This window comes from Sorex araneus, chromosome 4 (genome assembly GCF_027595985.1).
Source record: "Sorex araneus isolate mSorAra2 chromosome 4, mSorAra2.pri, whole genome shotgun sequence".
Classification (NCBI taxonomy): Eukaryota; Metazoa; Chordata; class Mammalia; order Eulipotyphla; family Soricidae; genus Sorex; species Sorex araneus.
In genome coordinates this window covers 170,386,386-170,530,564 of record NC_073305.1, presented here as the reverse complement: position 1 = coordinate 170,530,564, position 144,179 = coordinate 170,386,386, and the positions used below count along the sequence as shown (strand labels likewise).

The 144,179-nt window shown below is 42.4% G+C and overlaps 3 protein-coding genes, 1 non-coding gene and 1 pseudogene across 6 annotated transcripts; 1 reads left to right on the top strand and 4 right to left on the bottom strand.

The window, feature by feature from the left end:
* Positions 1-26,008: 26,008 nt before the first annotated feature.
* On the top strand, positions 26,009-70,696 carry PLAGL1 (PLAG1 like zinc finger 1). 2 transcript variants are annotated; one of them, XM_055136463.1, is made up of 8 exons: positions 26,009-26,405; positions 39,685-39,726; positions 45,894-45,964; positions 46,556-46,587; positions 51,197-51,260; positions 52,847-52,906; positions 63,570-64,036; positions 68,306-70,696. In XM_055136463.1, the coding sequence occupies exons 7-8, from the start codon at positions 63,885-63,887 to the stop codon at positions 69,534-69,536; spliced, it is 1,383 nt and encodes a 460-aa protein (XP_054992438.1). In that variant the 5' UTR covers positions 26,009-26,405; positions 39,685-39,726; positions 45,894-45,964; positions 46,556-46,587; positions 51,197-51,260; positions 52,847-52,906; positions 63,570-63,884; the 3' UTR covers positions 69,537-70,696. The 2 variants fall into 2 exon arrangements, with proteins under 2 accessions (XP_054992438.1, XP_054992439.1); XM_055136464.1 differs by having other exon boundaries at positions 51,174-51,260.
* Positions 70,697-74,253: 3,557 nt separating this feature from the next.
* Positions 74,254-79,439, bottom strand: LOC101542233 (cytochrome b-c1 complex subunit 7-like; annotated as a pseudogene).
* A 5,995-nt stretch (positions 79,440-85,434) lies between these two features.
* On the bottom strand, positions 85,435-110,197 carry ZC2HC1B (zinc finger C2HC-type containing 1B). The gene is made up of 7 exons (XM_004609065.1): positions 110,194-110,197; positions 109,979-110,040; positions 107,449-107,568; positions 106,208-106,346; positions 90,727-90,866; positions 85,623-85,731; positions 85,435-85,508 (listed from the first exon to the last, which is right to left on the bottom strand). The coding sequence occupies exons 1-7, from the start codon at positions 110,195-110,197 to the stop codon at positions 85,435-85,437; spliced, it is 648 nt and encodes a 215-aa protein (XP_004609122.1).
* Positions 95,227-95,332, bottom strand: LOC129404597 (U6 spliceosomal RNA). The gene has a single exon (XR_008629986.1). It is a non-coding gene; the product is annotated as a U6 spliceosomal RNA (small nuclear RNA).
* Positions 110,198-123,452: 13,255 nt separating the features above from the next.
* LTV1 (LTV1 ribosome biogenesis factor) lies at positions 123,453-143,652 on the bottom strand. 2 transcript variants are annotated; one of them, XM_004608993.2, is made up of 11 exons: positions 143,484-143,652; positions 142,397-142,528; positions 141,199-141,372; positions 130,250-130,337; positions 128,306-128,447; positions 127,693-127,942; positions 125,924-126,051; positions 124,879-125,015; positions 124,322-124,374; positions 123,940-124,140; positions 123,453-123,838 (listed from the first exon to the last, which is right to left on the bottom strand). In XM_004608993.2, exons 1-11 carry the CDS (start codon positions 143,484-143,486, stop codon positions 123,728-123,730), a joined length of 1,419 nt encoding a protein of 472 aa, XP_004609050.2. In that variant the 5' UTR covers positions 143,487-143,652; the 3' UTR covers positions 123,453-123,727. The 2 variants fall into 2 exon arrangements, 1 of the variants encoding a protein (XP_004609050.2); XR_008629792.1 differs by having other exon boundaries at positions 123,700-123,838; positions 123,940-124,109.
* Positions 143,653-144,179: the final 527 nt, after the last annotated feature.

Below are 144,179 nucleotides of genomic sequence, written 5' to 3'. Positions count from 1 at the left end.
CAAGAATCCTTTTCCTTTTCAGAAACTCTTGATTTTATACATTGACATTCATGTATATGTATGTACATGTGTGTATTACTCTAAAAATTATACTATGGGGGGGCTGGAGCAATAGCACAGCGGGTAGGGTGTTTGCCTTGCACGTGGCTGACCTGGATTCAATTCCCAGCATCCCATATGGTCCCCTGAGCACGCCAGGGGTGATTCCTGAGTGCAGAGCCAGGAGTAACCCCTGTGCATCGCCGGGTGTGACCCAAAAAAAAAAGTAAAAATTATACTATGCCTTTCTCTATATTTTAATTTTACACCAATGGCATGTCACCCAAAGCATTTTGTTTTTTTAATATACAGATTGCTTACAGATTATTATATATCAGGACATGAGTATTAAAACTCCTATGCCATTGAAGAGTTGTATGATAATTTAGATCTTATTAGTCTTTGCTATTATCAGTAATGCTTTGTTTTGCTTAACATTGTCTTTTTATCTTTTTGGGTCACACCTGGTGATGCGCAGGGGTTACTCCTGGCTCATGCACTCAAGAATTACTCCTGGAGGTGCTCAGGGGACCGTATGGGATGCTGGTGATCAAACCTGGGTTAGCCGTGTGCAAGGCAAATGCCCTACCTGCTGTGCTATCACTCCAGCCCCATTGCCTGACATTGTTAATAGATTATAGAACACACTTGTTTGGTGACTGAACATATCTTTAATATAGGATTGTGAGGAGACTGGAGAAATAACACAGTGGGTAGGACTCTTGTTTTGCACACAGCCAACCTGGGCTTCAATCCCTGGAGTCACATACTCTCTTCTGGGTCTTATCATGAATGATACCTGGGCACAGTGCCAGAAGTAAGCTTTGAGCACTGCCAGGTATAAACAAACAAAAAGTGCAATTGTGAGATCAAAGAGTACAGACACACACCACATCTGTATGAAAAATAGCTTTTGCCTGTGTGCCTTCCACAGTGTTGTACCAGTTTATGCTCTGAGGAATGAGAGTGACTTTTCTAATTCCTTGGCAGTACAGTATGTGTTAAAATATTGTAATATTTGCCAATCCCATAAAGGAAAAAACTCAGCATAGTTTTAATTTGCATTTGTGTTATGATGAAGAGCATCTTTTAATCGATTTGAGAGCTATCTATTTTCCTCACTAAATGAACTGTGTCTGTTCATATCCTTTGCTCATTTCACTACTGGATTGTTCTTTTTCTTGCTGATCCATAGGAGCTCTCTCTTTATTAAGGAAATTAGATGTTTGTCATGAGTCTAAGTATCCCTCCCCCCAAGCTTGTTGCTTTTTAACTGTGCTTATTATATGTTTTGTCATGCAAAACATTTTGGGGGGTTGCAGGGTTGAATTTTTCAATTTTTCTCTCATGGCATTTAGACTTGTATCAAATTAAGGAGGGCTCTTCTTACTTCAAGATGCAATCTTAAATATGATGAAAGCCTTATTGTAAAACTGTTCATTGCATTCCTTGCAGATTTAAGAATTAGATGGAAAATACAAGTTTAGTAATAAAAAGTGACTGCTTTTATACTATAGCTAGATGATGGATTATTAGGCAACCTGTACAAATAATATTTATAGGAAGTTATTCAGATATTTTACAAGTGAATATCACAGGAAGATGTTTGTGTCCAGATTGAGAATAAAATTGAGATCCTATCTATTCTAATTCATCTCAATAAACAAAGTATGAAGTGGATAATAATAGAAAAGGACAAAATTGGAAGGCATAATAATAATTGGGTGGTGAAATTATTTTTTTAATATTATTTAAACATCCTCAAGTTCTTTTATGTCTCTAAAATAAGCATGTCTTTGTTGTTGTTGTTTTGTTTGTTTTTGTGTAACTTCTGGCAGTGTTTAGGGCATTGTCCTGTTCTGTGCTCGGGGATCACTTTTGGGAGGGTTCAGAGGACCATATGCAGTGCCAGGGAACAAACTAAGGTTGGCTGCATGCTAGGTAAATGCCCCACCCGCTGTACTATCCCTCTAGCCCAGAACATGTCTCTTTTAACAGTAAGGACAAAGTACAATGCGGATGGTCTGTGGTTCTGCCGGCATATCATGTAGTATGTACTTTGTAGGATCCACCGGCTGTCGCTACTTGACATTCTCCACGCCCTCAGCAGCCCAGAACTGGGGCAAAGAAAACTGATGATTGTTTGTACAGAATAAACCTTGTTGGGCCAGATTTTCTTCTTTTCTTCTATTGTGGGATATCAGGATCACAGGGACTATTCTCCTTTATGGGTTCGCTGTAGAGAAAGTACTGCTCAAATTACAATGATCCCCTAAATTCAACACATATGGGTGAATTTTCAGTTCTCTTTTAAAGTCTTCCTCCTAATAAAGGTGTGACTTTCTTTCTAAAGTAAGCTTTTGGATTTGGTTTTGTTTGTGCTCTCTACTTTCTCATAGCATTTGGTAGAGTCCTTTCACCGCCCCCCCTTAATACTTTGAATTATTATTTATAAACAATCAAGTGAAACTAATCTCAATGTGTAGCTTGCATTCTGACAAATATGTTTATCCTTGGAACTGCCATCACAGTTTTTGTTGTTGTTGTTGTTGTTGTTTTGCTTTTTTGGGGGTCACACCCATCGGTGCACAGGGGTTACTCCTGGCTCTGCACTCAGGAATTACTCCTGGTGGTGCTGGGGGATCATATGGGATGCTAGGAATCGAACCTGGGTCGGTCGCATGCAGGGCAAGCGCCCTACCCACTGTACTATCACTCTAGCCCCTGCCACCACAGTTTAAATAGAATATTTGCATCAGTAGTTTACAAGAGACCTAACTTTTAAATTATATACTTTAGAATACTAATATTCTACTGTAGAACACTCATAAGAGCAAGAGTTAACTTTAGATGGTATTCAAAAGAAGTATAAATGTTTGCAAAGTTAATGGCTTATGCAGTAACTGTATATAGTTAAATAATTAACCTCACAAAGAAACTTAGCTTTGGTTATAGCATAATATTGTAATAAGTAAACGTGACAAAAAGCCATACGAGCCACCAGATGAATTCTTTGTGGTGCTGAGACTTCAAAGGAGCAGTCCTGTGCATTTTTGCGGTTTTGATTTCTATACTTTCCTTGCCCTCTCTCTTTCTTAAAATGCCACATGGTAGGATATTATCTTCATATCCATAGGAGTAGATAATGGAGACGGGGTGACAAGTATCAGCATAGTTCTTTCTTTAGGATCTGATACTAAATATGTCCATGCACACATATATGTTCATGTTAACAAGACAGGAGAAATAGCAACAATTAGAATAGCTGCATGTCAGGAGGGTGGGCAAACACGTTTCAGCTTTCCCCAGCAGAGCAAAGTACTTCCCAGGAAAGAGACTGTCTTAATCTCCCCCTCCCATGAACTGCCACCCCCCACCCAACTATTTCTTCCCACTACTTTTTCTTCCAACTACTCTTTGATTCTGTTTTTTCTTCTTCTTTTCTTTTCTGAGATTGTGAGGGGGATAAAAAAAATGAAGGCTTTCACTTGCAATTTTCTTTTAATTCTAAAATCCTAGATTAAAGCTTCTTACAAGGTTGTAGTTCAGATAAAATGATGCTAAAACTTAAGTTTTATCTTAATAAATGCCCAATTTGCACTTGAGAAACCTAAGGGGACTTGATCCAGCTTGGAAATACTCTATTGGAAAGTTACTCTTTTACTTTTAACATAGAAATTTTCTCATCTGCTTGCTAGTAGTTTAAAAAATATACAGGAAGTCAATGCTACTTGGGTTGCAATATGGGTAAATTATTCTGATTATCATAAGTGGTTCTATTTAATATGTAGTTATCCAGATTAAATATTTTTCTAGGCACTCTGAGAATGTAAAGTGTAGGAAGTTCTACAAACAACCCAATGGATTTTTGTCTAAGAAGTCAAGATAATGTTTAACTTTGGGGAGTGAATGTTTGTCATTGATTCAGAGGGATTCTCATGTCTTAATATTCTATTTCTTGAGCTGAGCTTATTATTGATTACAGGTGAGTCCACTTGTGAACATTTATTCAGTTATATATTTTTATATATAAATAATAAATATATATTACATATGTGTGTACATACATACATATGTAAAATGCATTTATCAAACAAACAAAAAATGAAATGTTTGCAGGGATACATACTGATTGATCTTAAGGGTGGCTGTTGTATATAGACGTGATTGAGAAGTTAGAAATATGTGTTCATGCTAACTCAAACCAACAACTAAATAAACTCGGTAAAAAAAATCAGAGTTCAGGGGCTGGAGAGATAGCACAGTGGGTAGGGCGTTTGCCTTGCACGCGGCCGACCCGGGTTCAAATCCCAGCATCCCATATGGTCCCCTGAGCACGGCCAGGGGTAATTCCTGAGTGCAGAGCCAGGAGTAACCCCTGTGCATCGCCAGGTGTGACCCAAAAAGCAAAAAAAAAAAAAATCAGAGTTCAGGCATAACAAATATAAGAAGCTCATGAGATGGGAATTTTTATAAAAATGTGCTACTGGGAATTTTTAAGGTACTTGTAGAAAAAATTCATAAGCAATTTAATGTTAGGATTTTAAATTCCATTGCCCAGATTATTTTTCTTGCTAATTGGCTGTTTTAAATTTCTTTCAAAGGGCTATTTGTGAATGTGATAATAAAATGCCAATAAAATGCATCAAATGGGGGTTGATTTAAACCAGTGCTTTTCAGCTGCCAGTCTACAGACCAGCGCTGGTCCTCAGGCAAAAAAAAAAAACTTTATGGTTTAAATGACTAAACTGGGACTGCAAATGATGTAGTTCAGTGGTAGAGTATTTGCCTTACATGTATGAGACTCTGGGTTCAGTCTCTACAATACACACACACACACACACACACACACACACACAACTAGAACCTATTTTCTCACAGTTTTTGATATTGGAAGTCAACTCAAGGTGCCATCAGAGCTGGTCATCTCATGAGGCCTCTCTTGCAGCTCAGAGACTGTCACTTTCTCACTGTGTCCTCACAGGGGCTCATCTTGGACCTTTCCAGCAGCCTGAGATTAAGGTCCTGTCCTTAGGACCTCATTCAGTCTCGATTACCTACCTAAAAGTTTGTCCTCCAAATATCGTTACACTTCGGGTAAGGTCCGGTAGTGACTTTGGTTATGGTGGGGATACAATTCAGTTACATCAGATAGAATAAGTCATATCTAAAAAATTATAAATACAGGGGTAATGCTGCTAAATAAATACACTGTGCTGCTTTTTTTTTGGGGGGGGGATATGAATCATAGAAAACAGTTTCATTATGCTGTCATCAAAACTGTTCTCCTCCAGCTTTAATTGTCCCTTTTCCCTAGTAAATTGAACCTCCTTGTTACCAGGGCTTTTGTTTTATTTTAGTATTTATTTCATTTTATTTTTTATTTATTGTATTGTAGCAGCTTTAAAGTTCTTGTCTCTGTACTCTGCATTGAGAAATGCATTTTATGTTGTTAATAAGGGCAAAAACATATATTAAACTAAATTCACAAAGAAACCCCTCAGTATGGGAATTCATTCTGATGTACATATTTTTATTATCCTTTCCTTTTGTTAGGAAAAAAATGGCAGGTAGTGACGCTTTCGATTGATTTTTATGACCCACTAAGGGTTTGTGACCCAGTATTTAGAAAACTGCAGCTTATTAAGTGTTGACTCACCAGAACACTTGCAGAGTTCCTGACACATAGTAGACCTTTTGTAAATGTTTGTTGAACACATGAATGATTGAGTTGGGTGAGTAATAAGAACCCAAGGTAAGCCCGAGAAATTCTTTAGTGGTAGATTTTGTCACTTGTTTCTTGTCCGTGACTTAGCCTTTTCTTTAAAATTCATTTCTATTGCAGTATTCCCCAGCTGACTGAATCCAGACCTTTCCGTGTAGAGATTGCACAAGCAGGATATTTCTGTTTTAATTAATTTTTCATTTTGACAGTAGGCTTAGATTTGAAAAAAAATTGCAGAGGTGGTGAAGAGACTTCTCAGTTCCCCGGGACCTTGTCCCCCATGTTAATATCTGATTCTGGTACTTGTTGCAGCTAATCAAACTATGATTGCTAACCGAACTCCATGCTTGATTCAGATTGTGTTTAATGTTGAATTTGCTCTGAGGTCTTATACCCCATTCAAGTTTGTGCTTTGCATGTAGTCCTTATGTCACTTTATGAATTTCTTGAGGTAATTGAGGGTGTGTGTGTGTGTGTGTGTGTGTGTAACCTCAATGGTTTTCAGAAGAACTAGTCAGGTAGTGTGTGTAAAGTCCTGTAATTTGGACCTGTTTGACGTCATTTTCATGGTCAACTGGGGCTTGAGAGATTTATTGGTGGTCAAGAAAAAGTTTTCATGTTAGGAATATGACTCCTCATTGTTGAGTGTCCTTGCTGAGCTGATGGAGGCTGCTGTAGTCAGGGGTCTCCACTTCAGAGGTGGTATCCCCTCCCCTAACTTTTCCACCTTCCTTTTGGAAGCCATCACTGTTTTGGCACCCATACCACCAGACCCAGGAGTTAGGAGGAATGTCTACACAAATTATTCAGAACTCTCCTGCATGCTAGTTGTGTCTTCTATATTATTTATTTGTTTATTCCCTCAGCCGTTCATGTCAGAATAGACTCAGACTGATACAAGGGGCATTTATTTGACAGCTCAGATTGTAAACCAATACTACATGAATAATTTTGTTGTTCAAATTGTTCATGTGTTGGTCCCTGGGAACTCTTTCTGGTGGAATGTGATATCCCATTGACAAATGGTCGTTTTCTTTGTTTCTAAGGACTCCCTGCCTGCCTGCCTCACTTTTTTTTTAGGTTTTTTTTTTTTTGGCTTTTTTTGGGGGGGAGTCACACCCGGCTATGCTCAGGGGTTACTCCTGGCTCTGCACTCAGGAATTACACCTGACAGTGCTCAGAGGCCCATATGGGATGCTGGGATTCGAACCCAGGTCAGCCGCGTGCAAGGCAAACGCCCTACCCACTGTGCTATGGCTCCAGCCCCCTGCCTGCCTCATTTCATACCCAGATTCTTCTTATCTATTCCCTGCCCCATCCTAGAACCAACTATCCTTCCAATGGGGCTGCTTTCTTTAATTGGAAGATGGTAGTAGAAACAAACATCTGAGTATCGGGTATGTTTTGTTGCTACATCTAAGTCTTCTCAACAGATAAGAACCTGTGTATCACATGCATCTGTAAACATTTCTTTGTTCATCTGTTTTTTTCATGTAGCTATACATGAATTTATAATGACGTGTGCAACTCCAATCCAGTGTCACTTATTCTAGCTTTTCCTTCTTCCTTATCTGTAACCCACCCCCCTCTCCAACAGTGAGAAAAACCTGGTTCCTACTTTAAATTTGCAAACTTCTTATTGCAAATTTATGTACAGCAGTTGCAGAGCTGTTAACTGCCATCGGGAGCAACTTAACTAGCTCAGCTTCACTAGCTTATAAGTTCATTTTGCTATTAATCATTTCTAGAATGACTTCAGTCAATACCATTGTTCCCCGACCTTCCCCCTCATGAGTTTGTTATACCGAAGGGATGCTGTTAGATTCTTCTCAGTCCATCCTGTGATCCTCTAAGGTCCAGGTGGATTTGGGTGAGTTTGCATCCATTCAGTTTACTTTCTAAGTGGCACACTTTGTGTGATATCTCCATGACCACACTACCATACAGAATCACTTTGCTCTCTGTGCTTCCCCTAGTTTGGACTCTTCACTCCTGAAATTTCTGCTGAGTTTAATGTGACTTTTGTCTCAGTAGTTTTTCCTTACCCAAAATGTTGTGTAATTGGAATCACTCAATAAGTAGTTTTAAAAAACTAGCTCCTTGGGGCTGGAGCAAGAGCACAGCAGGTAGGGCATTTGCCTAGCACATGGTCCGACCAGGATTCGATTCCCAGCATCCCATATGGTCCCCTGAGCACCACCAGGAGTAACTCCTGAGTGCAGAGCAGGAGTAACCCCTGAGCATCGCTGGGTGTGACCCAAAAAGCAAAAAAGAAAAACCCCAAAAACAAAAAAGAATAAAAACTAGCTCCTTTACTTCACAATATTCATTTAAGATTTTTCCATGTGGAAACAGGAAGATAGTATAGCAGGGATGTCACTTGCCTTGCACTTGACTGACCTGAGTTTTGTCCCTGGCACCCCATATGGTCCCCCAAACTCCAGGAGTAGTCCCTGAGTGCAGAACCAGGAGTAAACCCTGAGCATGGGTTTGGTACTACCCCCCTCCACCCCTCCCCCCTCCACCACACACACACACACACACACACACACACACACACACACACACACACCAGAACGAAAGATTCTTTCATGTTAGGACTGGAGAATAGCAGCTGTGCTTCAGTCACCAGCATGATGGTCACTGAAGCATCATCAGGTATAAAACTGGAGACTCCCCAAACCTAACAGGTGTGAAAGTTTCAGCATTAACATTACCAGTCTTGTTGGTCCTTACCTGTTGAGAAGACTTAGATGCAGCAGCGAAGCAAGTATACTTTAGGATTGGCTACCAAGCCCTCTAAGTATGACTGGTGATGCCCCCAAATAATATTAACTGCAAAGAGATTCTTCAGTGTTCTTGCATGAGCTAGCGCCCCATTTCTTTGCACTAGATTATTTTTCATTATATAGATATATTAAGTAGCACAGCGATAGCACAGTGGGTAGGGTGTTTGCCTTGCATGCAGCTGAACGGGTTTGATTCCTCCATCCCTCTCGGAGAGCCTGGCACACTACCGAGAGTATCCCACCCGCATGGCAAAGCCTGGCAAGCTACCCATGGCGTATTCTATATGCCAAAAACAGTAACAACAAGTCTCACAATGGAGTCGTTACTGGTGCCCACTCAAGCAAATTGATGAACAACAGGATGATAGTGCTACAGTACTACAGATATATCAGAGTTTACTTATCCATTTTTCTATTGAAAAACATTGTATTTTCTCCAATTTTGGAAGTAATGAATAAAACTCCCATAAGTATTGATATGCAGGTTTTGTGAAGAAATAAGATTTTCAGTCAGTTGGACAAATGCCAAGGTGAGCAGTGTGATGTGTCTGTGCCAGCTCCGTAAGAAGCTGCCAAATTATCACCCAAGGGACTGTCCTCTTAGTGTTCCCCTCACAATGAGAGGTTGCTTTTCTGCATCCATGCCAGATTTGGGGGTGGGGGAATTAGCCATTCTAATAATTGTGTAGAGACATCTCCTTATTTGCATCTTTTCATATATGGCATCTACATGTCTCTGCTTATTAGTAATTCATGTATATCTGTAGCCCATTTTAATTTTATTTCAGCGCTAGGAATCAAACCCAGGACCTTACACATAACACATATGTGATGTATCACTGATCCATATCCTGAGTCCTTGCCCATTTTTAAATTAGGATATGGGTTGCCTTGGTGTTTGGTTTCAAGTACTCAGGATATCGAAATTTAAGTCCTGTAATAGATATGTGATCTGCAAATATTTCCTCAAAATCTCAGACTTTTTGGCATTTATGTTTTTTTAATATTTCTTTGAGTGATTCTGAATCACTGGTTCAATACCCTATATCTGAGTCAGGTCAGAGAGTTGCATCACAGGTGCTCCAATTAATTTCTCCTCTTATTTCCACTCCTCACTGGCCAATCTCTCCAGGTCCCTTATGGCTCATCTGTAGACTGAATAATATTAATTTGCCTCCCAGCCATTATGCATCTTTCAATACTCAGGTCTATGATCCCATGACCACCTGACCTTTTGATACCCTGCTGGAATGGTTCCAGGGCAGATAGAGCACCTTTCTTCCTAATTATTTTTATAGAGGAAAAGAACTGCATGAACTGGACACTTTCTTTGTTGAATTTTATGACTCCCACTGCTTAAAAGCTCCTCTTGTTATGATGGTATGTGAAAGATACGTCATCATCTTTAAAATTACCATCAGGCAAAACTCTACCAGATCATGTCTCTCTCAGAGACCTTGTTCAGAAATGACCTCCATGTTTACCAGGTATTACAAACTTTGTGCATTTGTAGGCAGGTGAGAAAATCGTTTTACAGCTTTAGATGGTTTCCATAATCTTCTCTGTGTAGTTACTCTATCATTAAAAACCAGTCCCCATTTTCTATAGAAGTTCTTTCCCTGTGTTTCCCTAAAGGGGGTGGAGAGATAACTAGGTGAACTGAACACATGTATTGCATGTAGGAAGTCCAGTTTTGATTGCCCATACCACAGGGTTTATTGATCCCCAAACATAGTACTGAAAGTAACCCCCAAGTACTGCCAAGTGTGGCCCCCAAAGCAAAAGTAAAGTACTCTGAAGAAAAGAACAGAAAAACTACTAGAAGATATTGAACTTAGCAAGAGTAAGAGTACAGTATCTTGAAGTTTATCTACAGATAGATTAATAGTGAGAAACCTTTTGAACTTCATTACATACTACTTGCGAGATTCTGGCAAGTTTCTTTAACCTCAACTTACTCTCCTTGCGTGCAGTCTGTAGATAATGTAGATAATGCTACCTCCCTGGTGTAGTTAAATAAACGGGTCAAAATGATAAATGTGAAGGGGACTTATAATGGTGTCAGGCAAATATATGTTGCTGCTACTCCTCTTCTGATATTGTATGTGAGTTCACCAAGGAGTTAGGTTGTCAGAAAGAATACCAGAAGATCAAGAATATTTTGGAAACCCCAAAAGAGAATGAGATTGAAATCCCCTGGCAAAAATTGTCCTTGCAGGGGCTGGGGTGACAGTACAGTGGGTAGGGTGCTTGTCTTGCATATGACCCACCTGGATTCAATCTCCAGCACCACATATGGGCCCCCCCTAGCCCCGTGGGAGTAATTCCTGAGCACCCTGAGTATAGAGCCAGGAGTAAATCCTGAACACCATCAGGTGTGTTCCAAAAATGAAAAAAATTAATTGTCGTTGTAAAGACTTATTCCCTTTCCAGGGGTCTTAAAATGAACTGTCAGTGTAGTGAAAAGAAAGTCCAGAGAGAAGAATGCCATTGAGAGTCACATGAGGCAGGAAGAATACCATAAAAGGTCACATGAAGCAGGAAGGAGTAGGGACAGAGCACCACATGGCTGTGGAGAGATCCCCAACAGAAGACTTCCCATGGGTTTCAGGTGGACAGATGGACATGGATGGAACTGTGCGAGAGAGCAGGCATCAGGAGCCCAAGACTCAAAAGTGAAGAAGTAGATTTCAACTGGAGATACCTCTTAAGAAGCAAAATTATTAAATGTAACTAGAGTAGTTCTGGAGTTTGGTGTTTTACTCTTGTTTTACTTTGGGAGAAACTTGGATGTGCGTCTACATGTGGGTGAAAGAGCCAGTGGCGAGTTACAGATGGATGTTGGAGGAGTTGCAGGGGTGTTGATTGAAGGAGCACATTTGAAGAGTTGGGAGGGCGTGAGAATTAACACCGAACCCAAGGAGGGGCAGTCTGGGTGATACAGATAAGCCCGTAGGTAGTCAGAAAAGGAAGTTAAGAGTTTGTTCTGGATGATTTCAGCTTTTCAGGAAGTAGGATGACGGTGAGGGTGTTGGAGATAGTTTGAGGAGAAGGCTAAAACTTTTGAGAAGATACCCAATAAATAGAATAGGGGTTGATTAAGCAACGTTGGTCTTCATTCATGGGAGATTTTTCCAGCAGTTCTCAAGAGTTTGAATATGGAAGTTTCATGATATGATGAATGGATTTGAGCTGGCATTTTCAAATCCTTGCTTTTCTTTTGTAAAATTTAATTTTATTTTTATAAGTTCATTCACAATAATTTATTTCATTTAATATTACATCATCAATAGCACCACCATTACACCTTATCCACCACCATTATTTCAAATTTTCCCAGCCACCACCCAAGTCTGCCCCAAAAGAAGGTCCTAAAAATAAGTTGTTTTGTATTGTTTATTATGAATAATTCCCTAAAAAATAATCAAAAAAGCTTCCTTAGAAGAAAGTGTGTGAAGATTGTTGTATCTTACCCTGGAGCAATTGAGCCCTTGTGTAAGATACTGTGTAACATGCTGTTACAGGTTGAGAATTGTGTGTCAATATTTTTGTTAATTGAGATTGGTTGCCTTCTACCTTACATCCTATTCAGTGTGAGCTACTCCTGGTTCATCAGTGCTGTAGAGTATGAGATGTCACTCCAGAATTTCTAAAACTTTTAATAAGATGATACAGCTGGAGTTAAATTTCTAACAGGATGGTGGGTTTGGGGTCTGATTCATCTCTGCAGGTTATTGATCTCATCTAAGATTTATTTGTGAGTCTCTGGATCATGGCTGGTTAATGAGCTCATAGGGAGCCAGAGGCAGTTTATGGACATGACTGCCAGGTTCCTGGAATAACAGAAGGAGGTGGAGAGGTCAACCATCCCCGACTCCATGAGAACCTTGGAGCAAATCATTGTTTTTCGTTTAAAAACTTTTTAAACCTTGAAACTGAATAAATGAATTCCCTTTACCTTCCATGTAGATTCACCAGTTGTAGAAATTTTGCCACATTTAAATGACAATTTCACACACGCAGATAGTATTTATGTTGAAATATTTGAGAGTAAGTTAAGCTTTATGACTATTTAATTTTAGGTATTTCGATTGTCTAGTTTCAATAGAACAGTAGTTACCTCCTGGGAAATATGGTATTCTTCTGCATATTCAGAGTACAACTCCATTTCCTCAAGAAATTTAACATCAGCAAGAGCTGTTATTGAACGCATAGTCCAAATTCAAATACTCGAATTGTCTCCATCAATGCCTGCAGAGCTTTAAAATAATGCAGGAATTCTAGTATCAGGTATTGTACTCTGCTTTGTTTCCCTCTTCCCTTCCATTTTTGTTTACTGTTTCTGTAATGACTAGGGTCACACACTTGGTAGCAGTGAGTGGGGAGGGGGGGCTCTTACCCATTATTTTTTGGTATACACTGGAGCAACTTAGCTGTGGTACTGGGGATCCCAAAAAAAGCAGAGTCAAGGAAAAACATTCAGGCATGCGGGACACCGCCTTGGATCCAAGAGGCAACCTCGTCCTTACAAGGAAAGTACTACATCTCTAAACAATCCTGGGGCCCTAAGGTAGTGCTTTTAATTTTATTTAACCTGAAAAATATTTTCAGCATTTAAAAAAAATCTTTCATAACATTGTTGGCTTTGAAGCATACAATCTGGCCTCTTTTTCCCCCTTTTTCTTCTTTTCTATCTTTTCTTTGAATGTCCATCAATTCTGGCTGGTTGTTTACTTCTTGCAAAATTTGGGTTCTGATGGACTACAAAAGGAGATGGATCTTTATCAGAGTATCGCGTCAAGAGGCACATGTCATTTTGTTCCATTATTATTTTCTGTCCATTACTTTTAGTTACAGAGAGTCATTCCCAGAGCCGCTTCTGACTCTGTGACTCTGTGGACCTGACAGTTTGGTGATTCAGTGCTTGTCCTAGTGCTGCTCAGGCCTGGTGGTGCTGGAGGTCACCTGGATCAGGAATTGAACTTAGGACCTCAATAGGCAGGTCATGTGCCTCACCCCTCTGAGCTGTTATCTGGCCCCTAACTCACCCTACTTTCTGATACTCACTTTGTTTACTTGGAAGAGGTGGTCTCTGCCAAGGTTCCTCGTAGTAGAGCTACCATGTTCACCATCTACCCCCACTTTCCTTCCTTCATTGTTTTTATTGTTGAAGGGGGGAGGCGGCAGGGGGCAGCGGGGTTTCACTCTTGGTTGTGCTGTTTGTACACTTCATTTCTGTGCTCGCTTGATTTCAATCACATGCTTTAGTTGTGGTGCATATCATATTGATCATTCTAGTGTGCTGGAGATCTCACACTTGGTTGTGGCATCAGGGATCCCAAGTAGCAGTAGGGCCAGGGTCACACTTGGCTGGTGTGGTAGTGATGGGGAGCTGATAGGTGCTCTGAAACTGGGCGTTCCCAGGGCTCACCAACTTGATCTTTCCATTTATAACTAGTTTATAAGACTTGGAAATTATGTAAAGTATGTAACTCTCCGACAGAGTCTCTTGCCCCCGTGCCTGGCTATCTTCACCAGGACCCCTCAGAGGGGGGATGGGTTGACTTTCTCTCCCCGCCCTGAGCAGAGCCCCAACAGCTAAAGACCTCCAGAACCCAGCCATGCTCAAGGCCACTCTCCACACTTTCGGACAAGCCTATCGCATGAAGGAACCGGCAGAGGAATCCAGGTGTCCGGGACCCGGGGCTGAGATCTCCAAGCCTGCTTGGATTGAGACTGGGCTTCCCCCACCCAGATTCCCCATTTTCCAGTAGTTTGATAGCTACACCCACAAAATGCCCCCAGTGAAGTGTAATCCCATCAATGGCCAAGATCCAGAGACTATAAAACAAAGCTCCAGGAAGCCTCTTATAGCCCAGTTCTCCCTCTTGGAGAACCTGGCAAGATACCGAGAGCATCCTGCCCACATGGTAGAGCCTGAAAAGCTCTCCGTGGCGTATTTGATATACCAAATACAGTAATAATGATGGATCTCATTCCCCCTACCTTGAAAGAGGCTCTAATGTGGCACCACTGGGAAGAATGAGTAAAGGGAGGCTGGTAAAATCTCAGGGCTAGGATGAATAAAGACATTACTGGTGCCTGTTAGAGCAAAGCAATTATCAATGGGATGACAGTGATACAGTGATATAACTATCCATGCCACAAACATGTACCCCCTCTGCTTATGGTATCCATTGCATTCATTGATGAGTCTGACATATATCAATTATGATGATGATTATACAATATAACTTTTCTGGATTGTTCTAATAAACAGGAAGGGGACTTAGGGTGGTGTCAGGCAAATATATGTTGGCTGGATATTGGTGATTGTACTTGTCGAACCAGCATTTCAGATGCTAAGAAGAGCCAGGCTTTTGAGTAAAGGCGGGAACAGAGAGAGCATCTGAACAAAGGGAAGAGCCCAGTCTTGTCACTGTGGAGGGGATCAGGGACACAGGGCAAAAAAGGACAGCAGGCCAGACAAAGCTGTTGGAATGGAAAGTGGAGTGAGGGGAAGGTCAGGGTGGGTAATCCTGGGAAAAGAATTCTCTGTGGGATAATTGTGGGCCAAATCTGAAAAGAAGTAAAAGACAGGGTGGCTCACATTGGTGTCACAGTTGTGCCTGACCCTCCAGGGCAGCTCTTCTTCTAATAAAAGACTGGATAGTAAATCTTTTCGCCTTTGTGTGCCATACAGATTCCCACTATTGTATCGTGAAAGCGACTGCACAATACGTGAGAGAGCCTAGTGGTTCCCTTCTGATCAAAACTTTCTGCTGGGTCCTGAAAGTTGTCTTCAGAAAATGTCCTCTTTATCAAATAGCCTTGATTTTCTTTCCCCTCAGCCTTCTAAGAAACGTAAAACTAATTCTTAGCTTGCAGGCTGTAGACAAGGAAGGAGTCAGGCCAGGATGGTCCCTAAGTCAGAGTTTGCTCAGCCCTGCACTAGGTGTCATATGTTAAAGAAGGGTAAGAGACATTGGGAGCTGGAAATAAAATAGTGATCTTCTGATAATTGATATATTTGGTGGGAGAAGTTCAGACTATCAGATTACTCTGGAAATCAGAAATATTTAAATGAGATGAAGAAAGAATCTGAATCAATAATGCAATGAGGGGAGGCATTCATTGTTACTTTCACTTGTTTTCTTGCTGGTTTGGGGGCGGAGTGTCATACCCAGCACTGCTCAGGATCATACATTGCTTGGAATCAAACCCAGAGCACCTGCACACACACACCGCATAGTACATTAGCGCTTTGAGCTACTTGGAGCCTTTATTTTGAGCCATCTCAACCCCTCCTTATCTTTATTTCTGACATATGTTTTAAGTATGCTTAGTAAGAACTGTATGAGAGAGATTTAATAGTATAGGGTTCACTTGTTCTGTATTTAGAGGTTCAGTAATTCTATTGGATTGTTCCTCCTGTATGGACATCGGAGCCTTTTGTATCTCTGTTCATTTGGGCCAGATAAAAAGCCTTTGTTTTCCTCTTGGGAAGGGTGGCACCGTGACCTGACGAGGGTCTCAGAGGAGACCGAGTGACCCAGCTGCTCTGTCCTGGAAAGAGCAGAAGACTTTAAATGAGCTCTGCTGCCAGTCCCACACTGACTTCTTGCCCATTAGAAGCGCCCAGTGTCCAGCCCCATAGTGTCACCTAAGTTGGTTACCACACCTGCCTCAGCTTTGCAGCTGTCAAAATCTAGTGAATTCACTCAACTGCTGCATGTCATTCCTCCCATCTCCTTGTTCCAGCAGAGGCTTAGGAGAGAAGACACACAATCATAGTTAGCCCCCTGCCCAACCTCAAATGTTTTTTGCTTTAAAATGAACAGCCTAGGGGCCGGAGCGATAGCACAGCGGGTATGGCATTTGCCTTGCATATAGCCGACCCGGGTTAGATCCCCGGCATCCCATATGGTCCCCCAAGCACTGCCAGGAGCAATTGCTGAGTGAAAAGTCAGGAGTAACCCCTGAGCATCGCTGGGTGTGACCCAAAAAAGCAAAAATAAATAAATAAATAAAATGAACAGCCTATAATTCTAAATGATAAAAAGTCGAGTATTTGTTCCTTCTTGCCTGTTGCTATCAAATTTCTGATGGAAAAATAAAACTGATGATAATACTGAGCATATGTATACAGCCTTTTATTTATTTATTTTTTCCATCCCAAATTCAGCCTGGGCCAGTCAAGTTTTTTTTTTTTCTTCTTCCATGTCATATGAAACACAAGAACACAAGTGAAAATTGATTCCCTTGACATTTTGTTCCTTTTCACTGGTCCTGAATTCTTATTAATAAGCTTCTCCTCCATATTTAATGGAGTCTTTATTTTGTTTCCAGCTAGACACAGAACTTGCCCACATACACATTTTTAATTCATATTGGCTTGTTGTATCATTTGGGTCACATCAGTATTTTATTATAGCATAGAAAACATGGAGCTGGTTGAATCAATCCACCATCTACACTGACTTCTCAGGGAGTGACAAGCTGCCTTTTCCCATCTCATATTCTGTCTTGATCCTTAGTATATGTCTAAGCCATGTGATCATTTCGCTGTTGACCGTGTTGGCGTACATGTGACAGAGCAACATGACCAATTTGTCAAATGTGTCATGTAAAAACAAAATGTTTACCTTATAAGAAAAAATATTCAGAGGAACTATGAACACCAAACACCACCAACTCCATTTGATTTAAAGGGATGTCCTGGCTGACAGTTGATTGAAGATTGAAATGGACACTGCTTTTGCTTGGGGAAAAATTAAAAGTTGTTCCTGTGGAAGACAGACTCAAGGAAGTTATATCTGGATGGAGAAGTCATTGCAAACAGTGATTAAAGGAGGGATGGAGGCAGGAGTCCTGTGAGCAGAGAATTATAGTTCTGTCAAAGAAGAAGACTTGGAGATTGAAAGATGCCAAACTAAGGCCAGTGAGAGGTGATTTGGCCAGTGGCAGTAAACCTCAAAAACATCCTATGTGTATGGTTCTTAAATGGGTTGCTAATATTTTTGTTAGAGAAAATTAAATTTAAGCACTTATTGCATATTGGTTAGGTGGAATGGATGAAAAGCTGTTTGGGTTTAAATTTATTAAGCAGAAGGTACACAATGTAATGCAATCACTTTTTATGGCTATTTGTCACTGGGAAGAAAACTAATTAGGAGTCAGAGAAAGGACTTGGGTTTGATATTCTTCCCTGCCACCTAAATTCTCACAAGAGAGAAAATGGACTGATAATATAGAGGGAAGGCAAAAAAGTCAGCAATTCAAAAGCAAAAAGTAAATCATAATTATACCATTCTAAAATGCAAGATCAGTCTCGTATTATTTATTTATTCTCATTTAATTTTTTTCTTTTTAAAAAATTTTATTTTTATAAGTTATTTCACAATATTTTATTACATTTATTATTCAAACACCAGTCCCACCACCATTACACCTTCCCACCACCAAATTCAGGATGTTTCCATCCCAAGCACCAATCCCTGTCCCAAAACACACCCAAAAGAATATAATGTGTATTGTCTATTATGAAGAACTGCTGAACATGCTTACAAAAAAGTGTTCATATAGGAAACAGTGTGAAGGTTGTTCTATTTTGGCAGGAGCCATTAAGACATTCTATAGGATATCACTAACATGTTAAAGTTTGGGTGATGTGAGCTTTAGTATATATGTCTGAAAATATGTATATATGCATATATATGTATCCCCCTCTATTATTTGTTGCCTACTCTCTGAAACCCATTAATAAGATGTGGTACTTATGGAGAATGAGTAGGGAGTGTCTTATGATGTGTCACACGGTCCAGGAATATGTTCACTCATATGTGAGGCTCAGTCCAAGCGTGTGGGGAGCAGTCTGGAGCGTGGTGGCAGTTGGGTTGTGGAGTTTGGCTACCAGGGCTGGGTCCCTTGGGGCAGGGAGGGCTCTCACCTGTCCCCCTCTGGGGCGCCCCGAGTGAAAACAGCCTGGCACGGAGTCCAGTGGCCTGGCTATGGGGGCTTCATGTTATGCTTCCTTCCATGAGAAACAGCCATGTGATCTGGAGGGTGGCTGATGACGAGATTATCTCTCTTCTCAGTTAATTAAGGAAGAATAGAAAAATTATAAGAAATTCCATTGAGGTTAATTTATATGTAACAAAATATGTGCCTGTTTTAAGTACTTCATATGGAGAGGTATGCTAAAGAAATGGATTCACATCATTGTCTCACTGCAGAAGCTATGGAACATTTTCACTTCCCTACAAATTTCCTAGTTGCTCCCACTTCACCCACCCCAGGAAATCACTAGGCTGCTTTTATTCTATAGACTAGACTTGTTTTTATAAAAATTCACATAAATCTATTATGAAGTATATGTTCTTGGATGTGTAGCTTCTTTCCGTCAGCCCACTGGTCTTTAGATACCTCTATAAGATGATACAGTCGATACAATTTATGACTGTTATTTGGGTTATCTTCAGTTGGGAGTTAATGAGAATAGTGTGTTTAGGTATTTCAGCTGATGTCATTATTTCTCTCTGATCATTTCCTAGGAGTGGGATTGTTGATCCATATAATAATGGTTTAGTTGACATATAAGAAATTTCCAGGACTAGAGGAATAGCACAATGGGTGTAGCATAGGTTTTGCATGCATGAGGCCTGGGTTTTATACTCCCAGAACCCCCATAGTGCACGGTCCCCAGAGTTGAGTAGCCCCTGAGCACTGCCAGGTGTGCCCCCAACTAATAAAAAAAAGAAAAGAAACTTCCAAATTGTTTTCCAAGATGGCTGTGCTACTTTGTGTTCCCACAATCTGTAAAAGTTCCAGTTTTTCCATATTATTGGTAGCACTTGGTATTGTCGTCCTTTTCATTTTTAGCCACCCCATTAGGAATATAGTGGTATTCGATGTGTAATTTCAATTTGCGTTAGTCTTGGAAAATTGTTGAATGTGGTTGCTGTGCTTGTTTGCCATTTTCATATTTTCTTTAGCGCTATAAAGAAAATCTCTCAGCACTGCTCACTTTTATTGTTCTGCTTTGACATATGATTGAGTTTGTGGAACTCTTTCAAGTGTATGAAAATAAATCTGCATTAGATACATGCACTATGAATGTTTTCTCACGATATGTGGTTTGACTTCTGCACTCAGGAATTACTCCTAGCGGTGCTTGGGGGCACGATATGGGGTGCTGGGGACTGAGACTGGGTTGGCCATGTGCAAGGGAAACTCCCTGCCCACCGTACTGTCACTCCAGCCCAGATTTTTAATTTCTTAATATTTGCCTTTAAGTAAGAGAGCTTGGAAAAGAAAAACCCAATTACTAATATATACTTTTATGGTCATGGCTTTTTTGGTAAAATAAAGGGGCCATCTCAGCGGTACTGGAGACCATGAGGACTATAACTGTGATGCCCAGTGGTGGGGTGAGGTCAGGGATCAAACTCAGGGCTCAGCTATAAACTTACCCCTTGAGCCCTCTCCCCAGCTCTGGTCCTTATTTTCTATATTCTACTCAAGCAATCAGCACCACTCCGTAGGCTTTATTCTAGAGCAGTGCTGTCAAACAGGTCCGTTATGGGAGCCCTAGAAGGAACATGCAGTTTACCAGCACCTCCTAGAACTTTTGTAGAAGTGGGTTCTTTCCATTGCTCTATAAATTCAAGGGCAGCTTGTCATTCTCCACAAAAGTTAAAAAGTGACAAACTGGGGGCTGGAGAGATAGCACAGCGGGCAGGGTGTTTGCCTTGCACTCGGCCGATCTGGGTTCAATTCCCAGCATCCCATATGGCCCCCTGAGCACGGCCAGGTGGTAATTCCTGAGTGCAGAGCCAGGAGTGACCTGTGCATCGCCGGGTGTCACAAAAAAAAACAAAAAAAAAAAGCGTAACAAACCGTTTTAGAGGCTTACAAACTTATTCGGCCTACAGTCCTCTTTTCACTCTTAAAAAGAAAATTTCATCAGTGTCTTCTCTGGAAATATACCTTTCAACATTTCAAATGTTTTGGTTTGAACTAGTCATATTTTAAGTACTAAAAAGCAAGGCGAATGGTGACCATATTTAGGCAAGGCAGTTCTGGAGATTCTGTTTGATCGTGCTTTTATTTAGATTTCTCATCTAATTTAAGTTTTGTGCATGGTGTAAAAAGCAAGTTTTACTTGCTTTCTCCATGCAGATATCTTGTTATTTTTCTCTTTTAGATTCTTTTCATTTACATATTTAAAAAAAATGTAGGACGGGCATTTCAATTTCCACAATGATTTTACTCATTGTAGCACTGTAGCATTGTCATCCCATTGTTCATGGATTTGCTCGAGCAGGCATTTTTAATGTCTCCATTGTGAGACTTGTTACTGTTTTTGGCATATCAAATATGCCATGGGTAGCTTATCAGGCTCTGCCATGAGGGCAGGATATTCTCAGTAGCTTGCCGGGCTCTCCGAGAGGGACAGAGAAATCGAACCTGGGTCCACTTCATGCAAGACAAACACCCTACCTGCTGTGGTAGTCAGAAAAAGTATCTGCCCCATAGTACATTTATGGGCTTATCTGAAAATGTAATTGTTGCCTTGTTTGGGGAAGAGGACTTTGAGATAGGAGTAATTGGTTTATTTCCCAAAAATATTATTTTATTAAAGCACCGTGAATTAAAGTTATTCGTAGTTGGGATTTTGACATACAATGTTCCATCACCAATATGCACCAGAGTCAACTTCCCTCCACCAGAATTCCTAGATTCCCTCTCCCACCCCTCCATCTCCCACCAGCCCCAGCCTGCCATCTTGGCTGGCATCTTTTAAATTCATTTATTAAAGTCTGGGTCTCGCGATTTCAGTGTTGTTGACTCTGTGGTTTGGATATTTTGCTCTATAATTCCTTAACATCCCCGATGTACTTGAACCCCCTTGATTCTTATCCCTTCTGCTTCTCCTCTATCTCTTCTCCCCTTCCCCTTCTCTCAGTTTTCTTTTCCTTGTCTCGACATAGGAGTAACTATTAAGGATCCTGATACAGGAATCTCCCGAGTGATTAAGGTGTGTCCTATATTCAAAGCAAGAATATGTATGAGACAGACACAGAGATGGAAAAATCACACAGAGGAGAAGGTGGGGTGAAAATGAATTGAGGCAGAGATTGAAGGGATGTGGCCAGAAGCCAAGGAAGCCGAGGAAGTTGAAGAAAAACAACAGCCACTGAAAGCTGCAAAAGGTCAGGACGAGTTCTCTGTGGGGCCACTAGGGGGAGTGAAGTCCTGCTGATGCCTCAATTTCAGATTTCTGGCCTCTCGGACAGCGGAGAAAACATTTCTCACAAACTCAACTTTGTGAGAATTTATTACAGCAGTGGTAGATGACAAGTACACCCGTTACCAGGTTGGAAAAAGTTTCCTTCTATCTCTAGTTCTTGTTACCATGAGCCCCATACACACCCTAAGAGTAGGTGTTAAATTTTGTAAAATGCCTTTTCTGCATCAATTCAAACCTTTTTTCCCTGGTATTTTATCAGTGTGATCATTGTGTATATAGACTGCTCCCATGTTATTATTTAGTTTTGGTTATCTAGCCATTACCTTTGGTAACACCTTTTTATGACATTTTCCATCCTGACATAGAACAAATGATAACTGTGTCTGCCTGAATCTTTTGTTTATTCATTTACTGGTTTGTTGTTCTACCTTCGCTCAGGAAGTTTTAAGAAGGCTTTGAAATGTGCAGTGTAGAACAGAGTTGCATCTCAGAATGTTGAGAAAAAAGAAAAAAAAATAAAGAAAAACAGAATTGATCCTGAATGGCTTTCTACAACAGGGTTGGTCTTGGGAAATACTTCACTTCGCTTCCACACTGGTTCCAAAATTAGGAAACTTTGATCGAAGCACTAGCTATCCCACGTATACTGAAAACTATACGTATCCAGCCACATTGCCCTGAATGCCAGCATGGAAATGACAGCCTGAGCTGCGCCACATCTGTCTCTCATGCACAGAACGTTCTTTCCACATTATCACATCCCATTCCTCATTCTTAAAGCTCTAAATTTGTTCCAAGAAACTGTGGCTCAGGGGCTAATGATATGTACATCGGCTAAGGCACTTGCTTTGCTAACAGTTGACCTAGGTTCGAGCGTGGCATGTGTGGTCCCCTAGGCCAACAGAAGTGAGACCTGAGCTCTGAGCCAGGAGTAATTTTTAAATACCGTGGGGTGTGGCCTCAATCTTCTCCCTCCCCTAGCCCTCCTCCCCTGAAAAGACAATGGAGCTCTAGAACCTTTGATGGGGCATATTGTAATGCTAAAGGCACATGTCCCGAGGGAAAGCTTAGGGTAAGAAAGGGTGTCTTGTTACCAAGTTGCACAAAGTTTGAATCCCAAGCACTATCTATAGTCCATCAACACTGTGAGAGGACATTCCTGAGCCAGGAATATCCTCTGTGCATGGCAGGGTATGGCCTCAAACCCAATAACAAAAGGCACCTGGGGCTGAAGAGATGGTACACGGGTTAAGGCTCTTGCCATGCACTTGACAGACCCTGCTTTGATCTCCAGCACAGCAGATGGCTCCTTGAGCACCACTAGGAGTGATTCTGGAGCCCCTCTAAATCCAAAAAAAAAACGAACAAAGGAAGCTCTAAGTAGCCAGGGAGATAGTAAAGTAGGTGGGGCGCTTGCCTTGCAGGTAGGTAACTAACCCAGGACCAAATCCTTGGCTTTACATATGATCTCCCAGGACTCTACCCTGAATGATCCCTGAGTGCAGAGCCAAAAGAAGAAAAAAAAGAAAAGAAAAAAGGAGCAAACAAACAAACAAAAACTATTGTAGCCAAAGAAAGAAACCGAACCATTTTATGTAAAATGGAAGACAAGGTGACTAAGCAAAGATAGTAGAGATTCTGCTGATGTTGGTGTGGTCCCTTTCCCTACTTCATCCCACCCTGGCAGAGGACATGGTGTACAGAGGCAAATTACAATCAGTCCAACTCAGAGATTCCTCAAAAGTCAGCAAAGAAGTGAGCAGAATCCTTAAGACACATCAAGGAACCTTCACCTCCCTCTGTTGGATCTTACCAGAAGTCAAAATGTTTGCCATCTTTCAGGGATTGAAGTGAAGCCACAAGACACTCTCTTGGCTGGCTTGAAGGTAATCTTCGGAGGATTCAAAAGGAGACATTGTAGTGGGTTACTCAACTCAGTCTCAAATTGAGTTCCACAAACCCCTCTTCACCCCAAAACCCCTCAAATCACAGAAAAATAGAAACTACATTCTGGGCTTCACAGCTTAATGGCTGGAGAATGTGCTTTGAATGTAGAAGCCCAGGATTTGATACCTGACCGACCTTCTGTTTGTCTGAGAACTGTAATAGTAGCCACTGGGCACTGCAAAGTGTGTCAAATGCTCCTCACCCCACAGCATGCACATAAGAAAAGAGAAAGGAACAAAACTCAACTCTAAAACTAAGGCTTAGAATAGGGAAGACAGATTCTCCTCATGTGAAGAGGAAACAGTAATTCACATCCAGCATTCAGTGCTTCTGACTTTTAAAGATAAGCAAGATAAGACAGTTTTTATTAGGCACCTATGCTCATACTATCACATGGAAGAACGGAGTGAGAAGCAAGGAAATTGCACGTGGAAGACGGCCAAAGAACTAAGTTTGGAAAAAAATACAACCAAGGCACAGAAATTTATATTCCTTGCATATGCTTCAGGCTATGGAAGAAAATTAAGACTAGAGATTCCTCAAAACAGTGCAAAGACAGTAAAAGAGGAGGACATGAAGAAAAGGAAAACTGTGTACCTAAGAAAACTGAGTCTGAACATGATTGAAACATCCAGTAAAATAGAAAAAGCTATGAATAATCTATTTCAAAAGACTTGGAGTGAGTACAAAGCAAAAGATGTATGTGGAAGGCAAAGATGAAAAAAAACCTAAGCACTGATGAGTATGAAATAAAAAATTCAACCAATGTAAAGCAAAGTTATTCAGAAATATATGAATGGGGGCATTATGCCAAGAAAACAAGACTGTGGATCTATACATTGAAATACCATCACTATCTCTTGCCTGAAGGGTGGGGTCTCATACAGAATAACTGACACTGCGGCACAGCTCAGATAAGGACATACAGAGTGCTTCAGTGTCTTCAAACGTCCAAGCAGAAAAGGCAAATCGCCTGCCAGGGGAAGCATACACACACACACACACACACACACACACACACACACACACACACATACACGCACACATGTACACACATGGTTCAGTCTTCTCCAAAGACATCAATAAGGTCTGGAATCAATGGCTTCTTGTTCTATTAGTTTTTGAAGGAAGGTGTGAATTCAAAATATTTACCCTGCTCAGTAAAAAAAAAAAAAAAATGTATGGACTAAAAAGCCAAGACAACATTAAGCCTTTCTATAAATTAAGCTTTTCAGAAAACTGAGGGGTGTTGGAGGGGATAAGGCAGGGCAGAGTTTGAAGACCCAGCAGCATACCAAGAAACTGACAAAAAATAAAGAAGTTTGGAAAGGATACGCTGTGATGAACTTTGAATTCATTTCAATCAAGAATTAAGACTGAACATCTGGGTGAATAGGAGTGAAGAGCAATTGTAAATGTTCTGAGTGCTAGTAAGCCAAAAGTAACATAAGCAATGGAAATTGGGAGTTTTCCGTGAAGTGGGTGGGAGTGTAAAAAGCTAACAACTTCGTCTTTCAGAGCTCCAAGGCTGAAATATACGCAGTCAACTAACTCCTTACACGTCTCTCAGCCTTTTTCCTTTCTTTCTTAATGTATATAGACCTCTTTCAGGAATGTATATCTTGGGCGGAGGGGAGCTGGAAACAAACCCATAATCATTACTGATGTGTTTCAATGTTTTTTTTTTCTTAAATCCAGATAATGTTTATATACCCCCCGACCCCACACAAAAAGATATTACTTGAAGCATACAATGTGTAGGATTCTATAACTGTATGATGATTTCCACCAAGCCTGTGCCTTGGTCTTGTCAACTGCAAGACAGACGTTCTTGCCCTCAAGCCCGGGTGGGGGGCGAGGGTCCCAGGCTACGGCGCGGGTTCGCCCGAGTGGTCCCCATTCGGGCTGCCAGGATTTCTCCCCTGCGCTGAGCTGAGCGGAGATAAAGAAGTTTGGCCTATGGCAGTCTCCTCCTAGCATCGGTCGTGTTTCTCGTGTTTCTCGGTTAAGCTGGAGCTTGCGGCGGTGCATCTGCTGGTGACTTCAGGCTCCGATCAGCTCTCGGTGGGGGGAGAGAGGGGGGGATGCAAGGGTGGGTGGGTGGGTGGTGGTGTGTGGTGGATGGGGTGGGGGGATCGGGGCTACCTGCGCCAGCTCTGCACCTGGGCGACCTTGGCTGAGCCCCCACGGATGACTCAATCGGCCAGGCGTCTGGGCGCCTGTCCTCTTCCTCCGCCCAGGCCGACCCCCCTGGCTCCCTAGCGGGGCCTCCTCCTGCCACGTGATGCCCCCGCCAGGGGCCCCCCGCGCCCTCCTCTCGGACGCGCCGTTCCAGCTCCTGGCCCCGCCCGCGCGCGGCCTCCTCCTTGGCGCAGCCATCCCCGCGCAAAGCCCACGGCATCTGCCATTTGTCACTCAGCCCATCGGCACCGCCCCGAGCCCTCATTTAGACACGTCTGGGGCGGACTCCAGCCTCACTCTGCAGGAGGACGCGCCGCTGGACAGACGGGGCGGCTCTCCTGGCTGCCCAGCGGACCGCGGGCCTTCGAGCACCGGAGCACCAGGCGCTTCCCGGGGTCGCCGGCCTGGCCGCGGACGCGGCTCCCCCGCAAAGCCGCCGTGCCTGATTCCGGGGGTCTCCCGCGCCCGCAGGGTAGGTAGTGGCGGGTGCCGAGCCGCTGGCCGGGGGTGGGGCGGGGGTGGCGGGCTACACGGCGTGGGCGCTCCCTGCCCGCTTCGTGCCCGCTCCGAGCCACGGGGAGGGTGCGCCGTTGCGGGTGCGCGGGGTACGTGCGGGGCGGCCCGTGGTCCGAGCGGGGGGGAAAAGTCCAACACAGCGTCGCACCATCAACTGGGGTAGCACCAAACCCCTATCATCCCACCTCGCTTTCGGGCACGGGTCGCTCGGGAACGCCACTTGCGGGGGGGAAGCGTTGGTGGCGTTTTGGTATGCGGTCCACGGATTCGGGCTGTTGAAAACCTGGCACTCACGGATCTCGCCGGGAAAAGGAAAAAGTCTTGAAAGTAATACTGTCGTTAACCGTGACATGTTGTGCATATGTATGTGTATGTGTTTTTTTTTTTCCTTTACATTTGTCCTTATTCTGGAAAACATGGTCAGTTTTACCCTGCACTGTTAGGGACTCTGCCAGCTCGACTGCGAAAAAAAAAAAATTTAAAAAAAAACTGTTTTAGGATGCGGGCACCTGAAAAATGTCCTCGATTAAGATAACTGGTAATTGCAACTTTGGTTTTGAGGCTCCGCGGCAGCGAAGTTGCAGGAACGGACGGCGGCGGGGACTCTGCTCAATAAATCATCTACGCCCGTAATCTTGACTTTTCATTCTCGACCCGTGCGTGACTTTTGTGTTTTAGGAAACCAATAAAATTTAAAAATAGCAACCTGCAGCTTAGGTCCTCCTTCTTCCAGGAATCCTTCCCTAACCCCTCCTTCCTCCCCAGGCCAGAGGCTGAGTGCTCCCTGGGGTTTTCACCAGGTCCCTATCCCCGTGGCTCCGGCACACCCCTCCCCACCTTGATTCCTCCCCCTACTCCTCATCGGCTGCGCTCTGAGCTCGGCGGACCCTTGGCGGCGCATGGTAAGTGATTAACGCAGGTTAACGACCGAAGGAAAAGATAAAGCGCTGTGCCGGCGCCTGGTGTTTGGCTCTGCAAAGTGTGGCGTGGTGCAGTCCTATCTGACGTATTGACACTGATTGGGAAGTTGAGACCGTGGGAGTCGCCACCACCGTCGGAGGCCGGCGTTGCGCGCGCTGGCAGCTCCCCCCCCTCCTCCTCCTCCTCCTCACTCTGATTCCTCTCGAGTGATGTTTTCCAAGTCCGAAGCCCGTTTCCGTGGGCGGTGGGAGCCTGCGGAGTGGAGAAGGAACACAATTTGTAAAACACGCACTTGGGGACTAAGGAAACATCAGAATGGGTTCTCAAGGGTTTAGGGGTGCTTCTTGAAATGTCTTACCCCCCGCCCCCCGCTACCCCTCGATTTTATGCACACAAAAACACACGCACACAGATGTGTGTCATGATGTAAAACGTCATTCCTCAGTATGAGTCATGGTCCAAAAAGTTTGAAAGCGCTGCCCTAGATCAGTGTGCAGAAAGGCGCGCGCAGACGTGGCCACGGCGCGGTGCGGTAAGTGGGGTTTGTAAGCGTCCAAAGCTGTGCGCCTTCCTCGCGTCCCGCTCTAGATGCACCACTCAGAAAACGGAGCCCGCCCGAACGCCGGTGAAGAGAGTGGTTTGTAGCGGGGCATAGAGGACTCACGCAAATTTATTATTTTTTGTTTTATTGGGGGGAAGGAAGGTGAGTTGCCGAAGAATACCATAAAATATCATCTATGTAAAATTTAGATCCTGATGAAATAAAGCTTTGGTACAAGGGTGCATACATAGGCGTTATAAGTAATAAAGAAAATTTGTAAGAAGTTAATGCCTTAAAAGCCATTACATTCTTTAGCGATGGCCTTTTGGGTGTTGATGGGGGGATTGCTGGTTGTTAAGGGTTACCCTAAGACTTTTAGGGTGCTGAGGATACTTTTTCTCCTGATCAAGTTATTGGGTGTTTGCTTTATAAACCTGTTAAATGATACAAAGTTTGTGTGTTAAATTTAAATAGATGCGTGTATATGTATGCTAGATGAAGATATGGACATTGCTAAATGATGTTCTGACCCAAAGAGCCAAGTATTCTTATCTGTTGATCAGATTTTTCCAACAGCTCTTTAAAAAGAAAAAAAGAGAGAAGTTGTGCATAGGATGAAACACCTAGGGAATTGAATCAATATCAGTTGATTCAATTTCACAGATTCTGTGGTGAGCACATCAGTGTTCATTAAGTTTTTTGACTCTTAATTATACTGCTCAAAATATGTAAGGGAAAATTTAAATCATTTAGATAAAATCATTAACTTTCACAAAAGTTAATTTTATCTCCCCATAACTGGAATTAGATTTTATCATAATTTAAGGTAAAATAAAACTTTAGATGAAAAAATTAAATACTGAAAAAGTATATTTTAAAGAGTAACAACTGTCTGGACCATCACCAAGAATTTTTAAATGCTAACATATCCTATTAAGCAACTTGATTTCTTGACTCTAGGGCTGTATTTCCACTGCTTAATAGCCACCTGTGGCATGGGCTATTATATTTTATTATGGTAGATTTTTAAATATGACATATTATAGCCCTAAATGTTTCCAACATTGCAGAAATTTTTTTCTGGAAAACATTGTTCAAGATACAAATCCTTTGTTGGAAACGACAGCCAATCTTTCTTTGTGTTGGGATTTGTGGGGTGAGGTCTGAGATCACTTTTCTCAGAAAATACACTTGGAAATCTTTAATAAAAGTTTTCATATTTGTTTTTTGTACACTTATGTAAGATTGTTTAATTTGACACATACATGAATACAGATCTACACAAAATGTAGATACTTTATTTGCCTGATATGTATGCATTATGTATTTATATTTTTTATGTTTCTTTAAATTCATTTTCCCATGTGGAAAGGTCATTATCTCAGGACCAGAGATAATGCATAAAGAACCAAGCCCTGCATCATATATGCTTGGATTCATTTTATAACTCTTCATCTCTCTGGTCCTTTTTTTAAAAAAAATAAAAGATTTTTATTTACTCTTGCTTTATTCGTAGTAGTAGCTTTTTAGTTCTAAGAATTATTTTTTTAATGATAATTCTTTTACCTATGAGATTTTTGGAATGTTTTCTAGTTTGAAGCATAGAAGTTTCTGTAAGTTAATCTTTTGTTACTGATTGCTAGCTCACACTGCAGCCAGCAAATGGGGCATTCTACCAACAATTCTTTGAAATCTGAGAATTGTTTTGTGGCCCCTTGGTTAGCTTTCCATTGCTCCTTGGATGATTGAGCAAAATATGTAATCACAAGGTCAATATATGTGTAAATGTGCATAAGCATATATCCATATATGTATACCTTTGATCAAACAAGAATTATGGCATTTGGATCTTTTCAGAGCTTACAAATTTTTTGGATTGTTTGCTCTACCAACTGCTGAAATAGGTCTAATAAAAATATACAATAAAATAATAACTCTTCTGCACTTCTCCCTGTAATTCTGTCAACTTTTTATTAAGAGGTGAAAGTAAATACAAGCTTGCATTGCTCTGTCTTCTCTATGAATTTGCATTGTTTCTCACTTTCTAGTGACAGTCTGTACATCCACGCACAGATGTCCAAAATCTTAAGATCATTTTTTTTGTAATGCTGTGGGCACACCTTTCTTTAGTTGGCATTTGCTTATAATGTCTCTTCCAAAAAGGTAAAGACCTAATTGTCCTATCTAATCCACCAGGAGAGTCTTTAACCTTTAGCTGGAACTCTCAATTCAATTAAGTTTAATATAACTGCAGATTTATTTCAGACTTAAGTTACCATCCTATTTATAGTTGTTTTCATCCTATCTTTTAATTTTAATTCTTTTCTCATTGCCACCTTTTGATGTTTGAGGTGGTAGTGTTTTTCCTATTCCATTTTTTCCCCCTTTGACTAATGTAAAATTTTAATTTATTATTTACTTTTAGTAATTTATTTAAAAGTTAACATACAAAATTAATCTGAAGTTTATTAAATTTTACATTTTCTCAATACTTGAAGTTTACTTTGATGCCAGTTAACTTCCTGACTTACCTGTGGTTATCATCCAGAGTTTTAATTCTATCTCGATATCCCCCAACCCCTGGAAATTTAACACTATCAATTTTTTTCCTTGTAGATCCTTGACTTGTCTTTCCTTCTTATACCTCAAATCTCCTTTCTCCACTTCCTGAAATACACATTTGGAAACTTATTTTATAAAGCACTATTGATGGAAGACTGTCTGAAAATGAATTTATTTTGCTTTTATTCTTGACTGTTTTGTTCTGTATGTAATTCCATGTTGACATTTTCTTAGCTCTCTAGAGTTATTACATTGACTAATACTTTCAGTGTTATAGTTGATTAAGATTATAGTTACTTGTTGCTAATCTGTCTTTTTTGTTTTGCTTGCTTTTAAGGTCTTTTCTATTTTCTTGTCTTCTGAAGTTATGCAACAGTTTATCTGGGTGTGGGGCTTAATTTATCCTGGATTTAGTGTTTCCTGTCTCTTAAGGTTTGTCTTTCGTCAATTCTTTCAAGGTTTTTCCTTTACCTCTTTCATTATTGCTTTCCCTCCACCTTTTCTATATCAAGAACTCAAATTGATTTTCTTTAGTCTTTTTCGTTCTAGCCACACCTCTTAATCAAGTATTTATATATGTTATTCATCTGGTCCAGGTTGAATTCTCAGATTTCTTCAGATCTGTGTTCTCACCTTTGTCTAATTTTTCCCTCCAAATTGAGTGATAATTTGCATATGATAAAAACACAAAAAGAAATGTATGCTTTGATGAAAATTTTATAAGTATGGAATAACCATCCAAACAAATGAATAAAATAATTTCATCTCTGCTAAGGTTCCCTATCCCTGTCTGTGAATACAGCTAATTCCAATCTTAGTTCGCTCCCTCCTAACTTCTATCACCATGGATTATTTTTAAGTGATCTCAAGCTTCATATAAATTGATTTGTTTATTCTTTATTGTTTTTTCCCCATAGGGTGTTTTTAAGAATCATCTATACTGCTTGTATAAATTGGTTTTGTTACCACTTGAGCACAAAGAGTGGCAAGCTATAGCTTATGGGCCAATTGTAACTCACAACTTTTCAAAAATTTCACTGTACCCATTCAGGATAATTTGTAGTTAAAGTAGAGACCAGTGAAACCCAAACTATATACTGTTTGATCTTTTACAGAAAATGGTGATGGCTGCTTTTTGGAGTATTATATTACATAGCTATACCAAATTTATTAATTTGTCCATTCAAGTTGTTTTTAGGCTTTGATCACTATAAAAAAATTCTATAAATGCTCCTGGAATTGCAAATGGGTTGATGCATCTATGCTCATATCGCTTGATTATCTAGAAACTGGAATGATTGCCTTTGAGTAAGTTTGATCTGCTTACATGAATATGAATAATGTTGAGCATGTTTTTATTACTTGTTGACCTTTCAGATTTAAAAGTACTCTAAATTGTTTGCCCATTTCTTTTGATTGTTATGCTTTTGTTAATAATTTTTTCATTTGGACCAAGAATATGGCTCAAGTGACAGCGTATTTGCCTGGCATATGTGAGATCCCTGAGTTTGAATCCCTGGTACCACCAGCACCACTGGGTATGGTTGCTATAAGAAAAAAAAGAAAAAACAATAACTTTTTAGTTCCTTTATATACCTTGACTAGAAACTTTTATACATACATGCAGTTATTTTCTGCATATCTGAAGTTTGTTTGTTCTTACTAGTCTTACTGAATGAACAGACTTGTTTTTTATAAAGCCCTATTTATCATTATTTTACAAGTGTGGGCAAAATTTAGACTTTTTTGCACCTTGCCCAGAAAATTTTCTCCCCTCTTTGTTTTTGCATACCAACAAAGTTCTTTGAATTTCTACCATAATTTTTATCATCTAAGTCCCTAAGGTAGCTATTTGATTTATCTTCAGTTAATTTTGGGTGTGGTATTAAGGTTGGGGATCATGATTTATTTTCTACATGATGATCCAGTTAGTTTACACATTTATTTTTCTTTAATGTAGGAGTATTGCTATTTATTCAGCCATTGATTAAGCTGATTGAATTGGGCATGAGCTCCACGGTTTACCCATTTATTAAAATGACTTTTCTCCCCTTTATTTATAGTTGCCTCTGTTGAAAGTGATCATACTTTGGTATCTTTTTGTAGACTATAAAAATTTAGAGTCTAATTGGACTATTAATTCCTCCATTAGTACCTTATTTTCTTAATTACTGTAGTTGATAGCAAATATTTTCTCTTACAATTTTTATTGAGGCACTATCTTTTATAATAGTATTAATTATACCTTTAATACATACATTGTTCCTACACCACACTGACTATCAGGGTGACTCTTTTTGCCCACCCCATCCCAAGAACAGTAAATCTTGATGTAGAGAACATCTTATATTCCTAGGAATTGTTCTGGCTACTTTAGGTGTTTTGCGTCTTCATATAAATGTGGAATGGGTGCCAGGGAAATAGGTGGGTGAGTTTAAGATGCTGAATTCAATCTCTGGTTGAACTCATGTTCTAGTAACCCCAACACAAATACATATGTGCACATACACACATGCATATAACCAAGCCTGCCAAGTGTGCCTCTGGTGGACACTGCACTGTTCCCAGGCTGGAGTATTGAACCATTAGACCTCCACCTCTGGGTGTGGCCCTCACTGCCAGCAGGGCATAGCCCCCATAGAAAACAATAAAATAAAGATTCTAGAATGATCTTGTCAGTATCTAGTTAAAAAATAAATAAATGGCAAGTCTTGATTGGATTGCACTGAGTGAGAATAATTTTAGGAGTTAATCTCAAGAATGTATTTTTTTCCTTATTGTGCTACCTGGGAAAATCAGAAAATTATTTCTAACAGAACTGTTAAAATGGACACCCTTTCTTTCTCCTGATTTTAAGGAAATGGCACCTCTTTATTACTAAAGATGATGATCTTGTATATTTTTTTTTTTGTAAATACCCTTTAATACAGTTTAGAAATGCTCTATTCCTGGTTTGTTAGATTTGTTTTCAAATGCGACATTTAATTTAAAACTTTCAATGAAGTAAAATAACTTTATATTACAAAAAAGTTGCATGGGCATGAGTTGCAAGGATAGAAAAATGTGATAGCAGCATCTTCTAATCCAATTTCTTATATAATCATCTTACATTTACCAAAAGTTTAGAAATTAACATTTGTGCAATTGGGCAGCCTTTATACAGTTTTCCCAGTTTTCCCAACAATGCTTTTATCTCCCTTCTTGGATCAATTCCATGCATTTAGGTGTTTTCTCCCTGGTCTAATCTGTGACCGTTTTTAATTCTTGTTTTGTGTGGCATTGCCACTTTTGAAGACTACTGGTCTAGTATTTTTTTGCCTTGCGTCACTCAATTTGGATATGTCTCATAATTTGACAAATAGAGTTTGTGGGAAGAGTACCCCAGACACTTGCTCTTGTTTCTGTATTGTATCTGGGAGCACATAATAGCCCACCTCAACATGTTAACATTAATATCATAGTTTAGATAGTAACTTCCAGGATTCTCATTGAAACAATTTTTTTAAATTGTATAGTCTGTTAGAAGAAAGTTTATTTTCAAGAGAGACAGTGAAAAGTATCTAGTAACTTATGGATACATGTGAAAGCTACCACAATAATAAATATTCTGAGGGAGATATTTTGATATTGTACAAATATATTTCTCATTAAAGTTTTGCCCACTGATTTTAGCATACAGCCCATCTTACCTGCAGAAATTATTATATTTTAATAGTTATTTTTTATTTCCTTCTCTTCCTGCATTTTGCCATGATTGTAAAAAATTTTATGGAAAAAAGCTTGCAAAAATATGTAATGTGACCATTTGTGAAGCTTTAAAAAAATGTGCTGGTACTACTTCAAACAAGGTGCAATGTCTAGAGTGGTAATGATTATGTGGTGAAATACAGTAATTAAATTTTGATTGTGGAACTAGACCACCTGGGTTAAAATTCCTAACTCTGCCCCTCTTTGCCATAGTGTAATTGGACAATTATAGAATTTTCTATTTTGAAGTTTTTTCATCTATAAAATATAGATAACATGGGTCTATCATAGAAAGTTGTTCAGAGGATAAAATGAGTTAAGACTAAGAAGGAGATGAAAATTGTCTTTAACCTTTGAGAAGTACTGGTACTTTTTTCAAAATCTGAATTATCCTAATTCAAATTTGATAATTTTATAAATTAATGATTAAATAATGTCTTATTTTGAGGTAAGTATATATATGTATATGATCTCAGTTTCCCTTAATGTTCAATTATTTTTTGTGTGTACTATTCATGAATTGTTCAGTTGCTATTTACAGTGAAGGACATAATAAATGATAGATTCCTAAACAAAACAAAACAAAAAATATTACACAAGAGCTTAGCAGCTGAGGTGGCAACACTCCCAACTTTCTAGGGCGATTTATATCTGAGGCTTTGACAGAGATAGAGTTAGAGGTAGCTCTTGCAAATGATTCTTTTTAAATATTGAGTTAAGTAAATTCAGAACTTGCCGTATACTGTGATGAAATGGCCACTCAGTAGAGCAAAAACATGTTTTCAGCTTCTCTATATTTTTCACCTTCAACATTGTATTGTAGGGATTTTTTTATTTGGCATGTTTTTAAATGATCCCATACCTACTATTAAACACTTTCCATTTTTTCATATGCCAGGCTCAGGTACTATTTTGTTTTGCTGGTGGGGGATGATACTTTGCTCTTGAGAAACTCTGAATTATTCCCCACGTTGAAGGCAAGCATATTTGAATCACTCCCAGAAACACTGTGTATATATTTGTTTCAGTTGATAAAATAGAACTCTGTAATCTTTTTTTTTTAAACTCAGCATTGTAGATCAGGCCCATAGCAACCAATGCCATATCTTCCTGTATTGAGAGATCTCATGTAGTCAGTTTCCTGAAAAGAATTCTTAAGTGACACCCAGACTTGAGAAAAGAGGGTTTTCCTGGCATTGGTTTTCTTCTCTGTCTTGTCTATTGTGTTACTGCTCAGAATTACCCAATTGTAAAAATGGTCTTAGTTATTCATCAGAACATGAAGTCTGTACTTTTTCTGAGGATTGTTTTCATTCATGCCATTTCCTCTACCCTAAGTGGATTAAAATTTTTTTCAGACCCTGTCCAGAGGTTTCTCACTCCACAATTCTGCTAGCTAGCTAGAAACCCTATAATTTGTAATCTATATAGCCCTTGTTAAATTTGTACCTTTCATCACCAATCTTTATATCTAACTATCACTTCTAGTTGGTCAGGTTCTTAGAGATAGGGTTCCTGTACCTACCCTGATACTTTGCATACAAAGAGCTTTTGCTAAATAGCTACTATGCTTAAATATCTACTATAATTGTGCTACAGTTTTGCAAAGTAAGAATTATTGTCTGTTTTTTTCTAATTGTGAAGAAACTCAGTATCAAAGAGATTAAGAAACTTGCCCAACTCCATATAGTTAGTAAGTGGCAAAACTGGTTTGTCTGATGTAAAAGCTCTTGCTATTCTACTCCATATTGCCTTAGTGCTAAAAATAAATAGCCAAGTACAATTACTAAACTGTATTTATAGTAAAATGTGCTGAAATGGCTTCACTTTCATTGCCTTGTGTTATTTTTGGGTATTAACTTCAGTGACCAGAGTACTCACCATGGACATTAGTCCATGACATGCTCTTATGTTCTTTAGATTTTCCTTTCAAATTTTCATTGATACTAATATATATTGTTTAAATAGTCTAAATTTGGCTTACTTGAATGTCAACGAAATTGAGACTTCACCACTATTTGTTTAGTCTTTCAGTGGAAAACTTTGCATTTACCTAATAATAATTAGTCAGCAATGAAAAGTTTACAAGGGTCTACTTATCTTTTATAAAGTACTTTTACTTTTTTTATTAAGGCATACAGTACATGAGGGAGTACAAATAAACAACACCAATATTAAATTCACAGTCTTGATAATTTTTATAATACCTATTTAACTACATCACGATAAGCAGTATTATAGCTATCCAGAAAAGAAATGTTTCTCTTGTACACCGTGGCCAGTACACTACCTAGAGGTAATACTTATGATTTCTGTCACCTTGGGTCACTTATGTCTGTTCTCAAATGTAAATTTTGCTAACTAGTACATATTTTTTTTCTGACTTCTTTCAGCATAGTTTTAAAAATTTGTCCATCTAAGGTCAAAGAATAGTAGAGGGATTAAGGCATTTTCCTTTCATCCCACTGATCCCAGTTCAATCCCCAGCTCTGAATATGGTCTCATGGACACCTTCAGGGGTCACCCCTGAGCACAGAGCCAGGAATAGTCCCCAAGCACTTTAGGTGTGCCCCTCCACAAATAAATGCATTTTCATTTAAAAACTTCATCCATTTAAATGCATTGTATTGATCATTTCTTTTGTCTATTTTTATTCTGAGTAGCATTATGTTGAATCAAGATCCCAATTTGTCCATTTTGTTAATAGATATGTAGGTTGTGTTAGTTTGTTATTCCAAATTAAAAATGCTGTACACGGTCTATGCATGGTTTATTTAGTGGACATTTGTGTCCAGTAAACTTAACAACAAGTCTCACAATGGAGACGTTACTGGTGTCCGCTGAAGCAAATGAATGAGCAACGGGAGACAGTGAAACTGCACCCCCATTTAATAGTTTCCGTCACCCCAAATCAGCTAAAACTGGAGAGAATATTACTTAATAATTTCTCATTTTCTCCAGCACTTGATACTGTTTTTGTTTTATATTGAGTCCTTTGGTGGGTGTTAGTTGATAGCTCATCGTTTTTATTTTAATGATGTTAAGCATATTTTCACATGTGTAACAGATCATCTTGCTTTGTTCAGTTCTCCCAGACTTGAACACATTTGGGGGTGGGCATCGCTAGTCATCTTACTGATTTGTGGGAGTTGCAGTCTGGATCCCAGAGCTTCGCTGCACATGTGTATATAAATGTATGTGTATGAGTATGTTGTGCATAAGATGTGCATTTTCTCAGTGTCTGACTCTCTCTTGTGATTCTTCTTTTTCTTCTCAGAAATACCCTCTCAATCTGTGACTTTCTTTGCTTAATGAGCAGAGGATCTTCATGAAATCCAGTTTATCAGTTGCAGTTGTAGTTTTCTTTCCAGCTTAGTTACCTCTCTAAAGACCCTGACACCCAAAGTAGTCATGTCAGTGATTTGAACTTCAACAAATAAACTTGGAAGGAAAACAAATGGAATCTCTAACATTCTGCTCGTGGTTCCCTAAATTCATATCCTTCTTTTGTGCAAATTTAATTCATACCATCCTGGTAGCACCCCCCCCCCAAATCATAACCCATTCCAATATCAATTTAGAACTCTAGACTCTAAAGTCTTATCTTTCTGTCCTCTAAATAGAAGCATGCTTAATCTTTAAACGTAATTCCTCTCAGGAGCTGTGAATTTGGGAAGAGTGAACAAGGGAGGTGACCTCCAAATGGCAAGACAGATCCCCCAATGGCAGGAAGACTGGCAAAGTGAAGAGGGATTGAATGGCTCCCCAAAGAGTACAGGTTCTAGCAAGGCAAATTCCATTTGATTTTTCAGCCTCAAGACTAATGCTCTTGAATTTATTACTGCCTTCTGGCCTCACCACTCTAGTCTGTGCCCAAACCACCAGATCTTTTGGGCAGCCCTGCTCCTGAGAGCACTGGGCATGGACAGGCTGGTCCACTGGAACCAAGGGCCGCCATCCTTTGAAACCAAGTCAAAGCAAGCCTGCAGTAGAAATGGAATGACCTTTGGAACCATTCTTTCTTTCTTTTGAGAAGTACTGCACACTTAGAGTCAAATCACGCAGAGAATCTCAGTCATCCTAAAGCCTTCCTTTATTTCATTCCATCTGTGTTCACTTTGGTCCCAACTGGCAGAGTCTCAGCTGGTGTCATCTCTATTCCTGACTTCTGCTGACTTGGTGTATTTTAAACTCCAAGGGTAATCTTTTTTATGGAGTAGTTGTCCAGCCACACCCTGGGTATTCTTTCCAGGACGTGCTTTCTCAGTTTTTGCAGCATAGGCTGAGACTTTTTCTAAGTCTTCACGTTCTCACTCCTTCTTGCTTCACGGTCCTTGTAGTATATCTTTCACCTTGTACGTTTTACTATACACAGGAAGGAGAAGCCAGATCCCACCTTCAGCTCTTTGATTAGCAGTCAGTTCAGCTCAATATCCAATCTTATCACTTGCAAGTTTTATTGAATCTGCCGTCAAACACGACCATCATTCGACCCTTTGCCATTTTATCACAAGCATCAGCTTTGCGCAATTTCCAATAACATGTTCTTCATTTACGCCTGACTCCTTTTTGTGCCCGCTTCTTTCATATACAAGTGAGGGACTACAGGTCTTTTTAAGAATTTGGCTGGCTGATTCTTTTTTGACAGAGTCCCTAGAGCCTAGCAAGTGTCTTAATCTGTTGCTGGTATCAGATCAGTGTCTACTCTCTTGGCTTATTATCACTGCCTACATGGCAATCAAGACCAAAATGTTCCAGAAAGCACACAGCTCCAAGAGTGTAAGAACCAGAGAGGCTGCATTGGGGGCAGCCCTGGGCTTTGCTTATCTCCAAGCAAAAGTGGAACAATTATGTACTGATTTTTTTTTAAATAAGGATAAGAATTGCTCTGATGACCTTGGTATAAAAAGATCCTTTGATAAAGTAGAAGATAAGAGCCAAGGTGTAAGTCAGAAAGCAAATACTAGAAATAACTCCCCTTCGTTCCCCACCCCCTAGAAACTAGTCTGGAAATAAAGTGGGAGAAGGAGGGTGATTTGTGGTGAATGAAGCTTTTTTATTTTCATAATTTTTATTGGGAAATACCAGAGCATGTTTCTATACGGGGGAGCAGGGTCCATAATAGAATGATATTGAGGGAAACTTTTAAATAGAGATTGGGATTGATCTTGGTTGGAGAAAGAGATGGTTTAACTTTGAAAAGATGACTCTTTACCCCAGCCTTGGATAATGCTGTCATTGGCCTGCATTCTTTGATACATAGCTGAAGACCCCAGGGTGCTGTATTTATAAATGGACTGTACAGTATTATTTCATAGAATCCTCAGATTGGAGGAAACTGAGTAGAAGTATTCAAGATTTCTTTTTAACCTCCATGTGAATCTTCAATTATCTCAAAATCACAACTAAAAGATATGTGTGAGGCCATTATGAAAATCTTCATAATTTTTGTTTTTGTTTTTAGGTCCTTGCTACCTGATTGACAGAATTGTCCTCACTGACTTTTGTAAGTTGATATTTTAATTATTATATTCTCTATTCTCCATAAATGGTCTTTTCTATTTATATTAAAGTGTCTTCCTAGAGAATCTATAACAAAACATGGAGCAAAACCTTTAATTACTTGATAGTTTTGTGGTCTCTTTCTCTTTTTATGCATGTCTTTAAGTGATAAAAATTTTGAATTCATTTGGGAGGGGTTGGTGCCATACCTTGGCAGTGATCGGGTACTATTCCTGTCTCTGTGTTTATGAGTGAGCCCTGGCAGTGCTGGGAGAACCATATATGGTGTTGGGGACTTAAATTGGGGTTGGACAAATGTAAGGCGAATGCCTTACCTCCTGAACTCTCTCTCCAGACATAGTTTGATTACATTTTAATTGCACCTGTTTCTTTGGAAGGACCTCCTATGGTACAAGGGTTATGTTTAGCAGAAACAGAGTACCACCCATGGAGCTGAGGTTTTGGGTACTTGAATTTCTTCTGCACTACACTGGGCCAAGCCTTTAACTCTTTGTTTTTCTTTATTTCTTTTCCTTCCTTTTTTCTTCCCTTTTTCCTTTCTACCCTCCTTCCTTCCTTCCTTCCTTTCTTCATAAAATTGTCTTCCAACTGTTCTACCTGTCTATATTTTCTTCTTTATATACCATTCTCCCAATGGCCACATAAATTAAAAATCTTATTCTTGATCAAGAGACCTTTTTTCTCCAATAATTCGACCACCTCTCTTTACAGAGATTTTAACAGCTCTGTCATATGGGTCTTCTTACTTCTCAGACTTTATCTATCCCGACCTCTCCCCACACAAATATTTATTTATTTCTAAATAAAGAGGATGGAGTGATAGCAGTACTTAATGGAAAAATTTCCAATACCATGTGCCTCTAAAAACACTATTTTGGTCTACCAATATTCTTATGTTCATGTTCTTAATTGGAGAATTGATGTTTTCATAAATATCCATGTGACACATTGCTCCTTTACTGCCTTCAAATATTTACTAAATTGGTATCTGCTCACGCATGTCTTTCTGACCAGCCTATTTCAGATGGCTACTACTGTTGGTCCCACATTAACTTCCCAACTCTAGCTGCTCTGTTTTGCTATTTTAATGAATACCTGATAAATAGTATGTTCCCTCCCTTCAGATAAACTGCACAAAGGTAGGAATTGTGTGTTTTATTCACCAAGATGAGGAGCAGAATGCAGAAAATGTAGAAGTTACTGTCTTTGCATAATCTGCATCCTTTCTGCTCTGATTTAAGAGACAGGTAAGTGGCTTAAGCCGAGATCAGTCTTTGCATCCTGTGTCTCATTGGGCATGTGTGATCTAAGCCAAACCAGCTGAATTATTTTTCCTGGAATTTTGATTGTTTTGATTTGTGAATGGAAATCAAGATATATAATTTATGTCTTGTCACAAATCCTATTGGATGTTAACTAGGCAAAAGGCCTCCTCCTTGAGGGCATACTCAGTGGCCTATGCAAAATGGCTTCATTGGCAGTCAGAGGAATAGTCACTAGCAAGTCCAGGTCTGGAGGTCTGGGGTGATCCTCCAGCTCAGAACTGAAGTGCAGGTGATGGACGGTGGGAAGAGTGTGTCCTACATTCAGGAATAAGTTCGCCATTCCTGTCATTCCAATAAGTGTTTGTTTTCTTTGAGGGTTTAGGAATGCTGCAACTTAACCCATCTTTTCTCAGGTTTGCTTGGGTCTCATGGGAAGTGGACAGGACTCCAAAACAGCAACACATCTGGTGACAGGCTTTCTGTGATGGTGGCACCAAAGAAGCAGTTCTGAATTTGAAGGAGGATGTGGAAATGATTTTATTCTATCCATTCAGTGCAGTGTAGATAACCAATCAGGGATTATCCATTTTGTTTCTTAGTCCCTTTTTGGCACCTGCCCCCTCCATCTTCACACACACACACACACACACACACACACACACACACACACACACACACACAAACATACACATGATTCCTTCACCCACAGACTTTCATTCAGGAGCTTGGATTACCAATTTCAGTGATTGCCCGGCCCAAATCAAAAAAGCTAACTGTTCATGTTTTGTCTTGCAAACTGAATTGACACACACCAGCTCTCAGTGTGGCCTTAGGTGGACATCCACCCCGAGGGGGCGGGGGAAGTTTATGGGGTGTGCACACAAAGCCAAACTCCTAACTGTCATCAGAGCGATCAGATTGAAGATAAAGTGCCCAAGGTTTGGGCACTGTGACACCAGCGAAATTGCAGATTAAGTGAGGCCATGGCTTGTGGGGTTGCGGAATGGAAAAAAGAAAGGGAGAGTGAGCAGGGAGCCAGCGCGGGAGAAGTTTATTTATGGAATGTCAGGGACCCATTGGGGCTCAGCACTGCCCTGGGGGCCCATTCTCCCCTTCTGACCTTGGATGAACTAGAGAGCAGTATATTATGCCCGGTGATTGTGCTGGTTTGTCATGGTTAGCATTCTGGACTGTCACTGGAATGTAGGAAACGGATGAATTTGAATGGAACCATGAGGTGGTCTCGGGCCCTCTCCTCGGCTCAAGGAAACCTGTCGCTGTTTGTCTGGGCCCCGTCTAATGAAAGCAATGGAGGGAAAGAGAGGTGGGCCTTTGATCTCTTTGTTGCAGCTGCTCCCTGGGAACTGCTGAAATCAATGCCCTGTTTTCCTGAAGGAATGAATGGCCCTGCCTAACTAGCTTTGTGAAGCCGTGGGGGAATTCACTGCCTCTGTTTATTGACAACTGAAAAGGAGCGCATGGGCTGGAAGGGACCTTCTTGTGAAAACCAGGCACAGGGAAAATTAGACCTCAATTTAACACAGAGGAATTTGGAAATTCACCCCAAAGGAGTCGGGGGTTTCTCATGCTTACATTAGAATTACTCTAGTCAGGGGGACTGGTGTGCAATGAACAATGGCGGCTCTGTCACAACTATGTAATAAGTAGGAATATGGTATGCATAATACATGGCATTAAGTAGAAGTTGATTCAACATCCTCTTTAAAAAAAAACACAAACGTCAAGGCGAAAATGAAGCATAATATAATCAGGTGATCCTTTTGTCTTTAACACAGAAAAAATTGTGAAACTTACAGTTAGCATGATTAGTATTGTATATTGTATTCATGAGTTGCAAGAATGTATTTTTCACCCTTCCATGTTTCAAAAAATCTTTGAACTTTGTATACAAATTTTACTTGGACTAGCCATTCCTGCCCTTCTGGGTGTGTGTGTGTGTGTGTGTGTGTGTGTGTGTGTGTGTGTGTGTGTGTGTGTGTGTGTGTGTGTGTGTGTGTGATGGGAATTTTAGGATAACACATTTATTTTTTAAAAACATATTCTCAGAATCTGTACCTGGAAGGTGTATCAAACAGAAATGAAGCTGGCTAATAGGGCAACAGATCATTTGTAGTCAAAATGGCTCTTACATCCTGAAATTGCCACTAACTTTCTTTCAGGGCACAGTCAGGAAAAAGTCTTGCATGTATCCCAAGAAACATGCCCATACCTTCTTTCACAGCTCCTTTCCCTTGCTTCATTTCCCAGGAAGAATTTATGGCCTCTTCCTTGGCCTCCAGGCCTTTGTGCACACCTCTATTATAGCACTTTACACATCGCCTGTGGCTCTTTGTTTAGGTGGATTCTCTTAGTTGGGAGTAAAGCAGCTGTGTCTTATTCATTTTTATATCTCCAAACCTAGCAGAGCCCTGGGCTCAGTGAATGCTTGCTCAATGAATGGGTATTGATAGCTCCCCATACGTTCCTTTGAATGTAATTGCTTACCCAGGCTCCAACTGCAAATACTGCTTTTTAGGGAAACCTGACTGGTCTATTGTCACCTGATTGGCTCTTCTGCTTTTTTTTTAAAACCTTTCTTTTATGGACAATTATAAAACTTTTTTTTTTTGTCTATTTGACAAGTTTGTTGTGCAGTCCATCAGTCTCAGAACCGGAGACATTTTAAAACAAAAACTGTGTGGCCTTGCCTTTCACAATTGCAAACTCTCTTCTGAAATAAAAGTTTCTACATTGTAAGTTTCAACAGCGTTTTTTGTTTGGAATTGTATGGGCTTCTCCTACTCCAGGTGTAATTTGAGATGGAGAATGTTTCCATCTTACATGGCTGAATTCTATGGAGTCGTGTTAAATAATGAAGAACAAAATAATCCCTTGACAGTTTCTCGAACCAAACTCTCCACCATGTCCTGTTACAAGGCTGTTCTCCAAGGAAGCTGAGGAGTAGTGAGAAAGAGGAGGTTAAAAGGGAAAAATGTTGTCTCTAAACTCTGCCACGTGAGCTCTCAGTGGTATCCAGGATGCCAGTGTCTGAGCTATTCTCAAGTTAGCCCCCATTTCTGTTTTAAAATGGAGGTTTGCTGGGGGAAGTAGTTATTGGCATGCTTTGCAAAAACTAAATCTTAGTGGAAAATTTTAGAAAGTATGACAGGGAGAAGGTAAGCAGGCACACAAGTACAGGAACTGGCTAATATTTGACTGCCAGTGGCTGGGTGTGTTTTTATCATCAAGATTATTGTTAAGGAGTTCTATTGGCACTTCTGTCTTGAACAGTACGAGTGAAGTTTCAAGGATAGGTTTGCACCTTGATGAGCTGAGGTAGAAATCATGTAGGGTGTTTGCAAGGGTCACACAGAGACAATGGATTCAACAGGTTGTGCTTCTGCTGAGATTTTTAGATTGCTTGCCAGACAGGAAAAGTACCAGGGCTTTGATTATTGGTGGACTCTCTCTGCTAATCCCCTCACCCCCACTATCCTATAGTAGTAACCTAGGGATAAAAAAGGGGTCAACATAGCGTTTAGTTTTATAACTTGGTTGCTAATCCCCTCCATTGATGTAAGTAATTTTGTGTGACATCATTGAAAGTAGGGAGGGATAGAGGCTAGGGGGAAGAGTAGGAAATACTTTTTCCATGGGATGTCTCAGCTTTTCACACTGAGGCCTTATCTTGTGATAGAACTGTAGAGCTGCTTTCAAAGAAAGGACCAAAGTTCAAAATTGTGCTGGTTAGGTTCTTGGAATTAGAGAATGCTCCTCCATGATTCTTTACTTGAAGAATCATTTCTGCTGAACTGGAGACAGCTGTAAAGTCCAAGTAAAATCGCAAAATTGTCTCTAATAATTGAAGACTCAAACCCCTCAAAATAGGTTAGGTGATTGACACATATTAGGTCTGTGGGTGTTGTTTATCTACATAAGCAAACTTCCTAATAGAAAGATACCAGATACTTCCTTCTTAGATGGCTTCCCAGCCAGCAGACTGACCAGATAAAGCAACCCTTAAAAAAGCTTGCTTATCTCGGCATTGAGCTGGACACATCCTCCTTGACCATTTGATGAGCTACAGGAAAGACTATTCTTAAATACAGAACGATTTGAAATGACAGTTGGATAACTTGCCCTCCAAGTGTGTCAAGTTATTTTCTGTTTGGGAATTTTTTTGGGGGGGTGGAAGGTGGAGTGGGAGGGGGGGTGTTTAGGTCTTTTCTCTACTAGTGGCTGTCTTTGTTCTTTAGAATCCCACCACCCTCCACTTCAATCATCCTTGCTCAAGTATGTATTTCCTTTTCCCTAAGGAGAGAGTTTGGAGTTGGTGCTATTAAGATATTCTGATTCTTGCCTTTGGGTTGTTTCACAGGCCTATAAAGGTTATTTCACTTGAATTAGCATCTCTGGTCATTTTAAATACACAAATAAATGCTCCTTGCTTTCTGAGCACAGCCTTAAGCCCAGCATCAACACAGTGCTTAATGTAACAGCACCTACGGTTACAGGTGTCTCTGCTTCACAGGGAAAGGAAGAGGAGAGAGAGTCAGATGTGTGAGCTTTCCACATGGCTTGTGGAGGGACTTGGAGGCCAGCCTTGGTATTTCCACGTGGCAGCCCACACCTCAATCGTACCATCATATTGTGCCTCTAAAACGAAAAATCCTTTGAAGAACTCCAAAGTGACCCTGGAGTGTCAGGCTACGGAGAGCTGGCATGTTGATGGAGAGGAAGTTTAGATCCTGGCATTCCTGAACGCATGTTCTGTCTATAAATGTCCATTTTCACAGTTCCACTGTGCTTTCTCTTGATGCCTTTTATTATTATTATTATTATTATTATTACTTTAAACATTTGCTTTTTTTCTCCTTCTTTCTAGGATTACTTACACCTCTGATGGTGACCCCTGTTTCTGGTCACATCTAAAATTCCTCTCTATTGCAAACTAAGGTAAGTCGGTCTCTGCTCCAACTGTCTTTGGTTGCCTTTTTGTTTTCTTGGTGACTAGGTGACTGCTTGGGCAGTGATTCGTGTCCTGACATCTCTGTTAGAGCGCCCCCTGCCGCTGTAGCCCTCCCTTAGACCTTCAGAGATGATGTCTGTTGACCACCTCCTTCTTGTCTCCAAAAGAGCATGCCACATCCCACAGTTTGTTCCCCCACCCCTACCCCTGCAGCATGTCCTGATTCTCTGGTGAAGTCCGTCACCGTCTGCACCTGAGACACCCCTCCCCCTGTTACTGTGTCATGCTAACAGTGCTGTTTCTCCATAATGCTGCACCATACTCTGCATTTTTTTTCTGCAAAATGCTCTTGAGTAAAACATGCCATCATTTTCTTCATTCCAGAATTTTTAAATTGCTGTATAGTTCATCTCATACTTGATTCCCCCTTAGGACGTCCCATGCCTTAGAACTGGCAGCTCTGCCCTCTCTCACACTCTCCTCTACCTGAGGGGTCTCTATTTTCCCCACTGATTTCTGAGCAATTCAAGACTTGGATAAAAGCCCTAAGATAACTTTCTCTCCCTCTCTCTTTCTAGGCATTTGCATAGGAATCAGAGGCGCTAATCTTGTGAGTAAACACTTACACTAATGCTTTGCCTGCCCTCCCTCCCTCCCTCCCTCCCTCCCTCCCTCCCTCCCTCCCTCCCTCCCTCCCTCCCTCCCTCCCTCCCTTCCTTCCTTCCTTCCTTCCTTCCTTCCTTCCTTCCTTCCTTCCTTCCTTCCTTCCTTCCTTCCTTCCTTCCTTCCTTCCTTCCTTCCTTCCTTCCTTCCTTCCTTCCTTCTTTCCCTGTCTCTGGAGCTCTTTATTTCCTGATCTTAATTGAAACGCAGCCGCTATCCCTTCAGTCTAGATGAAATGCCATTATAATCATCTTAGGTGTCCCCAGCACCATTGCAGCCAGACACATCCTAGAACCTAGAGATTTCTCTGGTCCCTGCACCGGGCTTAGCTCGAAGCAGAGAATGCCTGATCTTGGCAGTCTTCCGGGCTACAAAGAATCACCAAGTCTGACATGGCTTTTGAATGAGCTAGAAAGGAAAGGGAAGACAGGAGTGGAATTCCAGAGGCCTCTGTCCCTGCCATGCCGATCTGGAGGCAAAACAGCACCCAAACAGTGGTAGCTATGGAAACCAGGCGAGGGAACCGTGAGAGACAGCAAGCCAGGCTCTTCGGGGCCCAGTCCGTGGGAAGTATATCTAGTAGGACTTTGATTTCTGACTTTGGAGAGGCTGGGAGTGAGCCAGTGAAGAGCCCGCTCTCTTGGTAGTGGGGACTTTCAGATCGCTTTCAGATAGACTCTAGATGCAAATCCTAGCTCAGCTGCTAGTTAAGCATCTGACCATGGGCCAATCAGCATAACTTCCAACCTAATAGGATAATACCCCGTAAGTAAAACTGGGTTAATACTACTCATCTGATTATTTGGAAGCTTTAAGGGAAGTGATTAACACATCCTTCACCTGCTACATGCCACGGGATTCCTCCTGAAGCGAACAGGAGATATTCAGTAAAGACTGTTGTTATTATATAGCGATGCCAAAGGCTCAAAAACAGTCACTCCAGAGGAGGAGAAAGAGCATGTGCGGAAGGTCAGCTTCATGAACCTCGACTTATAGCTGGTGACCATTGGGGACACCTACAGATATCCTTGCTGAGAGGAGCAGGAGGTAGAGAAGTAAATTCATCTGGAATTTGAAAGGGCAGGGTTGCAGATGGTCTAACCTCAACTGGTTGAATCCTGAGTTCCCCCAGAGATCATTCCAGAAGTTGCCAAGCCCCTCCCTTCCCCCCACCCCTATCTATTCAAAGGTCAGTCAACTCCTAGCAACATGCCCACTGTGCCTTTTTGTTTTCTTGTTGGGGGGGCACACCCGTTGGTGATGCTCTGGGCTTACTCCAGGCTCTGCACTTAGGAATTATAGGAATTACTTCTGGCAGTGCACAAGGGTGCTGGGGATTGAACCAGGGTCGGCCAAGTGCAAGACAAGCACCCTACCAGCTGTACTATTTCTCTGCCTCCCCTCCCCCACAGTGCCATTTTTAATGTCACTTCATTGTTTGAGATTAATATGACTACCCTATTTAGAGTGTCCACCTTCAGAGGTATAATCTCAGTGTGGACTGTGATCACTGAAATGGGATTAGCGGTCTGTAATCTGTCAGCTTAGGTGGACTCCTGGCGGTACAGAATTCCAGGCTTTGGAAAAGAAAACTTAAAAACACTGACGCGAGAGGCTTTTCGAAAACCAGCTTCCCCCAATCTCGTATCTAGAGGAGTCCTTCGCAGAAAACCAAGGCAGGCGTGCCAGGGTTGGGAGCTTGCCACTTCTTTCCCACTCAAAGCATTTGAAAAGTCAGTCTACAGAATTTACTTAAGCAAAATCAGGAGTAGCTCCAAGTGAATGAGCTGAAACTGGAAGGAAATCCCTTTGTTCCATGGGGTCTCTGAATGCTCAGCAGGCAGCTAACCCAGTTCATTAACGGAGAAAAGGACGTGTGTTCGGAAACTTGCCTCTCAGGGGCAAGTGCCCAGAAAACATATTGTGACAGTAAAGTTACAGCAAAGAAGCCATACGCTGGAGAGGCATCAAACTTTTTTCTTTTTGTCCTCAGTGAAAATTTCCCATTTATTAAAACCTTCCCATTTAATAAACAGAAGCTGGAGATAAAGTGCAGTGAGTAGGGCATTTGCCTTGCATGCAGCCGACTGGGATTCAATCCCCAGCATCCCATATGGTCTCCTGAGCACTGCTGGGAGTGATTCCTAAGTGCAGAGCCAGAAATAAACCCTGAGCATTGCCAGGTGTGGCCTAAAACCAAACATAAAAAATTAATAAAATTCATTACAGTAAATTCTTTACCAGGGTCCAATCTCTGTTGCTAGAAAAATGTGATTTTTTTTTTTTTTGCTACTCTGGTGCTCTGATATCTCTTTGTCATCCCTCCATTTCTCTGTCTCTCCTTTTCTCTCTCTCTCTCTCTATCTCTCTTTCTCTCTCCCTCTCTATCTCCCTCCCCCCCATTCTTCATATACTTTTCCCCTGGTAATTGACATATTCAAACCCTTTTCTCTGATTTTGAAAGTGAAATCCTGAATAGCGCCTGCCAGGAGCACCCTGTCAAAGTTAGATGAGTTCTTTTTTCTAACTGCCTCTTCTCTGCTTTATTAAATTGTCCTGTGCTGCACTGGGTTCCCCCGACCAAGCCCTCCCCTGGGGGCGGGGAAGGGGGGGCATGCATGCTTTCAGGTTCCCAAGCATTGTTCGCTGTTTAAGAATGAGGCCGGAGCTGGGATGGCAGGTGGGGAAGGGGGGACTTGCTCCCCTCTTTCAACCAGCCCTGCTTACATTGAACAGCTTAAGAATAAGCGCCCGTGTGAGCCCGCGGAGGCCCAGGAGGATTGTGGAATTCCGAAAGGAATGGCTTTCTTTGAGTGATGATTTGAATATTGTGACAATGAAGCTAAGCCACTCCACGGCTGGGTCTGCGTACTTCATGTCAGGCGCCCCCTTTCTCAGGAAGCAGAAGGGAGCCCCCCACCCCCACCCCCTCCTCCTCCGCCGCTCTCTGAATTCATAAATTGGTTTTGTTCTCCAGCGAGATGGGTAGGAGCCAAACAGAGCAAGAATCGTCCAGAAGAATTTTACATTCTTGCTTTAGTGTTTCTTTGAAAGCGGTTTTAAGACATGAATGTGGGCCTTTGGCGGTGGCCCCGGTTAACCACCTTGATAGAGGTTGAATACTTTGTTTGAGACAAGAGATGGACGGTGAAGATGGTTTGTAAAGGGTTGATGCATGCAAGGTGTGGGATGCCTTTAAAACAAATTCTCTGAATGATTAAAAACAAAACAAAACAAAACCTATTCATCTGTAGGGTTTTTTCCCCCTGAAGTATGATTGTTGCTTTCCCTCCCCAATTTAGTCTAAAAATGGCCTTACGCTTTTCCATTTTTTTAAAACCTAAAAGGATCTTCTTATACACAATAAATGGGCATAGCCCCTTTTGTGGGGATGGAGTGGGGAGTGAATTTAAAAAGAAAGTAGACAGCGAGTGACTGCATGGATTAGGTGAGGCATAATTGGTTTTGTTTTATAATAGATTTACCTCTGTACCCGTTAAGAAATTCCTCAAAAGCCCCCTCCCCTGTCCCTGCTAGAGGACTAACCCGTCCAAATAGTCATAGGAGGAAGAAGCCAAGTTTTAGAACTAATTGGTGAACTGAGATGTAGGTCGCCAAGTGCTAACTAGGGATCAGTGGTGTAAATCTAGGAGCAGGTGATGCAAACCAAAAGACCCAGTACGGCTTTTAAAGGGGGGCTCCTGTGATGGTGCCCACTTTTCTCAGTGCTGTGGTCTGGGAACTCTCCTGTGGGAAGATGTCCCTGGTCATTCTAAGGTGCACACAGATTTTGAGGCCATCAAATTGTGTCTTCAAATGGAAGATCTCAACCCTTTCTCATCTGGCACCTTTGATTTTTTTAAAAAAAAACAAACCACCTGTGTGTTTCTATAGTGCTTTTGTTAGAAACAGATGTCCCTAGTGATTGCTGACTTATTTCCATTCACACTTTGCTTCAGGTCTATTACCTGGTAGCTGTGCATCTCTGCTTTTTTTTTTTTTAATAGTACTCTAACACTGTGTAAAAGATATTTCCTCTACAGGCTATTTTGAATATTTCATATAAGCCATTTCCATGTGTTTTTTATTTTTTTACTTGTAGAAATGGGAAAACGTCAGGGTTTTTCTTTTTCTAATCCACTTGCAAGTAGGACAAAAGGATATGCTATATGTAAAGATGTTCTTGAGCAACACTGAGAGTTGGAAAATCTTTTCAATTACAACCTCTTGACCTTTGTCACACCGTTTAAATGTGTCAGATGTTATAAATGCTTAATACTTTGGTCTCATACAGTTGGCATATCTAAGGCATTTTAAAATCTAGGTGGTGGGTCTATCGAGGTCACATACTAAGGATTTAAAATTTAAAACAGATTTATTGTGGTGCTTGAAAAGTGGTAGCAGCATTCAACACATCAGTTGTATGCGTGTGCATGAGAATATGCGCCCTTGACACACAAAACTCAAATTGTAATACAGTGGTGGTGGTGGTAAGTGGGGGGAGGCAACGTTTTCTATCTTCTGTCACTGGAGATGTGCAAGTTCTTTTCTTGCAGATTGTGGTCCTTCAGCTCCAGAAAGACCCCTTGACCATCATTGCTGCCGCTGCTTCCTGAGTAGGTAAGTGATGTCACTCCTACAATTTATTTCTGTCATGTTTATTAATACTCGCAGCTTATGCAGGAAAAACATGTAGAAGTAGCTGAAGATGTCTGGGGAATTGCTCAAGCGTATATGGGAAGTTCTAGAATCTTCTAAAGGGTTCTAGTAGAGAATAGACATGTTTCCCTTCCAACGCGGCAGGATACCTTAGAAGGGATCCATCTCTCAGCACGGGCCTGTTGACAGGCGTTAGCACACTCTACACCTCAGAGTATCCCAGGGTGCTGCCGGTGACCTGCCTGGCCCATGCTGTGGCCCCAGACACACCTGAGGATATGTTGAAGTTGCTGCTGCCCACCTTCACGCTTCTGTCTCTAAGACCGTGTGGCAAGTAGGTGATATGGATGACGGAGAGGTGGCACTAGGGTGTCCAGCTACAGGGCCAGAGCTATTCTTTGCGAAGGCTGGAGACACGGCCATGGCCAAAGCTTATGCAGATGGCTGGGCTAGGTGGATGGGTGACCTGGCGTCCGCAGGCACAGCACTCACCTTCACTCAGAAGACCCACGTCTGGCTTACATTCACCCCTCCTGTTACCAGTAATCAGACTCATGGGATCGTTCACTTTGGAGGCTCTCACTGGGTGTAAGGGACTCGGCTCAACCCGCACAGGCCCTGTGGTACCCTATTAGTCACTGTGTCTGGGCAGAGCCCTCTGTTCTATGGGCTTGTCAGTGCTTTGGGGCTTCTTCCCCCAAAGAAGAAGGAAAATATTAGACACGAAGCACTGAGAACTGAGCCAATGTAGTCTATGACTTTGGTTCCCTTTGAAAGACAACACTCACTCACGCTCCATCTTTCGGCCGAAATCAAAAATTCACGCAACACAGGAAGTAGGGTGGGGAGGGGCACGACAGAATCTAGCAAGGATGTGACAACATTGGGCGAGGGAGGCGAGGGGCTTGCTCTTAATATCTGCGTTTTAGGGGTGCACGGGGATCCCTAGAAGGGCCTGGAATGCTCAGCCCAGGATTCAGCGGGTGAGGGTGGAGAGCCACATCGGACAAGTGGGGACAGCTCGGTGGCCTGGCAAGCGGGAAAGGCAGGGGGACCGAGCCATCGCTATAGGCTACTGGGAAGGAGCAGCAGGCATGCGGCTGTGGGAAACGGCTCTTTGTGCGGCCTCCCGGGCAGACCACACATGAGGATGCAGGGCCGGCTCCTTAGAGAGTTCACATTCCTCCCAGGGAGGGGGGGAGAGTGTAATGGTTTGTTAAACAAACAAAGGAGCCCAGGCTGTGAATGGGGGAGAGAAAAGACTGGAGGTGAAAAGGAGAAGAGGCCGACCACTAGTGCCCCCCGATCTTTATTTTATAAAGCTTTCTTCCCATTCCCTGACATTCCTTTCTCCATTCAGAGGGGGCCAGGGCAGTAACTAGGAGAAGTGGTCTGGTCTCTCCAGGGCCATTTCCTTTCAGAATGGAAAGCCGATAAAAAAAAAAAAGGAGGGGGGGTTATCAGTTTAAAGAAGACAAAACCCAGGGTCCTTTGACAGCCCAAGTGACACACATTTTTTCTTTTTTTTTTTTTCATTTCAACCTCAGGATTTGTGGATGAACCACTGACTTCGCGTCTTCTGAATTTGTTGACAGTGACAAAGGAAGGTAAAGAGCGCCTTGGTTTCTTTTTCGCTGCTCCAGCCTTTGTCCAAGTGGGTTTTGTCTAATAAATTACAGCCTGTGGCCTGGACAGATGCGCGCTTCTGCAGAAAGGGGAGGGCTAAGATGTCACTTTCCTCTCGGAACCCCACATACCATTCGCTCAAGTTCTGAATTCTCTTCCCTGGGGGCCCAGGTTGGGGGGGGGGCAGGGGGGACAGGTAGGAGGAAGAAGAGTGTGTGTTTTCACTTAAAACCGCCGTCACTTTTGTGATCCGTTTGGGTGATGAGCAGATTGGGCCTCAGACACAGCTATGGGAGCAGAACCATTTCGAGTTTCAGCAACACTTGCAAACCTGTCACTCCCTCGAGGCAAGGAAGTATATTCCTGGGCAAGAGGGATCTGCAATGACTTGTCACTTCTGGCCCCGATGAATCAATGTTCACAAAAAGGCCTCGCTTTCCCTGGCCTCTGGTTCCCTCTAGAATAACCACCCCCCGAGTTTTGTTTCCACATCGTTCTGGTGCCTTGGGGTGTCCACCTTCAGGCTTCTAGGCCAGCCTGCTACTTAGCACCCCCTGAGTTCCTCCGTTCATTCTGTCCACTGGGCTGTGGCCGGCCTCTGGGTTTGGATGAATTCTCCTCTGCCACCCCCCAAAATGACCTTCTCCCTCCCTTTCGCTCGCCCACTACACATCTAGATTCCATCTCGGGAGTTGTCACCGAAATGTGTATTTCACGACCCAGAGAGGGAGAACAAAGAAAAGCCACCTCTCCAGCCACCCCCCAGAGCCCTGAGCGGACCACAGCGCTCTGTCGCCTTCCCAGAGTCCTTTTGGGCGCATCTAGCCCACCCGAGTCTTGGGGGCAGTCGTTGGGGGCAGTCGTTGGGGGGTCCCTTCGAGAGACTTCCACTTAGAAACCTGACGCCCTGGCCCCAGCAGGACTGGGGCCCTGCTTTTCTGATTATTTTTTTCCCCTCGCAGACTTCCAGGGAAAGAGCCCCCTATTCTTTTCCCTCCAATGGTATCTGTGTGAGGACAATGGGCCCCGCTGCTAATTAGCTAAGTTTTGCTCTCTCCTTGTGCGGGGACTCTTTAGGTCCCAGGAAAAGCCATCAGGCTGACAGCTATAGACGCAGCCCCTAAAAAACAACCAAAAAAAAAAAAAAGACTAAAGGCGAGTCGTGGCGGATCTGGGAGGGAGGGGGGATATATTTTCAGCTGTCACAAAGGAATCATCCCAGCGCTGACTCTAATGACTAGCAAATCTTCTCCTAATACCAAAGGCTCTTGTCTGGATCTCAGGGCCTCTCTTCCCCCCTCAGCCCCTCGCCCCTGCCTCACTACCCAGAGTTCATTAATCGTCTTTTTGAGAAGCACAGCCTCGTCCCCCTCCTCCCACTCTGCAGGAGAACCAGCCCTGGGCTCTGGGCTTGCTCTGTGCAGACTGGAAAGAAGATTCGGGCCTTTGCTCTTTCTAAATGTTTATATTTTAAAATGCAGGTGGGGCGTGGGGGGGGGGTGGGCGGTCGAAAGGTCAGTGTTTGTGAGCTGTTGCTGCCTGGGGAGGTGGGAAGCGAAGGCCAGGGGTCCCACTTGGGAGGCGCCCACCCAGCGCTGCACATACAGCCCCGCTTCCGCTCGGTCCAGGAGGGGAGGCGTGCTCGCTGCCCGCGTGCTGGGCTCCTGGGCCGGGGTCAGCCTTTCCTGTCACCAGTGGGGAGTCCCCCATTTCTTGGGGGCTCACTTTCCTGCATTTCTCTCTCCCTCTTCCTGACTCCCCCAGGCTCCTTCCCCTGCCAGGGGAGATGCCAGTTTTGTTGGCTGTTTCCTACTTGCCTCTGTCTCTTCTCTTCCCCGCCCCCCCCCACCCTCCCTTGGCCTCTGTGGAGAGGCAGAGTTGCTGGCCTCCACCACGGCCTTCTCTCCCACGCACCGAGTGGCTGAGAGCAGAGGGAGTCTCTCGATGAGCAAAGAGGGCGCTTCTCTTTGCACTATCAGCGTTAAAAAATCCCTTTGGAACTCATTTTTTTATGGGGGGCACATACCCAGTTATGCTTGGGGTTCGCCTCTGCTTCTGTGCACAGGGACCGCTCCTAGTAAGGCTCAGGGGACCCTCTGTGGGGCCAGGGACTGAACCTGTGTTAGCCACATGTAAGATAAGTGCCCCTCCTCAGTGCCTCTCTCTCTCTCTCTTTCTCTCTCTCTCTCTCTCTCTCTCTCTCTCTGTCCTTGGCACTCTCTATCTTTCTCTCTCTGTGTCCCTCTCTGTCTCTTTCTCTCTCCTTGGTTCTCTGTCTCTGTCTCTCTCTGTCTCTGTCTCTCTCCTTGGCTCTCTCTCTGTCTCTGTCTCTCTCTGTGTGTCTCTCTCTGTCTCTCTCTCTGTCTCTCTGTCCTTGGCACTCTCTTTCTCTCTCTCCCTCTCTCTCTCTCTCTCTCTCTCTCTCTCTCTCTCTCTCTCTCGTCCCCCACTCCCTCCTTTAGAACTCCTTAGCAAAATGTCAGACTTCTTTGGGGGCCACAGCCAGCAATGTTCCAGCTACAGCCCCAGGTCCAGTGCCGGGGGGTTTCACTCCTGATGATGCCAAAGGTCAAGCCCAGACTTTCAGCACTGTGTTGAGCCGCTTCCCTTCCCCCCACCAGTCCCTCACTTTGTTGAGGTTTGCCCCCCTAGACTTGTGACTGCACCGGTTGAGGGAGGGGGGCAGGCGACCCGAGAGGCAGGTGTCTGCCTCTTTCCTTGAGGTGGCGGAGAATGGCAGGTCCCCACACGCCAGCTCCCACCCTGTTCCACGGGGCCACGCACATGTCCTCAGGGAAGATCAGTCTAGAAGCAGCCTGCCACGGGGGAAACAAATCCCCCCCCCAGCCCCTGTCCAGCCCGCTGTACCCGGCCTCCTCAGGGGCGGGCGAGGGGCGTCAGGCTCGCTGACTGGCTGCCCCCACGGAGGGCGAGGAGTGATTTATCTCCATCGTCGCAGAAGCTGGCTTCAGAGTGCCTCTGCCTCACCAAGCCCAGCGGCTCTGCTGGCTCAGGTTTCGGCAGCTGGCGTGCCTAGGCTGGCTGTGCCACCCCCCGCCCCTCCCCCCAGTCCCCACGCTGAACGCAGCACATCTGGAACTCAACTCCCAGCTGCTGTTTTCCTCTGGGTTTTCCTTCTGGGACTCATTCTTCCTTTTTTCCTCGGCCATCATCATCCTCCCTTCTTTCCTCTACCCTTCCTGTTCACCCTTATCCCTCCTCCATCCTAACCCTAATCTGTTTCTAGCACGTCACTCCTACCTGTTTCTCTTCTCCTCTGGGCCACCGTTATCTCTTAAGAGATAAGGCAGAGACTGAGTCAGGGGGAAGGGAGGGGGTTCTTTACCCCGTGTCCACTCCTCACCCATGTCTCTGACATACATGTGCTCGATTACTGCCAGAGGTGCGACCTGACAAGTGCATGGCTTCTACTGGGTTCCCGGTGCCCCATCCTGGTGGCCTTGCCCCTTAAGTCTGGCTTCTGTGCTTATTTTTTTTAAGTGATGGAGCACGAAATCTAACCTGGCTAAAACTGGGCATGTTTCGTGTTCTTTTCCCCCTGGCTATTGAGTTTCCCTTTTCTGTGAATTGCCTTTTAATTTTTTTTTTTTGTTCTTGCCTGAAGTTCTAAAGTTTGGTTCTGAACATTAGAATTCTGTTTAGAATGGATTTGATGAAGAAAGCAGGGCAGGAATCCTATTTCCTATTTCCCAGGTGGAGAGCCAGTGGGTAGTCTGTTCTCTGGCAGTGATTGCATTGTCAGCCCTCGCCTTACATCTGACATTTCCAGCCAGGGAGGGCCAGGGGCTCCTTCTCTGATATTCATTCACGTACATTTGTCTTCCTCTCTAATCCAGTACCTACATCAATCTCCACTGTAGCTAGAGAAATACGATCTTGATAGGATGGTTTGTGAAATGGGGAAGATTGATTTTTCTTAGAATATTTTTCCATAGAATATTGAACATGGGGGTTGCTTTTTGTCCTTGGCTGTATTTTTCCCCCTGTTGAGCTGGTCAGCTATTCCTGGGAAGACTCCTCAGACTCCTGGCATCCCATGTTCTGATAGCTAAACAGGGGTGGTGGGCTAATTTTCACTTAATCCACTCCATTTAAGCACCATGCACCCTCTCAAACTCTCTAACCAGTATGGGGGTCCAAAAGCTTTATTAACAGACAATTTCAGACACTCTTATTTTTGTATCTGATCTGATCTCACTTCCAGTAGTACTTTAGCCCCCAAATTTCTGGGAGGTTTGAGGGCTATATGGAGTAAATCCACTCTTTGCTTAGACCTGAACTGTCTGAGGATTGCTAAGTCAGTTACTGCTTGTTTATCTAGTGTCTGGCTTTCAAAATTGTGACATTTTTCCTTTTCCTGTTATCTTAGGCTCTGTTTTTGAAAAATCTCATTAATCCCATTTTGGTAGAGTTTCAGGAGAGACTGGAGGTACATTTATCCAGTTTGCCCTTTACAGACATATTACTCATCCTTAGTTCTCTGTCCTTTTCACATTTTCTAAGTCAACTGAATAGATAAGCAAATCTGAGGTGTAAGCAACTGGGTAACTTTATCATTGATTCTGAATATTAAATCATTTGCATTGGATTTCTGCTTATTTTAGATCTCAGTTTTAAGAAAATAGGAGCTTAGTCATTTGGGTTAACAAAACTGAGTCTCTCAAGGTGACAGTTTTATAGAGTTTAGAGGCAGCAAACTTGATTGTTCCTCAGGCTGTGGGGAGAGGAGAGAAGCTTTCTCTGAGCAGGGGAGAGGAGTTGGGCCAGTCTGTACTTCCTACCTCCCGGGACAGAAGGGAACAACACCATTTCAGACTTAGGAAGATGGTGATATCCATAGATTCTAGAGAGAACCCCAAAGAACCTATTGTGGAAGGAGGTTCGTACCAAACCCATTATCTTCTTCCAGATCAGTCATGGTTTGTAGTTGTGTTGCCCCTCCCTTGGGCATCTTTGTACAGAACACTGGGGGTGGTGTCTCCCAGTTGACTAGCATTGACCCCACTGTGGAACCGGTTACACCATCTATCCCCGTGAGAAACCCACCCCTCTGCCTGGCAGTGACAAGGATAAGTCGGTGTTTGTGGGCAGACTAGGACTTGCAGGTCATCTCAGGAAGGAGTGTTGTGTAGGGAGGGTAGGCACAGGAGAGAACATGGCACATCAAGGAAATAGCAAGTGAATTGATCAGTGGTCTTGTCTACAGACAGTGCAGTCCTGCCCCTGTGCCTTGGCAGTGTGGCTTATGTGTTTATCCCAGGCTAGAGTCATTTTTCAGGTGAGGAATTGGCCCAGGTTTTGTGACTTCTAATGTTTCTCTCAGATGTCCATGTCCTCCAGGACAAGATTTTTTTTTCAGTTATCATTGGTATCAATTTTTGAAATGTGTTCCGATGGTTTACTACTTGAAATTCACAACAGTGTTATAAAAAATTTTATTGTTGTTGTTGTTTGGCCACACCCAGCAGTGATCAGGGCTTATTCCTGAGCTTGGGGGCAAGGGAGTGGGGACCCTATGAGGTGCTGGGATTGAACCTGGGTCAGCTGCATGCAAGGCAAGAGCCCTACCTGCTGTACTGTTGCTGCAGGCCCCTCTAGCTTTTAATATATAACTTGAATCTGATAAAATGCAGTGATAAAGACAAAAATAGATCACCTCTGGATTGGGCACTATCCGTGACTTTATGAAGTCAGGCTGAATGATAGCACCAAAAGGTATTACCTTTAAGTCAGTGTCCTTCAACTTGGTTGAGATTAAGACCCTTAGGAACAGCTGAAGGAAACAGCTATCCTTCCCCTCTCCATAAGAATTCAGTGCACATGCCTCCTGGTTGTCGCACAAAATTTCATAGAATTCACAGGGGCTTTGAAATCCAATGGGGGCCCTACTCAGGAACCCCTGGCTCGAAGGGAAAACCAGTTTGATGCACATCAGTTGAGGTCATTCCAACCCCCAAAGCTCCTTTTCACCGAAGAGACATGAGTTCCAACTCTTCTGACTTCACACGTGCTCCAATATGACACCTAGCACATTGTATAGTATATAACTATATATGTTTTATATATATGTATAGTGTATATATACTGTACATATAGTGTATATATACTATACATATAGTGTGTATATATACTATACATGTAGTGTGTATATATATATACTATACATATATGTATATAAAACACTTGTGTGTAGTAAGGAAAATAATAAGCAGTAACAGCTGCCTGAAGGTTCTGGCATCTTTTTTCTAATTGATTAATTTTTAAATTGATGATGAAAACTTGCTGCCAAGGTCCTTTGAAGAACTAATATTAGGGGAAGAACTCTAGGAGTCTCTTAGAACTAAATAAGCCCTGAATTACCATTTACCTAGGCCATGATGGGCTATCCCCCATTTTATAAGTATAAATATCAGAACCTTACTAGACACCCTTTTAAAATTATCCTCAACTCAGTTCTAGATACATACTAAAAATCCCACCCAGGTTTTGGGAGAATGGACAAGAAAGATTTGCAGCTGAACCTTCTTATTCATGGGAGAGGGGCAATGAATGGAGTCAAAAGAAGGAACATGGAACGCTCATGTTAGAAGACTAAAACTGGAAGTTTAATTTCCTCATGGAACAGGCCTTACATTGTATAATTGGAGACAAATGAAATAGAAGGCAAAAGCCCTGGTTTATTTTGAGAATGCTGCAAGACATGTGTCCCTCGTTAGATGATTGTGTTACACAGCAGTGGGGACGTCCTGGAACTACACTTGTGCTCTGATCTCTCCCTTTACCGTACACACCATCCCTCAGGGAACACAGTCCTTCCTGGCTGTTGCCATATATATATGTTCTTATTCCAATCTGATCCTCTCATCCCCAAAATAATCAGCATGATCAGAATGAAGCAGATGGCACAGCCTTCTTTGGCATACTGGCAGATCTGTATCACTCACTCAGTATTTTTAGAACCAAGGGGATTGGAAATTATGTCCTGAGATGTTTGGGGGGGAAGACTTACTATCTTTCCATTGGTAACAGGTGCTGAAATATTACCGTATTTAAGACGTAAATGCAGTGTGTGTCAGGTCATCATCAGGACCCCTTTTCAGTTCTCTGTGAGGATTATTGGTGGTTGGCCAGATAATAGAAAGTTAATCACAGTCCTTTTTAAGATTGTGGCCAGAAAGTGCATCAGGTTTCAACCAAAGATTGGAATCAGCTGCAGCCAGCCAGGACTGGTCACATACATGGTGATCAGAGATGTCCTCCACATGGTTGATTTTTTTAAAAATAGCTAAGCTTTGATCCTTGGTCATGATGAATTTAGAGCCTGTTGGAGAAGATTACTTTTATAACTATATCATGGAAAGTGCTGATACTTATATTCAAAGGTCTATACTAATGGCAGACTCGTAGGATGAATGCAGTATTCTCTGTGAAGTTGAGTTTTTGACAAGACTTCTGAAGAAGCTAGAGAATGTTCGGAATCAGTTCAGCATTGGAGAACTAACTTTGCACTTAGGGTTGGACACAGAGAGCTCAGAGTCAGAGGCTACTTCTGGAGTAGAAAAATGTTCAAGACAACTATTTTGGTCTTTGAAAGTTCGACGGTATACAAAGACTGGAGGAAGTGTCTTTCACATTTAGAAAAAAATATATATGGCTACATCTAAGTCTCATGTATTTATATCCACCCTCTTTGGGGGACCCAGGGAAATGTGGGTTAATCATAACCATGGCTGAACCGCTACATCTAGGGAAGTGAGTGGAAAGTGGATGTGAGAGAACTTTACTAAGTGCTTAAAGGGCAGTTATTTCTTTTTTAAATAATTTAAGAAGCTTTACTTTTCCATTGCATTCTGTGTGTGCTAGTAAGCCAGCCATCAAGGTTAATATTTTCAAGCAACAAAGAATACCGGCTTCTTGCTTGCAACCTTGGATCCTCATTCTCAGAGTATGTGCAATATCCAGACTACTGGTTCCATCCAGTATGAATAATGGATAGTGGATAACCCACAGGGAGAGAATCTGTGTCTTCTCCCCATTACATCCACTGCTGAGTGGCTAGAACCCTGTGCTAATGTGCGGCTGATGGTTTCTCCCTATAGTCTCATCTCAGTGTCTCATCAAGGCTATTTGTCCAGGTGGTGTGGTGTGTGTGTGTGTGTATGTGTGTTTTATGACAACATGCTTTCACATCTTTCATTTCAATGAGTTGTCCATTTACCAGCATCACATTAAGTATCACAAATGAGAAAAACAAACTCAGTTCATAAATAGAAATAGGAAGACTGATATTTGCCTCTGAATCAGCAAGCCAGTTTTTTCAACTTGGGCATCTCCGCCACCACCTTTCTAGAGCCAGCAACTGGCTCAGTGGATCCTCCCAGGCTTCAGGGAAACCCAGTGGGCGAGCTGCACAGTGGTGCCCGCGGGGAGGGCAGAAGCAGACCTGCCTTAGAGTCTACACCGCCTCCTCCAGCAGCCATGAGCCACGTGCGCGGCTGTTTGGATTTAAGCTAAAATAGATTCAGTTTCTCAATTCCAAGCATTCAGGAGCCATCCCACACGTGACATTTCCGTCATCACGGAAAGTTCTGTTGGGCAGGCTGGGGCGAATGGATTGGAGAGACGTTGACCACAGGATAGATGCAGAAGGGGTGTGAGTAAGAGAGAAATTAGAACCCTCACCTCGCAACCAGCTCTTCCGCCCGTGTGACTAGTACTATTTTGAGTTCAGCTAGACTGGGAACAAGGAAAAGATATTTCCAAGCTGCAGATTGTGTGTATATCGAAATCCCTACATCTTAACAGACCTAGAAAGAACTTGGGGATTGCAAATGAATGACTATATTATATGATGGTGATAGATTCTAAGGCAACCCCCTCCCTTTTATTTTTTTATAAATAAAAAAAAAAAGAAAGAAAGCTGGACGGGTATTAGCGCCAGACTCAGGCTGGGTGAGAAGTAGGGCACATTATGAGACCTGGCAGCCGAAACTCGGCCACACTGGGTAGAATTCCTAGAAGGAGTTATTCTGTTTGTGGGGAGGTTTGTCAGGGATGACTTCAGGATGGGCCTTGAGTTAGAAGTAGGCAATGAGGAATTTGGGGAGACGGGTTTGGGCAAAGCCAGGAGAGGGGTGACCCCGGTGGCCACTGAGGAATAAAGTCTTGTGCACGCTGCACTGCAGAAAGGCAGCTGAGGGCCAGGCTGCTGGCAGAGAAGGCTCCGCTGGGATCTGTGCTAAGGTTTCAGGGCCAAAGTGTGCATGTCAGCTTTGAGTTCACCCCGGCAGGTGGTGCAGGGCAGCTCGAGGCTGCCTGCTGGCAGGAGAGCCTTGTGAATTATGACCGAACATTCCAAACATCTGAGCTACTGGGTGAGGAGCATGGAAAGTTTGCTGCCCTCTCTGTCCATGAGAAAGGAACAGAGGTTCCTGGACATGTGCTCTGTGCCGGTGCTTGGAAAGCCGGGAGAATAAAAGTTCACGGAGGTTGACCACGCCAGCCTGGTCATCTTCAAGGAATCCCAAGGGCCAGGAGGGGCGGCTCTCGGGGGCTGGCCTCGAGGGAGTGACTGCCAGGACATGTGTGGTTGGTTGGGACTAGACTCGGGCCGTGCTTGAATTCAGAAAGGCAACACGGGCATTTGACATGCTAGCGCCCACCCGCACGGACAGTGATTCTCTAGAACATTTAGAACGAGCTCAGGGTTCCCAGGGGCTGCCTCAGATCTGTCACCCAGTCCCTCAAACGCGTCTCTCCATGGGCCGGAGAGACTGGCATGAGGTACTGTTGGGAGAATAAGCCCACGTCCTAGCAGGGATATGCCAGCAGGGAGCTGGGTGGGTCCTCCAGGGTGGAATTGGGGGGTGCATTAAGGTGCCCTCCATGAGAGGGAAAGAGATGAGCAGAAGTTTCCTGGAAGATGACCCCCCCTGCTCCACACCCCAGCTGACATAACAGCAGCCGGAGCTTTCTCCACTTCTGCCCTCGGTTTTGTTCCCCTGGGAAAGCTTTATCTCCAGGTGCCCAGTGGCCCTGCCCGATCCCGAGTGCCTACCTACAGGCGCTTTCCTCACTGTTTGCCTCCATCCTCCGTGGCCTCAGACAAATTCAATATGCAAAGGACCCGGCCTCATCCCCTGGAAATTTAAACAGGTGTGGTAAACAAGTTCTGTCAGCAGCGAGCAGAATAGCACAGGGTCTGGAATAAGCTGGTGTGTGGGTGTGTGTCTCTGTGTGTGTGTGTGTCTGTGTGATTTTTGTTTGTGAAGCAGCCAAATCGTCAAATGTCCCTGGGGAAGCCAGGAGGGTGGTTTGTCCTTCAGCCTTGGCCCCGCTGGACTGCGCCTCCCCTGGCACTGTGATGGCAGGTTAGAGCCGGGTCTGTGGCACCAGCTGTCTCTGTCCCAAGCTTCCACCCGCTCTCAAAAGCCCGCGCTTCGCTCCTCAGCTGGGTGTGTTTCCTTCCGTGCAGGAAGGACTTCCAGAAACACGCCCGAGGAGGCAGGTTGGCGCTGCCTTTAGTGCCGCTGGCTGGCATGAGCTGCTTCTGCACTGGTGGGGGAGAAGGAGCCCTGGTTTCCAATGGCTAATGCAAGACCACTGTTCCTCTTCTCTCCACAGACAGTCTGGTGACCGCTCTAGTGATGCAGATTACCTTTCTGCTCCTGGAATCTCATCTCTGCCTCAGCTTTTCTTCTTCCAACTTCAGACTGCATATAAAGTGGGATGTGGGAAATCAGGAGATCGAACTAGTGATTACTGAGAGGCCCATGCGTGGGTAGGCCCACTCCTACCTTCGGTAGACCACGCCGCATCCCTGGGGTTCCGCTGCCATGGCTCTGCCCATGCGTTCAGTCAACCCTCCTTCCGTTTGTGCTTAACTGGCACAGCCCTTGCTCAGCGCATCTGAAAAGGAAGGTATCAGAAGCAAAACCCATGGCCACCTACCCCTGCCAGTTATGTGGCAAGACGTTCCTCACCCTGGAGAAGTTCACTATCCACAGTTATTCCCACTCCAGGGAGCGACCTTTCAAGTGCTTGCAGCCAGAATGTGGCAAAGCCTTCGTCTCCAGATATAAATTAATGAGGTGAGAGGCTTTAGAAAGGTATGTACGTGGACACGTACCTTCAGGCGGCTTGGCAGGCCCTCAGAACCAGAATTGCAGGGGAGAGGAGATGCTAAGTGTGGATGCATCTTAGCCTTTAAAGCTGCATCTGCAGTGATGATAGCGGGGTGGGGACAGTCTTGCTGGGTCATGCTGGTTCGTTCTTGCAGCAGACATTCCTACATTGCTGTCACATACCAGGCCTGAGAGCAGAGAGATTTAAATATATATATATATATATTTACATGCACGGGCTGGAGCGATAGCACAGCGGGTAGGGTGTTTGCCTTGTACGCGGCTGACCCAGGTTTGATTCCTCTGTCCCTCTCAGAGAGCCCGGAAAGCTACTGAGAGTATCTTGCCCGCACGGCAGAGCCTGGCAAGCTACCCGTGGCATATTCGATATGCCAAAAACACTAACAACAAGTCTCAAAATGGAGACGTTACTGGTGCCCACTCGAACAAATCGATGAGCAATGGGATGACAGTGACAGTGATATTTTTGGGTCACACCTGCTGGTGCTCAGGTCTTACTCCTGGCTCTGTGCTCAGGAATCACTCCCAGCAGGGCTTGGGGTTGGGGCACATATATGGTGCCAGGGCAGGGATCAAACCCAGGTTGGCCATGTGCAAGGCAAGCACTCTACCCTCTTTATTATCTCTGCCCCCTAAATTATTTCTCGAGGGTCTACTAGGCACTTATTTTCATGAGCGAAGTAAAAATATAGGATATAATTTCTGCCAGCAAAGAATATGTGTGATATAAAGGAGACAACATGTCCCAAAGCCGTTACGTCGCACGTAGCACAGCGAAAGCCAAGTGCTCTGGTTCTTTGAGAACCACACAGACACAATTCTCACTGATGTGCACAGCTTTTAATATCTGGTTTAGGAAAGCCCACTGTTTTTGTCTTTAATGGGTACAGCTACAAGACTGCTCACATGCAGAAGCATAGGTGAGAGTCAAAAGCACATGAGAGAATTTCCCTCCAAGCGGTGTTAACTCAGACCATGCTATCATCAAACCCCACTGTTTTCTCTGGTGCAGTATAATTAGCTGAGTTTAAAAAAATGAAGCCTAATGACTGCTCAGCTGTTTCCCAGTTCAGATGTGTTCTGTACACAGGCGAGTTTCTGGCTATGGTATGAGTCAACATTGAGCACCTACTGTGTGCCTTGTGCACTGATTTTGTTGCAGAGGCTCCCTGTTTTGCAACAGGCTGGGGCTGTGTACATAGTAATGACCCCGTCAAGCCTTGAGAGCTGTATTTGCAGCAGTTAAAACCGCAACGAGCATAGTTATGACTGTGCAGAGCCCAGAACTTGTCTAGGAGAGATATATATGGAAAGGGCAGTGGAGCCGACGGATTATTGGAGTAATGGGAATTAGGTGGGATTATCATGGGTAAACCACACCAAAGATGTCTTGGGCAATCCTTGGGAGGTGATGGTTCTGAGCAAGGGAAAGAACTGGTTGAGTTAAGGGTGTGGAAGTGAGGGAGGAAAGGGAAGCAATGTATTTTCTACAAGAACCAACAATCCCTGCCATAGCCACCAACATTTCTTGCCTCTGGCTTGGAGTGGAGGTCTACTAAAGAGATAGAAGAAGAGTGAGGTAGCAGGATGCTTTCGATTTTTTTTTTCCAGTGGGGGCAAAGGGGGTGGCAGCATTTCCATTCTTCTTATTTTCCTCCATTGCAACAGAAACTCCATTTTTCTAAGCAGAGGGGAAAATAGACTTGCTCAAGTAGAAAACAGAATGTGGGTCCCCAGGTAGTGAGGGCAGGCAGATGAAGATCACAATGGGCCAGGCAGGATATGAAAGAGGCAGAGGAGACCAGAGAGGGTTCGAAGGGCAATTGACACCGTCAGGTGAGATCTTAAAATGGTGGCCTTTGGTGCTATAGACATTCGATCAGATGGCTTCGTGGGTGGTGAGGTAAGAAGTTGAAAGAAGGAATTGTTGAAAATAATTTCAACAGGTTGTGGAAATAGTTTCTGGTCAAAGCGAGAATGCTCTTGATGGGCTCTGTTGCTCCAGTCTGAAAGGGAATGATTGATGGGAAGGTTTAACACCCAAGGGAAGTGTTTAACCCTGCCCCCCCCCCACACCACAAAAATACAAGTTCCAAAGGCTTCGAGCTGGTGAATGCTGAAAAGGTGTTATGACTCAGGTTACTACTGGTGCCTACCTATACCTTTCTTCTTCATAGGAAAGTAGAGGTAGGAAGAACTAGATCCAGACCCATTCATGTAGCATTACTGCTCTAGCCAGGGGTGAAAAAGGGAATCTGGTCCATTAAGAATCCTCCACACAGCAGAAAGGAGAGGGAGGCAAGAAGAGAGAGTTTAGTACAGCATTGGAATCCTGTTTACCAGGACTGAACAGACAGGCAGTGGTTTAAAGGCCTACTCTGAAATGCACCCCCCCCCCATCTCTTCCTGGTGATACCCACTCTCTGGCTGTCTGGCATAGGAGTGGGGTTATTTTTCCCTCTGATGGGCTCTAAAAACCCTTTCTGCCTCTTAGGGATATACAAATACACCTGAAACTTAAAGATTAATTTCAGATCTCTGACATAACTATTGTCTGGCGCCTGCCCTAACCTGTCACTTGGTTTCTGCCTTCCAGAATCCACCACACTCTAAGTGTCCCTTTGCAATGCCAAGCTCTGTTGTCCGGGGATGGGGTGGTGGGGGGAGAACTGAAGGAGATATTTTAGGCTTTGCTTTACTTTTAAGAAAAGGACAATTTGGCACACATTACTTTAATATTATTAAAATAACTTCTTGCCTGCCTCCTAACAGGGGTCACCCTATTATACCACCTCTTCCCGGGTCTACTTTTAGAAAAAGATCTGGAATGGACAATATAGGACAGGATGCTGAAAGGAACAATTGATACTCGTTGTGTGTACGTGTGGTACTGGGGTTGAATGCAAGGTTCTGCCTTAGCTTCATTCCTAGTCTAGTTAATATACTTTTGATTTAAACATATTGTCACAAGTAATTTCCCATCAAAGTCACAAGCTTAAAAGATATTTGTCAGTAGAGCAAGCTTTAGCAAAGCACCTCAAAGTGTTTGTGTTAAAAGGGACACAAAGCAACTTGGATTGTATCTTTGAGTCACAAGTTGTGGTTAAGAATGCTCTTTTTAAAGATATCCTAGTTTACCGTACTTAGTGTTCTTTACTTGATATACTTAGTAAAATGAAGCTTTTCAAGATGGCTATCCTGGGTTTCCTTATATTACTGTTCTTATAAAGCCACAGTTAAGACTTTAGATACTCAGTTGTACTGTGCTAAAAAGGGAATTGGGATAGTTTTCCCAAACTATCTTGTGTTGTACAAATACAAATGTAAAATGATTACTCTTAGATTCCAGATAGATAAGATGACTAAGGGTTGACCCTAAAGCCCCAGTTAAAAAATAAAAACTCAAAAAATTTTAGGAGTTGTAGCTTATCCTTCTTTCTACAAAAAGTCTTTCTGAATTTTATTGAAGACATTACCAAGGACTTTAGAAAGTGGGTTGAAGATATAGAAAAGGAAGATGGTTGTCACATACATTAAGATGAGAGCTGATAGTTCAGTATTACCTGGAGGTCAGCGGCTCAGGTTTAAGTATAATAGCCTATCCTGGAATGCACGGGGCTAAAGTTCATTTACCGATAGTGGGGTTAACATCGTGCATCAGGCAGGACACGTGTTCAGAAGTTAAAAGCCCCATGGCCTAAACCTGTTTGTCTCAAGATTAAGGTTGAAACTTTACTTAAAAACAATAACCTAAAGCTGAGATTATAAGCATTCTTTGTAGAAAGCTAATTTTGTCACTTTCAGAAATTTGGACATTTCCAAAAGGCAAGGAATATCCACTTATCACCTCTTCCTAAAAAAATATTATTTTCCTCAATTACATTCTTAAAATATATGTCCTTAATGTCTTTTCCAGCAATCTCTCTGTATCTATTAAGAAAATAGGTTGTCAAAAAATTATTCCTTAAAGGTTAAAAAAAATTGCATTATCCTTTGATGAGCGTCTTTTTAATGATTCCAACACTGTAGGTCTTGGTAGATGCTGGAAAAGAAAAGGTTTTTGAAAATCCAAAAGCCCTTGCACACTTAGAGAAACATCTCACAGTGTAATTGGCTTTCTACACCTTTCTTCCACCCTTAAAAAATAAAAGTAAAACTAAAAAAAACAAAACTAAACTTAAATCTACTGTGAATTTGTCTTCCCTCTGCCCCTAGGCACATGGCGACCCATTCACCCCAGAAATCTCACCAGTGCGCCCACTGTGAGAAGACCTTCAACCGCAAAGACCACCTGAAGAACCACCTCCAAACCCACGACCCCAACAAAATGGCCTTTGGGTGTGAGGAGTGTGGCAAGAAGTACAACACCATGCTGGGGTACAAGCGTCACCTGGCCCTGCACAAGGCCAACAGCGGCGACCTCACCTGTGGGGTCTGTGCCCTGGAGCTCGCCAGCACGGAGGTGCTGCTCAACCACCTCAAAGCCCACGCCGATGAGAAGCCCCACGGGGCCAAGGAGAAGAAGCACCAGTGCGACCACTGCGAGAGATGCTTCTACACCCGCAAGGATGTCCGGCGCCACATGGTGGTCCACACAGGATGCAAGGACTTCCTGTGCCAGTTCTGTGCCCAGCGCTTCGGGCGCAAGGATCACCTCACCCGCCACACCAAGAAGACCCACTCGCAGGAGCTGCTGAAGGAGAGTCTGCAGCCGGGAGATCTGCTGAGCACCTTGCATGCTCTCTCCCCCCAGTTTCAGCTCAAGGCGGCTGCCTTGGCGCCTTTCCCTTTGGGGGGTCCTGTCCAGAACGGGCTGGCAAATAGCTTGCAGGGGGAGGTTCACGGGCACCCCCACAATCTGGCAGAGCAGCACCCGCAGCCTATCATACCGCTGCCAGAGCCCTTGGTGCCTCTGCACCCGGTGGCAGCTCCCAACTCGCCGCCACCCCTGCAGAATCACAAATACAACGCGGGTCCTACCTCGTATGGTCCCCTGGGCAATCTGCCCCTCAAAACCGAGACAAAACCATACTGCAACATGAATTTGCTGGAGGACTTGCCTCTGCAAGAGCCTCAGTCACCTCACAAGCTCAACCCGGGTTTTGACCTGGGCAAGGGGAGCGCTGGCAAAATAAACCTGCCCAAAGAGCTCTCCCCAGATGCTGTGAACCTGACCATGGCTGCCTCTCTGGATCTCTCCCCACTGCTGGGTTTCTGGCAGCTGCCCCCTCCTCCCCAAAATGCTTTTGGGAACGGCACTCTTGCCCTGGGGCCTGGGGAGGCTCTGCCCCATCGCTTAAGCTGTCTGGGGCAGCAGCAACAAGATCCATCACTTGGCATGAACACCATGGGCCTGGGCCAGCTGGCCCTGCCACCTCTGCCTCATGTGTTCTCGGCTGCCACCGGCCAGGCCATTCTGCCTCATTTCCACCATGCATTCAGATGAATGGCTTTTCAGGCACACTAATTCTGGAAGGTGTTTTAAGATGCTTTCTTAAAACATCTGTTAGGATACACGGAAAGGAAAACTGGACCGGAAATAATGGCTTACTCTGTGATGACTAGCGTTGAGATAGCGAGTTTCTTGAATTGCATGTTTTTTGTTTTTTTTGTTTTTTTTCTTTTTGGTGCCAATCTGTCTTGAGTATTCATGCTTCATACCAAATTTACTACGCAAGTATTCTCTCATGGAACTGCATATACGTATTGTCATGACTGGCATCCAAACCCGGGCTGCTATATTTAGGCGTTCGTCAAGTTGAATTTAATCACAAGCCCTCATCATAATCCCGTTGACTAACTTTACTTGGGCAATGCCTACAGTAAGGGACATATGGCAAGCTTTGGACTGCTCCAAAGTTTTAGGAATTTTTAAGATAAGAAAATAACCTTTGTATCGCATATTATTACTAGTCTGTGTACTTCTTTTCAGAGACTTTTTTGCCTTCAGAGTTAGATGTAGTTTAGTTAGTTTTGTCATAGCCAACCTTTAGTGTTATGGAAACAATTTCTTGTGGAATAATTGACATCAACACCTTAAAAAAATACTTAAATGTAGTTTGAATATTTTCCACGGGATGCTATAATGTGAGTTATCATTTACTTCATTTATCTTAGACTAAACTGATTGTCATTTAACCAAAAAAAAAAGAGAAAAAAGAAAAAGAAAAAAAAAAAAACCTCTGTAACCTGATTAAGTGGCAAAATAATCCAGGCGTCAGCCAAGAAAAGCATTTTGCTGACTTTAATACTGATTATATTTTTAGCAGGAATTAGAGAATATTACTGGAATTTGAAAAAATATATCTCTTAAACAAAACTTTTCTTTGCGCTGGCTTAAAATACTTAAAATGCTTAAGTGCTGAGTATTATTTTTAATCATCGATAAGTGATTGCATTTAAAAATTCATCATTTATTTCAATGTTAGTTTTTCTTCGAAAATGTTAACCTTTTACAATGTAGCCGTAATCTCTTTTGAATTTGGTTTCTAATGAGTTTTGAAGATAAGAAATGTAACCTTTTTTTTTTTAACTTCTTTGTCATTTGCATTTAGAGGCTTTCTATATCAATATATATCTTACATATAATAAAATACAAAATCTCCATTTGGCTTGATCCATGTTTTTATTTCAGCGACACCAGTGAACTTCACATCAAGATATCAAATATTTCCAGCTCCTTAACTGGCTCCCGTATGCCCCCTCCTGGCCATATCTTCTCCACAGAAATAATATTTCTGACCTCTTGGGGTTCTATTAGATTCTGTTTTGGAGTCGAAGTAATATTGAAAGTAGACACATGAAACAGTTCATTCTCAATATTAAGAACTTTTTACTATACATAAAAACGATTGCCTAACATTACATGAATGGTATCGTAGGTCAGAATGCCAGGTTCCAAATTTCATTCTCCCTTGGGCTATGATTCCTCTTTACCACTGACCTCTAGTAAAATTAGAAAATATACCTGTTTCTTATCGGTAATTCTTCCAAAAGCATTCGTCCCCCTGAATCTCAAGAGCCTTTTTGTTTTAGACTTACCTCTGAGGAAAGTGTGGTGGGGTGAGAAAGGAAAGCTTTGAGATCCTTTGTCCATCGCTGTTATGCCAGTTGTGAGACACTCTGACTCACAGCTCTCCCCCCCCAGCCCCCGGCCCCCGGGAAGCTGAAGAACATCAAGGAGATGGAGCAGGTGTTGACGCTGGTCCTGCAATTACCCTGGGGCTGGACTAAGGTGAAACAAAGATAGTGGATCCTTTACCTGTAGAACTACAAGGGACAAAAATGAGCCCTTCACCCGCTCAATACCCCTACTGCAAACCACAACACCCAAAAGGAGAGAGAGAACAGAAGGCAATGCCCTGCCACAGAGGCGGGGTGGGGTAGGGGGGATGGGATGGGGAGTGGGAGGGATACTGGGATCATCGGTGGTGGAGAATGGGCACTGGTGGAGGGATGGGTTCTCTAGCATTGTATGACCGAAACACAAGCACGAAAATATGTAAATCTGCAACTGTACCCTCACGGTGGTTCACTAATAATTTTTTTTAAATGAGCCCCTCAGTAGGTAACCCACTGCTCCAGGAGGTCTAAATCAGTTCATGCCTCTCCAACCAACCTCTTCAGGGGAAGGCATCTTCCCAAGCAAGCAGCAAGGGAGCAAGGAGGGTCTACTGGGTTTGTCTCAACTAAAATTCTCCAAGACTCATTTAGAGGTACTTCTACAGGTATTTGGAGATGGTCAGATCCAGGACACATACCTACCTGATTTACTGGTGGTCCCCCAAAACATAGGTCATGAGAGTTTCTGTTATGTCTGCTGCACTATCCATGGAAATAATTTGGGAGTCTCCTACTTCAGTTCAGATGGGAAAAGAATGGTTTTGTTCATTGCTAATTGAAATTCCCTGAGTTTTCTAAGAAAATGCAAAACTTCTTAGACTAAGAAAAGTAGGAGACTCCACAGAAAGGTTATTAACCAGAGACAGAGAGATGATACAGTGGGTAGGGCACTTAACCTTGCGTGCTGCTGCTGATGTGGGTTCGATTCCTATCACCCCCATATGGAATCTCAAGCCCTGTTAGGAGTGATCTCTGAGTGCAGACTCAGGAGTAACCCCTGAGCACCATCAGGTGTGGCAAACAAAACCCTAAAAACTAGTCATTAAGATGATAAAACAAAGTTATCTTTGAGACACTTCTTCCTAACAGAGTTACAAGAAACAATCAACATGGGAATAAAACATTAGTTTCAATTTGACCATGAAAAGTGACCTAAGGTCACTTGAAGAATGCTCCCCAAAGTGTGGTCATTGTAACCTGTTCCAGAATTCTATGAGGAAATTCTGCATGGTATACAAAATACTTTAACCTTTCAAGTAGCAGTAAAATGGAAATTTTGGTGGAGGGAAGGTCACACTGGTGGTGTTGGAACACTACGTGTTGAAACAATTTTCATAAATAATGAACAACTTTATAAATCATGTGTTTAATAAAATTAATTGTCAAAAAATTTTGTACACCATGAAAAAAAAATAGTAGTCGACATTAAGCAAAAATAAAGTCTTGCAACACTATGAAGACAAAGTCATGTTAACCACAATTTTAGAAAGAGAAGGACAAATAGCAGAAAATCTCCCTTCTATGTGGCACCTAAAGAAATGAATCAAGTGGCCAGAGTTACAGTACAGTGGGTGGAACACTTGACTTGCTTGCGACTGACCCATGTTTTATCCCCTACACCACATGCAATCCTCCAAATCCCATCAAGAAGTGATCCATGAGTGCAGAGTCAGGAGTAAACCCTGAGCATCACTGGATGCAGGGGTGGCGGGGAGGGTCAATCAAGGGAACAGATCTCGTGCAATAAAAACACTTAGACTCTGACCAAAAAACAAGGTTATCAAGGATAGGGATGGGGTATGGAAGGGCCCTATGCATAGTAGGGAGGAACAGCAGAACTCTGGTTGTAGGTTTGATGTGATGACACCGTACCCCTATAAAACATATTAAACATTTGCACAGTGGGAAACCAATGTTACCATACTTAAAAATAATAGTATTTCTAATTACAGTTTAATATTTGTTAGACACAAATATAAAAGTTGAGATTTCATAACTTAGTGTAGAATGAGTTGAGAACTCATGGCTGTTTCTCCCAGAAGGGAGCATAAAATGATGCCCCCATAACCATGCCACCGGACTCCACACCGGGGGTGCCCCAGAGGGGGTCAGGAGCAAGGGACCCAGCCCTGGCAGCCAACCTCCACTACCCCACCACCGCCACACTCCAGGCCACTTTTCACATGCTCGGACTGAGCCCCACACATGAGTGAACATATTCCTTGACACATCATCATGAAGGCAAATATATATATGTATATATATGTACATATAAACATATGTATATATATGTATATATACTTCAGAGAGCCCAGCAAGCTACTGAGAGTATCCCACCCACACGGAAGAGCCTGGCAAGCTCCCCGTGGCGTATTCAATATGCCGAATACAGTAACAATAACAGGTCTCATTCCTCTGACCCTTAAAAGAGCCTCCAATTGTTGGGAAAAATGAGTAAGGAGAGGCTGCTAAAATCTCAGGGCTGGGGGGCTGGAGTGATAGCACAGCGGGTAGGGCGTTTGCCTTGCACGCAGCCAACCCGGGTTCAATTCCCAGCATCCCATATGGTCCCCTGAGCACCGCCAGGGATAATTCCTGAGTGCAGAGCCAGAAGTAACCCCTGTGCATCGCTGGGTGTGACGCCAAAAATAAATAAATAAATAAAAAATAAAATCTCAGGGCTGGAACGAATGGAGACATTACTGGAGCTTGCTCAAGTAAATCAATGAACAACAGGATGACAGTGATACAGTGCTATAGTAATGTAGAATGGATATAATTTTCAAAAAACGAATGTTCATAGTAAGTAAATAATGCTAGCACTTCAAAGATTTTTCACTCAAAATTTCTATCAAAGTGACATTTTCTTTAAAAATCTAATAAATGTCCAACTTGTGAAAGAAATGGGTTTTAAATCAAATGTCATATAGGTTGAGGTGTTCTTTAATGATTTTCTTTTGGGAATTCTGAAGAGGGTAAATAAAATTTGAAGATACACGATGTCATGAGTGGGACAGTGGAATTGTAAATAGCATTTCTTCTTAGATGATATTTCTGGTACAGAGCCATCCAGGCTGATAAATTTCAGGGAACCAGTCTGAAAGCAGAAATAAGAGACATTTACTTTAGATAACTGTTGTTTCTATAGAAAAAACATTAAGTAACATAGTCCTCCAGATTTAAAATTGTGGGCTAGAGACATAATACAGGGTTTAAGGCTTGTGCCTTGAATGTGGCTGACCCTGATTTAATTTCTGGCCCCACACGAACCCCCTGAGTATTTTTGGGTGCAATAAAATACAATTTAGGAGCTGGAGCAATGGCACAACCGTAAGGCATTTGCCTTGCACGCGGCCGACCCAGGTTCGAATTTCAGCATCCCATATGGTCCCCCAAGCACTGCCAGGAGTAATTCCTGAGTGCATGAGCCAGGAGTTACCCCTGTGCATCTCTGGGTGTGACCCAAAAAGCAAAATAAATAAATAAAATTTAAAATTTTTTTAATTTAATTTAAATTTTAAATTTTTAAAATTTTATTTTAATGCATCGCCAAGGTACTGTTACAGGCTTACAAACTTTTGTGCTTACGTTTCAGTCATACAATGTTCAAGTTTACCCATCCCTCCACCAGTTTATTTAGAATTGTTTTTAAGAAAGCATTGGGAATCAAAAAGCCTCTAACACCACAATAATCCAATTCAACTCCAGTCTTGAGAAACTGATCTTCTTTGGTACAACATATTTGAGAAAAGGAACAGATCAAATGAGAACAGATTCCTCTGTTCCCTATAAAGCTACAGATCAGAAACGGATGTCACAGTTCAAACGACAGGTTTGGCCTGAAATCAAACTACCAGAGCAGGCGTTGAATTCCCCCAACTCAGGGTTGCACACCCCCCCCCCCCCCCCACACACACACACACCCCACCCCGCCGCCACACTTCTCTGCTTTCCTGCTACAGTTCACTAGCCAGCTCGGCACCTTGGTGGATTATCCAGGCCTAGCTATGTCACAATTGTTGTTCCCTTACCTGGCCTCTAGGGGTTAATCCTTTTCGAAGGTTTAGTAGATCCTTGTTTAAGCTTTGCTCCAGAAGCAAGGTCTTGAGCTAATCATTTGCAGACATAAACAGACTGGTTATGTGAAAGCAAACATTAGCATAACGCGGGAAGAAAAGATCACGAAAGCCTCGCGCTGATTTTGAACATTTCTAGTCATCCTTTATGTCTGGTTCTGGAGCTAGAGACACATATGCAGTCTCTCTCCAGGCCCAATAATAAGGACACCGGGGCTGTCCCACGGGTCTTCTTTCCTCTGCGGCTCTCCTTCACTCACTGATCCCAAGACAGATTTCTGAACCACGTCAGGGAGTAGCTCACCACCGATACGTCTCTGCTCCTTTCCCCCACGACTGTGCCGACTCTCCTGACTGACCCTGAATGTTTTGCATCTTCACCACTCTGTCAACTCTCAGGCTACAAAGGTTAAGCCCTCGGAAGCCTGAGATGTTGTTTCATCCAGGGGTTATTTTCATAGTAATGAACTCATTGCATAGACGTTATTTCTTTTCCTTCATGCCAGCAGCACTGTTGTTAGCAATAAAAATGTATAGGAGTTTACAGATATAAGCATCCATCCCTTAGTCTGTTTGGGCCCACAGGTACAGGCAGGATGCTCAGAGAATTGTTTTTGGTCATAACCGGGCGGGGCTCAGGGATCACTCCTTGCTCTGCGTTCAGGGACCACTCCTGGTGCGGGGACTCATCTGGAATACCAAGAATTGAATCCTGGCTGTCCACATGTAACACAAGAGCCTTACCAAGCTTTACTAGCTCTCTAACACAAATGTTATTTAAGGAAAAAAAGACATCCTACAGACATCAGTCTTGACCAGTGTTTTATGAAGCCTCTGCCGACCCACCCCCTCCTTCATTAAAGGATAAGAGTTATCAAATAACCCAGGAAAATTGTGACTTAAACTATCACAGGACACTGGCATGAAAAGGATTTTCAGGGTTAGTTTTCCCCAGACCTATAAACTTTATTTCTCCCAAGGAATTGACAACTGACCCTTGGCTACTCATTCTATTTGCTACACAATTAAATTGGGAAAGAAAGGTATAATGCAGGTAAGAATTTTAAGCCTTGGTTAAATCAACGGGTTCCAGGAAAAACAAAAAAAAAGCAGAGCTCTCATAACGAAGTTGTGCCATGCAATTCAATAAATTTATGAAACAACATAGCTCTAGAAACTAAATTCCATTTTAGGTACTTTATTAAGTCTGAAAGAAGCTGATGCCCAGTGATTCCCTCCCAGTAAGTCAAATTTTTTCTTTTAAAATACAGATGTCTTCTGCCTAGGATATATAAACTTGCTTTCCCTTTGAACATTAAAATCTCTATAATAATGTGAAAAGAACCATATTTTTTCTAGACCAATTTCATAATTAAAAATTAGAGAACATGATGGTAATTATTAGGTGTTTTATTAAACACCTATATATAACATACAACTCACCCTTGAACAACATGGATATGAACAGCACAGATTGACACATATGAAGTTTTTTTTGTTTTGTGTGGGGTTTTGGGGGGATGATTGGTTTTGATACACTATTTCTCATTTAGACTCAACCAGCCACTGTTTTTAGCTGAATCTGCAGTGTATGACCCATGGATATGGGAGGAATAATTATCAACTATACCAGATTTTCAGCTTGAAGGGAAGTGAGGACCCCTTGTCACTTCCCACCATGTTCAACTATATTTGCTTGAGCAGGCACCAGTAACGTCTCCGTTGTGAGACTTGTTGTTACTGTTTTTGGCATATCGAATACGCCACAGGTAGCTTGCCAGGCTCTGCCGTGCAGGCGGGATACTCTCGGTAGCTTGCCGGGCTCTCCCAGAGGGGTGGAGGAATCGAACCCGGGTCAGCCGAGTGCAAGGCAAACGCCCTACCCGCTGTGCTATCGCTCTAGTTCCATTCAACTATATAGATGGAACTAACTCACGTTTGTGCTTTTTACCTAGTGTTCCTAAAGCTTGTTTGACCATCTTTTCCTATTCAATTACTGTCAAGATGCTGACCTAGGTGCTTCCTCATTTGTAAACTAGAGCTGTGAATGATTAAGTTTACTCCCTTGTGTTACTAGGAAAGCTAAATGAGTTAATATCTAATGTCAGAGGTATTTAGAAGGGTGTATAATGTACACATGGACTATTATTCATGAAGAGGGGAGTTTTTCATGTACAACAAAAGTAGAAATAGTCTGCCAGCTCATCATCAGGAACACTGCTGAAGCTGGACTCTTGTGAGACGATACCGTGCTTTTGAAGAAATTCTTTTCCATAGGAAAATATCTGGGCTGGAGCGATAGCCTTAGGTTGGGCATTCGCCTTTCACTCTGTTGACCCGTGTTCGATTCCTCCGCCCTTCTCGGAGAGCCCAGCAAGCTACTGAGAGTATCAAGCCCGAGCGGCAGAGCCTGGCAAGCTACCCGTGCGTATTGGATATGCCAAAAACAGTAACAATAAGCCTCTCAATGAGAGACGTTACTGGTGCCCGCTCGAAAAAATCGATGAGCAACGGGATGACAGTGACAGGAAAATATCTAAAGTGTATTTAGCAGAAAAATCAGAATATGTTCGGGGACTGTGACCCAACTTTAATAAGAAGGAAAGGGAAAACAATAGGAACAGGAAAATACCAAGAGAACGCATCAACTTTATCAGTGGCCAGGTCACGGGGTTAAATTATGAGTTTTTTTTCTTTATATTTGTCATTTTTCCACTAGCATGTATAGTAAACATGAGTTGTCACATTTTTTTTAATGCTTTTGCAAAAGAAGTTCTTGCAAGCTAAATTAAAGTGGGTAACAATGAAACTCCCCCAGACCATCAGAGTTGCCTAATTGACACAAACATGTGTGCCTGTGGAGGATGGCCCAGCATTGCCCCCAGTCACAGGTGGTCTGTGGCACCTCAGTGAACACTTCCAGCCTTCCAAGTTCTATCTCCAGGCTCCCATTCTCACCTCTGCTCTAACCCCTATACTATTTCTCTCGCCTACACTTTCTGTTCTCTCCAAGTCTTCTGTATGCTTTGGCCAAATGTGTCATCTGTGTCCAAGTATATAATTCTACTTTTATTTTTCAGTACCAAATTTTCTTTTGGGCTGAAGCAATAGCACAGCAGTAGGGCGTTTGCCTTACACGCGGCCTACCTGGGTTCGATTCCTCTGTCCCTCTTGGAGAGGCTGGCAAGCGACCGAGAGTATTGCGCCCACACAGCAGAGCCTGGCAAGCTACCCATGACATATTCGATATGCCAAAAACAGTAACAATAAGTTTCACAATGAAACGTTACTGGTGCCCCCTTGAGCAAATCGATGATCAATGGGATGACTGTGACTGTGACATTTTCTTTTACAACTGTTCTACCCTGGTCAAAATTGACCTCATCCCAAATGACTCCACCTCCCCCAAGCTTTATAGATCTCAGATAATTATCTTTCCTCACAAGGAGGCAAAGCTGATGTTTTTCTTTTTTTCCCCTTTTTAAAAAATCAATAATCAAAATAGATACTAATTGATAGCAATGTATTCATTTGCAGCTCAGATAAGCTCAACTGGAAATTTTTAGCTTTAACCAACTTGATAAAAAAATATTTGAGCACAGCTGATCCTGATTATGTGATAATCATATCACATGATCTTTGCTCGTTCTTCTTTTTTTTTTCTCTTTTTTGGACACCCCCAGCGATGCACAGAGGTTACTCCTGGCACTACACTCAGGAATTACTCCTGGCAGTGCTCGGGGGACCATATGGGATGCTGGGAATCGAACTCGGGTTGGCCGCGTGCAAGGCAAACGCCCTACCTGCTATACTATCATTCCAGCCCTTCTCTCTTATTTTTTGTTCCTGAATAACTTCTTTCAGATATGACTCAAGGTAGAATTTATCCTCTTCATGTATTGTCCACTCACTGTTCCTCAGGCAAGATCTGTGCTCTCATGGTCCAGTCCAGACCTCTCTTGATGCAAAGCATCCGGTCATTCTACAAGGTTCTCTGGAGGCCTCCTGATGGCGTCCTTCAAGTCCTCATCCTCATAGATCATATCTTCACACATTAACCACAGTTTGTTGAACCCCACGGCATTGTAATACCATTTCTCAAAGCCCTCCAGCCTCCAGCCCTAGGATGCAACGATCTCCCTGCCCACCATATTGACACTCCCCCAGCCCATCCCTCACCTTATGCCTTTTTTATATGCCTTAGGAATTTATAGCCCATTTAAGGTTAGCAATTATTGGAAATAACTATTAAATATTAGATAATTTATTGAATATATCCCCCCTAGACTATTAAGAGTAAACAGCATAAACTGTGGGTATGCATGGCAGTTGGGTGTTGAATGAATGAAACTGTGTTCTGTGTGTGTCAGCTTCATATACTATCCTCCCACATGCTCTCTTTTATGAGACACGGCAGCCCCTGTGAGTGACATATCTTTTCACAAGGTCCTGACATGGATGAAGATTGTGACTTACACATTTCTGCAGAGTGTGCATATAGAACAAGAGAGATGCTACGCAGACTACTCAAAAGAGCTGGAAAATGAAAGTCAGAGCTTTAGGTTGACTTGCCGTCTGATGAAAAACTACCAGGGGATTTATGAGGAAGGTCACAACACCCAGTGACCTACATGACTGCTGATCCTCTAGAAGTAGCTGAACTCATCAGCAACATTGACCTTTGAAAAATCTTTGATCACAATTCCATTTATATGGAACAAAACAAAAATAACGGACGCAGATTCGAGTCTGTTTCTCTCACTCCACTCTCCTAAGTGCTTTTCACTGAGAAATGTTTTGAGGTACTCCACTCCCCTCGGTCTGCAGCTCTGCTTCTGTTTCCGACCCAGAGTGGCTCTGGGGAAATGTGACTGATTGAAAGGTGTACACTTACTCTGAAGGTTTCCTTTTTAAATATGAACAGGAAAGATCACCAGAAAGAATAAAAATTAAATTTTAGGGGTAGTGATATGGTTTAAGTGGTAGCACACAGACCTTGCATGTGAGGGCCTAGGTTTTATCTTTCACAGTGCATGTCACACCCCTCACCAACACCCCCAGCAGCACCAGGTGTGGTCACCACAATAGCAAGTGTGTGTGTGTGTGTGTGTGTGTGTGTGTGTGTGTGTGTGTGTGTGTGTGTATATATATATATATATCACTGTCATCCTGTTGTTCATTAATTTGCTCGAGTGGGCACCAGTAACGTCACCATTGTGAGACTTGTTACTGTATTTGGCATATCGAATACGCCACGGGTAGCTTGCCAGGCTCTGCCGTTTGGGCGGGATACTCTTGGTAGCTTGTCGGGCTCTCTGAGAGGGATTGAGGAATCAACCCAGGTCAGCCACGTGCAAGGCAAATGCCCTATCTGCTGTGCTATCGCTCCAGTCCATAAAACACAAAATAAAATAATTCTTTTTTAACCTTAAGCCAGAAATAAAATAAGAAAATTCCTCTTCTCTTCCTTCCTTCCTTCCTTCCTTCCTTCCTTCCTTCCTTCCTTCCTTCCTTCCTTCCTTCCTTCCTTCCTTCCTTTTTCTTTTTCTTTCTTTCTTTCTTTCTTTCTCTCTCTTCCTTCCTTCCTTCCTTCCTTCCTTCTTCTTTCTTTCTTTCTTTCTTTCTTTCTTTCTTTCTTTCTTTCTTTCTTTCTTTCTTTCTTTCTTTCTTTCTTTCTTTCTTTCTTTCTTTCTTTCTTTCTTTCTTTCTTTCTCTCTCTCTTTCTTTCTTTCTCTCTCCCTTCCTTCCTTCCTTCCTTCCTTCCTTCCTTCCTTCCTTCCTTCCTTCCTTCCTTCCTTCCTTCCTTCCTTCCTTCCTTCCTTTCTTTCTCTCTCTCTTTCTTTCTTTCTTTTTCTTTCTCTCTTTCTTTCTTTCTTTCTTTCTTTCTTTCTTTCTTTCTTTCTTTCTTTCTTTCTTTCTTTCTTTCTTTCTTTCTTTCTTTCTTTCTTTCTTTCTTTCTTTCTTCCTCTTTCTTTTCTACATTTCTTCTCCCTTTTTATCTTTCTTTTTGCATCTTTCTTTTCTTTCCTTTCTTTCCTTTTGTATTTTCCTTCCTTTTAAATGTCTGTATCTTTCTTTTCTTTTTTCTCTTCTTTCTTTTCTTTCTTCTTTTTTCCTTTCTTCCCTTTGTTCTGAGACCATACCCAATGGTACTCAGGGATCACTCCTGAGTGTGCTTGGGAGGACCATGTGTGGTGCCACACAGATCAACATGGGGCTGGCCACGTTCAAAGCAAGCATCTTAACCCCTGGGATATTTCTCTGGTCTAAAATAAGCTATTTCCTAAATGAAAATTTATAAGTTAATGACAAAAAAAGTAAAACTATAGATTTACAATATCTATCTCCTCCATATATTTTATTCAAATAAGTATATATTGCATATCTCATATGTTCCATGAACAATTCTAACAGCTAGGTAAAAGGCAATACAATAAAATAAATGTAGGGGCTAGGGAGATAACTCAAGGGGTGGAGCACATGCCCGCCAAGTGGTTAAATGCGAAAGCACCATCAGATCTGACCCCTATAAAGGAGGCCCGTCTCTGCTTTCTTGACACTTGGATTTCTTTTGGTGGAGATGAGATTTTTTTTTAATTATAAGGTTATAAATGCTATTTTTAAAAACCTGTAAAAGGAATTGTGGAAGTTTCTATTAATTTTTTTGTTCTTTGTATGGGCTGGAGCGATAGCACAGCGGTTGGGCATTCGCTTTTCACTCGGCCTACCCGGGTTCGATTCCTCCGCCCCTGTCAGAGAGCCCAGCAAGCTACTAAGAGTATCGAGCCCGCACAGCAGAACCTGGCAAGCTACCTGTGCGTATTGGATATGCCAAAAACAGTAACAATAAGTCTCAATGAGAGACATTACTGGTGCCTGCTCGAGCAATGGGATGACAGTGACAGTGATGGTTTTTGTTCTTGGTATCACATCTAATGATTGTGCGGGATACTCCTGGCTGAGCTCAGGGGTGGCTCCTGGCAGTGCGTGGGGGACCCTGTGGTGCTGGGGGGTCACACCAGGCCCCCTGCCATGCAAAGCATGGGCTCTAGGCCATGCGGCACTCTCTCTGCTCTCAGTCTTGATTCATTCTAAACAGAGAAGCCTAAGAACAGAGACCTGAGGGGAGCAGGGGTGACAGTGCAGAGGAAAGGGGACTTGTCTTGGTGTTCAGCAGAGGAGTAGCCAGGCAGAGGCCCCGGGCCAAGAGAGTGCAGGACAGTCATGTTCCAGGCCTCACACAGAGGCCACGGGAGGGAGAGCTGGATTGGGTGGAAACCGGGGCAGGTGAGGTCAGGAGGCGATAGAGAAGCCAGCTCGGGCCTGTGTGTCTTAGCCTTGCTCTGTCTTAGCCTTGGATTTAGCAATATCCTGGGGGTTACTGACCCTCATGCAGCAAGAGCAAATAGCAACCACTGTGCTTAGCTCCACTGGCTTGTACACCTACCTAAGGCCTAAAGCAGCAAATCGGTTTTGTTTGTTCATTTGTTTTGTGTTTTGGGGTGATCGCACTCAGAGATGCTCAGGGGTAACTTCTGGCTCTGCATTCAGGGATCACATAGCATCTCGGGGGACTGTATGGGGTGCCAGGGATTCAACCTGGGTCAGCTGCATAGAGAGCAAACACCCTACATGCTATATGATGACTCCGGCCCCAAACTGGTCTTTTTTATGTTCCACTTCATATCACGGACTAGGACACAGAACTTCCAAGTCCTAAAATCCAGGAACTTTCCTTTAAGTTTTTCCATTACTGTAGAGTATACTTTAGTTTAAGAAAGCAAACCCTTGCTTTATTTTAAGGCACACCTGGCAAACAGGATTCTTCTATTCCCTGCACTTTACAAATTTACTAGTCCAGGGGGCAAAGGTCTCTGACTCCACTGTTACACTTGGTGTGACTTCATATGGTCAGACTTGTGTAATCTTCATGAATTCAAGACGGTCTCTCTCAGCAAATACAATTCAATGGGGGAGATTTTTACTGGAAGGAGATACAGAGCTCTTCATGGTTTGTGTGTGTGTGTGTGTGTGTGTGTGTGTGTGTGCATACAATGTTATAGATATATACAGACACAATGCATATTTTAAAAACTTAGAAAAGAAGCCAGAAAGGGAAGAGGTTATCTCTTCTGGAGGACACTAATCATTATACTTTGGGAAAAAGCATACTAGTTTTGATAGTTTTATGAAACAAATGAACATAGAATTTAAGTAAATTAAGTTTTCTAAGTGAACATTCAAATCTACCCCATCGTGCACTTTTAACAAATCAGGGAAAAACAATTGACTTGGGTTTATAAGGCAATGGAGAAAAGTCTAAAGTGCCAATTCAAGGTTCAAAGGGCCAGACAATATGCCATGTACTTCCTCGGCCTCAAGTTCCGTCTCTGGTGCTATATGCACCCCCTTTCCCAGCCCCGCTGGGGTGACACCAGTGGCTTCTGACCCGGGCTGGATATTGCTGGGAGTGGCCTTGTGACCAGCAGTTTCTTAGAGGCTTTTTACAGCTTATGAGAAACGTTAGTGAATAAGCTTTGGCACTGCTTTGACTTTATGTGACTTTAAGTCACTTATGACTTTATGGACCTTGAGACCATAAGTTCCTCCTCTAGTTCTGATAATACATTAAAAATTAGACTCCTGCTTGGAACCAGTGCCCTAGTTAATACATTGAAAATTAGACTTCCTATGCCTTGTACGGTCAGGACCTAACTCATACTGCCTTCCTACTGCATGTTGCTTTTCGTACTGAAGAATGCCATGTTTGTAATGCGGTTCAGTAAAGAGTACTCTCTCTACATCTGCTGTTCACCAATGCTGTGCCTGGAGCAAATCACAGTCTCTCTCAGCCTGTGTCCCTTTCTCTAGTTTAAAATATTGTGACAGGGGGTGGGAGGAAGTGCTGGAATGATAGGACAGTGGGTAGAGTATTTACTTTGCATGCGGCCAACCCGGCATCCCATATGGTCCCCAGAGCCCCGCCAGGAGTAATTTCTGAGTGCAGAGCCAGGAGTAACCCCTGAGCATCACTAAGTGGGACCCACAAAAGCAAAATAAATAAATAAATAAATTTTAAAAAAAATGTTGTGATGGGCTGGAGAGACAGTACAGGGGGTCAGGCATAATCAAATTGCATGCAGCTGACTCCAATTTGATCCCCAGCACCACTTAAGTCCCCCAAGCATGACCAGGAGCAATCCCTGAGCACAGAACCAAGAGTAAGCTCCAAGCATCATCGAGTGTGGCCCCCCAAATCAAGGAACCGATAAATAAATACAATTAAAATAAAAATAGTGTGAGATAATCAAGACAATTAAATGAAAGGGCTCAGGCACCTAGAAATCTACAATTTCTGTGACTTTGAAGTAATTATGTCATTATAGGAAGGAAACTCTTTCCCCAGATTTATTGAGCTATAGTTTACCTTAAATAACGTGTAAATTTAAGGTATATATTGCAGTGATTTGATACATGTATATATAAGAAATTATAATCATAATAAAGTTAATGCAATTCCCTCACATAATTACTTAGGGATGTGTGTGTGTGTGTGTGTGTGTGTGTGTGTGTATGTTGAGATCTAGTCTCTTGGTAACTCTGAATATAATCCAGTATTGTTAATTCTAATCACCATATTATACATTACATCTCCTAAAATTTATTGTTTGTAATTGCTAGTTTGGACCTTTTGACCACCATGTTTATTAATTATCCACCATCTCCAAATCTGACAACAAATATCCTATTCTTTGTTTTTTATGAGCCTGACTTTTCTGATATAAGATATTTGCCCTCCTCTGATTTATTTCAGTTAACATAATGTCCTCAGTGTTGAACCCTATTGTCACAGAGGGTAGGAGTGCCTTTTTATTGATGATACATTCCATTATGTATCTATGCACATCTTTATCCATTCACCCATCAGGAGACACTCAAGTTGGTTTCATATCTTAGTGTGAAAAATGCTCGAAGGAACATAAGATTGCAGATACCTGAAAGATATCTGAGCAGACAGATTTTATTTTCTTGTTTTCAGTACAACACCTGAAATATAATAGTCTCCTATTCTTAATCAAGTTCAAGCTGACAAGATCATTGGCTGTAGAGCCTATTTTTTATATTCAGATCTAACTCTGTAGACAATCAGTTATGTAAGGCTGATAAATTAAGAAACATTCCCTCTCGGCACGTTAGCTCCAACTTCAAACAAGCCCGACCTATCCACAAGAGGCATGGGTGTGAGAGGTTATTCCAGCTGCTGGCCTCTTCCAAAGCCAACAGCGTCCCAGACCCCCCCTCATCTGAGAGCTGCATTGCTCTCCGCAACTCACCTGGTTTGGACGGGACCCTATTATCGGACTCCAGGGCCTTGTTCTGTAGCAGAATCCCCACAGTACTGGTTGCCATTGGCTCTTTGGGGGCACTTGTCTTAGGCCTACCCTACAGAGAGAGAAAGGAGGAGGATATAACTGCTCAGAGCAGCCCCTGAGCACAGAGCCTGGCAGCACTTAACAGTGTTGGCACTGAACGGTAGCAGGCTGAAACTGTCCCCCAGCCGGCCGGGGACCAGGGGAGGGGAAGACAAGCATGCCTTGTACCTAAGGGAGCCTAGTTCCCTTGGTCTCTGCCATGTCTGAGTTCTGGAGCTTTCGTACCGTATTCAGGCCCTTGTTGGAGGGGTTATATACTCATCCCATAAACTGAGTTTTATAGGGACATAAGAAGCCACTTCATGCAAGGGGAGTTGTGGAACATTTGGGGTTTTCATGACACTTGAAGATGCCTTTTTTTTTCTTTTTGGGTCACACCCGACGATGCACAGGGGTTATTCCTGGCTCTGCACTCAGGAATTACTCTTGGCAGTGCTCAGGGGACCATATAGATGCTGGAAATTGAACCGGGTCAGTTGCATGCAAGGCAAATGCCCTACCTGCTGTGCTATCCCGCCAGCCCCGAAGATGCTTTTGTTTTTAAATATGCAAACAGAGAAGGAAAACAGACACTGACAAGGCAGCATATGTGTTCAAAATGGAATTCCAACCTCCCCATCCCTCACCCTTTCCTGCCAAGGGGCAGGGGCATTAGGGACTCTGTGAATCCAGAATCAGGACCAAAACGTGCCTGAAGAGTTCGTTTTTACCTGGCCACCTCTGTTTCCATGGAAACTACAGAAGAGAGCTAAGCTGTGATTCTGAGGACTTTCACTCGGGCAACGGCTGTTCCGAGATGCCTCATCCTCAGCCAAACAAGGCTATTTTTAGAGGCTCATCTTGGTCTCTTTTGGGTAAGGGTATAGCATGTTTTGAAAGTTTATTATGTTGAAAATAGAAACACGTTCCTGCTGTGCTGCTAACAGCCCTTCCCAAACGGAGCCCCTTCTCTGCCCCCCACCCTTTTTTGTCCCGTTTCTGAACAAGCTTCACGATGAGGCCAGGCCACAGCCTGGCGATGCGGGCGCAAGAAGAACAAGGCCTGCACTTCACATACACCCGCCAGTGAATTTCCTCAGAAAGCAAGTAATTCAGAGAGCAAGCCATTTTTCTCCTGTGTCCCCAGTCACCACTTAGCTCTGGAAAACAAGGAGGGGAATGGGGCCAAGTCATCGGTTACTCTCAAGACAGCCAGCTGGCCGACTAGGGGACTGAAAAGCACTTCCTCCTGCTGCCTCTCCTGGCTCCCTCGGGCCCCGCTCACGCCAACTCGCTTCATGGAACAGTTAGAACCACCATGTAAGGAATGAAATACGCCCTTTACTGCTTGCAAAGCACAGGCAGGGTCACCTATAGAAAACTCTTCCACGTTTGAAGTGGACACGCTCCCCACCCCCCCTCCCAGCCTCCACTGTGCTGCCTCTGGATGATGGAAAAAAGAAAGAAGGGGAAGGAAAAGGGGGGAGACGCAGAAAAGAGGGAAGGCAGAAGGGTCCACAGTGTGAAGCACGGAGCTCAGGACTTGACATCTGTGACGGTTTCTCCCCAGACACCCTCATCAGTTTGGCTACGTTGGCGGCCTCAAAGACTTAAACCCTTGCCTACGTTTATATAGCGACAAAAAGAGAAAAAAAGAAAAAAAACCCAAACAACCCCTGTATTTTACATCATTTTCCATAGGGTTTGAATTTATAATCCACTGCTGACTGGATTGGAGAACCCAGGTTGTTTCCAGACGGTGCTGTTTCCAACAATATCCCAGGTGAGGAGATTCTATCTCCACGTGGATTTTTATCACTGAGAGACTTGCCCATCCCAACACACTCCTCTCTTCTCTTCCCCTCTTGCCTTCCTTGACAGAGATGTATGGTATGGGTAGCTCACCACCTGGGCATCTCCGGAGCTAAACATCACCAAGGTCACCCCATGACCTTCGACCCCCCACTATCCACAATCAGCTTGGTGGTCCTATTCATTCTTTCTCAAGTCCCTCTCATTTACACTCAGCAGCCCACGGGAACCTTGTCTTTCAGGCTCTCCTTCTCTACCTACTGCTGTGTCTCTGAAGCAGCCTCCTGCCAATTCGTCTTGCCCACCAACAGTAAAGGTGACCTTTCCAAAAGGCTGATTCCATGCTAAGCCCGTCTATACTGCTTGAGCTGTCCACACTGCACACACAGTCAAGAGTAGATGACAGATAAAACAATAGGAAGGCCAGGAAGGCACACTCTGAAGAGAAGAGAAATCAGGTGCAGAGTAGAAAGACGAGAAGGGGCTGGAGCGATAGCACAGAGAGTAGGGCGTTTGCCTTGTACTCGGCCAATGCGGGTTCGATTCCCAGCATCACATATGGTCCCCCGAGCACCGCCAGGAGTAATTCCTGAGTGCATGAGCCAGGAGGAACCCAAAAAAGCAAAAGAGAGAGAGAGAGAGAGAGAGAGAGAGAGAGAGAGAGAGAGAGAAAAGAAAAAGAAAGAAAGACAAGAGCCAAAAGTAGATAATGGACCCAACATGATGACCTCTCAGTGTCTGTGTTGCAAGTCATAATGCCCAAAAGTATAGAGAGAATATGGGGAATATTGTTTGCCATGGAGGCAGGGGGAGGGTGGGAAAGTTGGGGGGGGATGTGTACCTGGAATATTGGTGGTGGGGAATGTGCACTGGTGGAGGGATGGGTGTTTGATCATTGTGTGATTGTAACCCAAACATGAAAGCTTGTAACTATCTCACGTGACTCAATAAAATTGAAAAAAAAAAAGACAAGAGGAGGTGGAAATCTGGAAGAATTTCCTGGGTTCCCAGCATCAGCCAGTTCCTGCACCCAGATTCTCTTGTGCCCTGGGTAGAGAACAACTGTCCCTCGCTTGTCTCCTCTTTTCCTCCTCTCTGAACAAGCTTGAGTTAGAACCCCTCCAGATATGACTGGGAGGGGTCATATATAAAAAAATTTCCAAATTTAAGTTGAATTCAAGCCCAAAGTTGACAGATTCTCCCCTTGCCTGCCTCATTCCCATTCACTCTCCTCCAGGCACTTGAAGTTCCAGCCCTGGGTTTGGGTTCCTTAGCTGGGCATTTTGCGCGTGAGCTAGTGAACTCAATTGACTATTTGGGGGAAACATTTGCTCCAGGAATCAATGCTTTCTCCCCCTTTCCTTCCCCAAGTCTCCCTATAGATGTCATCAACTACCCTGCCTTCATACTGCACCACTTCCTCCTCTTAACCAGCACCTAGCACAGCGTCTGATAGAGATCTTTTATTCGGGTGGGAGATGGGAGGACTCGGGGACATTGGGCTACCCTCGGTAGCCCAATAAGCTCAGGGCTTATTCCTGACTCCGCATTCAGGGATGACTCTTGGTGGTGGACTCGAAGAACATATGAAGTGCTGGGGTTTAAACCCCCGTGGATTGGTTGCACACAAAGCAAGTCCCCTAACTTTTCTTCTCTATTGCTCTGGGGGAGAGAGGAAAGAGGAGAGACAGAGAGAGAGAGACAGAGACAGAGACAGAAAGACAGAGAGAGACAGAGACAGAGACAGAGGGAGAGAGAAGGGAGAGAGAGGAGAGAGAGAGGAGAGAAAGGGAGAGAGAGAGAGAAAGAAAAGGGAGAGAGAGAATGTGGGAAAGTACTACAAATGCTGTTGCTGTAGGGATCTCATGCCATGACTTACTTGATCATGTGGAAGTCATTCTAAACATGTTACATGCTTTTTAGTATCTAGGCTGATACATTCTTTTCTTGGTGTCTAACCCATGTTTATAAAGTAAACAGTCTTTTATACTAGATTCTAAGGCATGATGCTAGAACCTTTGATGTGCAAGGAGCTCCTTGCTGGATCTAATTCCATTTGCATTTAGAAATTTGCTTTTCCTTGGTCAGGTTGTCATGCTACCCATTTGTACCTATTTGTGATAGCTGCTTTCAATCACCCTCTTGATGTGCTAATTTTGTGGTTTTTAATGAAATGTTCAAGATCTTTTCCAAAGCGAAGCACATGACTTTCAGGACCTCTTCCTTGAGACCACCTCCTCCCCCCCACAAGCTGGCCACTTCCAGTTCACAATGCTTTCCTGTGTGGCTTAATCCTACCTGTTCACCAACGCTATTAATCACCATTGAGTAAATGCTGTTTCACCACAGAATTAGTTTTTAGAATTTTTACCATTTGGGGGAAACATTTGCTCCAGGAATCAATGATTTCCATTGATTATAGTTTGAAGAACTATACTATTTCTCACTTTAATTTAAATTAATTTTTCATTGAATCACTGTGAGATACAGTTACAAGCTTTCATGTTTGAGTTTCAGTCTTACAATGATCAAACACTCATCCCTCCACCAATGCACATTCTCCACTACCAATATCTCCAGTATACTCCCCCTTTCCCACACTTCCCCTGCTTCCATGGCAGACAATTTTCCCCATACTCTCTCTCTACTTTGGAGCATTATTGTTGGCAATACCATAATGAGAGGTTATTATGTTTGGTCCTTTATCTACTTTCAGCACACATCTCCCATCCTGAATGATTCCTCCATCCATCATTGGCTTAGTGATACCTTCTCTATCCCAGCTGCCTTCTCCTTTAGCTCATGAGGCAGGCTTCCAACTATGGAGAAATATTCCTGGCCCTTGTGTCTACTGTCCTTGGGTGTCAGTCTCATATTATGTTATTTTATATTCCACGAATGAGTGCATTCATTCTATGCCTGTCCCTCTCTTTCTGACTCATTACACTTAGCATGATACTTACTATGCTATTTCTATAGTACTACAGAAATATGATGTATATTTTGGTCTTCCTCCTAAGAAGCTTTAGACACTAGAATTTTTTTTCTACAGCACCTAATATGAACTTTTTTTGCTGAAAATCATTACTTAAAAGAAGCCAATTCCCATAAGGATAAGGAAACACTGGAAGTTTCAGCAGCCTGGAAAATTCCACTGGATACTCATAGGCATGCAAAAAAGTACAAGCAGCAACACCTGGTTGAAGAGATGTACCTGCTTTTTGGATGCAAATTTGGCTGCAGTCTGGGCTGGATCAAAGACTCTGCGTGAAGACTGATCCTTGCAGAAACTGATATGTCGACTGGCTGCAGTTTCATTGAACCTCCTCATACAGTATGGGCACTGAATGTAATCTGAATGCAACAACAGAAGGCAATTAACAGTTGGAAAACAATGCTGGAATGGAGTACATGAAATGAAATAAATAGGATATAAACTTGTATCCAACATGAAAGAACATGGTCCCAAATTCTCATCAGAGACAGAATCATCCAAAGGGAGAAGGCACCAAAAAGCCCCAAATAAAGACCCAGAGGATGAAGGTAGATTTCATTATCAAATACATGCTTAGCATTATCGTACCACTGTTGTCCTGGTGTTCATCAATTTGTTCGAGCGGGCACCAGTAACGTCTCCATTGTGAGACTTGTTGTTAAGTTTTTGGCATAGTGAATACACCACAGGTAGCTTGCCAGGCTCTGCCGTGCAGGCAGGATACTCTTGGTAGCTTGCTCGACTCTCCGAGAGGGATGGAGAAATCAAACCCAAGATGGAGGAATCGAACCAAGGTCAGCCATGTGCAAGGCAAACACCCTACCTGCTATGCTATCGCTCCAGCCGAATATATCTTAGCATCATAGAATGTTTCATGATACTAAAGACTACAGAAGTCTCAAATGCCTAGGTTGTGATACTGGGAGGGATAGAAAGCAGTAGGAAGATTATGAAGCTAGAAAGGGAATTTCAAATTAGGGGCTTGACTCTAGGCTCTGAAAGCAATGATACTGACAGAAATACAGTGACAGCCAGATTGTTTGAACTGAACATCACAATAAATAGTAACACTTCACTGAATGGCATAAGTTCTTGGTAACTGCAACTTAAAAAAGTGATGTCAAATGAAAGCTGGTCCTCAAATGGCATCATTTCTTTCAACAGAGTTCAGGTCACAATTGTCACCAGTGTGGTGGCCAAATAATTTCATTCAAGGAGCTCTTGTATTTTAGGTAAAAGGTAGTAAAAGGATAAAGGTCTGGGTGGGGAAGGAGGTACCATATTAACAATGAAAAGAGAAAAGGGGAAGGAAGTGAAAAAGAGGAGAGTGATTTCAGAAACAGCTTCAGCTTCAAGGGCATGAAGTCACTTGTGGCTCCGTGGAAGACCCATTTGCCCCAGTCTGGTTCCACTTGCAGTTATTGGACAATGAAAGAAATAGAAAGTGAGGAAGATCCAAGATCTGAGATCTGTGAATTCTGGAGAAGCCCGCAGCAAAGCGAGGCCTCCTCAAGCTGACAGGAATGTGGAGTTCTGCTTTTGTGCTGTGAAATTTCATTCCAGGTATTCTTTCCAGTCTTAAGAGCATCCAAATGAAATGACGAGGTGCATTTGGATATTTATTTGCTCTCTTTTAGAGTTCAGAACTGTGGTGTTGGAGGGCTTAAATAGCTCCAGGATGAAATACAACAGTCCTTACACACTTTCCTCTTATGGTGGTGCACGGTGGTGGGGTTGGTGTTTGAATATTAAATGTAATGAATTATTGTGAACAGCTTTATAAAAATAAAATTAAATTTTAAAAAAAGAACTTTGGTGTTGTTGTGAGGGGTGGGGGTGGAAGCATACCCAGTGATGTCCAGGGGTTCCTCCTGGCTCTTGTGCTCAGGAGTCACTTTGGGTAGTGCTCAGGGGATCGTATGCCAGGGATTGAACTAGGGTCAGTCTCATGCAAGGCAAGTACCTTCGCCCCTATTCTATCTTTCTGACCCCTGTGTAGATACCAATCACAGTATCACTGCTGTACACAACAGACATCTGGCAAGTAGCAGATGTGCCTGTCCCGTCGTCCTCTGCCAGGGACATGTCACATGATTTCGAGAGCTTCAGCAAGATGCTCGCCATCTCTGCTTAAGGGATGAAGATAGAGATGAGCAATAACTTCCCCCCCATCAGCAGGATCTGAGGCAGCACCCACCTTAAAATATACCTGGCAATTTGGGCTAGTGCCCAGTCATAAACACCCTCCATGGGTGCATGAATCACATTAACTCATCCATTTAAGATTGCGATGTCTTCCTCCCTCAATAATGATATTTGAGGCAACGATGTCACTGTGTTTGGAGCTTTTTTGTTGTTATTGTTTTATTCAGTTGGGTAGAGTTGGGTTTGGGGGGCGGGGCACCCCTAGCAATTTTGGAGTCTGCTCTGACTCATATATCATGTCCAGAGGTTCTTAGGGGACCATGGGGCTCCAGAGCTGACACCCAGCCTCTAGCATGTAAAGAAGACACACGAGTCCTTTGCTAATGCGGATCCAGGAGTTATGGTTGCAAGCAATCTGGATTTTTTTTTTAATTTTGAACAAAATAAGGACTGGAATATATAAGAAATTAGAATGAAGAAAAGTTTAGCAGTTATTGTGACCCTTAGCGATAACAGTAAGGTCACTCTTTTGTTCATCCCCTAGAAGGCAGAATTTAAACATTGTCAACACTTGATGATCCCCAGGTTTGTGCCAGGCACTATTTTAGATAATGCCTCCACAACCAAGGACTACGCATTCTAATATAGAAACAGAAGTTTCCCACGGTGATGAATTCCTTGGGAAAAAAATATGTAGGACAGTGTTGGGAAACAATGAAGGCTCTACAGCCTGCCAGACTGGTTTGGAGCCCAAGCTCTTCACTCGCTATGGCAACCTTGGGCAAGTTTCTCAACCTCCTTAAGCTTCTGTTTCCCGAGTGTACCCACCTATCACCCATTTCATCGGGCTGTTGTGAAAGTTTACTAGAGATAATCCACAGGAGGGTGTGGCCCAGTGGGCAGGGTTGGATATACTCTCACTCCAAGGAAACTGGCCCAGCAAGGTTGTGTTTTCTAGAAATCAGAAAGGAATGGAGAATTGCTTAGAAAGGTAAACTCACATGTGCCCTCGTGACATAGAATTTATTTAGAAAACCAGCTAGGGCTTGGCCCTGGGCTTGGTGGTCTGTTCTTCAGCTGAAAAGTCAAGTCTTCCCTTCAAAGTGCTCCCTAAACCTACTCAGATCAGGAAAAACAATGCTTACAGCCATGAATGTGTTGCATCCATTATCCTGTGTGTTCATGCATTCATTGCCACACATCATTGTGCTGGGCGCTTAAGGGTCAGAAGAAGGACAACTAAGTGTAAAAGGATATCTCTGCCTATAAGGCTGCAGAGATGAGGAGATGATGAGGCAAGGGGGCAGGCAGACAGCTGTGCTTGGTGGGGCAGACCATACAGAGGGGAGATGCATGATGCCCAGACTTCCTGGGAGAGAGGAGGGAACTGCTGCTACTCCGAGAACATCACAGACTTTATTTTTAAATGTTGTAATAGTAATCCAAAACCAGGGTGAATGCATGCTCTATCCCCCTCTCAATCTAAGTCACCTCTTCCACTACCAGTAATGACATCGGAGAGCATTTGTCACTGCTGGTTCTGATAATGACCTTAGACTATGGAGGAGGTAACCAGGATTCATAAAGCATTAGAGTAGAAAATAAGCATAACTTTCAAACACAAGCACTTTGTTGAGTCTTCATGTGTGCAAGGACCTATAAAATAATAACCACAAACATTGGTAGAGGAGAATGGGCCCTTGTGGAGGGATGTAAACGAAATGCAAATATGAAAGTTCACAAGTTTGTAACTGTACCTCACAGTGATTCACTAATAAAATTTTTTTTTAAAAAAATGACCACAAGCTCCAGTCCCCACAGAAAATCCCAGTTGTAAATATTTGATATCTCTTTCCCCACAAACTGTCACAGCATCCTGGAAACGGGAAGAATTGGTAGACTTGAACTTAAGTCAATAAGAATTAAAATAAATATATGCATGTCACAAAAACTGAATCATAAAGTAGGAAATTATGCTGAGGGGGAAAAAAAGGAAATTACTTGCAAACTCATGCATACTAGGCCCTTTGTATGTAACTCTAGTTATATCTGTATAAATATCTTCTAGCATTTAAGCCTGAAAATATATGGGCTAATATAAAATCCCTGCAGAATCAACATAATTGAATAGAAATGAGAATGTGCTATTGTATATAATCATTTTATTTGGTTCATAAAATTATAATAAGGGCACAGAAAGAATTTAATTACAAAAGCATATTTTAGCATAAAAATATAAAGGGAAAAAAAAGTTGTACATTTGACAAATGCTAATGCATGGAATTATTTAAAGAAACAATCCCCACAGTTCAAATCTAAGATAGAAATGGAAGAAATTCATATAGCCGGACATTACATATGGTTTTTAATACTCAATCTAGTTAATAAAAGAACTAGAAAATCACCACCAATTCTGTAGATTTTTCTATTAATGAAAATATTTATAAATGAAAATAGTAATTTCTAATAAAGATAATTTTGCTGTATGAATCTCAGAGCCAAAATATCAAAATTAGAGACATTCATCTTTTTACTGAACATCTTTTTTTTTAAAGTTAAGATTTTATTTACAAAAAAATTATGGAATGTGTTTGCAAATTTGTGTGTCATCCTTCCACAGGGACACTGCTAACCTCCTCTGGATTGTTCCAACATTTTAGTGAACAACTTAAGAAAACCTATTACTCAAAGCTATATTCTCATTAGCATTCAGCAAAAGTAAAGCAATTTTAAGATTATTTTCTGGAACAGAAGTTCAGCTGATTATTTTTTAAAATAATTTTTATAGTATGATTACCTTGTTTTCCTGTTTTTGAGCGTTTACATTTATGTGTTTAGCAACATAGGTGACTTTTTTAATGTTTCTGTTCAAAATTTCATTTCAGACTAGCCCTCTCAAGCCCATGTCTACCTTAAACACGTGTCTCTTTATGTCTCTGCTTGCTGGCTGGTTTGTTCTCTCAAGCCCATCTTGTCCCTTTTTTCTGTTGTTTTTTTTTCACTCTGGAGAAGCCCATGTTCTCTCTCTCTCTCTCTCTCTCTCTCTCTCTCTCTCTCTCTCTCTCACTCAAAATTATTGTAATTTATTTAGGTACTATAATTTACAATGCCGTTTTCATTTTAGCTTTTTTTTGGTAAGTTTTATTTTATTGAATCACCGTGAAAAAAAAAAAACTCAAAGCTTTCAGGTTTAAGTCTCAGTCATATAATGATTGAACCCCCATCCCTTCACCAGTGCACATGTTCCACCACCAAGAACCCCAAAATACCCCCCTCCCACCCAGCCCCCACCTAAGTAGCTAATGATCTTCCCTTTATTCTCTCTATACTTTGAATACATTCAATATTTCAATAGAGAACTCACTATTATTGTTTGGAATTTTCCCCCAACAATCAGGCCTGCTGAAAAGGCATCATTTAATAATTTCTTTTCATCGCTGAGAATGAAGACTCTATGAGCTTTTGGTTTTGGATTTCTGATATTTTAGCTCAGTTCACAGTCTAAATGCATTTCTGTAAGAAGCCGCTCTGGGTGCCAAAATGGGTTAGAAGACCTCTCGGATCATAGTCTTTAGGAGCAGAGGGTCCGTTTTACGTGCGGCAGCTCGGATCTTATCTGGGCTGAGGGCATATTTTAGCTTTTGAAGTCACACCCGGCAATGCTCAGGGGATATTTCTGGCTCTACACTCAGGAATTACGTCTGGCAGTGCTCGGGGAACCATATGGGATGCCAGGGATTAAACCCGAGTCAGCCTTGTACAAGGCAAATGCCCTACCTGCTGTACTATCTATCACTCTGCCCCCTCGCTCAGATTCTCTCTTAAACACTTATTCCTCATTTTCTATCTCCTCATGTTTTTCTAAGTAAACTTTGTTCGGTAAAAACTACCTTGCTTCAGGAGCAGGGGATGGGCTACCTTCCTCCTTCTTTCTGTACTTTGGAAGCTTGGCAGTCACGCCCATGACCCACCTTTGGCACATGTGAGCCATTATCTGGAGACTCAGAAATAAATCTCTAAAGATATCTATAAGTGACAGAATGTCTCCCAATTCCTGTATAAGTCTGAGTCATCCCATGGGCAACCCACGGGTGGGGGGTGGGGGCAGTGGATAGGTGAGCCCCCGTGCCTGCCCAAAGTGAGCCCCAGGAGCCAAAATCCCCACATTCCACAATTGATGCCATGCTCCCAGCCAGACCCCACTGCTCAGATGAGCCTCACCCAGAAATTAATTTGTTGAAAAACTCAGGTGGCAGGTTTTGTAACTGAAATCTCCAGCTTCATGGGATTGGAGTTGGACTATCTCCCCCCATCTACCTTGTACTTCCAGAAGCCCAGCAGTCACCCACACCCCAAAGCCACCAGTCAGTTAAGAACTTAACTACAACTGTATCAGCGTTAGAAATTTTGGTTGCCTTCGAGTGCATGGCTGCAATTTTGTCCTTGTGACATTTCAAACTCTAAAACACTGATAAACCGGGTGTAGTATAGCAGATTGGATGGGGTGTAATGTAGAAGAGGCAACCAATCTTGATTAACAAAATGTATAAACACTGAAGACTTAACCTGTAACAACATTTTAGTAATCTCTTACACACAGCCTTAAGGGCTCCATGGTGAAATACAACAATCTTCACTAACTTTCTTCTAAGAAAACATTCTTTGATCATCTTTTTAGCAAATTATTTATAACAAGCAATGTAACATAAATTATTGAGGGTCTGCTATGGGAGCAGGTGAAAAGTGGTCGGGAAAATTGGAAATAATAGTAATGGGAAGGTGCAATGGTGGTGGGATTGGTTTTGCAATATTGAATGTCTGTAACTAATGACTCGATACAGTTATCTTTTTAGAAAAAACTATATTTCTTCTGTAAAAAACAAAACAAAGCCTTTGCGGCCCCGCGCGAGATCGACCCCGGAGGCAACTGAACCACTTTGGACACGAGCGGCGCCCCCAAAATGCCTCCAAACTGTGTGCTGGGAGCTTCTGGCCCAGGCGCTGCCGGCAGGGTATGCTCTTTTCTCTCTCAACTCTTTCTTTTTGAACGCAGCGAGGCTATAGCCGGTTTTTAGACTCTACAGGAAGCCCGGGATAGCCGATGGGCGGGACTTCTGGACCTGCCCTGTGCCAGCTGACATTTAAGCACAGAGCCATGTGGGGACGCTCCTTTGCGGCCCCGCGCGAGATCGACCCCGGAGGCAACTGAACCACTTTGGACACGAGCGGCGCCCCCAAAATGCCTCCAAACTGTGTGCTGGGAGCTTCTGGCCCAGGCGCCGCCAGCGAGTGATGCAATTACCAAAAGAATTTTCCTTGGACTTCATATAGAAATCCAAAACCGCGCGGCTGCAATAGACCTAATATCTCTTGATTGTCAGCAACATGTAAATGTTCCTTTTTGGCAGGGCTTAACGTGGGGGGAAACTCCAAACAATAGTACTAAGTTTTTTGTTAAAGGGTAAAAGATTGTAGCGATAGAATTTTAGGCAGAATTTTCCCTGGACTTTATATAGAAACCCAAAACCGCGCGGCCGCGGCAGCCTAATGTCATCTAATCATCAGCAATATGGTTCCTTTGTAATGGGTTGGACTTTGGGGGGACCATAATAGGGTTAAAGTTTGTAGCGACGTGTAATTTCTGGCTGTACTTTCCCTGGACTTTATACAGAAATTCAAAGCCGCGAGGCTGCTGCCATGGCCGCACAACCTATTGTCATTTAATCATCACCAATATGAAATGGTTCCCTTTTAACGGGTCGGACTTTGGTGGGAAATCCTAACAAGAATAGTAAGTCTTTTGCTGAAATATTGAAGGCCACCAAAGTGGTAGCCATCTCTATAGACTGAACTAAGCCACATCCCCACGCCGGCTGAGAAGAAATATCCTTCTTTCTCGGGAAGAAACGCGGTGTGGCGTTAACCATAGTATGATGTCCATTAAGCTGACACGGACCTGGTGGCGTGGGAATCGGATACAAGGGAATAAATTATTATGTACTTGGAACAGCGGGACGCTGGTGGAATCTTGAGCCGGGGCCGATACCAGCGTATTACTTTTGGTTCCAGAAACTGCTTGCAGACATTCTACCAGACTATCAACTAAGCCAGAGCCCCACGCCGGCTGATGACGAGAAATAACCATCTCTTTTGGTTTGTTTTCCCTTTGTCAGGCAGCGTGGTGATTACTAAACAGGCGTGATCTCGGTGGCGCGGGACGAGGGGGGAAAAAAAATAGAAAAGTTATGTAACAAACAGCGGGACTTAATATCTCTACATTCTCAGCAATGGAGAGCCATCAAATGCTTCCTTGACAGTGGGACTGTCTTCTCTTTTTTGGGGGGAAACCCTAGCAACAATAGTGAATTATGTGTTGAAACATGAACTGTAACCAAGATAAAGCATAAACGAAGTGAAACTTATCACTTACAAGGGCGGGGACTGGGGGGGCGGGAGGGGGCGGGAGGTATAATGGGGTGGTTGGTGATGGAATATGGGCACGGGTGAAGGGAAGGGTGTTTGAGTACTGTATAACTGACATAATCCTGAGAACTTTGTAACCCTCCACATGGTGATTCAATAAAATTTAAATTAAAAAAAAAAAGTCATTTCACTCAAATTTAGTTCCCAAAGCAAGTCACAAAGCTACTACTGTGATTAACAGGTGGGAGTTTATTGTTTCATGTTTCTGACTATGATTTTCTTTTGTAATTTTAATGAATTTGTTTTCTTCTTCCAGTCACAGCAAGTAGGGCATTTGCCTTGCATGCAGCCACCCGAGTTCAATTCCTTCATCCCTCTTGGGGAGCCCGGCAAGCTACCAAGAGTATCCCGCCCACACGGCAGAGCCTGGCAAGCTATCCGTGGCGTATTCGATGTGTCAAAATACAGTAACAACAAGTCTTACAATGGAGACATTACTGGTGCCCACTCAAGCAAATCAATGAACAATGGGACAACAGTGACAGTGACAGTGACCATGATTGTTTTTTTCTTAAATTGTAGTTAATAAACACGGTTACAACAGTGTGAATATTTATGTTTTTAGTGTAAGACTATACTGCACATTCACCCATAACCAAAGTTCCAAAGACTTTCCACCATAGTCCTTATGTCACTTGCAGTGCACTTCTTCTTTTCTTGAACCCCAAAACCCCACCAATTCTTGGTAGTTTCAGACTGCAGACAAAGTCCTGGGGGTTGTTGTCATTAGATACTGTATATTGTCTTGCTTTATTTATTTATACATGAGTGATATCACATGATCTTGTCCTCTCCCTGACTTATTTTACTCAACATGATAACCTCTAGTTTCATGCACATTGTAGAAAAAGGAAACATTTCATCTTCTCTTTTGTGTGTGTGTGTGTCTGTGTGTGTGTGTGTGTATCACTCCTGGCAGAGCTTAGAGTCTACTTCTGGTCACTCTTTAGTTCTGGGGTCCTAGGGATCAAGACTAGACTTGTACATGCAAAGCATATATACCAGGCCACTGAGCTATCATTCTAGCCTCTCAGATTTCCTTATAGCTGTGTTGTATTCCATTGAATATATATATATATATATAAAATTCTTTAATCATTCATCTGTTGTTGGACACCTGGGTTGTTCCCATACCTTTGCTATTGTACTTAGCACTGCAGAAATTAAATGCATCCTTTAAAGCAAGTGAACAGGGGCCTGAGAGAGAGTACAGCATGTAGGGTGCTTGTCTTGCATGTGGCTGACTCAGGTTTGATCCCCAGCATCCCATAAGGTTCCCCAACCATCACCAAGAGTAATTCCTCAGTGCAGAGCCAGAAGTAAACCCTGAGTACCACTAGGTATGCCCCCGCCACACACACATGCTCCAAAAATGGATAACTCAATGAATTTTGACAAATATATCAATATGTATAACAAGTAACCACTACAATTAAAACTATAAAATAATTTAATTATCCCCAAAAGTTCCCACATATCCTTTTTAGTCCACCAGTTCCCAAGTGCTGGTCCCTCTTAATCACTATGTCCCAAACCCAGGTTCAGGCTGATCTAAAAGAAACCCAGTTTCAAAGTGATATACACGATACCTATCGGTAGCAGTAATGTAAATCAGAGAGCCTAAAAGGAAAAATAAACTGCTTGCCACAGAGGTGGGCAGGTCATAGGAGGAAAACCTGAGGCATCTGTGGAGGGAAGCAGATACTGTGAAGGGACTGATGTCGGAACACTGTATGCCTGAAACTCAATTATGAACGACTTTGTAATTCATGGTGACTCAATAAAAACTTTTTCAAATGTGGCTTTCTGTCTCAACTTGCTCTATAATTTCATAGAACATCCATGTTGTTCCATCTGTAGCAGCACATTCTTCTTACTGTTGAGTTGTAAATACTCCACAATTTGGTTATCTATTCACTAGCCTGTTTTCAATTTTGGTTTGGAACCAAACCTGGCAATACTTCTGGGATACTCCAGGTTCTGTTTTGTGCTCAGGGGCCTCTCCTGATGGTGCTTAGGTGACCATATGAGGTGCTTGGGGATTGAACTGGAGTTGGGAACATAAAAGGCAAACATATTAACATCTGTCTTATGTCTCCAGCCCCTCTGCTCACTTGATGGACACCTTCAGTCATTTCTAGTTAATGCTCCAAGAATAAAATTTCTACAAATATTAACATGTCACTTGTCAGAACATGCTTTTTCACATAAATATCTAGAAATGGAATTGATCTTTTATTGTTTTGGGGGCCACACCCAGCTGTGCTCAAGGCTTACTCTTGGCTCTGTGCTCAGGGATGACTCCTGGTGTTGCTTGGGAACTCTTTTGGGTCCTGGGAGTCAAATCTGGGTCAGTCACATGAAATGCAAGTGTCTTGCCAACTGTACTATTGCTCCAGTCAGGATTGTTACATAAGCAACTCTATGTTCAAATTCAAAATATAGTAACAGTGCAAAGTATCTCTAATATTTTACACTTCTATCAGCATAATACAAGACTTCTAATCTTGTCCCACATCCTCGTCAGTGGCTGTATTGTCCTTCTTTAATTTTAGTCACTCATGTGAGTATCCAATAATTTCTTATTGTAATTTTCATTTGCATCCCCTCCACGAAAATGTTGAGTACTTCTTCATGTGCTGATTGGCAATTATTATGACATATATTTGTTCAAATGTGTCTCTTGCCTTTTTCTTACTGCATTATTTGTCTTTTTGCTGAAATGTAAGGGCCCTTTATATATCATATGTATGTATGCATGTATATACATATGCACGTACATATAATCAATATGTCCTTTGTCATATATGTGAATTAGATGTAATTTCTCCCAGCCTGTGACTTGTCTTTTTTGTCTTTGTGTACTTTGTGGTATCTCTCAAAATTGAAATTTTTTTTTTTTGCTTTTTGGGTCACACCTGGCGATGCACAGGGGTTACTCCTGGCCCATGCACTCAGGAATAACTCTTGGCAGTGCTCAGGGGACCATATGGGATGCTGGGAATCAAATCCGGGTCAAATGCCCTACCCGCTGTGCTATCGCTCCAGCCCCCTCAAAACTGAAATGTTTTTATTTTGGTGAAGGCAAATCTACCAATTTCCTCTTTTTAAACTGTTAAAACACTCACACATATATACATATATGTGTATATATATCTATATATCTATACGTATATATCTAAATATCTATATGTATGTATATATACATATACATACATACAAACACACACACATATATACATATATAGGGGAGTCACACCCAGCACTGTTCAGGATGTACTCCTGGCTCTGCACTTAGTATCACTTCTGGCTCTGTGCTGGACTTGGGGAACCATATGGACACCATGAATTGAATCTGGGTTGGCTGCATAAAAGGCAAGCACCCTATCCACTGTATTATTGCTCAACCCCAAAATATTAATTTATTTTGTGTCCTAAAAGTCTTTCTTTACCCTTAGATCAGAGACTTTGTTTTTTTCAAATGTAAGAATACTGCTATTTATTCAGCCATTGATTAAGTTGACTGAAGCAGGCATAGACTCCACTCTTTGTTTTTATAAAGAGAAATTTTATAATTGTGATACTTATGTTAGGTCATTAATTCATTAACACAAATTTTTGTATCTGTAATGTATCAAGGTTCGTTTCCCTATACCGTTACTAAGCTGTCTCAGCAAGACTATCTTTCCACATTGACCTTTGTGTTTTTTAAAACTTTTCAATTCAGTGAACAGTGATTTACAAAGTTATTGATAGTTGAGTTTTAGACACAAAATGTTGTAGCACCAATCCCACCACCAGTGCCAACTTCCCTCTGCTGGTCTTCCCAAGTTCCCTTCCACCCAACCAGATTGCCACCTTGACGGGCACATTTAAAGTTCTGCGGTGGTAGTTTGGAGCTCTGGTGTTTGGTGTTGTTGAGCCCATGGTTTGGGTATATAGTTATATCACTTCCCCATATACCAGTGCCAAGGCCCCTGAATCCCTGCTTCCCTGTTACCACCCTTTCTCATCTCTTCCTTTGCCTCTCTATTTCCCTCGCTGTCCTTCTCGTCCAGGGGGGTCTCATTGCTTTATTTCTGTCAAGAGTTATTTGATACAGATGAGGGTCAAGTGTGTAGAGAGACTACCTATCTCTAGGGTTTCTTTTCTACTCAGCTGTTAACACTGATATTACATTGTCATGACTACTGTAACACTACAGACATTCTTTTTGGGGGGTGGGGTGGGGTCACATCTGGCTCTGATAAGGGGTTATTCCTAGCTCTGCACTCAGGAATTACTCCTGGCAGTGCTCAGGGGATCATATGGGATGCCAGGGATTGAATCTGAATAGGGCACTCAGCCTCATGCAAGGCAAGGACCCTACCCACTGTACTATCTCTCCGGCCCAGCATTACAGACATTTTGATAATAAATAATCATTGTACAACTCCTTTTCTACAGATTTGAATTTTTTTTAAAGTAAAAAGTTCAGGGTGAAGGTCTGGAAAGATAGCACAGTGGGTAGGGCATTTGCCTTGCTGACCCGAGTTCAATTCCCAGCATCCCATATGGTCCCCTGAGCACCACCAGGGGTAATTCCTAAGCGTAGAGCCAGGAGTAACACCTGTGCATTGCCGGGTGTGACCCAAAAGACAAAACAAAACAAAAAGTTTGGGGTGAAAATCTATGGGTCACTAAATCACACACACACATACACATACACACATACATGCATTAAAGTATTGTGGGGATTTTGTTTCAGAAAAAATAACAGGGTTGTGAGTAGCTGATATTATCAAGCTTGTGTGGCATTGCCGGAAGCTCCACACCCATCGCTCCAGTCTCAGAATGGATGTGAATGTGCTCTGGAGTTATGTCATGGCATGAGGTGGTACAGAGGGTAGGGGCAGTCCCAGATTGAGACAGAGTGAAAAGGAAACAACGAATCTTTATGAATAATTGAAAAATAAAATAGTAATATAAATTTTATGGTAATTTATATTACTATTTTATATAAATAGTAATTTTATATACTATATAAAATTTATATAAAATAGTAATTTTATATAAATAGTAATATAAATTAAAATAGTAATATAAAATAAAATAGTAATATAAATTTTAAAAGTAAATAAATTACTTTTATCTAATTGAGTTGCTATTGTTCATTTTGGTACACAGAGGAGGGACAATGCAAAGTAATAAGACCAAAAATCAGGAATAGTTTCAACTGATTTAAGAGTAAACTGTGTTTTCCAGAAGGGCTGAACCAGTCGGCATTCCCACCAGCAGTGTAGGAGGGTCCCTTTCTCCCCATATCCACACCAACAGCGGTTGCTTCTGTTCTTTTGGATGTGTGTCAGTCTCTGTGGTGTTAGGTGGTATCTCATAGTTGTTTTAATCTGCATCTCCCTGATGATTAAGGATGATGAGCATTTTTTCATGTGCCTTTTGGCCATTTGTATTTCTTCCTTGAGAAAGTTTCTGTTCATTTCTTTGCCCCATTTTCTGATGGGGCTGGATGTTTTCTTCTTGTAGAGGTCAACCAGTGCCTTATATACCATTGATATCAACCCCTTATTAGATGGTTATTGGGTGAATATCCTTTCCCATACTGTAGATTGCCTTTGTATTCGGGTCACTGTGTCTTTTGCGGTGCAGAAGCTTCTTAGTTTAATATAGTCCCATTTGTTTATTTTTGTTTCTACTTGATTGCTTAGTTCTGTGTCATCTTTGAAGATACCTTTGGCTTCAATATTGTGTAGGTTTTTTCCGACCTTGGCTTCAATGTACCTTATGGATTGTGGTCTAATGCTGAGGTCTTTAATCCATTTTGATCTGACTTTTGTGCATGATGTCAGGTTGAGGTCTAAGCCCATCCTTTTGCATGTGGTTGACCAGTTATGCCAGCACCATTTGTTAAAGAGGCTTTCCTTGCTCCACTTCACATTTCTTGCTCCCTTATCAAAGATTTGGTGTTCATACAATTGGGGTGGTGTGTAGGGATATTCCACCCTGTTCCATTGGTCTGTGGCTCTGCTTTTGTTCCAGTACCATGCTGTTTTAATTGTTACCACTTTGTAATAGAGTTTAAGATTGGGGAGGGTGATGCCTCCCATCATCTTTTCCCCAAGAATTGCTTTTGCTATTTGTGGGCATTTGTTCCATATGAATTTCAGGATTGCTTGGTCTATTTCTTTGAAGAATTTAATGGGTATCCTTATGGGAATTGCATTGAATCTGTATAGTGCTTTATGGTCGCTCCTCAAAAAATTAGAAATCAAGCTCCCATTTGACCCAGCAATACCACTTCTGGGAATATATCCCAGAGAGGTAAAAAGATATAGTCGAAATGATATCTGCACATGTATGTTCATCGCAGCACTGTTTACGATAGCCAAAATCTGGAAAAAACCCAAATTCCCAAGAACAGATGACTGGCTAAAGAAACTTTGGTACATCTACACAATGGAATACTTTGCAGCTGTCAGAAAAGACAAAGTCATAAACTTTGCATACAAGTGGATCAACATGGAAAATATCATGCTAGGTGAAATGAGTCAGAAAGAGAGAGACAGTCATAGAAGAATTGCACTCATTTGCAGAATATGAAACAACAGAATGGAGGACTAACACCCAAGAATAACAGAAATAAGTATTCATTTGGAGACCAGCCTCACATGCTGGGGGAAAGGGCAGCTCAGATAGAGAAGGGAATACCAAGCAAAAATGTGGTGGGAGGACCCTTGTGGGATGGGAGAGGCGTGCTCGGAGCAGACTATGGACCTAACACATTGGCCACCCAAGACCTCCATTACTTACCACAACGCCCAAAGGGAGTGAGGGAACAGAGGGGAATGCCCTGCCAAAGAGGTGAGGTAGGGAGGGGGTTGGGGTGGGAGTGGATGGGAGGGATGATGGGGTCATCAGCGGAGGACGGGCACTGGTGGAGGGATAGATACTCAAGCTGTATATGACTGAAACACAAGCACGAGAATATGTAAACCTGTGTCTGTACCCCCACGGTGATTCATTAATAAAAAAAAAAAGAGTAAACTATGGAAAGGGTACCACAAAGCCCACCCACCTGGGTTGATGGATGAAGGGGGTGGAGGTGGGAGAGGCCGGCCTTCCTTAATAGCTAGTGTACACTGCTTTGCTGACCGAATTGCATTAATGAAGTCTTCATGCTGTTGTCGCCAGTTAGATTTCTTCACAGGTGGAGACTATAAAAAACAATAATAAGGAACCAGAGAGATAGTAACAGTGGATACGGCTTGTCTGCATCAGCTGACCTAAGTTCGATTCCTAGCACCCTATATGGTCCTCTGAGCCCTTCAGGAGAGATTCCTAAAAGTGCTCAGAGTAATCCCTAAGCACTGCTGGGTGTGACTTCAAAACCAAGTGGGTAGGGCGTTTGCCTTGCATGCAGCCAACCCAGGTTCAATTCCTCTGTCCCCCTCGGAGAGCCCAGCAAGCTACCAACAGTATCCTGCCTGCACGGCAGAGCCTGGCAAGCTATCCATGGCATATTCAATATGACAAAAACAGTAACAACAAGTCTCACAATGGAGACATTACTAGTGCCCACTCAAACAAATCGATGAACAACGAGATGACAGTGATAATAATAATAATAATAATAATAAAAACAACATATTACTGGAATGGTCTAACTTCTCATGTTCTCTTCCACTCCAGTAGCTTCAGGGCTAGGCCAGGCCCCTACTAAAAATTAAATAAATAATAACACCAGCACATGCTAACTAGACTATATATATATATCTCCAATATAAATATATATGTATATACATGTGTGTATATATTCAAATCTCACGTTTATATATATAGATAGTATTTGAATTTATAAGACTATGAAATTTAGATGAAAAACATTTTGTTTTTCAAAAGAATTGAGTGAGATTTTTGGAACAGACAATAATAAAATTGGCAACTCACAACAGTGAGGGGAAAACACAACCCAAATGAGAAAAACAAAGCTATTACATAAATCAAAGGGAAAACTTAAATATAACATTAAAAGTGACTTTCTTCCAAGTTAATCTTCCAAGTTAATCGCTAGATTTAATGCTGCTCTAATGAAAATATAAACTTAAGATTCTTTAATTTGGTCACATCTGGAAAGTATCTAAAATACATTTGGAAATCTCAGAAAGGATGATTAAAAAGAAGACAGTAAAGGTGGATTATGCTTATATAACATTACCCTGTGCTATCAAGCAAAAAATGAAACCAAGAGCCAAAAATGGGATTTGACGGACTTTCAGAATGTAATGAAGAACATTAAAAGAAAGACAGAGAAAGTACCTTGGACTGAGCAGTCTTCCTCACAGTGGGGATATCAGTGCCCTGTAATCTTTGTTTTAAAGAATTGAAAGGTTTACGCTTTTTGTTGAAGACTTTTCTACATATATTTCCATGCCTTGCCTAGAAGAGAAGGAGTGGGAATTACAATGTTTTAATGTCCTCTCACAAAAGTTGCAATGCCTTGGTGTACAGTCACCTCCCTGTGTGGGGACTGACTTGGAACTTCAGAGCCAAGTTCATTCCCACCAACTCTCAAATCACAGCTGACCCAATTCATCTGGCCCTCTTCACTTGGATTACACCCTGTGAGATACTGAGTTTGGGCACGGACAATAAAAGGCCTCAGTGACAGGAGAGATTTACATATTGAACTCCACCACTTGGGCTGTGTGAACAGTTCCAAGCATGAAATAATATTGAAAATACAAACTTTCTAGTTTAAATTGAAATGCATATTTCTGATATTGAGTTAGGTACTGAGTGAAGCCAGTGAAATTTTCTTGATCATTTCTTCTGTTATTGTTTCCTGCCTTCCCTCCTCCTAAATCCCAAGAGCAAGTCATCCAGCAGTGGAACAGGAAATTTGAGTTTCAACATCCTTAATATTCATCTTTACCATTCTCTTGAAATAACCCTTTGTGCACATCAAGGAGAAACAGTTTCATACTAGTGGAACCTCTATGGGAAATCTCTTCTTACTCCTCAGAACCTTAAAGTGGAGTCTAATTATGCTACTTTTATACTTGCAGCAAATAAAACTGCTTCACCCCTGACAATGAGTGGAGAGAAATTTGAGAATATCTTCAGAAAGCAGCTAGAATAAATAAGTAAATAAAGACCATTTACATTCCATTTAAGAAAGATTCTTTTGACTAAACGTTTCACATTCATGAAGTCAATTCAAAGAAAATCCAAACTTACAATATTACATCTAAAAACATTACAATATTAACAATAGAAAAAATGTTCTTTACTCTGTCTGCAGTCTTTTATGTGTTCAACCTTCCTGATAAAATGATCATGAAACTAACACAGAGCTTTGCTTGTGTACATCCTTCTAGAAGTCTATTTCATCACTGTGGCATTATATCACTCTTTTGTCTTGCCTTTGGAACTTCTAATTGCAATCACTTAGGTAGGTCTTGTCCAGATGCAGCATGCTAGACTCTGTAAAGGCCTGTCTCTGCTCTAAACAAAGAGGCCAGATGACTTGAAAAGTGCTCTCTGTAGCCTAGAGATGGGCCTAAGAAGTAAAACTCAAAAGGGCCAAGATAGTGCCAAGGAGATAGTACAGGGGTTAGGGTGTATGTATATACACCAGGTCTGATTCCCTAGTATCATATGGTCCTCTGAGCACTACAGGGTGTTGTCTGGGAGACCCCTGAGTACCCCTTGAATAGCCTTGATGGCCACCAGCATTGAAAGGTCTCAGAAGCATCACATGGTCAGGCCCTAACTAGCACTCAGTCTCCGGCTGGTTCACTGAGTATCACTGGGAGTGACTTCGGGGACCCCAAGACATACTTGGCATTTAATGATCCTTCTTCAGCAGAACTTTCTATGTTTCAAACCTATTCTTAAGGGCTGAAAACCCATTGCTGAGTCATGGGAGAATCTGTGAGCTCCCTTCTGTTTTCACTAGAGTTCTAACTACGTCAAATTAGAAGAACAGAGATCTTAGTTTTTAAATTCCCGCAGAGAACGAAAAATCTCCAGCATGATTTTATAGTCATTTGCCTGAGATGTAGTTAGGCTTATCATCCAAATCCTTTAAGCTTGACATGAATCCTTGATCTAAAAAGACCCAACTAACAATTGCATTTTCATCTTAAACACAACACAAAACAAAACCAACACCCCCTTACCTAAAGATTCCTTTGTGTAAATGGGACCCAATACCCCTTTTGGTTCCCTAATTTTAAAAAAAAATTTTTTAAAAACCTCTTGTGCACCTTTATAGCCATCCATCAGCAGACTTGACATGCAACCAACTTGAAGCTGGTTGATAATTAGATCTTGGAATAGGTTTACATCAATTTTGTTCAAAGTACCTAAAACCCACTGAAACAGGAGAGTTCCGTCCTTCTACATGGCAAAGCGGGAAGCAGGAGGAGGTTAAAGGACTTGTCAGAATTAGTGACAAATACACGGCTAACCGCCAAGCTTCCAGATGCTCTGAATTCAATGTTCATTCCTCTCTACTAGCTAATTTCCCTGGTGCTTTGGCCTTAAAATCTGAATTTTTGAAGCTTATAGAAAAGGCAAAGGAGCCAAGATCTCTCATGAGACAATCAGCTGTGCCAAGACCCTTTCATCTGGCATCCTTGGAGTAAGAAGACAGTTTTTTAATAAGCTTCCTTTGGAATGGGACGGTATTGATCTACTTCAGGTCCTCCGGGCGCGGCAGCCATAGGTTACGTACTTCTCTTCCCTCCACATCTGTCTTTAATCCTTGCCACCGAGGCCTCCTCACTAACTTGACAGTTCATTTAACTCCAATGAAACACATCTACAAAATGTCTATGTTTACCAGAACATCTGCTGCAAAGCGTCTTCCACAGACTTCACAGGGAAATAATTCCTGATTGCCATCTGTATGAGATCCAAGAGCACATTATGTTAGTTTCGTGGAATTGCCTGCCTGAAAGAAATGACTAACTGCAGGAGACCTCACTAGCTTGATATGTTCGCCCTCTTTCTCCCTCCCCATCAACTACTTCTTAGGAAGAGCCTTTGTAAGCTCACCCATGTTTCTCTAACTTCTCACTTGACAGCTAAATTCTCTATGCTTCAGGCGAGCAGAGTATAGTTAAGGTCTTCTTTGGGATGGGAAGAGGGCTTCTAAGAGGTGCTCAGAAGGACCAGGGACCCTAGTAGGCATTCTTGGCCCACTGCGATGGTGGGTCACTGCAAGGGCCTGCAGATATGACATTGCTTAGGCCCCTTGTCCTGACCAGGTCATCCTCATGGGGTTCCCTAGAGCCAGACCTGGAGATGCTTGAGGGACCATGCGGTATTGCTAGGAATTGAACTGGGTTGGATGCATGCTAGGTACGTGCCCTCATGCCTGTACTATCTCCCTGTCCCTACTTAATATAGTCTTAAACTAAGAGTCTACTAGCTTTGCTTTAGATATAAGTACAAAGTTACCACGTAAAAGAAAGGCCTTAAATAATCCAGTAATAGAACATCTTTAAGATTTATACTGGAGCACTGTAGTACCATTGTTCATTGATTTGCTCAAGCAGGCATCAGTAACGTCTCCATTGTGAGACTTGTTGATACTGTTTTTGGCATATCAAATATGCCACGGGTAGCTTTCCAGGCTCTGCTGTGTGGATGGGATACTCTCAGTAGCTTGCCGGGCTCTCCGAGGGATGGAGGAATGGAATCCAGGTTGGCCGAGTGCAAGACAAATGCCCTATCCACTGTGCTATCACTCAAGTCCTTTAAATCTACATGTGAGCTAAATGATGGTATTCTGACACATTTTAAAAAACATCTAAAAAAGGCTTTAAATTTTTAATTTAGGGTCAACGTTCACAATGGCTTTCCCACTCCTGATAAATTCTCTTTACTGGAGCAACTCCCACTAAGCCTTAGTGATTGCTATAATGAACTGAGCAGAATTGTTGGATTTGGATCAATCCAAATCAGATAAGATGGTGTCAGTAGAAGGAAGGAACTTATACGAATGATAGCCATCACCCTCGGGTGGTGCTCAATGTCAGAACTCTTTTCTTTTTATTGAATCACCTTGAGAAACACAATTAACAAAGGTGTTCATGATGGGTTTCAGTCATACAATGTTCCAGAACTCATTTCTCCACCAGTGTACATTCCCTACATCATTGTCTCCAGCTTTCCTCCTGCCACCCACACACTCACAACCTGTCTCTATACTGAGAGGTTGACATGCTTGTTCCTTTATCTACTTTCAAGACAGTTCTTAGCCAGAGTGATCATTTCCATCTATCATAGTGGTCCCTTCTCTCTCCCAACTGCCTTCTCCGCCATCACTTGAAGCAGGCTCCCAACCATGGACCAATTCTCCTAACCTTGTTTCTAATGTTCTTGGGTATTGGTATCATAATATATATATATATGTATATATACATATATATATTCCACAAATGATGCAATCATTCCCTATATCTTTCTCCTTTTGACTCATTTCCTCAGCATAATACTCTCCATATACATCCATTATAAGTTAATTTTGCTACTTCATTTTCCCTAACAGCTGCATAGTATTCCAGTAGTGTTCCACTGTGTAGATGCACCACAGTTTCTTTATTTTTTTTTCTTTTTGGGTCACACCTGGCGATGCACAGGGGTTACTCCTGGTTCTACACTCAGGAATTACTCCTGGCGGTGCTCAGGGGACCATATGGGCTGCTAGGAATCGAACCCCGGTCGGCCGCGTGCAAGGCAAACACCCTACCCACTGTACTATCACTCCCAGCCCCCACCACAGTTTCTTTAACCAGTCATCTGTTTCAGGCACTCAAGTTGTTTCCAGATTCTAGCTACTGTGAGTAGTACCACAATAAATATAGAAATGCAGATAGCATTTCTGCTGTGTGTTTTTGGGCTCCTAGGGTATATTCCCAGAAGTGGTATTGCTGGGAGCTCAATACCTAGCTTTTGAAGAATACTCATGTTGTTTTCAAAAAAGGCTAGTCCAGCTGGCATTTCCACCAACAATGAAGTGGAACCCCATGCTCCCCGCGTCCACACCAGCACTGGTTGCTGTTGTTCTTTTTGATGTGTGCCAGTCTTTGGGGTGTGAGATGGTATCTCATTGTTGTTTGATTTGTATCTCCCTGATGATTATCTATTTAGAGCACTTGGCAATGTTCCCCCAAAGCATTATACAGATTCAATGCAGTGCCTATAAGGATATCCTTACATTTTTCAAAGAAATAGATCAAACATCCTGAAATTCATATGGAATAAACCCCCATGAATAGCTAAAGTAATCCTTGGGAAAAGAAGGTAAGATGCATCATCTTCCCCAACTTCAAACTATATTACAAAACGGTAATAATTGAAACAGCATGGTATTGGAATTTTGTTCCATCTGAATGGAATGGAATTGAATATCCTAACATTAGCCCTCAAATATATGATCACTTAATCTTGAATAAAGGAGCAAGAAATAGGAAATGGACCAAGAAAAGCTTCCTCAACAAGTGGTTCTGGGAAAACTGGGCAGCTACACACACACACAGACACACACACACACACACACACACACACAAAGAACTCAAACCTCTTTTCTAATGCCATGCACAATAGTCAAATAAAAAGAGATTAGATACCTCAATATCAGAACTGAATCTATAAGGTGCATGGAGAAAAATGTAGGCAAAACCCACCATTGGAAGCTAAAGGCATCTTCAAGATGAAACATCACTGACCTAGCAAGTGGAAGCAAAGATAAACAAATAGGGCTACATTAAACTAAGAAGCTTCTGCACCTCAAAAGAAACTGACCAAGGTACAAAGATATCCCACAGATTGGGAAAAATTAGTTACCCAATACCTATCTGATAAGGGTTTAATATCCAAGATATATAAGGCACTGGTAGAAATTTACAAGAAAAAAAATTATCCAGCCCCATCAAAAACTGGGGAGAAGAAATGAACAGAAACATCCTCAAAGAAGAAATACAAATGGCCAAAAGGCACATCTATCAATGTCAGAACTCTTAAGGGCACTGGGAAAAGAGCATTGCTGGCATTGGTGAAGAACCACAATGCTATTATTTGCTGGGGTGGAGCTTGGCCACACCAAGTAGTGCTCAGGACTTACTCCTGGCTCTGTGCTTAGGGATCATTCCTAGAAGTGGTTGGGGGGACCATATTTGGTATCTGGGATTGAACTGGGGCCTGCCAGATGCAAGGCAAGTGCCTTAACCTCTGGTCCTGGACTAGAATCCTAATATACCCACAAATATCTGCTATTGGTTTTAATATTTAGTTACAAATGTTTTACAAGTTAAATGGAGGTGCCAGAGAGATAGTACAGCAGATAAAAAACTTGTCTGGCATGCATCTGACCTAGGTTCAATCCCTGGCTCCCTATATGGTACCCCCAAGTTCTACCAGGAGTGATACTAGAGGAAGAGCCAAGAATAAGTCCTGAGGATGACTGTGCATGGATTCAAAAGAAAACAAAATCCAAAATAACCAAAAAACCAACCAAAAAAAACTAAACAAAAAGTTAAGTGAAGCTGGAAAGACAGTAGAGACACTTGCATGTGGCCAACCCCAGTTTGATCTCCAGCCAGGAATGATCCCTGAGCACAAAGCTGGAGAAGACCCTGAGCACTCACAGGTTTGGCCCAACACCACCACTGACCCCACTCCATCCCCAGCAAAAAAAAAAAAAAGTGAAGAATAAACTCAAACATAAAATAAATGCCAAAACTATGCAGTGCCTAAAAATGACCCAAAGAAGAATGCTCAATAAATTCTTATATGGATCAAATATAAGATCTCCACTCTCCATACGTTTGGACAAGCCTCATGCATGAAGGAACCGGCAGAGGAACCCCGGTGTGCGAGATCTGGGGCCGAGATCTCCAAGGCTGCTCATACTGGGACTGGGCATCCTCCACTCAGATCCCCCATTTTCCAGTAGCTAGGCAGTCACACCCAGAAACTTCCCCGGACACCATGTAATCTCAACAATGGCCGACATCCAGAGACTATGAAACCAAACTCCCAAGTTCGGACATCTGATCGCCTAATTCTCCCTCTTGGAGAACCTGACAAGCTACCAAGAGTTTACTGCCCACACGGGAGAGCCTGGCAAGCTCCCCACTGCATATCATATGCCAAATACAGTAACAGTGATGGGTCTCATTCCCCTGACCCTGAAGAGCCTCTAATGCGGCACCATTGGGAAGGACGAGTAAAGAGAGGCTGCTAAAATCTAGGATGAATGAAGATGTTACTGGGCCCGCTAGAGCAAATCATTGATCAATGGGATGACAGGATATATACATATCTCTCGGAGAGCCAGGCAAGCTACTGAGAGTATCCCACCCACACGGGTAGAGCCTGGCCAGCTACCCATGGTGTATTCGATATGCCAAAAACAGTAACAATAGGTCTCATTCTTCTGACCCTGAAAGGGCCTCCAATCGTTGGTAAAGACGAGTAAGGAGAGGCTGTTAAAATCTCAGGGCTGAGAGAAATAGAGACGTTACTGATGCCCTCTCGAGTAAATCGACAAACAATAGGATGACAGTGATACAGTGATACAGTGATGGATAAAATAAGAATTGTGCTACCATAGGTCTAATCATTCATTCAATAAAGAACTAAGTCTGTTACATGCAGCTCTGTAAGAAAATTAAGAGAACCCATACCTGGGGTTTAGCATAAAACAGAGAGAAAGTATACACATAAGTTACTTGGCATGATGAAAAAAAAATTAAAATATTTTGGAGCTCTGAAAAAGCCCCACTTCCTATTACTCCCTTTCAGTGCATCTGGAGTTAGTATCATGAATCACGAATCACAAAATCTTGTTGATCCTCGATTTCTGGAGCGGGCTCAGTAACCTCTCCATTCGTCCTATCCCTGAGATTTTAGAAGCCTCTCTCCACTAGGCCTTCCCAACGATGCCGCATTGGAGGCTCTTTCAGGGTCAGGGGAATGAGATTCAGCTGGTTACTGGCTTTGGCATATGAATACACCATGGGAAGCTTGCAAGGCTGTCCCATGTGGGCAGGAAACTCTCAGCAGCTTGCTAGTTTCTCCCAGAGGGAGAAGTAGGTTGTAAGATATCGCTTCTGGGAGCTTGCTTTTAAGTCTCTGGATGTTGGCCGTTGATGGGATTATATACACCTGGGTTCCTCTGCCGGTACCTTCATGCGTGAGGCTTGCCCAAATGTGTGGAGAGTGGTCTTAAGCATGGCTGTGGCTAGGTTCCCGTGGTCTTTGGCTGCGAGGAGCTCTGCTCAGGACGGGGAGAAAAGCTGAAGTCCATCCCCTCTGAGGGGCCCCGGGAAAGACAGCCAGGCGTGTGGGCAAGAGATTCTCTTGTCTCTTGGACAAGGAGTTGAGTATATTAAGCTTAAAAGCAACGTAGTGATTATAGATATTAAATACAAAACTAGCTGGGCATTCAACTATAAAGAAGGAGAGCAATTAGAGTCAGAAGAACCTGAACAGAGCTATAGAAGGTTGAAATGTCAAAGATGAGAGATGAACCAATGACAAAGGGGAGAAAGATGGAATTTCAGTTAAAAGCTAAAGTGTAATGAAAACTGGTCTTCAGTAGGAAGCATGCCCTAGTGGTAGCAGGGTCAGGGTTGTGGACAGAGGTTAGATAGGACCGGAAAGAGAACACTTCAAAAATGGTGGAGGGAAGTGGTCCATTGGAAGGAGGAGGTAATAGTTATGCATGAAACTCTTATCAGTAGGATTGCAAACCACAGTGCCAAAAGTTATATAAAGTGCCTGTCATAGAGGCAGGTGTGTGGGTGGAAGGGAAAAGGGTCACTGGTGGAGAGAGGTGGGCACTGTGAAGGGATTGGTGCTGGAACATTGTACGCCTGAAATCCGGTCATGAATAACTTTGTAATCCATGGTGATTCAATAAAACAAAGTGTAAGGCTGAAAGGAAAAGAAGAAACAGGCACTGTTAGAATGAATATGACTAGGTTTGAGAGGAGCTGAGAGGTTGGAAGGAAGAAGAAAGTGGTATGGACGGGGAAAGAGAGTTTGCAAAGGCCATCTTAGTAGGAGAAATGACCTCAGCTTTGGAAATAGTGAGCTTGAGATCGAGTAATCCAGCCAGCAGGATGGAAACGAGGGAGGTCAAGGCAAGAGACACAGATGGAGGCTTTGTTTGGAGAGTGATGTAAAGGCGTGATATTGCCAGGGAAGAGGTCATGGAAAGAGAAGTCCAGGGATGATCCCTGGAGAACTCCGAATTTGAGGGGCCAAGATGCTGATGATGATAAGCCAGAATGAGAAGGAGACACAAAACAGGGTCGTGGAAACCAAGAAAAGACAAGTGTGGAAAAAAAGGCTTGATTAACACAAATCAGATGGTAGCTCATTACAGACACTGTTGATTTAAATTCAGCTCACATCTGCCAGATGGTATTGTATTTGCAACATAGGTCATCCGTTACAGCGTCCAGAAACACCACCGTCCTCTCTTCTCCCAACTCTGAATTGGATTTTAAAAGTCCTTTCTCAGCAAGAATATCCCACCCTTTCACCTCTTTGTTAATAAAAACTAATCCTAAGTCTGAAACTTCTGCTTTTCTTAAATAACCAGTGAAGCATTGTTTTTATGAATATTCCTGTGATTTTTTTTGCTTTTTGGGTCACACCTGGCGAAGCACAGGGGTTACTCCTGGCTCTGCACTCAGGAATTGCTCCTGGCGGTGCTCAGGGGACCATATGGGATGCTGGGAATCGAACCTGGGTCATCCGCGTGCAAGGCAAATGCCCTACCCACTGTGCTATTGCTCCAGCCCCCTTCCTGTGACATTTGTACAGTATTTTTCTGTACTCAGAACCCTTTTTCTCCGTAATCTTTTTACTCTTAACAGCAATCTTGTAAGGCATGGTTGATTCTTCTTCCTGGAAATGTGTGAAAATGGAAAAGGCTGGGTGACTTCTGGAAGACCAGAGGTACAAGTATTAGCTCTGAGATTGGAACCCAAGTCTCTATTTGCTGCAAGTATAAAGACCATCCAAGGACAGCACAATGGTTGTGCACCTGCAGTCCATGTGCAAGGCCATTAGTTCGATTCCTGGTACCACACATGCCCAGGGCAATCCCAGTCATGCAGCATGGTCATAGAGGATCTCTGAAGTCGTAAGAGAGCGCAATCTCTGGCGCATGACAACCAAGTCTCTGTGCTCTCTACAACCAAGGCAGAACGCCTTGGTGAGGACATGCTTGGTTGCACACGTGGACGAAGTTACAAGCACTTGTAACCCTGAATGTGAGCACTGTGACCAATTGTGTTGCAACTTCCAGTCATGACAAAAATGAGGGTAGGTAATCAATCACTAGAAATACAGATGTATCTGTACTGACCTGCAAAGCAAATGGAAATTACTAGAGAAATGAATGGCATTGGGTTCAAGTCAGTACATTTAAAACAATGAAGTTTAAAATAATACAGAAGGTCAGAGAGGGAGCTCCATGAACTGAGTGCCTGCAAAGCATGCTCTGTAAGCAGGAGGCCAGGATTCCTCTCTGACACAAGCTGCCCACCCAACACAGAGCTGGGAAGGAGCACCAGGGCAGCTGCTGGGTGTCTTTCCCCTGCAACAGACACAACAGGATCCAATCGAACAGCTGAAGACATCGACATCATCACATATGGAACCACATTGAATATGGAAGTTTGCATCTAAGGTAGAGAGAGAATGCCTGCCTACCCACTTGAATCAAACACGGAACAGATGGAGGGCTCGCTCGAGATGGGAGATGTGTGCTGAAAGTAGGCTATGGACCAAACATGATGGCCACTTAATACCTGTATTGCAAACCATAATGCTCAAAAGGAGAGAATTAAAGGGAATGTGCCTGCCAGGGGAGTGGTGGGAGGGATACTGCGAACATTGGTGGTGAATGGGCACGGGTGGAGGGATGGGCACTCGATCATTGTATGACTGAAATGTAATCATGAAAGTTTGTAAGTGTGTAACTATTTCACGGTGATTCATTGAATATATTATACACATATAAACAACAAAAAAAGATAGAGCAGATCATGAAGCTGTCCATGTTTGTTACCAAATCACATGCACCACATGCCGATCAGACAAAATATTTGTCAAAACAATCAGAATACCCTTCACTATGTGAATTATAGCCACAGCCCAGAATACTGTTGTCCTGTTGTTCATAGATTTGCTCGAGTGGGCACCAGTAATGTCTCCATTGTGAGACTTGTTACTGTTTTTGGCATATCGAATACGCCATGGGTAGCTTGCCAAGCTCTGTAGCTTGCTGGGCTCTCTGAGAGGGATGGAGGAATCGAACCCGGGTCAGTGTGATGACACACTTGTGCATCTTTATTGTGGTGGTGGTTACACGTGTAAAAAAATGGTATAGAATACTCAACCGATGGTTATTTAATGGTTTAGTAAATCTCTGTACCATTTGTGACTTTCTGTGAACTATAATTATATAAAAATTTAAAGTTTCATAAAAAATACCCACGGCTGGAGAAGACAGGTGGTAATGTGTTTGCCTTGCATATAATTGGCTCCAGCTTAATCCCAGGCATCACAAATTGTCCTCCGAGCAGATTCAAGTGTAGTACCCCTCACTACTGCTCGGTATGACCCCCAACCCAAAACCCCCCCCAAAAAATAAAGAAAGGTCTATAGGGGTCAGATTATTGACCAACAGAGCTTAATTTTTGTTTTGATTTTGGTTTTAAGGCCACATCTAGCAGTGCTGACTCTGCACTCGAGTATCATTCCTGGTGGGACTGAGTGCCCACCTGGGGTGCCGGGATCGAACTCAAGCCAACACGTTCAAGCCCTATCCACTACACTATCTCTCTGGCCTAAGAAGTGCATTTTTCTAAGGCAGTTTATTGGTAGTTATGTCCATTTATATAGCCACCTACTATTGTTCTCACACAATAACAGTAGAATTGAGTAGTTGACAGAAACCATTGAGCCTGTAAAAACTTATGCCATTGAGTCTTTATAAAAATAGGCTGCCAACCAGTGAATGAAGACAGAGTAATTAAAAATTATTTGCAGGAGAATATGGAAGATGATTTATTTATACACTTGCAAGTAAAGACTGAAAGGATACACATTACATACACACATAATGTGATTGCCTGAGTGCAAAGAATTAGGATCATTATTTCTTTAGTTTTCTGCATTTTCATTTTCTACAAAGATTAAGATTTTGTTTTAAAAATTAGAGTGACATTAAAGAAAAAAAAAAAAACCACACAGCAGATCCTAAAGACAACATATCAGCTATTTCTATCCTTATTCTAATTTGAATCTTACTAGACTATTAAAGTGGCTATTTTCTTTCTACTTCAGTTTACAATCCTAGGCAATTTTCAAAATGAAAAAACTGATCTGGAAGTGATCAACAGTTCTGCTTAGTCTATCGACAATGAAAAGTCATGTTAAAGATCTAGACTTAAAATTTTTATAAGAAGTCCAGAGAGGATTTAGGCTAAAATGAATTGGAAGAAATTCTACTTTTTATTAAACATTCTCTTTCTGAGCTAGAAGTTAGAAATGCTTTGTGAAGACACCTACCAATCCACATTTCCTTATAAGGGCATGGTCGAGAAGGGAAAAGGAAGATGTTTTCTCATTTAGTGCTCAGAGTAAAAAACCTCTTAAGTCCTTTGCAGTTCAGAACATGCAAACATTAGTGATAAACACATATTCCATGGCCCTATGGCCATAGAGTAGCATACTGACCTTAAGTTTATTTTCCCACGGGATCATGAATTATATAAAACAAGAAAAAAAGAATAAAGGCTGACACTTTAGGATGGCAGAGAAAGTACCCCATGTAGTCTTGCTTTCTCCCCAAGTACCAGTAAACAAGAGATACAGAGACCCACAAGTCTGAGAATGATGATAGCAATAAAACACTTAGGAATCCGGAAAGGCCACAGACCTAGTCGCTAACCTTTTAAAAGTCACAGATAATCCACTCCCCAAACTGACAGGAGCGAATGGAGAATCACTCAGATTTGCACCGATCTCTTCAAAGGTCTAGAAAATCCTGGAGCAGCAAACATCTCTGGAACTTACTTGGACATGACGAGGAGAAAGACTATTCAACGATGAAGGCATGGCGTAAAGAAATTAAATAATATGTGAAAACGAGCTAAGCTTTCCGTTTCCCTTCCCTGACTCCACCCTAACCCTAGTAGATTGCTGCTCTTCATTAATTTTATTGGATCTCTCCTATTCACGAATGGTAACAGGGCTCTGTAGGCATGGGTAAACACACACACACACACACACACACACACATATGGCATGGGTAAGCACACACACAAACGCACACACATGTATGGCTGAGTTACACTGTTTGTTGTAAATATGTTCCATAAGCTTACTATAATTAGTAAGCTCACTTTGAATTAGCAAATACCAGACGACTGCTGCTTGGAGAGACATGGGGTTAGGAGCCCAGGTTTCCCTTTGGGACACCGGCCCATTCTGTCCACCTCTCAGTACTTAACCACCTTATTTTATGTCCTTCTGTTTAAACACAACTTATTTAATGTATGTTGCTGATTCAGTGAACAGTGAGCTCATCATATCATTAATAATTGACATCTGAATGAAGCCTCCCACAGACGTCCTTTCCTCATCAGGCTCATCACAGCACTCGCACACTTTGCAAGACCACATAGCACCCAACACTGTTCAGAGCCAGGTGGTTTCTTTTGGGGCTAGGGGATCCTAAGCAGTGCTGGGGGAGGGGGGGTGCCAGGGGCCACTCCTAGCAAAACTTGGCCAGCCGGGTTGGCTGGGTCAATGCTTGGTGCCATGCTATCAGGGTGGTGCTGGGGACCTCCAAGGGTACACTCTGTGATGCTGGGATAGAAGAGGGGAAGGGTCACACAGTACTGAAACTGGACCCACACTGGTGGTTTCTTGTTCTATTTCTGAATTTGAATCATGGGTACAAACTTTTAGATATATCTACTATGTTTTACAAATAAAGTGAAAGGCCACTAGAATATTTACCTTCTACAACAAACAGGATAAAACATACTCATCAAGACAGAGGGAAAAAAAACATCCAAGTGTAGCTCAAGAATCAGCAGTTGGATCATGGCTAGCTGTCTTTCGCCTGAGGTGACTTGATGACATCACAGTGGTGCTGTGGATGCAACACCTCACAGGTAACAAATGATAACAGCTCCTGATTTATGACAGACACTATCTGAATTGTATAATGACTGAAAACAAGTGAGTCAGAAAAAGTATTAATAATTGTGCCCCCTAACAGGGATTCCTTAGCCCCTTCTCACTACTTTCACAAGGTCTAGATCAGCATTTCTCAGCTGGGGGGCATACAGTCCTCCAGGATATTCCAGAGACCACAGGTGAAAACTGCATAGATGGGAGTGCACAGCATGAGATGAGGAAGACAACAATGGGATGGGGGAAGGAAACAGTTGAAAGGGAATCAAGGTTAGAAGGTGGCTGATAAACATTGGTTTAGCGTGTTCCCTTCAAATTCAAGCAGTTTCCTGCCCACAGATGCCTTTTCCTGCTATTCTTTCATTTACATAGTACTTAGTGAAAAACTATCAAATCTCAGGTACTGTTCTAGACATGAGGTGTGGTGAAGATGAGAATGAGGTGGGGGAAGATATAGCGAATTCAGGCGAGGGCCGTGTGAGCTATTTTTAAATACATGGTCAGGGAAAAGTTTTCTAGGGTAGGCAACAACTGCATACCAACCTTGAGGAAGGCTTACTCGCAGTCAGTGCACTACAGGGGATCAGCCAGAACTGAGATCATCAGTTCAAACGGTTCTAATCCTAGTCATTTAGCACTGGCCACACGTATCCAACCTCCTCAGATGACACAGCCTTGGCCACACGTATCCACCTCCTCAGATGTCATAGCCTTGGTAGGCAACACCACTTTTACCATTCTGTACTCCCAACATTTAGTATGGAGCTTATATTCAATTTATAAGCTAGAAAAATCTTATGTATTACAAAATACATAAAATCTTATGTATTACAAAATAATACGAAATAATGCAAAATATGTAAAATTTGTTCTCCAGATAAACTCAAGAGCTTTAAATTGTAGGATAAACAGCCTATATCATAGCATGTTGCACTTTGGGTCAAGTGCAATAAACTAAAGAGCTTAAGATGAAATTCCTATAGCACAAACAAGTAAGTTCCCACATCTTTAAGATTCTTGATGATTCTGAGAACCTTCAACTGAGTCAGCTACCAAAATAAATGGTGGTGATCGTTTAGAACTTTAGCACATTCCCCAAACTTACATTAATGACATTTAAATGCACACTTGACAGTATTCTATCTTTCTTCAATTTTTTTCCCTATCAATATTACAGAGTACCTAATACTATAGTTTTTCACAACTATTTTAAAAAATTTTACAATTACTCAGAGTTAAAACTGAACATATAGAACAAGGTAATACCTACCAGCTTAGGAAAAGTCAAAATCAAATGAATTACAGATGAAGATGCTTTCTAATAATTCAGATATAAAAGGTAGCTCACCTACTAAGAATGGTTGTATTGTAGACATACTGTCCCCAACTCAGACAATAGTGCCCACCGATTTTTTTTTTTTGAACAGTTCATAGAAAACACTTTGGGCATGAGCAAAGAGTCACTAGGACAAGCTATCGACAACTTATCTGTGGCAGGGAAGTTAGTTTACCAAATAATTAACAATTGTGATGGTGTCAACTGCATGAACCTTGAAAAACCTTCAAGAAAAAAACTAGCTCACTGAAAACAGGGAAGAGTTTCAACTATGTATTTTTAATCATGTATAAATGGTTCCAAGTATTAAATAATGTTGAAAAGACAAACGGTCTAGTTTAAAGTGAATATTTCTGATTTTGAGCCAGGTGCTAACTGAAGCCAAGGAAATTTTCTTGATTCTGTCTTCTGTTTCCTGCCTTCACAGTTCCTAAATCCCTAAACCAAGTCGTCCAGTAACTGAGTCCCAGCAGTCTGAGTATTCAAGTTTAACCAGCATTTACTTTGTGTACAGCTGCTGGGAAAATTTACTTTGTGTACAGCTGCTGGGAAAGTGACAACTTCTCAGGAAATCTCTTCTCACTCAGCATCTCAAAACTGAGTACTGACTATACCACTTCTTTACCTACAGCAAATGAAACCATTTCACTTCTACAAAGGAGTGGCGAGGTTTCAAAGAAATATCTGAGAACATCTGCAGAAGACAACTGGGACAATGATAGGAAGAAAAGACACGCCAATTCCATTTAAGTGATGAAGTTATTTTCCTTTACTTTATCCAAACATTTCACATTCATGAAGTCATTACTTCAACCATAAGCTTATAGGACATTTTAAAATATTACAATATTTTCAAGAAAGCAGACAAAAGATTACTGATAAAAATACAAATATTGTACTGTTTCCCGTGTCGTCTGGTACAAACAGCAGGTTAGTTCTGTGGTCCTGAGGCTCCTCATTCATCACTGAAGTTATTTGTAAGTTCCTAACGGGCAGTATGTTTACCCGAATGTCCCATTGTCATAACTTTAGACCCTCAACATTTTTCTTCAAGTTGAGCAATTCCTTTTCCTGCCTACTTTTCTCCAGCTTGAAGGCTAACTTGTTAGCTTTCTTCTCCATCCTTCGTTCCTATACAACAACAAATGTTTTTGTTACTTAAGTCATCCAACTGATGCAGATTAGTTATACAAAAGACCCATATATAATCTCACAGTGGAGGAAACTGTTACCTTGCGCTCTTCTTTGATAGCTTGCTTTCTTGCCTTTTTATCTTCTTTGCTTTCATTTTTCAAACGTGGTTGGGTTGACACCTTAGGCAGATCACTGTCATTAATCATCTGCATCCGCTCAACCTGTTTCGCGGTGAGTCCTTTCTTGGGTAATACATTGAGAGGTATTCCTGTTTTAGAAGATAATCGAATTTGTTTAGGCTAAAAGAAAAAATGACACAAGGGTTACTTTCGATTCCTAATAAAAAAAAAAAAGAAAACGCTCAGTAACAAACACTGCTATTGCTTTTCTTAATGGCATTGCAAACCACACCATGGCCAGGGGCCCATGAGAAAATAGCACATATGCTCTATCTCTAATTTTTGTGTCCCAAGGACTTACCTTTGGTTGGTATTTGATAAGTTGTGGATGATTATATAAATTTGAGTAGGTACCTAAAAAATAAAGTTTAAGTATCTCTAAGTACGCAGTCATTTTAACAAACAGATTATTCAGCTCCTATTACTTTTCTAACCCTGCCGTTTTCACAGTTCCAAGTTACACTAGAGTCTCTCTTACAAGGTTTTAAAATTATTTATGACTCGGTAATCGGAGCATTATTTTTCCCCCATGTGATTTCCACAAATTTATTTTCCAAATAGAGGAAATACTCAAATACACTATCATCCTTTTGGGGGTTGGGAGGGGAGGAGGGGGGAGGGAATTGGGGGTAGGGGGGCTCCCAAATAGTGCTCAGGGGCCCAGGGGCAACTCCCGGTGACACTCAGCCATCTGGGTTGGATGGTTGAACACTGCAATAGGGCAGTGATAATGGGGCTAGGTGATGCTGGGCACTGGATTTGAGCACTGTGCATACAAGCCACGTGCCCATGAGTCCTATCTACCCCGGGGCCCTATAATCAGAATTTTAATGGGAAAACAGACACCAAGATACTCACTACAGATGGATTCACAGTCCCACTTCTCTTTGGCTTCTTCAAGAACCACAGTAACAGTCTCTTCCTCAGACCCATCAAGTTCATTCATTGGCAGCTCCTGATCCTCAAAGGGTTCAAGAGTATTTAATTTTACGCAACTTGTGGTTGAATTTTCACAAAGGAAGATAGGGGGGGGAGAGAAAAACCACCCATTATTATATTGTCAAAATCACAGCATTTTTAAAATACCTACTTATGAATCTCATCGGTCATTTCTTAAAAAAAAAAACAAAAAAAAACCCACAAGCTCTACCCAGCTTTGCCTTTCTATCCAGTGTTGGGCATACAGTCAGCTGACAGGAAAGCACTGTGTCTCTGCAAAGTTAGAATACTTTAAACAAGATGACAGCTTTCCTAAAACATGGACTTAAAAAAAAAAGTCTCAAAGGGCTTTGCCTAGCTCTTCAAAGTATTCAAAATATTCACTGCATATACACAGTCCCTGTCCTGCTGCAGGGTCTGCACAAGCTCCTCATCAAGGAACCAGAGGGTTTTGAGCCTCTGTAAATACTCTGTTGCAGTCCCTCCTCCCAAAGAACAACCTTCATGGAGAAGCTGATTCCTGAACAGTCAGCTGGTCAGTTACATCTGGCTAGAGAGAAGGGAATTCCCATCTTTCAATAAGTCATGCATACCTTCTCCTAAGGAATACCTGACCCTTCAGAAAGATGAAGCGTGATTATTTCTGACTATACTTAGAAGTCAGAATAATTGCCAAAGAGGCTAAAAGCACTAGCTGACTTTCCAAGTGGACTATGACCTCACACTGCACAATTCCACTAATCTCTCAGGCCATAAGTTAAAGCCATAGAAAAAAGGACTGTCAGGAGGTTTTTACCTACTGTCCCTTAGCTTCAGAACTCACCACCAAGATCTAAGCCAAGGGCTGCGGGAAAAGTGCAATCATAATACTAATACTGGCTTGGCAATCTTCTAGATTCAGCTACACAACCATACAACTTAACTGAGAATGAGAAAAGGGCCATGAAAAAGGAAGTCACCATACTTCTCTGCCTTCTCTTTATAGTAGTCATTCAAAACTTCCTCTAAGCGATTGCTGTCTACTTGAATGGAACCTTCTAATTCAGCGTTGTCCAGCGCTCCAATTTCATCATCATCATATTGCTCATAAAACTTAAGATAGAAGTGACATGAGAAATGAATGCATTTCATTAAAATTCTGGCATCTGAGTGGCATTTTAAATATTATTTCTCCACAACACCTAATTACTGAGATCACATCTAGCATTAAAATATTAGCAGGGATTTAACACAACAGTATGTTAGGAAGACAGCCTACCCAGCACCTTAAATCTTACATTTAGATTAAAAATAGGCTAGCATTTAATATGAAAACAAAAGGATGGTATTCTTTTCAGCCCAGAGAATAAAATGTTAAGCAGAAATCTTCACTTTGGTAAAATGTGGTTGTTGGTCATGTGGGGGAAAGATGATGCGGGCCAAATATAGACTAGAGACTGAACGCAATGGCCACTCAACACCTTTATTGCAAACCACAACACCTAACCAGAGAGAGAGAACAAAAGGGAATTCCCTGCCATAGTGGCAGGGTGGGGTGGGGGGAGACGGGACTGGGAAGGGGGGGTGGAATGTTGGGTTTACTGGTGGTGGAGAATGGGCACTGGTGAAGGGATGGGTTATCAAACTTTGTAAGGGAGAAACATGAGCACAAAAATGTATAAATCTGTAACTGTACCCTCACGTTGACTCACTAATTAAAAATAAACTATTAATTAAAAAAATAAATAAATAAATAAATAAATACATACATACAAGCCTACATACCTAAAAGAAGGAAAGTGCCTGCCATAGAGGTAGGCTGCAGGAAGGGGGGCGGGAGGGAAACCAGGGATGTTGGTGGTGGGAAATGTACACCGATGAAGGGACAGGGGATGAAATATTGTATGACTGAAACTCAATCATGAACAACTTCTTTGTAACTGTGTATCTCATGGTAACTCAAATTTTTTTTTAAAAAAAATCTGTTTTTCTTCTTTCCTTGTCTTTCTTTAGCACAATCTGAGTGCCTGTCAAATAAATGTAGGATTCAAAGAGTAAAAAAAAAAAAAAAAAAAAAAAAAAAAGAAATCTTCACTTTGGAAATTTTATAGATAATTTCAACATCACAGATTACGCAAGCTAAAAGTATCATGTAACTATAAACAGGCTGTCAATGTACAGATTCTGTTCTTATTTAGCTGTATCACTCAAATACTATCAGCACTGGCTTGGAGAAAGGGGTGATGTAACTTAAGTGACATCATCTGCAGTAACGGTTTACCTTTATCTTAAAGAGGGAAACTTGTACTTAGTAAATATGCAGCAAAATTAGGACACTTGTCTTAGTTTCAACTGAACTACGAAGGCACATATGCCTCCATTTGTCAGCAGTTCAAACTCCTGCCATATGCTATATGCCACTTCTGGTCTTGGGATATGAGTGAGAAAAACACACACACAAAACCAGAATTCCAGAAAGGAGTGGAACTTTGGTTATAATTCCGCCAATGCTAATCCTGGCGACTGTGCTCAGATAAATTCAGAACCAAAATGTTACAATTCTGAAATGAAAGTCAGGTCTGATCAGCCATCTTCCGATCCAGTGTTTCCAAAAAAGACAGGTAGGGTGATGTTAGTCTGTCTTAATGAAAACGATATAGGTTGTTTCTAACCCCTAGCAGTTTTGCTTTCTGGTTCGAAGTTCATATAAGATTAGAAATTAACATTTAAAAGGCCCTTGACTGGGACTTTTACCTTCTCAAATCTCTCATCGTGCAGAGTCAACTGTTCATTTCTCCTCATGACTGAGGATGTTAGAGAATACTCAGTGAAGCGACTTTTTGTTTCCTCTTCCCAGAAAAAGTGCTTTTCTTGATCCCCAAGAGGTGTTCCAGGGGCAGACATGTCCTCATCTGATAACGGGCCTGCGGAGTCATCATCCTCATCGCCGCTACTTCCCTCCTCATCATCCACATCTTCCCACTCATTGCTATCCTCAGCTTCCCTAAAGCCAGAGTCAAGGAACTGTCAAAACAACTCGAAAAGCAACAGAACCAAATGACTTTACACAAGTAAAATTTGAGGGCACTTCAGGGAGGATTCTTGTTTAGGCAGAACAGCTGCTCGGATGGGCGCATCTGTGATGGGTGGAAAAGTAATGAACTAGCAGTTGGGAAACTTGGACTTTAGCCCCATCTGCTGATGGCTCGGACGGACCTCAAGGTCCACATTTTCTGCTTCAACGGACGCAGAGGTCCCCCGCTAAACGCTCAGGAAGTTCTCGTCCTACTCTAACATTCCACGGTGTCCACTCGACTGAAGAAGGGAACAGTCAGGCCATGCCTGCTTTCAAACAAACCACACATACCGTAGGTCCATTCCTTCTGCCTCATCTGTTGGCTTATTGGCTTGAAGAATAAAATCATCTTCAAGCAGATTCTCTGGATTATCAAAATCAAAATCATCATCGAGAGCTGCAACAATGTCAGGATCAAAATCCAGTCGAGGGCCTGGGAAGCAAACAAAAATTGAGCAGTAATTCCCAAGGAAACACTGTTTCTTCATGTAACTAACATAACCGGAGTTTCTATTATATGCCATTCTACCAATGTATTGAGACTAAAGGAATCCTTATAAGTGAAAAGGCCAGCCTTGTGTGAAAAAGATAATTTCGTAACAACAAATAAATACCTCTCCCTTTGATAATCACTGGTAAAAATCCACTCTCACAGATCTATAATTACTATGTGTATCTAGCAAAACTGAAAGCCTTCACCTTCAGAAAGAAAGTGGGTTTAAATTCATCTGTCAGCAGTAAGTCTCACCAGTTAGAGTGAACTCAAATTCAGTCTTTGTTCCTGTTAGGTTTTTTTGTTGTTGTTTTAGTTCTTGAGCCACACCCGGAGGTACTCAGGGCTTCCTTCTGGTTCTGAGCTGGGGGAACACTTTAGGCAGGGCTTTGGGGACCATACAAAGTTGCCAGGGTTCGAACCCCGGGGTCTGCCACATACAGGGCAAGGGCCCAACCCACTCTACTATCTTTCCAGCCTGTAAACTATTTAAGAATAGGGCATTTTAATAAATCCTACTCTATTTCTTCAGTTTTGGCCATTGACATAAAAATACAGATTCTATTCAGCAGGTCTGACTTTAGGGGAGAGACTCTCCAAACAATAATAGTGAGTTTTGTTGAAATATTGTATGCAATCAAAGTGAAAGTAAAGTGAAATTTATTAGTTACACAGGCGGGGGGGGGGCTTAGGATGGGGGGGCTAGGGGCGTGGGGGGGCTTGGGTGTGAGGGGGCGGGGTGGAGCTATACTGGGATTCTTGGTGGTGGAATATGAGCACTGGTGAAGGGATGGGTATTCGAGCATTGTATAACTGAGATTTAAACCTGAAAACTTTGTAACTTTCCACAATAAAAAATTAAAAAAAAAAATAAAAGAAGGAAAAAAAAATACAGATTCTAGGACCAGAATGACAGCAGTGGGTAGAGCGCTGACCATGCACACAGCCGGCCCAGGTTTGATTCCCGGCATCAATTATGATTTCCCAAGCACCGCCAGGAATGATCCCTGAGTGCAGACCCAGGAATAAGTCCTGAGTACCGCCGGGTGTGGCCCAAAAATAAAATACAGAGCCCAGGAAAGAAGGTTCCAGTTCAAACTTGTAAACTGACATTACTATAACACTCTCACCTGAATGGCAACTGCTTAGTCTTTACCCGTTTTGGATCAATTCTTACATTCTGTTCCAGAAACAGTAAAATGTGGGCACTTTCCCATATGCTCTTACTTTGTTTTCTTTGTCTGAAATGCCCACTCCTCTCAGTCAGCTCTCTTTAATCTACCTGTCTAACACATCTAAAATTATCAACCCCGAAGTCATCTCCTAGGCTGGAGATGGTGCCTTCTACAACTCCCCAAGGATGGCTTCAGGGCCTACCAGTATTATTCCTTTGTACTTTTACCATAATTTCTCATTGCTTACTTTTGGAAATCGATGGAAATTTCCTTGGAAGTTATGGATTGCCTTGTTCTGTACTATCCAGTCCATCATTTTCTAAGAGGCTAGATGAAGTTTTCCAACTCCAACTAGATACACAAAGAACTGCTCTCTTTTCCCCTCCTAATACTAAACATTTTGATGCAACTAAGAGAAAAGAATCTCTTCCGAATGCTCTCAATTGTTTCAATCTCAAATTTCGAACTGTTTCTAATCTCAGCTGTTTCAATCCCTTACTACCAATTCCTCATTGCTGTGTTTCTTTTCGTGAAACAGCTCTATTGACCGAAAAACTTAAAACACACCTGAAATAGGAGCAGCTTTATTTAATAATCCGACATCTTCCTCAAAGTCTGATGCAAACACCGATGAAGGCAACTTAATTCCAGTGCTCTTGAAAAAGAAATGACCAGAGGATTAGGTTTACATTAGAAATATTCTGTATTACTATACTGAGTTGAAAAGCCTCCCCTCTCCCTCCCAACTCATGCTCTCCCAGAAATCCAGCATGAGACTATTCAGAAGGAAGCTCCTTGCAGATGTAGTCAGTCCAGATGAGGTTATACTGGACCCTGGACCGCGGGCTTTAATCCAAACACGGGGGTGTCCTTCTACGAAGTTCATGGGAAGAGACAGAGACACACGGGAGAACACCTGCAAGGATGGGAGCTTGAAGCAACGCAACAACAAGCCAAGAACACCAAGAACTGCTGGCAACCACCAGGAGCTAGGAAACAGGCCTGGAACACATCTCCCCCCAGAGCCCCTGAGAAGCAACTAAGTCAGCCAAGCCTGATTTCAAAATTATGGCCTGCAGACCTGTGAGAGAATAATTTTCTGTTGTTTTAAGCCACCCCGTAGGAAAGTGTAGGGATTTGTTACAGCAGTCCTGGGAAACGAAGACAACTACATTTCACATTCTCTCACTTGTGTTCTAGTGACATATTTTAAAGATACATGTATTCCTGTCATCTTAAACTCAGCTTCCCTTTAGTATTTCCTAAGGCTTTCTCCAGCATTTTATTCCCTTAAATCCTCATGAGGTAGCAGCATATTTTAGTGAAACACGTGAAAAGGGGTTAAATGGCATGCCTGCTTGAAACTGGTTGAGTAGGGTTCTCGAAATCACATATGCTAACTCCACTTTCAATTTTCAAAACAAATTTAATCTTTTCCTTCTCAAAGCAGTGATAATATTCCAATCTTAAATAACAGCACAGCTCAGTTATGCTCTGAACTGGCTGTCTTAAGTCCTAGGGCGGCCATAAATCATGACTGTATCCTTAGATGCCTTTAAACTCTCGTATACAGTGATTTCAAAACACCAATCTTTTGGATACCCTCTTACTCATGTTCAACCAGGACTGATTACTGCAACTATTGCTTAAACCTAATCCAATATTCCTAGCCCTGTCAGATAAGACACCTTTTAATATTTCAGTAATCCCGAGTAATATTTTACAGTGACTTCCTAAACTTTTGATTTTGCACTCCTTTCGATGCTCTGTAAAACCAAGGTCTATTCCATATCACCAAACGTCTTACAATAACAAAAAAAATATAACCTCTGTGCAAATTAAATCCAACTCCTTATGTCATACAATAATTGAAAGTAACTGATAGAGCACACTTGGATCAAACACAGTAATAATACGTTGCTTCTAACTGGAATGTTCCTTATTATCTCTTCAAAAGAGCCCACCCTATGAATTGGCCTTGTTCTTAACAACTAAGAAGCTCCTTCCACCTTTATTGGCATTCATTTTCTGACTGGTTCTTATGCTGTCATTTCCTCTTCTCATCAGATGATGTGAGGGTCCCTAGCTCATGTGACATGTCTCCACGACCTCACCACACACCTAGTCCTCAACTCCAGTGCAGCCACCAGGAGAGGCTGTACGTATCCGTACGCTCAGAGGGCAGGTGTGAAGGCTGCACATAGTGGCGTAACCAGAGTGAGCTGTCAACTGCTTCCAAGTACATTTCACTGGTGTGAACAGAGGCCGGATTCTGAATGGGCAAAGACTTATTTACTACAAAGATTTATTACTACAAAGTCCTTTTTTGGGGCAGGTGGGGATTGGGAAAGTGTCTCCCCACCAAGGGCAGCTCAGGAGGCCACAAGGGATATGCCTACAGCACCAACTGCGCAGGGGAGCTCAATGCTCACTCTCACAAGGCAGGACTACTGAGGCACGGCACTGCTCCATGGCCCCAAGGGGCCACTCAAAAAGCTATCATGCGGTGATGGGGATGAAACAGGTTTGTGCACATGTGCTCAAGACCACTGAGATCCTTTATAAAACCAGCTTGAGCCTGCCGGGAGTGATCCCTGAGCATAGAGCCAGGAGTAAGTCCTGAGCACAGCTGGGTGGGCCAAAAACCAAAATCAAAACCAAAACCAGGGAAGCAAACAAACAAACAAAAGACCCATTACAAATAAACCGTCAAAAACTAGCTCCAGTAATATATAAATCACATAATATACAATTCACTCATGTAAAGTGTTCAATTTATTATTCTAGATAATACAATCATTTTCATTGTAAAATGTTTATTAGATTTTTTCTTCTTCAAAAAGCTGTTCTGATGTTATTTTTAGAATCTGAAGCTAAAAATAAAAGGGAAGGGGGGCTGGAGCAATAGCACAGCGGGTAGGGTGTTTGCCTTGCACGCAGCCAACTTGGGTTCGATTCCCAGCATCCCATATGGTCCCCTGAGCACTGCCAGGGGGTAATCCCTGAGTGCAGAGCCAGGAGTAACCCCTGTGCATCGCCGGGTGTGACCTCCCCCCAAAAATAAAAAAAATAAATAAAAGGGAAGGACTGAACTGTGTTAAGTGAATGTACCTTTGGAAATAATCTTCTAGTCTACAGAGAAATCATACACACAATTAGAATTTAAAGTGATATTTTTAAAGGGTGTGATTTTTATTTGTAATGCAGAATGAGACTATTCAGGAGGAACAGTCTCAATAATCACTCAATGGAGTGATTATGTAATCCCTCCAAACTAGTTTGCCCTGCTCCATTTTCAAGGATGGCACCTCTTTTCTGTGTGTGAAAATCAGGGCTGTTCTGTCAGATACCATTGGATTTGTCCTTTCAGCCTTGCCGAAGGGAACTCAGTTTACCTTAAAGCAATGTCCTTTCTGTATGGACACAGGAAGACAGTTAATATTATGATTTGTAACTTGGGAGTTGATTGACTTCAATAATATTTACTCCTGGGCATCTGCTTTCTTGACTCAGCTGCTCTTAGTTCCTAGCACCCAAAAGTAGGGTCCCGACAAGGAACGGAACAGACCCAGGGCAAACTGTGAGCTACCCTGGCATTGAAATGGGCCAGGTCAAAGCGCCACAATACTCAACTATAAGTTGAGAGCATGGTCATAGACAAATACTGTCATGATCCAAAAGTAACGATGAGACTAGGACCCTGCTGGGGTAAGGAAGACTAACCTGGCCTGAGGACTGTGGTCTGGAATATATAGTAAATGTTCTCAGGAAGAATCAAACTTTAAGTCTGATATATCTCTTACTGTGCTCAAACACAATGACATTGCTAGAAATACTAGAAGTAGATCTACTATAACTACTAAAGTGGATTACTTGCTGAGGAAAGAAGAAAGTGATCCCTGGATGAGATCCCGCCCTTATGCAGATCTCCTAGTAATCTGGAGTAATCTCCTTAGATGAGATTTTGTTAATCTCCTGGAGGAGTGGTCTTACCCTCTTTGTTGATTTGTTAATGTTCAACCCAGCTTTGTGTCACCACCCTATGTGATTGCTATATAAACTAAGATTGTAAGAGAAGTAGATGGAGAAGACACAGAAGCAGAGCACTGAGTGAAAAAGAATCAGGGAGTCATCGGAGAGCCAGAAGCAGGGGAAAGAAAGAGCACAAAGTGAGTCAAAACTAAGAGTCAAAGTCAGAAGTGAGAGCGGGTCAGAGTTAGAAGTAAGGGTCAGAGTCGGAAGTTAAGAGTCAGAGTCAGGACCACTGCCGAGATGTGACCCCGGGGGCCGCACGCGTGTGCGGCTCCTCCGCAGCTGCACCCGCGTGAATCCAGACCCAGCTGAACCAACTACAACATGGACTGCTCCTAGCAGACTGTTTTCTGCCAGAGAACTAAGCCCGCCCGGGAGGGGAAAGGTATTTCTCTCTCTCGCCTGTCCCTTCCCGGGGATGAAGGGCGTGGGGACCGCCATATTATGACGACCACAGATGGGGTTTACAAGCTTGCAATGATCGAATATCCGGAAGAAATCTCCCTGGACTTAGTTGTTAAAGTGCAGAAATACAAAACTCATTTCTCTTCACAACAGGTCTGACTCTAGTGGGGTGCTCCTAATAATAATGGTGAGGTTTGTGTTGAAATATTGAATGTAACCAAAGTAAATAGAAAGTAAAGTGAAATTTATCAGTTACAAGGCGGAGGGGTGCGGGGGTGGGGGGGATGGGAGGTGTACTGTGTTTTTTTTTTTTTTTGGTCTTCGGTGGTGGGATATGGACACTGGTGAAGGGATGGTTTTCTCAGCATTGTATGACTAAGACTTAAGCCTGAAAGCATTGTAATTTTCCACATGGTGATTCAATAAAATAAAATTAAAAAACAAAAAAAGAAAAGAGTCAGAGTCAGAAGTGAGAGCGAGAAGAGCTTGAGAGAGAGAAGCAGAAGGGCTCTGGAGAGAGAGATCGGGAGAGACCAGAGGAGAGTGGACAGAGAGGAGACTACAGAGACAGAGTCAGAGACAGAGAGACAGACAGAAGAGAGCACAGCGGCACACACAGATGCAGAGCACAAAGGAGGAGCCTGATCGGGTCCATACACAGCAGCTCGAGAGCACCAAACACAAGCGGCTTGAGAAAGCAGAGAGAGAGTGCTGCCCCGAGCCCGCCAACACACATCACATCAACCCCTTCCATGTGCGCGCATCTGTATTTTTTACACTGTTCAAATATTATGAATTTCTGTACTGCTTACTTTCCTTTGGGAAGCTTTTCCAATATTTTTGGTCCACTCGATTCCGGTGGTTCCTTACAAATTACTTTATAAGTCTACATGGCACACGGTCTCAATCATATTTTTGCATTCCACAACAGAAAAACAAAAGCATGTTTGTTTTTAAATACAATTCATCTCTATAAACATCATAAAGTTCTCAGAATGAATTAAAAGCTAACTGTGATTGAAGCTAAAGGTATCTTCAAAGATGACAGGCCACTGGCCAAGCAAGTGGAAACAGAGATAAACAAATGAGACTATCTTAAACTAAGAAGCTTCTGCACCTCTAAAGAAACAGTGACCAGAATACAAAGACAATCTACTGAATGGGAAAGGATATTCACCCAATACCCATCGGATAAGGGGTTGATATCAAGGATTTACAAGGCACTGGTTGAACTCCACAAGAAGAAAATATCCAACCCCATCAGAAAATGGGGCAATGAAATGAATAGAAACTTTCTCAAGGAAGAAATCTAAATGGTTGCTAATGCTTCCTTTTCAGCAGGTCTGACTTTAGGGGAGAGACTCTCCAAACAATAACAGTGAGTTTTGTTGAAATATTGAATGCAATCAAAGTGAAAGTAAAGTGAAATTTATTAGTTACACAGGCGGGGGGGGGGGCCCCGCTAAGGGCGTGGGGGGTTAGGGGTGTGGGGGTGCGGGGTGGAGCTATACTGGGATTCTTGGTGGTGGAATATGTGCACTGGTGAAGGGATGGGTATTCGAGCATTGTATAACTGAGATTTAAACCTGAAAACTTTGTAACTTTCCACATGGTGACTCAATAAAAAAATTAAAATAAAATAAAAATAAATAAATAAAATAATGAAAAAAAAGAATATTTAACAACAATATTTGTTCTTCACAACTAAGCACAAGAATTGTCTGCTCAATCAACGTTTATTTGAAAAGATTGTTTCTTAAATAAATGCTTATTTGCAAAAAATAAAAAATAAAAGCTTAAAAAAATTTTAATGGTTAAAAGACATATGAAAAAATACTCCTCATCACTAATCATCAGGGAGATGCAGATCAAAACAATAATGAGATACCATCTCACACCACAGAGACTGGCCCACATCCAAAAGAACAAAAGCAACCGGTGTTGGCTCGGATGTGGGGAGAAAGGGACTCTACTTCACTGCTGGTGGGAATGCTGACTGGTTCAGCCCTTTTGGGAAACAACATGGTAGCTTCTCAAAATTAGAAATTGAGCTCCCATTCGACCCAGCAATACCACTTCTGGGAATATACCCCAGGGATGCAAAAAAGCATAGTGGAAATGACATTTGCACTCGTATGTTCATCGAAGCACTGTTTACAATAGCCAGAATCTGGAAAACACCTGAGTACCCGAGAACAGATGACTGGTTAAAGAAACTTCGGTACATCTACACAATGGAATACTATGCAGCTGTCAGAAAAGATGAAGTCATGAAATTTGCACAAGTGAATCAACATGGTGAGTATCATGCTAAGTGAAATTAAGCATGAAAGTTTGTAAGTCTGTAACTACACCTCACGGTGATTCATTAAAAAATAAAAATTTAAAAAAATTTTTTTAAAAACAGCTGATTATGTACTGTATAATACAATTCAATCAGAACAATGTGTGTGATTCAATAAATATATACATACACATATATAAATAACTGGGGAAAAAAAGAAGAATGTGGGACTTTAGGGGGCTGAAGAGATAGGATAGTGAGTATAGTGATCAGGAGCTTGCCTTGCATGTGACCAACCTGGGTTCAATCCCCAGTACCCCATGGTACCCCAATCCAGCCAGGAATGATCTCTGAGAGAGAAGGAGTAATGCCTGAACACTACTGGGGTAGCCCCCAAACAAATGAAGATGGTGAGACCTTATCATGACAAAGATTCGGTAGTACGTGATGCTACTGAACCTTCTGAGTCTCCTTAACCGTAAGCACGGACTGCAGGAGCTGTGAGCACATCGTCCCCAAGGGAAAGAAGCCTAGGCCACGACTAGGAAAATCAGAAGCAGGAAAAACTGACACTTTTTCACACATACACACACAAGCACGAGCACATGCAAAATTCACAGGGAAATCAACTCTATACTGACACTGATTAACAAAGGCAAGCAAATAAACATCCTTTACAAAAATGGGGATGTGTAAATTTCAATTAGCAGCATGATTTTTCATGTAAGTATGTGCTCTTGTTTGTACTTAAAGATACTACATTTATGTTGAGAAGAGCAATGACCTTTACTCAAATCTAGGCTTCTTTACTATTTTATAATTGGTCTGCTTTGACGAGTCTTAAAGATCTGAATATTCCTCAAAAAAATGACTTGTCTTAAGATAGTTTATGACACTGAAGCAATTAATATACAGAACTTCAGTTGCTTTTCTTCTATTGAAAAATGCTAACATGATCATATGTATCTATTAAAAATTTCTCTTTCAAAGGCTGTTTTTTTGACACCTGCCACCACAGGATAGGATGTGTAGTCCATCTGAGTGGTAAATCTGTGAATGTGAACAATTTTAAGTGAGAACATGTCCTACCTTTTTTGCTTTTCACAATGTACAGAATTCTTGCCCAATTATCTAGTTTCTAAAAAGTAGTCGTTTATCCTTCACAGACGACTTACTACCTATCCACCTTAAATTCTTCCTCAGTTTTGAAAAGGCAATTCTAATCACTTCTAATTAATTAGGGAGGGGAGAAGTGTTAACAAATGCAAATTGGAAAAAAAGTAAAACTATTACTATTTGCAGGTAAAGATAATACACTTGAAACCCTAAAGACCCAATTCAAAAGGGAGTCAAAAGATCTTACTGCAGGTAAAACGCTTGCCTTGTATATTCCCAACACAGAATGGATCTGTGGAAACCATTATGACTCCTCCTGCCACCTTCTTCCAACCCTGCGCACAGCCAGGAGTGATTCCTGAGTGCAGAGCCAGGAGGAAGCACTGAGCACTCCTGGTGTAGTTCAAAAATAAACTGCAACAAAATCACCCACCACTAGAAACACAGAAAAGTGACAGGCTATTGAATCAATACACAAAAATCTGCTTCATTCCTATAATGCAAGCAACTAGAAATCAATAATACAAGCTGGTGTGTAACCTCATCTCTGTACACCAAAAGTCATAAATATTAACACAACAGAAATCATGTTACCCAGCATTTTAAGGAAAAAAAAATAAGGGGTCGGGGAGATAGCACAAGACCCCCGGGTTCCTGTTTTGTATGCAAACAAGCTGGACCAATGCCCAGCACTGCATGGGCCCCAGAACAACACTGGGCATAGCTCTGGTGGTCCCCAACACCTTCACAGGTGGCACTGGTATTGCAAGTCCAAAGGAGCTCTGCCTACTCTGATGCTAGCACTGAGTCGTACTCCAGGTGAGCTGTGGGCCCTTCCTGGCTCCTGAACACACAGTATCAAGGAAGCAACTTAAAAGAGGTGAAAGACTTGTACATTAAAGCTCTAAATTGTTAAAAGAAATTGAAGACAATGCTCATGGAGAGAGTACCACTGCTATAATGATCACACTGCAAAGTACTACACAGGCTGACACAGGCACCTGGTTAATTTCTATTAACAGTCCTCAAGGAACGAAAGAAACATTGCTGAACTTTTTATGGAACCACGAATGACCCCAAATAGCCCCAAATAACCAAAGAAATCACCCAAGAAAGAAACAACAAGAACAGAGAAATCATGCTCCCTTATTTTAAACTCTACCAAGTGAGGTCAGAAAGGCAGTTCAACAGACTGAGCACATGGAGAAGTCCCAGGTACAGTCTCGGCACCACGATTCCCTCGCAATGCCGGGAACAAATTCCAAAGACAGCCAGATGTAAGGCACGAGCACCACCGAAAATAGGTAAGTAAACTACACAAAGCTACAGTAATGAATATGGTACGGTACTGAAATAAAAGCAGGCACACAGAGCAATGAAAAAAATTAGAGCTCAGAGATAAATCCTCAAGTATGTGGACAGCCCAAAGGCAAAAAATGAAGAAGGGATAATCTCCAACAAAAGGTGCTAGGGAGACTGGGTATCCATATGAAAAAACATGAAACTTTACAGTATGCATAAAAATTACTCCTTATATTAAACGCCAAACCACAAAATACATTAAACTAGTCAAAATATCCCATGACACAGTGGTGTTTAATTTTGGTCTTTGGTGAGGATTTTACTCCATTGACAATGGAATCATGAGAAAAAATAAATGGGATTGTATCATACTAAAAAGCTTCTGCACAGCAGAAGAAACTCAGTAAAAAAAAAAAAAAAAAAGAGAAAAAAGGCATCCTTTTAAAGGAGAAAATATCCAACTATACATTTGTCAAAAGGGCTAAATAAGAAGATAAAGAAATCCCAAAACTCATCAGAAGACCCCAACTCATCAAAAAATAGGAAGACATACGAAGGAATACATACAGGTAACCTACAGTTATACAAAACATGTTCATCATCATTATCAGGGAAATGCAAACCAAAAGGAAAATGAGGTAACACCAGTCACCTCAAAGAAAGGACTGCACCAAGGCTGGTGGAGGGGAGAAAAAAAAGGAACTCTGACACTACGCAGTAGGAATGGAAACTGGTCCAATTTCTATGGAAAAAAATATCTTTATTTTCTTTTTTAGCAAAACAGTATTCTTAAAATACTTTTAATGCTTTTAATCACTGTCACTGTCATCCCGTTGCTCATCGATTTGCTCGAGTGGGCACCAGTAACGTCTCCATTGTGAGGCTTGTTGTTACTGTTTGTGGTATATCGAATACGCCACGGGTAGCTTGCCAGGCTCTGCCATGCAGACGAGATACTCTTGGTAGCTTGCTGGGCTCTCCGAACAGGGCGGAGGAATTGAACCCAGATCAGCTGTGTGCAAGGCAAATGCCCTACCCGCTGTGCTATCGCTCCAGCCCATGCTTTTAATAAATACTTTTAATTTATTAAAAATAAAAGCTCAAGCTCAGGGCTGGAGCGATAGCACAGCGGGTAGGGCGCTTGCCTTGCACGCGGCCAACCTGGGTTCGAATCCCAGCATCCCATATGGTCCCCTGAGCACCGCCAGGAGTAATTCCTGAGTGTAGAACCAGAAGTAACCCCTGTGCATCGCCGGGTGTGACCCAAAAAGCAAAAAATAAATAAATAAATAAATAAAGGCTCTTAATACTTCCAGTAAAAGTATTAACAGTAAAAACAGAGCCACCCTATGATCCAGCAATTCTGTCCCCTTAAGCAAGTCTGTTTGCCAAACAGAACAAGAGGTTATCTATTATGCCAGAAGAGAGGGACAGATTCAGATAATCTCTCTCATATGTGGGCTCAGAAGAAACAGGAACATGTCCAGAGGCAACAGACCCTGAGAGCTGGCCTATAAGACTGGATTTACTAAGGACCAGAAAAAGGCAGACGAACCTGGAGCCCTGGGATAATGGCGGCGGGGAGTAGGCACTCTGGTGGAGAGAGTGGTGCTGCAATCTTGTGTGCATGAAACTCTATCATTAACGGTTATTGCAAAGCATGGCACCGCAACAAAATTTTAAAAGATGCACGCCCACCTATGTTCACTGCCACTTACAAGTACTAAGATTTGGAAAATTCAGATGTGACCAGCAACAAATGAGTGGACAGAGAAGACACAATGTATCTGCATGAGGGAATACTACTCAGTTACTGAAAGAGATAGAACTTTCCCATTGTTGATGTTTTTGGTTTTGGGGGCTTACTCCTGTCTCTGCACTCATGGATCACTCCTGGCGGGGTTCGGGGAACCCTAAGGAATTCCCAGGGTTGGCTCGCATGCAAGGCAAGCACCCTGCCTAGTGTACTGTCTCTTCAGCCTTGGGGAAGAAATTCAATCTTTTGCTACAATATAGATGAAACTGAAGGAGCTCATGCTAAAGAAAGAATGAAAAAGGCAACTACTGGATGATTCATATATGACATATTGAAAAACAAAGCAAGGGAACAAACAACATTCAACAAAAGCATATCCTCAGCTCCTGACTACTGAACTGAGTACCAAGATGTGGGGGCAAAGGTGGAGTGAAGAGGGGAGGGGGTTTAATGGAGAGGAATATTGGCACTAAGGTGGGAGGCATGATATGGTAACACTTTACCCCTAAAACAGACACTGATACTCTTGTAAAACACTATCACCAGAGTTAAAAAAAAAAAAAAAGTGGCTCTTTACTCATCTCGGCACACTCTGACATTTAAATTGCTCAAGATTCTTACTGGAATGACTAAAGTTTCTTCTTTTTCATCTTTCCTGTGGGATGCACTCAGGATACTTGAAGGAATCAGTTCAGAAGGCCCAGACGGCTCCTTCAGGTGCTGCAGGTAGTCGTAGTCATCGTCAAAGAAGACTCCATACTTCCTCTGTTCCGCCCGCCGATCCTCATCATTTATCTAGGATATAGAACAAAACAGAATTAGCACCCTTTCCAAAGTAAGGAATAATGATGCCCCAAGGAGCAAAGCTCTCAAAATAAGACACAGTAAAACATGGATGCTTTGGCTGACAGAAACGAGAAAGCATTTTTTAAAACTCAGGAAACACAGAGTTTCTCAATTCAGTGCCACTGAAATTAAAACGGCATCAAGAGTTACCCCTTCCACTAGAGATTTCTGTGGAATAATTAAGGTCAAGGAATAAAAGTGTATGCACAAACACACACATTAATTTTTGGTTTGCTTGTTTGGGGGCCTCACCCTGTGGTGCTCAGGGCTAACTCTCGGTTCTGCAGAGCAGTAGTACGTGGGTGCCATGTACCAAACCCAGGTTAGCTATGTGCAAGGCAAGTCCCCTGCTCATTATACCATCTTTCTAGCCCTATATAGTTTTATCATTTATTTAAAATGTTTAGAGGGGACATGCTTGGACATAAGTACACTTTCTTGTACTTACAGGCAAACAAACTCAACAAACAACACAAACTGACTTTTACTAAAATTCTAAGTTGTGGCCAATGTTCCTCAAACCTCCCTTTCACATTATCCGCGTTGAGCAGGTATGCCCTAACTATCAAGTTCCTTGGCATAACTCATGAATTCTAATATTCTATATTTCAGAAGGTAAGTGACCAGGAAGCAAAATGCAGCTTGTGATTATGAAATGGCAGAATCTTGGGGAACAGAGACCAAGCATACGGCTGTACTCTTACATGGGCTACATGCCCCAATAACACATGTAAGCATTGCAGCTGGTCGTCTAGTAACTATTTACTATCAGTCTACAAAAATTGTTCATTTAAATGTATCAAAGATGTTTTATCAACTAGATCAGAATTAATATACCTAATGTAAAAATCAACACACTAACAAAACTAACCAGATTTGTCTTCCAGAAGATCAGTTGTCTAAGAATAGGGCATGGTCAACAAAATTGACTGAAAAACTACCATCAGTCCACTTACAAATGTCCCGGACCTACTTTCTGTGCGGGTAACAGAACCCGCTGAGGTGCAGTTTCATCTGCTGCTAAAGGATCTCGCTGGCTCCGGTGGACCAGGTGAAAAGAGACAGCTTTCTTCTTCTCTATAAAGGGTTTTTTCTTCCTGTGAGGCTTCAAAGGAGAATCAGAATAAGCCATTAAAAAAAAAAAATTAAAGGAGGGCATAATAAATCAGTTACATAAAGAATCAATGGATTTCTTAAAAGCAAACATTTGTAGAAGGTTACCATCAACTATATCCGATAAGATACATACTTACCTTCCTCCAACAAACATTTCTTGGCACTTATTCTTAGAACTTGTTATGTGTGTTGGGGATACAGCAATGGGAAAAGTCAGAGAAAGTCCCCACTCTCGGCCACCAAATCATCAAGAAAAGAAGCTCCGATCAAAACCAAAACAAAATACAATGATATGCTAAAGAATTGAAGACGTTCACACTTTAAACCAAGAGTCCGGAGAAGGTCCCGACAGGTTGAACGCAAAATGACAAAAAGAATCCCTCCCAAGAAAATCTAGGGGAGACCAGGGAAACACCTTGTATGAACTACAAAACGGGGGGGGGGGGGAGCAACTGAACCAGGTGCATCACCCCTGTCGAAATTCTGAGCCTGCTACTCAATTTCCACGTTCTAAATGTTCTGAATCGTAATCAATGCTCTTCATTGGCTCATCACCCCACTGGAACACGCCCCCTTGCTGTGGACCCCACCTTTTAGGCTCGTCCTTGCAGGATGAAGCTCCCTGTCGCCAGAGGCAACAGGTGGATGACCAACTGTCACAAACGGACGGAAGGAAGGGTAACCCCCACCTCCCCTTGCACTCCCAGTGCATGGGGGATGCACAGGCGTCTCGCGTCCCAGGGCCACTCCGGGCCAGCCGGGTCTCAGGGGCCCAGCACCACCGGAGCGGCGTGGCCGGAGGAGACCCGCCGCCACCGGACGAGCCGAGCCCCGGAGGTGAGGGTCCGCCTCCCGCCGGCACCGTGCCCCCCCAGCTCCGATCTCCCACCGGCAGGCCGCGGTTGCTACGGGCCAGACTGGCCCCACGCGCGAGGCGCACTCACCATGCTGCGGCCGCGCGGCGCTCACCGCGCAGCACAGGGCGGCCACCGCGCTCCGCCGGACCCGCCGCGTCCCGGGGGAACCAGACCCGCTTCGCTCCCGGGCGAGCCCCCTGCCCAAGTCGCGTCCTTCCGCCACACCGCACGTGCAAGCCGGCAAGCTCACACGGACTTCCGGTTCCGGAAAGAAACCAATCGGCGCAGTCGCACAGGGTCGAGGCCGGAAGTGACGCATAGGACACGCCGCCGCAACGATCGCGAGAAGTCCGCTTGGAGGAGCCGCTGTTTCCTCCTCTCCCCCGCCCCTCTCCGTCCCGCGTGTGGGCGGGGCTTATCACCTGGGAGATTTGTTGGCGAGGGATGAGGAAGCTTGGGCGTGTGGGGGAGGCACCCAAGGCGGGGACCTCTGAGGGGTGGGGGAGAGCTTGTCTTTTATCACGTGCCCTGTGTCGAGGGTCAGACATGATCATTCTAGGTCTATTGTTGTCATACCAACCCTGATCCCTACATAGAAATAGAAAAAGACCCATAGGTCCTTACTGGGAAATCTAAAAATGCTGTGTTGTTTTTTGGGGTTATTTAAAAAAATCTTTTAATCACCCTGAGATACAAAGCTTTCATTGATTTTCAGTCATACAATGATTGAACACCCATTTCCTCACCAATATGCATTTTGCACCACTGACATCCCCAGTATCT

Coding starts and splice junctions, on each gene's coding strand:
- PLAGL1 (XM_055136463.1), top strand. CDS start 63,885: ATGGCCACCTACCCCTGCCAGTTATGTGGCAAGACGTTCCTCACCCTG. Junction 64,037..68,305: donor TCCAGATATAAATTAATGAG/GTGAGAGGCTTT, acceptor CTCTGCCCCTAG/GCACATGGCGACCCATTCAC.
- ZC2HC1B (XM_004609065.1), bottom strand. Junction 106,347..107,448: donor GGAAGACTGCTCAGTCCAAG/GTACTTTCTCTG, acceptor TGTTTTTTATAG/TCTCCACCTGTGAAGAAATC. Junction 85,732..90,726: donor AATTTGCATCCAAAAAGCAG/GTACATCTCTTC, acceptor CTCTCTCTGTAG/GGTAGGCCTAAGACAAGTGC.
- LTV1 (XM_004608993.2), bottom strand. Junction 130,338..141,198: donor AAGAAACTTTAGTCATTCCA/GTAAGAATCTTG, acceptor TTCTTTTTCAAG/AGCACTGGAATTAAGTTGCC. Junction 124,141..124,321: donor TTATCAAATACCAACCAAAG/GTAAGTCCTTGG, acceptor TTTTTCTTTTAG/CCTAAACAAATTCGATTATC.